The sequence below is a fragment of the Xenopus laevis genome, chromosome 2L (assembly GCF_017654675.1).
Source record: "Xenopus laevis strain J_2021 chromosome 2L, Xenopus_laevis_v10.1, whole genome shotgun sequence".
Lineage (NCBI taxonomy): Eukaryota > Metazoa > Chordata > Amphibia > Anura > Pipidae > Xenopus > Xenopus laevis.
Window position 1 is genome coordinate 17,154,818 of NC_054373.1, and position 144,179 is coordinate 17,298,996.

A 144,179-nucleotide genomic window follows, 5' to 3' on the forward strand; every position below is an offset into this window, starting at 1 on the left:
AACAAATGTAATTTGTGCTTATTTGTGCCCTGGGTACCCCTGGAACTATAGCAGAGTGACTGTTTCCCCAATGTTTCTATATATCTGTAACCTTGTTATGAGCTAAGGGGGCCCAGTCTGAAGGCCAGTTAGGGGGAGATTTGGGGTGAGTGCTTATTTGTGCCCTGGGTACCCCTGGAACTATAGCAGGGTGACTGTTTCCCCAATGTTTCTATATATCTGTAACCTTGTTATGAGCTAAGGGGGCCAGCCTGAAGGCCAGTTGGAGTGAGATTTGGTGTGAGTGCTTATTTGTACCCTGGGTACCACTGGAACTATAGCAGGGTGACACCCCAATGTTTCTATATATCTGTAACCTTGTTATGAGCTAAGGGGCCCAGCCTGAAGGCCAGTTAGGGGGAGATTTGGGCTGAGTGTTTATTTGTGCCCTGGGTACCCCTGGAACTATAGTAGAGTGACTGTTTCCCCAATGTTTCTATATATCTGTAACCTTGTTATGAGCTAAGGGGTCCATCTGAAGGCCAATTAGGGTGAGATTTGGGGTTAGTGCTTATTTGTGCCCTGGGTACCCCTGGAACTATAGCAGGGTGACTGTTTCCCCAATGTTTCTATATATCTGTAACCTTGTTATGAGCTAAGGGGGCCAGCCTGAAGGCCAGTTGGAGTGAGATTTGGTGTGAGTGCTTATTTGTACCCTGGGTACCACTGGAACTATAGCAGGGTGACACCCCAATGTTTCTATATATCTGTAACCTTGTTATGAGCTAAGGGGCCCAGCCTGAAGGCCAGTTAGGGGGAGATTTGGGCTGAGTGTTTATTTGTGCCCTGGGTACCCCTGGAACTATAGTAGAGTGACTGTTTCCCCAATGTTTCTATATATCTGTAACCTTGTTATGAGCTAAGGGGTCCATCTGAAGGCCAATTAGGGTGAGATTTGGGGTGAGTGCTTATTTGTGCCCTGGGAACCCCTGGAACTATAGCAGGGTGACTGTTTCCCCAATGTTTCTATATATATCTGTAACCTTGTTATGAGCTGAAGGACCCTGTCTGAAGGCCAATTAGGGTGAGATTTGGGTGAGAGCTTATTTGTGCCCTGGGTACCCCTGTAACTATGTAGATGAGAGAAAGCGGCTCTAACTTGTTAAAAGCAGTTGTGTGTGAAACCAAATAATGCACATAAAAAACAAAGTCCAAATTCTCCAAAGGTCAAAATCAAATGCTCCAAGAGTTAAATGCAAATTATATGCAAATTAAAACTCCAACAAATGTTCCACGTTCCTCTTTAATCTGCTGGTCCCTAGGAGGCAAAGTCTACAAATAAATATAAAAGAAGGGGCACGCTCCCATTGTGTAAAATTGTATCAGCACCTTTAATCAAAGAAAGTTATTTTGCACTTACAATTTAAGCAGAAAATGATTGTTCATAAAACTGTTTCCCAATGCTTGGGAAACAGATTGATCAGACTTTATTGATGAACAATCTGCTTAAATTATAAAATTTGATTAAAGGTGCTGATACAATTTTACACAATGGGAGCGTGCCCCTGCTTTTATATTTATTTACCCTTGTAACTTTAACAAGGTAACTGTTTCACCAATGTTTCTCTATATATAATATAACAATAGTGAGTTATTATTTGCTGGCCTAAAATTGTGGCAGGGTGATTGTTACACCATTGGCTGACTGTGTCATTGTGATTTGTTGGTATGTGTCCCAAATCTTGGCATATAATATACAATAATTTAGGATTAACAGACAATCTCCACAGGAATCTAAATGTAAAAGTGCATTTAATTAGTCTACTTCTCTGTAACATCCAAATATCACAATATCATGAAAAACCAGTAGCAAAGTTCCACTCTAGGGATAAACTACCCTCAGTATAATAGCATGTTTATCCTTAAATTAGTGGGCCATGTTGGAATACAGTTCTTAGAAGTATTACTGCTTTTATATACAGTATTTTCTGGGTGTCTTGTAGACATTCATTGGAAATAGATATTACAAGCTATGATGAATCTGTTTGTCTGATGTTGTCTATAGACTATCAATATACCAAATATATCTTAAAGAATTCCATAGTGAGGTCTGTTGACTAAATACAGTTGTAACTGACCACAAGGAGAGCAACTGTATGTTGTGTATTTTGAACCAGCAGAACCACAAGACTAAAATAGCTACATAAACATTAATAGTCACATGCCTTGCATAGCTCCCATGTGTCATTTTTCAGAACAATCATTAAACTGCTTTGATGGAGGCTAGGGGCTTTATAACAGGAAATAAAGTTAGGAAAACATGTAACATTGAAGTGGATTAGAATGTAATGGTTTCACAGCATTTAACACAAGTCTCCCACCACATTCCATAGATCGCTTTCCAAACAAATTCGAGTTGGTTATTCATACACTGCAATGAATTGAGAAGAATCTATTTTTTTAAAAAATAACAATTTTGTTCTAAAGTATATAGATGTTTCCCTTTTTTCGGCTCTACAGTACATAAGATTTCTAGCTACTACACTAGGACCTTCTCTCTCAGCTTGGTCCTCACAATGTTGGGCCCTCACAATGTGTTGGACTACACCTCTCATGCGGCAAACAATGTGGATAATGGACCCCAGAGCTTCTTTAACAAGTAACAGATGTTTATTTGACATTCAAGCAGTAGCACTCGTGTAATATAAAAATCTGTTGAGGTAGGTTTAAGTAGTGACTTTCATAAGTAAAGCACATATATACTGGCACACTCTAGAGTTGGTAGGTTTAAAGTCACCAATTAAGCTAGCCATAGAGGCAAAGATCCGATCATATGAATCCTCTATTCGTGTGATTTTTGGACCGTGTGTAGAGAGTCCGGACATTTTTCGTCCCACGGAGATCGGTCAGCCAGGTTACAATATTTCTGTTGGCTGACGATAATATCTCTGCATGTATTGGTGATCTGACGATATCATTGTGAGCTTCCCAGTAGAATTTGTTGGGCATACTTTTGCACAATTGCTTTGATGGGCAGGACAATGGCTGGTTTGTTCTCTTTGCTGCTTTATTTTATCTGAATGGTTAGTGGCAGGTCAGGAGATGGCACCGAACGATCATTCGTCCAATGTGTAGGTATGCGTCTATGTCTATGGCCGTCTATAGCCACTTTTAGAATACCTGCGAGTTGTCCAGATCCCCTCCAGCAAAAAAGGAAGAAGCTCCAGCCTTAGCAACTGTCTTCCCTACTTAGGCAGAGTATCAACTGGTCAAAAAGGAAGAGCCACTACTTTCCTGGGGCAATATAGGGAATGCTCTCCCACCCAATGGCATAAGATGCATGTACCAGGACTTATTTAGACATTACGGGATTTCCAGTAGCCAGAAGGGGATTTCCCAAACCAGTTAGGAATTTAACTCTATGGGTCCCACCTGTTTGAGGTGCAATATTTGCCCAGGTCCCCCTTTAGCTCATAATCAGGCTACATACTTTATAAAAGCCATTGTCCTAATAATATCTGGGAAATCAAATAAAACCCCAAATCTTACTCTAATTGATCTCTAAAATGGGCCTCGTGGAATACTTAAAACAAAAAAATTCTACCCCAAAATTTCCTTAACTGACCTTCAGGGTTGAACCTCCTAGCCAAGCAACCGAGGATGTTAGACCAACAGTTTGGCACCAATTGGCTTTGCAGGATTCGTTAGTCAAATAATTTTGGGAGTAAAAATAAATGTACATACAATTACTTAATAATGGGTTTGTGGATAATCTGGACCCCTTAATACGGTTGTTTTGGTTGGTTTAATTTTAATGAACACATTTGCTGCCCTGCAAGGAAGAAATATAATAAAATGTTAGGAAAATATTCATTGCCTAGCCCTAAAGGATATTCCTGATAATAAAAAAGTACCATTTGTCAAAAATTTGGTAAATAATTTATATGTTCAGTTACTGTGGAGATTTTTTTTTTTCAAATTGCATTACAATAATGAGTGAGCAGGAAACTTTGCTTCCAGGTGAATGGCAAGAAAAAGAAAGACATGCTAAGAGAAACTGGAATATAAGCACAATAGGGCAACTCTTGTATGGTTTCATTGTTGAAGAAGCGAGAAGGTGGATATCTGCCTACAATCCCGAGGCAAAGTATCGGAACAAAATCAAAGATTCCATTGTTCCTCTGTGATAATCAGACATTACTTCATGTAGAACTGGCTCCAGGACATGAGAGACAAGAGTTTCTAGACTCTTATTTGCAACCACATAATGCTTGTCTTTTATTCTGCACTGATCCAAGATACTGTCTTTACACAGTGCATGCTGTACAAATTCATATTATTTTACACTAACATATGAATTAAACAACAGCAAAAGCTGTAGTTATTTACATATATGGTGATATTAATATATCCATAATGTCGATGCCCTCCATGGTCCCTAATTGCAGATGGTTGTGTCATACTATGTGAGGAGTCTATCACACAATCATTCCACTCTGTCTAAATAGAATGGATGCAAAATTGAACTGGAGGCAATAAATAACTAAAAAAATAACCCACTTTAGTGTATCTACATATAAGTATGTATAAAGATGAAGAGGAATTCCAAAAAAACAGTAGGCTAGCTGCCATCTCAACTTCACAAGGAGACAAATACAGTACAGATTGTACTCCACATTTTTCTAGAAAAATCATCCAGATCATTTAAAGCAAAGCAACAAATTCATTAACACTTCTCTTGGTAGGGAAATCTAGAACTTCTAGAATTTCTTCACAAGTTTGATAGAGGAAGCAGACCCACTGTTCTGGGCTTCCTTGCAACCATGGGGTCTGCTTCCTCTACAGTTACGCCACTGTGACTGAAGAAGTAGGAAATGCAAGGTAATGCAAGCTATGTATTTTTTTTTGTACAGAAAAGAGTTTTAAATGTCTCAGAGGTTGGGGGAACTGATTATTAAATTACATTGACTTCTCCTCACCCCAGTAGCACAATTTTAAAAGCCTTTAAAGAATAAGAAAAAGCACAAATTAAGTAAGCTTTATCAGAAATGTCTATATAAACACATCAGTAAACCCTCAAAGTAATGCTGCTCTGAGTCCTCTGTCAAAAGAATCATCACATTTCTTTCCTTGTATTGTGTACACATGGGCTTCTGTATCAGACTTCCTGTTTTCAGCTTAAACCTCCAGGGCTAGGGCTTGAGCATGCTCAGTTTGCTCCTCTCTCCCTCTCCCCCTCCCCTCCCTGCAGTAATCTGAGCCCAGAACTATGAGTGAGCAGGGAGAGACTCAGGCAGGAAGTGATGTCACACCAAGCTAATATGACAGCTGCTATCCTAAACAGACAGAGAGAGCTTCTGTAGCTGTTTACTCAGGCATGGTAAAGCATTCTGCAGAATAAATATAGTGTTATAGCTTGCACTATTGTGGCTAATTTATTGGCAATAAACTACTTTGGTAGCTTTTCTTCTCCTTTAAAGAAACAGAACATATAAGAGCTAAGGGCATGCTGGTCGCAGATCCCCATCAGTAAAAGACTGATACAAAAGAAACATCCAGTGGTTATATCTCTACAGCCCTCCACCAGGACTATAGTATCAACTAGGCACTATTTGGTAACATTTATAATTTCATTTAGAACATGCAGTACAGAAAAAGCCATCGTATTGAGAAACAGACATCAAAGGGGAAACTGTAGAAAGAGGAAGGGAACAAAGAAGTTAGTGGTGTAGCTATTACTGAAAGCAATGAAAAACACAGTAAGCCTAAATGCCACAATGTACTGAAAGTTCTTTTTGATACGGTAATACAACTCCCCCATCCATAATTATCTGAGCCTACACCTGCAGACTTCATTGCCAGCACATTTCTACAAATAATTTTGATTGCAAGCATTGACTATGCATATGAACACACATATAAAGGGCTATTATGACAAACGCTCGATCAAGGGAGAAAATGGAACATTATGTTTACTATTTCCTGGAAATATGAAAAGGTTTGTTTTTCTACTTTATGCAAATTCTGGCAAACAGATTTCAGGTGCTTAATATGGGCTTCTTTTATTTTGTAGGAGGTAGTGCACGGTTGGTGTATTTTGTTGTAACTAGTTATGAGCAAACTATTTTTTTCTCCAATGTCAGGACTTGCTGGGTGTTGAACTCTGGGCTTCATTACCTGTACACTTCCCTGTTGTGCCACTGGAGGTCCTTAGTCTTGTTTCATTCTTTATTCTTGTTGTTCCTTGTATACTTCTGTCTTCTGCTTTATTTCTCCGCCCATCTCATTATCCCCATCTGTTTCTCATGATCCAATTCTGACCCTTTATAAGTCTGCCCTTGACCTCTGCCCAGTGCTTGGTCATTAAGCTGTTCCTATGACCATGCTGCTGTTTTCTGTATTGTCTGTTCCAAGTACCAAGTTCCTGTGTCCTGCTCTGTTCCTTATTCTATGTCCTGTTTCAGTTCCTGCCTTGATCTTGTACCCTGGTGCCCCCCCTTGCTCTGCTTTTGGATTCCCCGGTTCTGACTCCTGGCCTGTACCTCAACATTGTTTGTCTGCCGCCTGCCTTGACTTTTGGCCTGATTCTGGACTGTGTCTCTGCCTGCTGCTTTCTATAAATTCAAGTTTGTACATACATTGTAAGCACCCTGAGTTGTAATCACTAAATTTATTAAAATATTATTTCACCATTATCATGGATTCTGATCTCTGTAATGCTGTGTATGGTTACACCCCGGGTTAGCCAGTCTTCAGGCTCCCAACTTCTTGGTACTCCATGATGTCTCCCCAGGGAAGATGTTACAGCCACATATGGATTAGTGGTGAAATTCCATATTTCACCATTGGCAAAGATTTCCATGAAACTACAAAATACATTGGAGTCTATGGCTGCACCCATAGACTCCAATGTATTTTGTGTGAATAAAGTCACAGTAAAAAAAATCCGATAGACTCAATGTGTTCTGCACAAACAAAGGGCCTTCAGATGCCAATGTCTTTTGCATAGAAAAAAGCTGCATCACAACAAAAGTTGACGCCAATTCTGTACTTCGTAAATGTTTTGTCAAAGCAAAATGAGATTCGCTCATCAATATTTGTAATAAAACATTAAATGGCATGGCAATGGGTACCAAGAAAGTGCTTTTAAGCTGCAACAGGCAAAACTTAGGTATGAGTATATATTCAAAGTTTACTTCGAATCGAATGTTCTTTAATTAGTCATAAACTGTTTTTTAAAGCAATTTGCCTTTAATTTTATAATGGCAGTGACATTCTAAGAATATTTGTCTTTAAACCCTGGCAGTGAAGGTTGCAAGTTTTAGAACTGTGTTTGCAGTGTAGATTTATTTATTTATATGTTTGTGTTTTGCTACAATTTACAAAAATTACGGCCACAAAATCAAGGTCACAATTTTTTTTCTGCATGTTTATTCAAACAATAAAATCTTGCCACATGATAAATAGTTTAATTATTTTAAAGCTTTTTAAACATTTTGATGAGCATTATTTCAAAATTGATTGCCCGCATAATACAATAGTGGCAAATAATTGTGATCACCAAAAAATTGCAAAGTAAAGATGAATAATAGTGATGGGCGAATTTATTCGCCAGGCGCGAATTTGCGGCGAATTTGCGCGTTTCGATGCCAGCGAATAAATTCGCAAAACGCCCGCGGCAAAAATTCGCCGGCGTCAAAAAAATTTTCCCGAAAAAACGGACAACGGCGTCAAAAATGGGCGCCGGCGTCAAAAACGAGACGCTGCAGCAGTTTTGCAAATTTTTCGCCGTTTCGCGAATTTCGCGAATTTTTTGGCGAACCGAAACGGCGCAAATTCGCCCATCACTAAATTGAATAAGTCTGACCCAGTGGGTAAACCAAAAATATTTAAGAACATAAACCTACTAGTCAGGTACCCCAGATTAAATTTCATCTTCAACTGAAATGTAATTTCATATTTGTTTTACCCCATTACCTTTTCTAGAATGTACTTTCATGGGTAACCCATTTTCTCTCTTATTTTATAAATAAACATAGATAAACTTAAGAATATCGTTTTTTTGTCTTTGGCAAAACCTCTGATTTTAACACAGAAAAATCCTATTTAGGAAATTAGACTAAAAAGGGTCAAAAGAAAATAATTGCAGATTGTGAGAATCTCAGATATGAGCAAGATTCGTTTTTCTTTTGATAACAGTGCCTTCATAGGCTCACAATCTGTACAAATAAATACATGATTATTACAGGGAATCCTAAATGGGAGTCTTTTTTCTCTAGACCACACAAGTGATACAAGGCAACTCCTTGTGATTGAAGTAGAGAAGGTTTAGGTGTTTCCCAGGGATGAAGTTCTTTAACATCAGATATTAATTTGATTAATTTCATGGCTCTCAACATATTAGAGGCTGATTCAGTAAATAAATATACCCATATTTGACTGTTATGTTTGAATAAGGAAATATAACAGTTTCTTCTACCTGACTTGCACATGAACTTGTTAAGGCTCAGTTTTGTGACCTTAAAGGTATAAACTTTTCAGTCTTAATCCTCTTACCCTTTAACATTCCTTCTGTGTGCATTGACTCATTGAGGCGGAATTATTCCTTTTCAAATTCAAGCAGAGATTTTTCCATAATCACAATTTTTTTCTTGATCGCTAGTTACGAATTTCCGTGTTTCACCACTGGTGAATAATTTTGCAAAATTCCTGTGAAAATCCACTGGCATCCAAAGCTTCAAAATTGACGTGGGCGTCAATTTTCAAGTTTCGTTAATATTTTGCATTTCGTAAATTTTTCAGTGAATCGAAATGGGAGAAATTTGCCCATCACTACTAGTATATTAATGAAAAACTTGAATCAGAATAAATGTTAGTCATGAAAAACCTTGATGACAACAACAATCTTTGTCTTTGTCATTCATTAAAAAATGCTTTTTACTTTTTTGGTATTTGAAAAATTAGGTTGAAATCATTGATCATTTATATACCCTCTCCAGATTTTTGTGATTTTTGTGAATAATTGTGATTTTTTCCAGTTGATAAATCTTGACAATTCAGTAAGGAAAGTTTTGAATAAATGTGCCCCCTATAGACGGTTTCATCAGAGGTCAAGGTTTTTCCAGTGAAAATGTTTTGTGCTAAGTTACGATATCCTGTTGTCATTTAAGATAAGTTGACTTGCAGAATTCGGATTTATATTGACAATATATTTTATTCTTGACATTTTGAGCCTCCATTCTGGTGGATAACACACTGGGATATTAAGCCCACCAAATCTATTAATGAAGCACTACCATAGCTCTAGCACTTAGTGCTACAACAGAACCTTAACTTTAAAACCTTAGAAGTCCTCAGCTAGTGTTCTTCTTCACTCACATTGTCCACTTCATGTCTATTCACTCCAGGCTCTGTCCAACAGGAGACATATTTTACCAGGACCAATCACTTGGTATATGAATTTATTGTGATATTCTTTGTGAGTAAAACATACTGCTTGATTATGTTTGGCAGACATTGTACTATTCAGGCAGAATGGGAAAACTGGACAGGGATGGTGTTGTGGTCTATTTTTTAGTATAAACACACACATTTAACTAGAGGTCTGCAAATTAATTAAACATGCAAGAGAATAAGCTGGAAAAGATTCTAAAAATATAAAAAGGATAGAATTTCAGACACCACAAAAGCACAAGAAAAGGCAGACAGAAGCATGAAAGAAACTGCACAGAATGAAGGTGGGTGATAAGGGAATGCATTTAATTCATGTCAAGTGCTGCATTTTTGTGGTTGCTTACACAATACTATAGCTTTTTTTGGACAACAATTTTTCAAATGCTTCAAATATTTGCTTCATTGAAGTATGCTGCTCCACCAAATGGAAAAAGGGATGGTGCGTTACAAACAGCCTCTAATTAAATCAGGATTGCACGCAAATCATTCTATTTCGAGGGGAAAATACTTAAATAAAAGTTAACAAGTTAAAAGTATCATTTAACAGCATTCTTTTCACTCATTTGTGCTTGAATGATAAATACGGAGACCTTTTTGTTCTTTTATTTCATGTTGTTTTTCTGGGAGGGTTTTTTTGTCAGCTTTCTGTTTGTAAAATTAAACAATGTAAGTTAAAAACAGACAATTCTGAGGTCATTTATAATATTACATGTCATTTCTGTAAAGGTCATTCGTCAAGGTGGCAGAATGATCAAATTAAAGGAGAAGGAAACCCAGTCAGCACAAAAACCCTCCCCCCCCGTGTGTTGCCCACCCTCCCTCCTCCCCCCTGGCCTACCTGTCCCACTGGGCAAATGCCCCTAACTTGTTACTTACCCTTCTGCGCAGGTCCAGTCCACGGAGTTCACAGGCACCATCTTCTTCCACGCAATCTTCTTCCTGCTTTGACCGGCGTTTTGGCGCATGCGCAGTAGGAGCATTTTGCTGGTACGGATCTACTGCGCATGCGCCAAAAGTCAAAAAGTTTTCCGATTTCACTTCGTGACTTTTGGCGCATGTGCAGTAGATCGTACCGGCGAAATGCTCCTACTGCGCATGCGCCGGTCAAAGCAGGAAGATGATCGCGTGGAAGAAGATGGCGTTGGTGAACTCCGTGGACTGGACCTGCGCAGAAGGGTAAGTAACAAGTTAGGGGCATTTGCCCAGCGGGACGGGTAGGCCAGGGGGGAGGGGGGGAGGGTTTTTGCGTCGACTAGGTTTCCTTCTCCTTTAAGAAGTATGGATCTAAATGGTAAGGATCAATATGACTTAGGGCTTGTTTACAACTGCAGGCAAGTTGTGTCCATTTTTGGCAATCACAGTTCCTTGTACTCTTCTCTAGTTTCAGTAGGTGCCGATTTGTTTATCCTGCCTCCTCTTCAAAAATACATGCAAGTTAGCATATTGGTACAGGGGTACCTGGAGATACTGCCACCTTTAAGCTGCCAGTAATTCCAGGGTTACCTTTCACCATTTCAACATTTTGTTTCTCAGGAAAAACTGTGAAAAAAAACTACCATTGACTTCAATGCCCTTGTGTAAGAAAAAAATGCTGATTGACTCCAATGCATTTGGCACAAGAACAAAACTTGAGAAAAAAAACCTCCTATTGACTTCAACGCATTTGAAGAAGAAAGTTTAGAAAAATATCAATTGGCTTGAATGTATTTTGCATAAGAAAAAACTTGAGAAAAAAACACTGATCAACTCCAGTGTATTAGGCAGAATTTGAATTCAATTTTACAGTTTCGTACATTTTTTGGCTAGGTAAAATCGGGCAGTGATTTTTAACTACCTCGATATAGTGTAATGAGACTGGGCCAATCAACGCTGACTTTGGATACTAGGGGGCAATGTAATAATATTCACAAAAGAGAACAAAAAGGATACACATTTGCATGTCGCAACATAATATTCTTCTTCATTAGACTGTCACATTGCAAACCTTTATTATATAAATATATAAGAGTATCATATAATAATCTTTCTAATGATTTATTTACCAGTAGGTCTTTCCAGCTGACACAAGGTCACCCATTCCAATTAGAAGAAAAAAGGTTCCGCCTAAATATTCAGAAGGGTTTTTTTTTTACAGTGAGAGCTGTGAAGATGTGGAATTCTCTCCCTGAATCAGTGGTACAGGCTGATACATTAGATAGCTTTAAGAAGGGGTTGGATGGTGTTTAGCAAGTGAGGGAATACAGGGTTATGGGAGATAGCTCATAGTACAAGTTGATCCAGGGACTGGTCCCATTGCCATTTTGGAGTCAGGAAGGACTGAGGCAAATTGGAGAGGTTTCAGATGGGGTTTTTTGCCTTTCTCTGGATCAACTGGCAGTTAGGCAGGTCAAAAAAAAGTTAAAAGGGTTAACTTGAAGGACGTTTGTCTTTTTTCAACCTAACTTACTATGTTACTATGTGTGCACCTTTAAGACATGCTTTAAGGTTTTGGGCAGTAAGAACTTTTATTACATACACTGCAAACTATAACATATATCACAATCACTACCCTACTGTAGCAATAGGGAAAAAGGGTTCACAAAAAGTGTGTTTGCACAAAGGCAAAATTGTTCTCAATGTGAATATTTACTTGCATTGCTAACAATTTTTCCATTAGTGACCAATATTACATTCTCCTACACATGGAGTAAGTTTTGCCAGTGTTACTATACAGCCAAGTGTATATAAAGTGCTATAAAATGGATATAAGTGTTGCACTTGTTGAAGCTAATTATTAAAGGTACACGTGTCCAATCATGCTCCTTGCCGTTCCATATATCTGTGCTAGCCGATATTGCATCTGTCCTGTCTCTACTGATTAATTACCAGCACGTGTGCCTTTTAATGCTGTGGAACCCTGACCCAGGAACCAGCAGCAAATGTGATTTCTAATGCAATGGATTATAGTATAAGAGCACTTGTAAAGACACGTTGCACTTTAAGAGCTTTATTGGGTAGGTGTGTTCTCTTTTCACCCCGTGAAAGAAAAGAACAAGCATGGAACTTGTAAGGGAATGCAGCTTGGCTATGCCTTTGGTATGTTACCTGTCTCCAACATTCCTGAGATGTTTTTAATGGGATCATTGGAACTGGAGCACTTTGCTTTATATGTAACCTATTGATTGTGCTAATCCTGGTGACAAAAAGTAGTTAATGTCTAGGCTAATACATCTCAGCAATCTCTCATCACTTGCAAATTGAAGACCATTATCATTATTTACTTATCCGTTCTTTGAGATTAACGATGCATGCTTTCAATTAATGGATTCCCAATGAGCATGAAAGGGTTCTCATTTACTACCATAAGAGCAAATTTACCCCATATGCTGTAGTGTATGATGCCCAATGAGCAAAGAGCTTAATCGGCCTAGTGCAGTTAATGTAATAAAAGCAAATCTCCCATTCATAGTTAAAGTTCCCTGTAGTGATGGGAATTTTCAACAGTGAGTAAATGAGGGAACGTGAGTAATCTGGCACAAGAAGTGTTTATTGGATGGTAATGAGTTTAATAAGTCAAATTGCTGCAAGTAAGCAAAAAAGAAGTCACTCCTTAAATCCAATAAGCATATTGCTTTTACTGGCCTAGAATTATTAGGACATATTTCTGATTAGTTGATGTGTGTTACTTCTTTCATGAAATTAAGGCCAGTAGGGATATGTAATAAAGGCATTAAGTTTGCCCAGGAGCAATAACCCATAACCAATCTGCAGGTAGAATTTATTGATCACCTGTTTAGAAGGAGACATCTTATTGGTTCGTATTGGTTACTGCTACTGGGCAAACTTAGTGACTTAGGGGGCTGGTGTTTTACTGTATATGCTGTTCAAAATATATTATTTCCTTTTAGGGATGTCTGCGGACTGTTCGCCGCGAACTTGTTTGCGCGAACATCGACCGTTCGCGTCCGCCGAATGTTCGCGAACGTAACGCAACGTTCGCCAATTTGGGTTCGCCTTAGCTGGCGCTTTTTTTTGCCATTTCTCCCCCAGACCAGCAGATAACTGGCAGCCAATCAGGAAGCTCTCCCTCCTGGACCACCCCCACACCCCCTGGACCACTCCCCTTCCATATATAAACTGAAGCCCTGCAGCGTTTTTTCATTCTGCCTGTGTGTGCTTGGAAGAGCTAGTGTAGGGAGAGAGCTTTTAGTGATTTGAGGGACAGTTGATAGTAACTTTGCTGGCTAGTAATCTACTTGATACTGTTCTGTATTGTAGGGACAGAACTCTGCAGGGATTTGAGGGACATTTTAGGTTAGGTAGCTTTGCTGGCTAGTAATCTACCTTCTACTGCAGTGCTCTGTATGTAGCTGCTGTGGGCAGCTGTCCTGCTGCTGATCTCTCATCTGCATCTGTTCTTCAAACCACTGCCACCTAGCTGTGTGAGCTTTTTCACATTCTGTCTAAATATCAATAATAATACCGTCTCCAGAAACACCACCTGAGTGACGTAGTGTGATTTCTGCCCTTTACAGCACAAAACGCAGCGCTGTGTCAACAATGGATTTTTTAGAAACATATTTGCCCTTGATCCCCCTCTGGCATGCCACTGTCCAGGTCGTTGCACCCTTTAAACAACTTTAAAATCATTTTTCTGGCCAGAAATGTCTTTTCTAGCTTTTAAAATTCGCCTTCCCATTGAAGTCTATGGGGTTCGCAACGTTCGCGAACCGTTCGCATTTTTGTCCGGACGTTCGCGAACATGTCCGCGAACATTTTTTCCGACGTTCGCTACATCCCTATTTCCTTTTACGCTGTAATAATAAAACACAACTTTGTACTTGAACCTGGCTAACATAGTGTTAATCCTTATTGGAGGCAGAACTATCCTGTTGGGTTTAATTAATGTTTAAATGATTTTTAGTAGACTTAAAATATGGAGATCTAAATTATGGAAATACCCCTTATTTAGAAAACCCTAGGCCTAGAGCATTCTGGGTAAAAGGTCCCATATCTGTATATATTTTTAATTCTATATAGCACCCTGAGATATACAGTACCTGTAACAGCAGTGGACAAAATGACCTTCTATGTCTGTAATTGCTCCTAGTCCTACTGGATGTAAATCATTCTTGGAGTGATGACAGACAGACCTTGGAGCTAAAAACCATTGGGACAGCATTTGATAACAGAGAAACCATTTAGATACATTATTGCACTCCTCCTCTAGGGCACAGTGTACACATTACACATTAGAGATGGAATAGAGGCTCCTGCATCTCATAGAGCTTACATTCCTTCGTGAAAGTTGGGATGATGCCTCCTGCCCTCCCCAACTCTGCCTCCATTTGCCCCTTCCCACTAAATGTATTCCAGAAATAACCTCCCCCAAGGCCCCATTCACTACTCTTAATTTGCTCTTTATTTATTCTTCATTTATTGCTCACTGTAACCTGGAGGAAACATGGTGGGTGGTGCACACATTCTGGTTTTCTCGTGTGATTCATGTAGGCCTGTGCAACCAAATATACATGTGATAGTGTCAGGGTTATCTTCTGAATTATCCAATAGGAGCTTACATGCTGTGTAACCATTTGCAAAGATATAAAGGCTTTATAAGAACTGTGTTTAAACAAATTGTTTTTCAATTAAAAACTGAAAAAACAAGGTCCCCAACAAAAATGCATACAAGCAGCAAGCAGAAAAACAAGTCCAAAAAACAGACAATTGGTCCAGGCCAGCAGTAAGCAGAACAAGTGCAAAAACAGGCATTGGGTCAAAGTCCAGGTACCAATCAAAACCAAGGAATATGGGGGGTCAAGGGCATGGTAGAAATGGACTTTTCAGGAAACAGGAATATGAATCATCTCAGAAGATTTCAAGAACTAGGAAACAGGAACTAGAAACATGAGGCTTGGTCACATATCTTAATGATCTAGTCCAGGTTAGAGGAGGTGACAGGCTTAAATAAGTCTTTACTTACTGTATGCAATTGTCTGCAGCCAAATTCCAGGCAGGAGAAAAGTAACTACTGGTCGAAACCTTGCTTCCTATGACTCAACCCAAAGAAGCAGCTTCCAATACACACAGGGTCCCTAATTCTAGACCAGAGAGTTCCTAACAGCTGGTTTTTGTGCACCTTATGTCCAGCTGAATGGGTAGACATCTGAAAGGGGTTTTCCCTCCACAACATGAATCCTTTCTAAATCCTTCTAGTGTACTTTTCTAGTGATCTGTATTACAGTTTATAATTTGCCTTTTCTTGAATACATGCAACAGACAGCAATTGCCATTTGAATGCCACTGTTCTTGTTATTCTTGAGGAGTTTCTGTATTTCTGTATTTGTTAAATTTACAAAGATATATGGACAGGCAGTTTCTTTCTTTCATTTCATGACTTTATATTGAATGTACACACTGAAAATGAACTTGAGCTGAGGATTTGGCTCCATAATTCGATCAAATCAAATTGGCTTATCCAAAAAGTGGAGTTAATCTTCAGTGTTTTTATTTTAGATTCTCTTATATACAGTATGGTGGAATCCTCACCTGCTTTTCTTTATAGTTTGTAATGGGAAACATATGTTAAAGAGTCGTCTGGCGATATCGACAAGTGATATCCCATCAAAGAAAATGTATTGGATGCTAACAAAATTGTAAAAAGCCTTTAAAGCAAACTGAAGTCATTAATTTGTTAAGAAGTATGTTTAGAGTAATGCATTTGGCATTGATTAAAGCCATGAACTCCCTCCATCTTGGTAAATCTGCACCCAAACAATGAGTAAATAAATAAGACACCCAAGTGATCAAATGTTGTGATGGGCAAAATTTTTCACCAGGTTTCAACTCGAAAAAATGCCCATAGTAAAAAAAAAAGTTGGGCAGTTGTGGTTGACTTTTGAATTTTGTGAATTTTCACCATTTCCAAATGCAAACAGAACAAATACCCCCATCAATATTCCAAATGCAAACAGAACAAATACCCCCATCAATATTGGGAAACGATAGCCACGAGAAAGGCACATGAAATCAAAACAATGCTAAATAACATGCTGATTTCCAGTAGTAAAATGTAAAGTGATTAAAGCTTTTTAGAATCTTTCTAATGAAAATGTTTTATTCTACTGTGAAATGGACCCTGAAAAAAAAATTCCATACATTATCTTTTGCATATTTTTCCCTCTGAATTTGTTCATTGAAAAATTCAGGGGTAAATGGCTTTCTCCAATAGTTTCTTTTTAAATCCGATTTTTTTCCAAGATACCATTGTCTTTCAGGTAAGCCACAACATTTTTATAATGTTCCACTAGTGATGGGACAAATCTGACCCGTTTCACTTTGCCAAAAAATTGACAAAATGCATTGAAGTCTATGGACAACAAAACATTTTTGCAGTGAAAAATTTTGCTCATCACTGTGTCCCACTAATAATCCCCTAGCAAGTAGTGATGGGCGAAATTATTCGCCAGGTGCGAATTTGCGCGATTTGCCGCCAGCGAATAAATTCGCAAAACGCCCGAGAAAATTTGCGGCAAAAATTCGCCGGCGTCCAAAAAAATTTTCACGAAAAACCGGGCGCCGGCGTCAAAACCGGGCGCCAGCGTCAAAAACGGGTGCCGGCATCAAAGAAACAGGCCATTTCGCGAATTTTCCGGCGAAACGAAACAGCGCAAATTCACCCATCACTACTAGTAGGTGTAGTGTAGCAGGACAGGGGGCATGGTATCACGCAATTTCGGGGGGGGGGAGCCTCCAAATGGGACCATAAGTGGGACAGGTTATAGCAGAGACAACTTATCATAAATCTTCTAAACCAGGGTTTCTTGATCTTTTTAAAGTAGGGCTCAAATTTATTTGATAATTTCACCTAAGGACCCAAGAGTCAATTATCCATATGATTTTCATTTCTACTAATATCTAATGCAGAAGACATTTTACTCTATTATTTATTGATTTATTGAAGCATGATCAAACACATCCACTCTAAACAGCATGGGAAGTATATTTTTGGTCTCAACCCTAACCCCTAACCCTGATTTATTAATGTTCAAGATTGCTTTGTTTCTGTGATTTAATAAAATCATGGAGCAAAAAAATAATTCTAATTTCTTTTTCATTTTTGAGTGCCTAAAAAAAATCTCAAAAATTTGAATAAAAAACTTTTTGTCAGTTAAAACTTCTGTAGAAGTCGAAGGTAGGAGTAAATTCAACATTCAAACAGTTTTAGTTTTCAAATTGAATTTGTAAAAATGAAGGAATCATGTTAATTTTTCAATACATTTCATAAAAATGTTATGTAATAATAGCCTATCTCGAGACAAACAGTCCATAATACCAAGTTGTGAAACACTCAGGAGCACAACATTATAAAAAGAAAGTATGTAATCCTCCTTTCAACGGCACCGCCATAACCTTGCTAAAAGTAATTATGTTTTCTAGCAGTTTGTGCAATCAATGGATGAATTCATTTATAACCATTTAACTGTTTTAATATTGTTTGTTCTCATTACTAGGAATATTGGGAGTGGATAAAAAAGCTTAAGACCTAGAGCATGTTTACTGACCAGATGTGAAAGCTGAAGAAATTCACAGTATTTTAAATTCCACATAAATCTATTGCCAGTACCTGTTGTCCACCACAGGGCTTTTATAAGCATCTGCCAAATGTTATTCTGTATCGGAATGATGTACATGCACTTCAGCTATGTGAGTTGACCACCTTGTTGCTATGGAAAAAATACGATTCCACTTCAAAAATTCCTTGTGGTTCTTTTAGATTGAGAAGAACAACACATGCTGGGCTAGCACTCAAAACTAAGGCAACTTTCCACTGAGAATTTTAATAAATGCGTTAGCAACATGCGATTGAACTTTTCACATGAAATATTAAAGTGCTGGGCAGAATTGCTTTTGTTTGAGACTACTATGTCTTACTCTATTCTATTGTCACATATTATATGGCAACATTTTATATTCTTCAGGTTTTGGATTATTGTTCCTATTTTTAATACAGTTCATACATATAACTCTACAGACAACTTTCAATCATTTACATCAGCCCCTGTACGGGCATCATTTCTAATCTTATTTTCCAGCCACAGCCATGCACAGAGAGTGAAAAAAAAGGTTAAACTAAACATATCAAGCAAAAATATGAAAACTCACACAAACCATAGAAAATAACCCTATTTCTGTAGAAACTTTAAAGAAACCTTAGAAAACGACTGTTTCACAGTTGTTTTCCAAGAGATGTTTGAAATGCCTCCCTCAGCTGTATGTATGTATGTATTAGCATACACACAAAAATCAGAAGTGGAATTTCAAGTCAGATCAAAATTAGGCCTCTTCTATAGTGGCTGGCTGTAGTGGCTGGTGAAAAGATTTGCGAAACTCCTGCAAAAAATCGCTCGCATCAAAACCACCACGCATCAACACTATTCAATGCCCATTGACTTTAATGTAGAGCAAACAGTATTCTCGTCACTATCGGCGCTGATCCAGGACACGGCACACAGACAACGGCATCAATGCAAAAAGGTTGGCTTTATTTGAACACACACATGCGGTTGTGGATTACAGCGGTGGAAGGCTGTCTGACTTACGCGTTTCTTGCCGGATCACCCGGCACTTCCTCTGAGGAAGTGCCGGGTGATCCGGCAAGAAACGCGTAAGTCAGACAGCCTTCCACCGCTGTAATCCACAACCGCATGTGTGTGTTCAAATAAAGCCAACCTTTTTGCATTGATGCCGTTGTCTGTGTGCCGTGTCCTGGATCAGCGCCGATAGTGACGAGAATACTGTTTGCTCTACACTGAATACCGGCAGGAAGTGGCCGGCGTCTCGCACGGGCTGCGACCGGGAAAACACAGCGCTACTGGGTGAGCTCCGATGCGGATCGCATCATTCTTTGTATTATTACTTCCATTGACTTTAATGCCTGCATCAAAATTGACTCGAACATCAAAATTTTCAAATTTATTAAATTTTTTGCCATTTCACAAATTTCGTGGGAAATTCGCACATTTTTCAGCGAATCGAAACAGGAGAAATTCGTCCACCACCCTTCTATGTTAAACAAAGTTTCTAAAGCCAAACAGCATAAAGTGCCAGAGAAATTATTTTAGATTGTGTATAACGCTTCTGTGTTATCTATCAATACTACTAGTGATGAGTGAAAAATGTTGCCATGTACAGATTTGCCGTGAACTTCCTTGTTTCACCAACGCGGCTTATTTAGCTTTGCATGAATAAAACATGTGAGTGCAACATTTTATCCTTCCGCTCTCCTTCCACATCAACCAGAGGGATCTCAGCCATCCCAACGTCTATATAAGGACATACACATAAATATATAGTTTATTCATTTTAATGTGGGATACATAGTACCCAGATATTATCTGTTGGTGGTCAGATTTATTAGCAGTTGTGCCTGTGTTTGTAAGCTAGTAGTAACGTATAAACTATAGATGGTATTTTTTTACACAGTTCAGTATAAAAATAAAAACTGGGTAAATAGATTGGCTGTGCAAAATAAAAAATGTTTCTTATATAGTTAGTTAGCCAAAAATGTTATGTATAAAGGCTGGAGTGACTGGATGTGTAACATAATAGCCAGAACACTACTTCCTGCTTTTTAGCCATTTTTGGCTAACTAACTATATTAGAAACATTTGTTACTTTGCACAGTTTATCTATTTATTATTTTTATACCAAAATGTTCCTTAAAACAGCAACATAGTGTAGTAGTAGATACCATTACAGTCAAGGAAGGGAATGTCAAAAATCACAGACATGTTTTCATGAAATTAGCGACAGAGGAGCCTTTTTTTCTATTGGAAAAGCAGTTGTAACAGTGGATAGGAGGTTTTCTAACAATATTGGGCATGTGTGTAGCAGTTTCATGAGCGAAAAATGCTTGTGATTCCACTTTCCCAATTTTTATTGGTAGCCCCAAAACTTTGTTGTGTGACAGAATATTTGCTACAAAAAAGTTTCGGAAATTTTTTAACATGCGTATCCATGCACAAAGGAAAATTTCACTTATCACTATAACCTAATGGAAAAGAGGAAGGACTTTCTAATGAATCCTGTATTCTGGTGAGATTTTGTCAAAATATATCAGAGTTTTTCATAGCATAAAGAAAGAAACGTTATTCCTGCCTATGGTTCATGAGTTGCTTCACAAAATGTCACAGAATTTTAAGAGCTGACAAAATATATCTGAATCATCCCTAAAGCTTGCGGCTGTGCTTTGTGTTCACAGATTCATGGATATTTGCGAAATGTTAAGCAAATAAAGAAGGACCCATATCCATCTGGACCTGCACTGTAGCCATAACCTTGAAATGCCTTCCATTGTTTTCACGAATTATGTTAGTGTATTTTTGTGTAATGTGAGAAGGTTTGTCTCTCACTTTTCTTTTAATTTAAGCTAAATGTTTTCTTTTTACAGTGTTTACCGGCATCCTATATCATAACAGCATATAACACTGAAAACAAACAAGAGCATAACCCTACGTTGTTTGTTTAGTACTTAATGTTTCAGTGGCTGCAGTGTGTATAAGTTGATGATGCCATGTTACATGATGAAACCACAGTCAGGATCTATGATTTGTCAGTGGGGAGGGATTACTGTTGTATAAAACTGTCAGTTATAGAAAAAGGAGCTTTGTCCCTGCAGTAATGGTTGCCCTGCCTTATGGACTTATAATTATTTGTGTCTCATATTGTGTTTACAGTTTTATATTAACAATAGCATTAGAGTCAGTAGAGTTAAACCCTTTCAAACCCCTCTACAAGTTGAGAAATAGGAAGGTAAACACCCCCTCCTAAGCAAGAAATCCAGCAATTAAGGTAGATGTAAGTATATGTGCAATCCCCCTCCCCCCTCTGTTCTAAGGCAAGATTTCAATTTGTCAAACTTTGTTAGCCATTTTCTTAACTAATGTATGTCCTTCTCTGAACCTTTTCTGCTCTTCTGTTATATAACAGAATCAGCTTTACTGAATCCCCTGCTTCTACATTTGCTATTGACTTTTAAAAAATAATTTAATTAACAGACAGAGTTGTGTCTTTTGCTTCCACACTTCTTCCTGTTACAGTTAGAGCTGCAGTATTTCTGGTCAGGTAATCTCTGAGACAGCACAGAGACCATCACGAAATGGTGGCTCAAGGCAAAAGATGTAAAAGGGCAATATTTACTTAAATATATATTCCAGTTTGGTAAGATTCTTTAATATGCCACTTAATATGATATGAACTAGCTGTTGCTTAAGTGTTCATTTTGGGGGGTATAGTTTTCCTTTAATTTGGATAAAAAAAAATCTATCAAGTTCAATCCCTAAATGTGTAAATATATACGCATATCTATAGAGACCTTTCAGTGCATTTAGATATCTAAAAATACTGTACATATAAAAATAGTTGTATATCTTAAAGGGCTGGTTCATCGTTAAAGGGATTCTGTCATTTTTTTTTATGCATTAGCTAGTAGTTCTCCTCCAGCAGAATCCTGCTTTGAAATCTGTTTTTCAAAAGAGCAAAGAGATTTTTTTATATTTGATTTTAAAATCTAACATTTTAAAATCATGCTAGACATGTTGTCAGTTTCCCAGGTGCCCCCAGTCATGTGCCTTGTGCTCTGATAAACATCAGTCACTCTTTACTGCTGCATTGCAAGTTTAAGTGTAATCATCCCTCCCTGACATCTGTATTGCTAAAATACTCTTAAGTCCCACTTACTGGTAGATATGAGAACATTTGTGAATGTTAAATATACACCTCTAATAGCCTTCTAAAGAAGATTGGCAGGTTTTAGCTCTTGAACTGTTTCATTCTAATTTTTAAGATTTGTTCAACTGATTATTCTTGAAAGATCAAACTTCAACAAACTCAAACAAAAAAAATCTATGTTTTTTTTGCCATGATTTTCTTGAATCTTAGAAAAATGTGATACCAAATGTTAATACATTTGTCCCTTACTGTTTGATAAACATAGATCCATCCCTATCATAATTGCATTTCATTGTAAACTGTGCAGTACTTTCTCCTTACTATAACAGTAGACCTTCATCTATAGAAAACAATTAAATGTAAAATGGTCTTTCTTCTGGCTGTTTTCCAAATTCAATATATAAAGAAATTATATCTTTCTGGGACAAGCCCCTACAAAATATAATAAAAAATGGACCACCTACTATTCTGACACCTGTCTTTAATAAAAGAATTTGTTTTTTCAAATTTTCAGATATTTTACTAAAATATTTACAAATCATTTCAATGTAATATAAGATGTTCCATTTATAGGAAATTAACATTACCTTATGGTCTAATTATTTGTGAAACATACTGTTTCCTCGGTTTTGGTTAAGTAAAAAATAATCTCAGTTCAACCTGGAACAGCATATTAACAAAAAAAAAACCCCTGAATATTCAAAGTGAAATTAAATTTTTTTGTAGTTGCACAGTAATATGAAAGGCAACACAACTTGCAAAGAGCATCCTGTAAATTATCCACAGGGCCCACCAACCACAAAATGCTCCATCTACTTGTAAAATAAACAGAGGCAGTCGATTTTAGAGGAAATGTAATCCATATGCTCACAAAGCTAAATTACATTTCCCAAGTAGATAATGACCAATCACCCACATTACCGTCAATATTTTCTAGAGTTCTGTTAAGCAAATAAATGCCCTTGCAGTTATTTGTATCAATCTTCTTCGATTACATTCAAGAAACATTAATGGCATCCCATATTATCATCATCTGTATCTTTCCACACATACCAAAATGTAAGTATTTACTCTTGATCCCCTTTGGGATATGTTTTATTGAAGCTACAACCTGTGACATATTGAATACCCAGTTGAATTAAAAGTGAGTGCTATAGAAATACCTTGCAAAGGTGTTGAGTTTTTAGGGGAGGGTATTTGCACACCTCTTTACCAAGGATGATATAATATTTTCAGGAAGAGCATTGGAGAATGTTTAATTTTGGTTCATATACTGTTGGAGTGGAAAAGTGGTTTGCTTCAATATAACAAATAAATATCACTAGTCAATATTAAACCATATAACCCTTGTGCTATCTAACTATGTCTATTATAAATGTCTCGGTACTATCTGTTCTTATACCTGTTCCTTCATCACCCCTTCTTGTCTCCAGTGTACTTGATACCAGTCAGAGTCTGAAGGACTCACCCTCTGTAAAATGTCATACTATTCCTTACACGTGCACAGTATAAACCATTAAATATAAAACCTTCTACTGGGGGCCACTAAAAGCATACAAATCCACAAACAATGATGACTTGTAGACAAACTTCGGGCACCTTGATATTTAAACTGAAATTGTGAATGTGCACACCCAAAAAAAAACATGTCCACTACGTACCATGTACATAGGGTTGCATGGATAAGAAAGAACACGTAAAGGTAGACATATCAACCAAAGTCTTTAGAAATTGAGTTGTACTTGGGAATACTATAAAAACAGGGTACAACGGTTGATTTAGATAATACTAGTATTTGGGGGGTTAAGGGCACCACTTACTAACAATCACATTTCATTTTTCCATGGATCTCTAGAAATTTGTGGTTTTCCTATTTTTTTTAGAAAGCTCTAAAAATTAGATTTATTAAGTGTAAAAACCATGAAAATCTCTAATACAAATTTTCACCAGGTAAAAGTTATCCTATAGAAGTTAATGGGAGCTGCGCTGATCCGATTAGACTATTTTAAATCAATTCAGTCTTTTAGAAGTGTAGTGGCCCATAGGGGGTTAATCCTATGGCTTTAAGGCCCCACCCTTTGCTCAATGTTATTAGCCAAGATGTGTAATGACAACTTCCTGTCACACTGCAATATAGTGTGTGTAAGGAGTGGCTTCTTCCTCTTTGGCTGCTGGATGGTGATCCAGCTGGATGTGCCCTGGGTACAGCAAGGCCCAGCAAGTCATGTGTCCAAGTCGTGGACCAGGCAACCCGTGAATGAGGAATAGAAAGTGGCAGGTAAGCTCCCAGTACTAGTACGCTCTAGGAGTGTAGTCGGGGTTGAGCTAAATAAGAGCAGTTCTGAGCTCCAACATAGGAGTGATAGATTGGAGGTATCTCTCCCAGGCCATATTGCCTGTAGTATAGGGATCCCAGTGGAGAGGGAATCAGGAGAGAGTGATTGCCCTGAGGTTGATCCAGAGACCACTACCGGAATATGTTGCAGAGGTGAAGTGGGATACCTGCCAAGTCTGTCCTAAGGGAGTGTCAGCATGTGTAAAGCTGCATGTGATGTGCCTGTGCCTTTTTCCTCTAACCACTGGATGTGAGTAAACCTGGGGACATTGTCTATGACTAATAAACAGCTATTTGTTTGCATCATAAGAACCTCCTGGTGCCTAATCATTTTTGTATGCACAGTAGTCTGGGTGTTGTAGTTGCACTAGACCTTAAAGGGATAGCTTCCACTTAGCGAAGGCCTGGATCCTGCAGAGAGAGTCCAAATCTAACCCATGCTCCTACCTTAGCTGGACATTAACTATCTGTGGTGTGGATAGCTGGATTAGCGCTTTTTGGAGTTTATAAGAGATATTCATATTTTATTTTTTAGATCGTTCAGTGTAATTTTCTGTTCATCCTTTTTTGATTTGAATCTTTTAATAAATGTTGTGACATTCATAGTTTTAGAGCAAGTGAATTTCAAAAACTTCTAAAATAACTGAAATTCTACCAAATAAATAGACCTCAAAGAATTGTTTTGTTGGTGCATGCTCAAAAATTTATAAATCCCCAATAGGGCAGTCAAACTGGAGGTATGAAACAAACAGAACTCTAGTTTTGAGCTGTCAAAAACTGTCCTTCCCTTTTGGGTCACTAACATTATTTTAGCTGTACAGTGTAGTTTATTTTGTCTAAAATAAACCCCAACAACAGCAACAAATCAGACATTTCCATAGATCTCGTGCCAATGCACATTTTTGCTGCCTATACAGAACACTGTTCTACAGAAGGCACCAGAGACATCTGACCTTCTACTGTAGATGACACCTTGAAAAGTCCTACAGAAGTATCCAGAGCCATCCATCATTCTTTTATAAATACAGCCTTGAAAATCCCTTTCTTTTTTTTATAAATCATGTTGGTGTGTTTTTATCTAATGTGAATTCTTGTTCGCTGGTGCTGGTTCCTAACGTGGGTGAGCTTTTTTCTTTTAAATGTAATAGTGTTTAACTTTATCTTTAACTTTAGCACAGGAACAGCATTTTCCCAGCATTAGTCTAGCTTGGACATCTACATCTTAATATTTCAAAAACAAAGATACACTGAGCATACTAACTAAAATGCTCTTTGTGGATAATTTGATTTAACACCACTTAAGCCATTATCAGTGTGGCAGTAGATTTAATTTCACTTTTCACTAATGGCTATAATTTGAAAAATGCTACTTTCTGCTGATTTAGTTAAAAAATTGGAAGAGGTTTACAGTAAAACAGATTGGTATTTGGACAACCGGTTGTTGCATGTACAATAATTTACAACAAGAACAACATGACTTCTGCTGTTCTAACAGATCTAACAGGCAGGGGTCTTGTAGGCAGATTAATCATCTCCAGTTTAGAAGGCCAGATGCTCCACGGGGGCCCAAAACTAGCAAAAATTAATATTTATTAAGTGGAAGTGGATAAGCCAATTAGTAAAAACTTCATTAATGCTGATGCTCGGGAACCATAGATTTATCTTTTTGTTAAGGCTTATTGTGAAATAGATTTGTTTTAATTGGTTTTGCCCTTCCTCTGGTTTCCTTGTGATGTATATGTAGTTTTTGTTGAGCCAGTACAAAACCCAATGATGTGAATGGTGTGCCATTGTAGAGGCTGTTAACCTTTCTAGCTGTTTTGCCCAGATAAGTGGAATATCCTTATAACAGCCACTCAATGGCTAGATCAAATGACATATGAACTCAACTGATCCCATTTTTATATATACATTAGCATACTTTATATGTAAACCCAAAATAACAAATAGGACTTTTGGGCATATATAGACCCCAAAACAGAACATTTTTGTTGGTCCACACATGGAAAACCAGACAGCTTGTTAAGTTTATAGAAAGGGACCAGAACTCAGAAAACAGTTTGAGGATAGATAACAAAGGAAAAGTGCCTAATATAGTGTAGAAGATTTCACCTTAATGGTACACCTTTATGTGAACTCTATAGTGAAAGTGCTCCTTTTCTTTCACCTTTTAGGTTAACATGGCCATCAACATTAACTTTGGGGGTTTGAGATTCAATACTCACAAACATTTAATAAATTATGTAGACCTTCAAGTGTTATGCAGACCTTCAAATGTCTGTTCTCCAATATCCAGATCTCCAATAGCTCTAAAAGAATGCGCTTAAAATAGTAAAATCATGTTTAATACCCGAATATATATATATATATATATATATATATATATATATATATATGTATATATATATATATATATATATATATATATATATATATATATATGTATATATATATGTATATATAAACTTGCATTCACATTTTCACAGTTTAAAATTGTATATGTCAATGTCCCTGCATTGCCAAATTTCTGGACCCGCCAATGCAGTTGGTTGTACTTGCCAGCGTTCTGACCGCAGCGTGTAGTCCTGGGCGCACGCGGGTGATGCCACAGCCTGACGTGTTTTGTCTTACAACTTCCTCAAAGGCTTTGTGAAAACTATTGTGCCGGTATTCCTTTTACAAAGTAGCAGTGGCCATGGAGATGCAAGTACACTCCAATACCCCACCCGTCATCATGGTAACCTGCTTTTATTTCATAGTATAAATAGATCTAAACAATACTGAAAAACTACAAACCTTACACAAGGCAATGTTTAAAATTATAAACTGAAACGTTCATAATGCACCTTATACAATTCCACCAAATGGTGGCCTTTTTAGATTAGCCAAACATTGGACATTTTTATAAACTGTGTTGACTGTTACATCCAAGGGAGAACGGGCATTGGGTACTGGCTGAGGAAGTGGACTAGAGGAATCCTAGATACTTTTATATTTAGCTTGTTTAATAAGGAATTATGGGGTGGGAATACAAATGCGGGAATTACTATAACTAATGCTCTTATCTAGACACAAGCCATGAGTAACCTGTTGCTGGCATAAGGTATTCTGAGCAATGTATTGCAGGTAGAGACTCAAATAGTGAAGTCAACTACAATATAATTATTGGAAGCAATTGTGCTGGCAATAGAATTATGGATAATACAAGGAAATAAATTATCATACATTGGTATGTCTATGCATAATTTTTTTTAGGGACACAGTTCCCCACATATAGTTAACTGGTACAGAATTATGTGTGGATATTAGTCTTTAATTGAATTAAAAGCATAAGCAATGTATATGGGCATTTTCTAAGTAGTAAAAGTCTACAGCCACCAATTAACTACTTTTAGGGCCCTCATATAGGACCAGACCTTCGAGCACATGATGCCACCTAAAACTGCATAACCTGATACCTAGAGTATGGTGTATGATAACATATGTGCCTCTTACTGCTGCTGAAAGCTCTACTGAGTATATAAAGTTTTAAAACTTATAGCGATCTATCATGTGCTGATTGTATATAAGAATATTTGTACCATAGAAATGTTTTTATCTAAATAAATGTATTTTAATAAAAAGAGATCAGTGTTTGTTAGCCGGATCCTGGAGTTAGATTTCTGGTACCAATCTGACACTTCCATAAAACAGAAGAAACCAACGAGTCCCGGTTTTCATTGATGCCCTTTTGGGGCCCCAGAACTTTCTGCTGCAGTTCTAGCAACTTCAGAGGTCAAAAGTTCTGAAACAAGGTACAGACCAGGGTCAAGCAAAGAGAAGTCAAAAACAGGCAGAGGTCAGGAAGGGCAGCGAATTTCATAGTCAAAAGGGCAGGCCAAAGTCAGGATCAAAATGCACGGAAAGGCTTGAGCAGGATCTGACAGAACCAGAAGCAGGCTTGGGCAAGGAATGATTGAATGAGCAGGTTTAAATAGGGAGATTTGGTGCCAAAATAACAGGAAACAGGAAGTAAGCACAAAATAGAGCATAACCCAAAACAAATATGGCTTCAAAACGCAAAACCATGCATGTAGAGACATCATTGCGCATGTGATGATGCAAATTCGGTCTTCGCGCATTTGCACTAGCGCGGGAAGAACGTGCCTGCTGGCCAGAGTGCAGGGTGGTAAAAATGTGCAGCAGAACAGCAGGCGCCTTACAGTTATTATATACATTGCATAAAGTATGGGGGCTTCCACAACACTTAAAGGTACCTGGACAGTTCCAATGCCAGGCAGAACTAATTCATAGGAGCATCCTTTAGCACAATACTTGACGACCTAATAAGTGCTTAAGGTGAGCAAAATTTCAACTAAAACTTGTCATAAACAAGCTGCTGCTAACCCCCCCCCCCCCCACAGAGCAACATATGGGACCCTTGAGAGGCCATCCTCAATAGACTGCTGGCTGCGAATTTGAATTTGATATCAATCAGCAGGTTTAAAAATCCCATTGTGCAAGGTCAACTTTGCAGGTTAATGTGGTCTGTTCCTGAAAGGTCTCTTTTATCTCCCAATCTGATTATTGGCCTAGGGGTCAAACAATTGGATCATCTTGATTTGTCCCACAGTGTTGATGACTACTGGAGACAACATTTTTTGACTACCTCACCAAACAAGTCGATCTTACCATGTATGGTCAACTGTCCCCCCAACTGAAGGTGCAAACTAACAAAGCCTGTACTCTGGCTAGGGGTAACAATAGTATCTATTCAGGAAAACCCCCTTTGTGAGTGTTATTGCCCACCCCCCATTGGAAATGTACCAGACCGGCTCTAGGTCTACACATATGTGCAAAATGAAATGTTATTAAACATTGTTTCCCCCAACTGGATGTGATGGGTTCCCTTTCTCACATATGGCCAGTTACTCACTACTGAATGCTTCAATTAAAAGAATCAAAAGTCAATTAGATGAGCAATACTTTTACCAGTATAGCTGTTCTATTTATTCTGTGATATGTATTATTTGTTTTATTAGCACAGAGGGATGGAGGGATGTATATTTAACGAGGAGATGGAAAACACGAAACTTGAAGGAAAAATGATGTTTAGAGTTTTCTTGCAAAGAGAGTGAGAAATGTATTTCACAGCCCTGTTAGATGTTATTTCCCAACACATTAAATGACCACATGATATGCAATGCAACATAGCTAAGGCATAATATTCCGCTTACAGTATGTGAAATCTACCTAAATGAGGTTCCCACGATCCAGTTTTCTTCTTTCACCGTCTCCTGTGGTCCAGCAGGTTCAATTGCAGAGCAAAGGAAAGGTCAGCATAAATGTCTCATTAACGTCTGCAAATAAGCATTTTTAATGTCGAGTGTTATTACATTATAACATTCCAGATGCCATTTATTATAATCAGCTTGGTAACTAGGAGATTTGATATTTGCAGTATGCAAATAATACAGGGTGGTATTTCTACAGATGCATACAGTATGTGCAGAGATGGAATAAAGGGTAAGAACAGCAGTCTTGAAAAAAATTACAGATTTAAAGATTCTGTGCCCCTAGGCCCCCCCCCCCACCCACTAAAAACACCCTACTCCTCAATGCTCGCACCAACCCCCCCCTGCTTGCACCCATCCAGACGCTCGCATTTCTCTCCTGCTGGCTCTGCTGCTTCAGGTCAAGACCGATCCATTCCATTGGGGACTGGGTGGGAGTGAGATTCAAAATCCCTGCCCAGTCCTATGTAAAGATGCGGCCAACTGGTGGCATGCCACCCACCCAAACTTCCCCCCCCCAGGCCCAGGTCTTTGTGGTGTGCCCATAAATCCAGTCATGGTGCCGTTCTTATTTCTCACTATGGTGTTACATGGGGGCTATAGAGTGATCCAGAGTTAGCATTTTTGCAATTATGGATCCCAGAATCCGTCACTAGATTTACACAAATTCTCAATCACTTCAAAATCCTCTAGCCCTAGGGGCCAGATTCAATTCCACTCCAGAAACACATATCTCCTAATTTCATTTTAAATTTCCCCATAGACTTCTACTGAGTTCTCATGAGATAAAACATGCAATAAGTTTTCGTTTGATATTATCCTTTAAATATTACATAACAGAAATGATATTTGAAGAAATTCTACTCTACTTTGCCCAAGAGTCCTGCTCAGTGATAAAAATTGTAAGCACATGTCCAGATGTCATTTGGAATGATAAAAAATAAAGGGTTTTGTGCAGCATGCTTTCACCCTAGAGGGGTTTTAAAACCATCGGATCTAGGAGCAAATGAAGCATCGAAAAATGTGCAAGGCATCCCTTCCTAATGGCACTTCCAGTTCCAGAATTGAATCTGCCTTGAGTATATGCCTGAGAGCAATAAATACTCTTTCTGACTTGCATGTGATGCTAGTGATGCAGATTTGAGTTCCTGTCTTTTTTTAAACATTGAGAAAAAGAACTGATACACGGCATTATATGAACATACAGTAGTTGTTTCTGCACATTTAGGGATACAGTGATTGCACATATACGTTCTGTTCCTGTTTTTATTACATCTGCATCTGATTTTATGGATTTGTTGCCACTTAAATAAGTGCAGGTATGGGATCCATGGTTTGTAAACCCATTATCCAGAAGCTTAGAATTATGGGATGGTATTTTTTCCATAGACTCCATTTTATCCAAAAAAAGTATTTCCTTTTTCTGTGTAATAATAAAACAGTAGCTTGTACTTGATCCCAACTAAGATATAATTAATCCTTATTGGAGGCAAAATCAGCCTATTGGGTTTATTTCATGATTTTCTAGTAGACATAAGGTATGAAGATCCAAATTATGGGAAAATCCATTATACGGAAAACCCCAGGTCCCGAGCATTCTGGATTATAGGTTCCCTACCTGTACTGACAAAAAATGATGCTATATTAGGTTTTCAGTTTACCGCACCAACCCAGAGGTACAGTACATCAAAGTATCCACAAGTCTAGAGATAAACCCTCCTAGAGCTTCTATACTTTCATTTTGTTCTGGCCCAGCACATGCTCACTCTGCTTTGGGTTGCTGTTAGCTGAGTAATATATTGAGAAGAAAGTGAGTTCTTCCATGTAAAATGTAAATATTTACAGCTGACATGAAATCCATTCGAAATGAATACTTAACTGTCAAGCCCAACAGGAGCTCTTTCTTTGCTTCTTTACAGCCTTAGAACCTTTAGTACAGCCCAAAACACACTGAACATGTGGGGGTTTATTTATCAAAGTGCAAATTTATCTCAATATTTTCTGCTACAAACTCTGATCAAATTCACTCTCATTTTTATGCTTATTTATTATTATATTTTCCTGCTTTGCGTGAAAAAAATCACGATTTTTTCAGATTTTTCATATGATGTTTTTCGGAATTTTCACCCTGGGTATTGCACAAAACCCAGTGCACATCAAAATATCATGGGACTTCTCCCATTGACTTAAATGCAACCTTACCAGGTCTGAGATGCTGGATTTTCAGATTTGAACTTTTCCATCCTCTGGGTATAATAAATTCTTAAATTCGTGATTTTTTAAAAGTCCAATTTTATTAAAAAAATCACAAATTTTTCGTGATTTTTATATTCAGAGTAAATAACCCCCTAAAAATTAAGGGCAATATTTTTTAACAGTGACTTTTTTGTAGAAAAATATATTCAAGTCTATGGGAAACTTTATTTCTCACTCCAACTGCATTCAAGTCAATGGGCGCTTTTGTCAAGTTTTTTCCCAATCCAAATGCATTGAAGTGAATGGGCATTTTTCATGCATTTTTTTCTCATGCGAATTCCTGTCGCAGTTTCTCAAAATAATTTGCCGTAGGCGAAATTGGAATTTTGGAATCCATGCATAGCAAAAACAATTCACAAATGAGATCAGAAATATGGAGAAAAATCAGAGATCAGAACCTTTAGGAAGGCATGGATCACAACTGACTAGGGTTATTATAACCCTAGGCCTGTGCAATATGTTTAATTCAATATCAGGCTTTAATTCCCCTTATAAGTTGGACTTTCTATACTGTTCATACATTTAATGCTTAGTATTGACCTAAACAGTGCTGCAGTCTTGGAGTATTTTACAAAATTTGTATAATTGTATTCTAGAATAGCATCCTATAGCAATTACTTCTGATTGGCCTATTAGAGTTAGACTGGCAAGAGCCAACCAACTGAATGCCAACTGAGAGCCAGGAACATCAGATACAATTCTTTAGATGGTATTTCCTATTCCCACAAACCAACAAAAAAGAGGATGAGTTTCATGCCAAGGGTGATTTTATTATTCTTGTCTTTTTCTTTAAGGAAAACCTTATACACAAAATGTGTCCTATATATTTCAACATTTTCTATTTATTTCTTTCCATATTTGTACAGCCATTCATGCTTAATTTCATTCATATACTGCATATAAAGGTTACCAAATCATATGGAAAATCATGGACATTTGTAACCAAAGCAAGTTGCTCGGCGGCACTGATTGCAAAATGATTGCATTTCAATTAAATGCAATTAGCGCAGCCCTTCTTGTTAGATAACCTCCGCTGACTCTTTGTTAAGGCAATTTAATTTAAAATAATGTTAATAAATCAGTAGTAGAACAGATACATACTGGCTTTCTATGTAACTGCCATTGTATGGATCTTCTGAAATGTCCTGAAATGTTAATCAGTATGAATAGGAGAGGACCTGAATAGAAAGGTGAGTAATAAAAAAAGCAACAACAATAAATGTGTAGCCTTACAGAGCATTTGTATTTTAGATGGGGTCAGTGACCCCCATTTGAAAGCTGGAAAGAGTCAGAAGAAGAAGGCAAATAATTCAAAAACTATTTTAAAAAATGAAGACCAATTAAAAAATTGCTTAGAATTAGCCCTTCTATAACATACTAAAAATTAACTTAAAGGTGAACCACCAGTTTAATGGCTGCCTTCATTGCTATACAGCAGCTTATTTATATAATTGTAGCTCTATAGTAAACTGCTTTCTAATTTATCAGTTATAGCTACTTTCCTTTGTGGGCTCATACCACAGATGAGCTCTCTTTCTCAGGGGCAAGCCCTAGCAGCGAGGTGGAGGCAGGGTGTAGTGTAACTGTAACTAGGTGCGATAGCACAATGATGGGCGCCAGTAGTTCTTTAACGGTTGAACATAGAACTGTATTTATTAAAGAATAGCACATAGATCATTCAGCACATTGATCCACAATGGAGCATAGAATAACACAGCAGCATAAAGGAAGCATATACTCACAGCACATATAGGCTGAATCCCTACAGGCTAGGGAATATACAGCAGAGAGTAAGTTGGCAGCATGTGAGAGGTATTGCCCAGTTTTCCAGTGGCAGCTAGGGGAATTTCTATCATCCCTAATCTCAACACTTTAGACCTTACTCCAGGTCAGTAATACCCTGGGATCTTAATCCCTCTAATCTCCTCGGCGGAGCCTTGAGCTGCTCAACTATATAACTACTCTATCACTCCTAGAGTGATCTATAATTGAGTATAGCTGTCTAATTACTAGGGCCAAGGTGCCTAGGGTCGACACTACCCATTCCCCTTAAACAGTGAAGAGAACGGGGGAATGTGGGGAGAGCAGTGACATGTAGGAAGTGCTGAATGGAAAGTGAAAGTAATTGTCTGCCCCGCCTCTATGCCACTGGCATAGAGGAGTGGCAGACAATATTTGATTGACAGCTGAGAATTTTAAATGAGCTTACAACAGCTGTGAATGTTTTAATAAAAAATAGAAATTGGATTTCATGTTTAATTTGAAAAGGACTTTTATTATACAGATTTTTGTCTGGTCACCTGTTTAAATGCAGACTATGTACGTTTAGGAGAGGCCTATTTGTCAAAATTCGAAATTTGTGACGTTTTAGAGGTGTTTCCTACTTAGATAAACTCACATTTAAAATAAAAACTCGATTGTATAAAAATTGAATAAAATCATGGAAAGAAACTCGAATACCTCAAATTCACTAGTTTACAAGCTCAAAAACTATTTGAAAAAATCTAATTAAAAAAAACCCCACAGATTTTGCCTAGGACAAATCCTTTTGACTTCTACATAAACTTTTAAATTTGAGTTTTTCTAATGTTTTTCTGCTTAATAAATCCCTAATATTCCAATTTTTTTAAACTGTAATTCAAATTTGTGCATTTTAGCTTAAAAAAGGGGCGAATTGTGGCAAAACGTCAACTTCAAATATTGAGAAATCACCCCCTTAAACTTGGGACCAATTCTGAACCACATGCAATCTTACAAAATATCCCTTAATTAGATTTTTAGATCTGGCTTCCCCACACTTTTCACCTCTTCTCCATCCTCCACCCTAGGTTTTTTTTTCCTTTCTTCCCCCATTCTCTTGCTCCTTATTTCTTCACTGGTCGCTAAGCCCCTGTCATACATCTCCTCCAACAGATATTGTGTAAGATTCAAATGTTTGCACTATTGCATTATTAAACTCTGTATTTCTGTTTATTTATTACATATAAACAAATGATAAATCCAATAGTAATTCAAATCTTGCTCAGATCGCACTATACCCTAAAGCGTTATAGTTGAGTTGTTGATTTAACTTTTGTTTTACTTTTCTGTAGTGAGTCCAGGTTACTGCAAGTTCACTTTCAACTATAAATTGCTCCACTTTAGTATTAACTTGAGTGCAGCTGAACCATGACCAAGAAAGCTAAAAATCTATCTGTGAATGTTGTCATGAAAGGTTTATGAGGATTTCACTTTCAATGAGTTTTTTCTTTTTAAATGAATAATCTGAATGATTCAGCAGATCTGAATGCGGTATCCAATGTTAGCACTTGCCTGAACTGAGATGCATTACTGTGCTGGAGAAAACCATCAATATTGGCACGCCAAAACATTTAGACTATTGTAATGCAGTGTAATCACCCATACTGAAATGAAGAGTCTTAAATGGACAATGTCCCCCCTTTTTATCAGTAATGTGCGAGACATTGTGTTGTTAATGCTCCGAGTACTTCAAAATACTTTTTGAGAATCCAGAATGAAAACAAAGCAGCTGTCACCATCAGGGGTACCTTGAGGTACAGGTGAGAATCCTATTAGGCAACCCGTGGCAGTAAGAGGCCGATACAGATGGATAGGTCCATTTATGGGACCATGTTGTATAGGGAAATGGGTGGTGTTTAGCTTAGGCATGTTTGGGTGTAATAGGGAGTAGCCTGGGTGGATTGGAGACTTGATGAAGCATTCTCTAAAACTGGATCTCCATGGTACTTAGTTGGCAGAACCCAGAGGAAGAGGCAGATGAACGAGGAGGCTGATTTCCCTGGCCCTAGTCTATATAAACAGGGTTAGATGAACTGTTGATGAGCAAAGTGAAAACTACAGCTATTAGTGAGTTTTTGATGTAGCTGAACTGCTAATGATTGTCTACCCTATGAGTGAAGAATTTTCTACTCCTACAACAAACAAATGGGTTCAAGAAGCAATATAGGCGTAGTGCGTACAAAGCAGTTTCCAGACACATTTGTTTCCACAATAGTGTGGTTTTTTTATTTACATTATGTTAGTGTTTGATTGGCTCTGGGGGACCTATTTGTGCAAATCATTGTGTTAAACCCTGGAAGTGACTGTAGCTCCAAGGTTTTCCAGTTTCCCATCAAAAAGTGCTTAAATTCAGTAATCATAATTCCCACTTCCAAATCCAGCATCCAAGTTTGGGATTTTTTTCCTCTGGTTCCCTGAACAGACATTAGGTGACAATAAGTACAGATGGAGTGGGGATTCTGTTAGAAAAGAAGCACCATGATACCTCAAAAGTTCAATTTACTAGAATGTATAATGCTCACAATAAACAGAACAATAGCCATACAACAGGGTGTTTATACACTCTATTTACACAATTTTTTGTCTGATTTTCAGCAGTTCTCCAGAAATTAACATTTATGTTTTCACACTCACTCTTTTCCTTTGCTCGTAAATATTTTTCTTTATTCCAGATCTGATTATCTGTCCTGTCAAAACAAACAGGAGAAACCCAGTGCCAAGAGATGCATAAGGCTGGGACTAGTGACAAAATAAACTTTGTGTAATAGTTCCACTTCTAATGTTTGAAAACTAGATGCTTTTATATCAAAGATGACAAAATACTGCACATCTATGCAAAACCAGATCTTTATAAATTCTAGATTTGGGAACAAATTGACAGCTTGTTTATCTGATCCAAGTCTCAATGCCAAAAGTCTTTTTTTTTTCACTTTTAAACTCTGAACCCTTTTGGTTTCTCTCTTTAACAAGCACTTAATTCTACTTTAAGTCCACAAACAGAAAAAAAAAAACCAACCAGCGCTAAACCTATTCCACATAAAACAAGGGTTACCGATGCTTCACTAGAGAACGACAGTGCAAGGTCATGTAAGGTTACTTTGACCCAAATATTCCATCTCTGCTCTTTCCTGGAAAATATGGGAAAACTAGAAATGGGTTACACACATACACAGGGTTATAATAATCACATCCATTGCCATCTAACATGGTAGCTGAAGCCTGATACCTCTTGAAGCACCCCAGTGGCATAATATTAGGTTGGTGGATTATATCAGGATTAGGAATGCACCGAATCCAGGATTCGGTTCGGGATTCGGCCAGGATTCGGCCTTTTTCAGCAGGATTCGGATTCGGCCAAATCCTTGTGCCTGGCCGAACCGAATCCGAATCCTAATTTGCATATGCAAATTAGGGGTGGTGAGGGAAATTGCGTGACTTTTTGTCACAAAAAAGGGAAGTAAAAAAAAATTCCCCTTCCCACCCCTAATTTGCATATGCAAATTACGGTTCGGATTCGGTTCGGTATTCGGCCGAATCCTTTGCGAAGGATTCGGGGGTTCGGCCGAATCCAAAATAGTGGATTCGGTGCATCCCTAATCAGGATACTAACTATCTCCTCTGGTGGAACATAAGGCTGTTGGACCTGACTTGCCTGATTAACTTGTCAGCACCTCAGCCTAGAAAGAAGCCCTTACACTTTTACATCTTCCTCTTTCAGTGTGTCCCATTGACCATGCCTCACTTGGACTGGTTTCATATCCCATTCCTCTTTGGGAAGATCCAAAAAAATGAACTAAATCACTTCCAGTCATCTGAAACTTACATTACTTGTGGGGCTATGCCAATTATCCTGCTATCTCTACTTCAAGGACAACACCCAACTGTCTCTCGTACTATATATGGCAGTGACCCCCAACATGTTGCTCACCAAGAACTCTGATGTTGCTCCCAGTGGCCTCAAAGCAGGTGCTCATTTTTGGATTTCTGACTTAGAGGCTTAAGACCATGAGTACTGTCAAACAGACCCAACTGTAGTCTGCCAGTAAATAAAAGGACTACCAAATAACCAATTAGAGCCTTTATTGGGCACCCCCTAGGAACTTTTTTTTTTTCAGGATTGTGTTGCTCCCCAACTTTTTTAATATTAAAATGTGTCTCACAGGTAAAAAGATAGTGGACCTCTGATCTATGGTATACATAAGATGAGACATCTTATGCAGTTAAGGCAGTGCAAAGTAAAAACTTTAGTAAAGATGACTACTCATATAGATTGTTTTCGACTGAATTACCAGTGTATAATGCATTACAAATTCCATAGTCCTGGAATCAGATGTAAGTGTTCATATTTAAAATCTAGATAGCAGATAAACCCCATTGTGCTCGTTTTTTCCTGTAGTTGAAGTAGAAGCAGATGGACACATACTCCTCATGTGATGGGATGTTTTGCCTCTAGGGCAAGTGACTGTACTGGTGCAATTAGAGTGTGCGTATGTCTGTAATTATATCAAACATGAACTGATTATTAGCCCATGGAACAAATAATTGGATCAATCAATTCTTAGGGCCCTTGGGTAACTAGCTTAAGGTTTTCTGCACCAAACAACTGGATAACTGCAAACCTATATGTGTATATGAGACTTTTCTATATTGCTGTCATCAATTTACTTTCATACTTGTAGCTTAGTCATCAGTTCACTGTGAGGTTATAGAAAGTTGAAATGTATTCCCAGAGAAATAATACTAAATCATATGCTATATATATAGGAATGTATACACAATAACACCTTCCATTCCTACTCCATTACCAACAAAAGGTATGGTAAGTTGAAGAAGGTGCTTCCTTTCAAAGGATTACTACATCTAGATGTGAAGCAGCAGATATTTATATGTACAAATCTATTATTAGAAATGCTAATAATCCTAGAAGTCTGCAGGTATAATAGGAGAGACTCAGGTTGTGATCATGATGTCCAGCCAGGTCTTCTGAAATGCTTTTTTGTTTATCCTATTCCAATTTTTTAAAATTATAGATGTTTTGATATGTGGATATTATCCACCACATGGGCTTTTCACCTGTGCCAGTCAATATTTCTTGGCTATCAATAAAGGCTTTTCACTGAGACCCAGGGCATAACCTTATTCAATAGATCTTGCATATAATGTTAAGGTTGTCCCCTTGACTCATTTTGTTCTTTTTGTAATAGTGTTGTACAGGAGGTTGATGCCTTCCTGCTGTGAATACATTTAGGGGCCGATTCTCTAACTTCGAGTGAAGGATTCGAAGTTAAAAAACTTCGAATTTCAAAGTTTTTTTTGGGCTACTTCGACCATCGAATGGGCTACTTCGACCTTCGACTACGACTACGACTTCGAATCAAAGGATTCGAAGTAAAAATCGTTCGACTATTCGACCATTCGATAGTCGAAGTACTGTCTCTTGAAAAAATACTTCGACCCCCTAGTTCGCCATCTAAAAGCTACCGAAGTCAATGTTAGCCTATGGGGAAGGTCCCCATAGGCTTGGCTAACTTTTTTTGATCGAAGGATATTCCTTCGATCCTTGGATTTAAATCCTTCGAATCGTTCGATTCGAAGGATTTAATCGTTCGATCGAAGGAATAATCCTTCGATCGTTCGATCGAACTATCTGCGCTAAATCCTTCGACTTCGATATTCGAAGTCGAAGGATTTCAATTCCTAGTCAAATCTCGAGGGTTAATTAACCCTCGATATTCGACCCTTAGTGAATCGGCCCCTCAATATGCATTTCGTATGCTTTGAAAAGGTGGAGATGGAGATGCAAAGTTCCCTTTGATGACCACGACCATCCCATGAACCTGCAGTTAGACATGTCTGGGCACTACTCCTTACTCCACAAGATAGTGTTATTGTGCAGTCCCTGGATCAAATAATAGTTGTGTAATGTTCTTAGTATTGCCCAGATTGATTGGTTCATGGAATGAATTTGAACAGAGGGAGAAAGTGATTCATTATAGAAGGCTCTACATTGTATCTGCTGGTTAATCCATTGTTCCTGTAGCATTAAAAATATTAGTTATGATATATTAGTACGGTTGCTTCTTGAAACCCCAGCCTTTCTGAATGGACAACCAGGAGCTGAAATAGTCAACTCCTGACAATACCCAGGTGTGTAATACTGAAAGAATGTTGTTTAACTAGACCTCAGGGTAAAACAGAAAACCTCAACTGGCACAAAGTGTAGACAGCAGCCTCCACAAACCGTTGCACAGCCCATTGCTCTTGCCCCAGCCTCTGTGTCAGTGGGACATTAGCCCTTCCTTTATACGTTTTATATATTGACATGAACATTGTGTATTCAAGTGAAGTCATAACTTGCCTCATATGAATACTGATTTATATACAGAACAAGATTGAAGTTGTTAACTTCTGTGTTATCAGCCAAAAATGTTCTGTGTATCCAAAAATCCTTCACTAAGAAAAATTAGCCCACTGGATTATCATTTATAATGCTAAATGCTTGTTTACTAGTGTTGATGAAAACTTTCCGCAGGGAGCTCTAATGTATATTATGTTATTCCAAGCACCCGTGCCATATCCGTACTCAGGCTGGTGTTTTTAAAATATCTTCTATATTACTGAACTCTTACTGAATTCTAAAGAGAAATTTCTCAGAAAGCATCTCTGGAACCCTTTTGGGACAAAACTATTTATGCTAGATGTAGCTGCCTTTAATATGACCAAGATGTAGAGAATTGCATAAAAAATTGTTAAAATAGTTAAATATATAATATGCAACAAATATGTAGATGTCTTTAGTTGATTTCAGCCCTCTAAATAAGGCCTAGTCTTCTTTGATATAATATGCATTTTCCCGCATGGGACCTGTTATCCAGAATCCTCGGGACCTGAGGGTTCCAGGATAACAGATCTTTCCATAATTTTCAGACCCATAATCTTCAGACCCTAAGGGGCAAATTTATCAAAGGTCGAGGTGAATTTTTCAATGAATTTTTTTTTAATTTTGAGCTATTTTTTGTGTAGTTGAATTTGAAAAAAATTCTAATATCGAAATTTATCAAGTACTGTCTAAGGATGGGCGAATTTTTTCACCTTGTTTCGACAAAAAATGACTCCCATAGACTTGTATGGCATTGTGCGTCAAAATAAAAAGACGCGCGCCTATAGACTTTAATGGACGTCGGCGTCATTTTGTCGAATTTTTGACGAAACGGGCCAAATTCGCCCATCCCTAGTACTGTCTCTTTAAAAATTCAACTTTGACCATTCACCATCTAAAACCTGACGAATTGCTGTTTTAGCCTATGGGGGACCTCCTAGAACCTATTTGGAGTCAATTGGTGGACTTTGAAAAATCAAAGTTTTTTTAATCAAATGCACTATTCCTTCAATTCAATTCGATCTTAAACAAACCTTTTCGACCAAAAAAAAAACTTTGTCTTAATTTTGGTTGGTCTTTTTGAATTCGAATTTCGAAGTTATTTTAATTCGACACTTGATAAATATGCCCCTAAGTCTACTAGAAAATCATGTAAACATTAAATAAACCCAATAGGCTGGTTTTGCATCCAATAAGAATTTATTGGATCAAGTACATGGTATTGTTTTATTATAACAGAGAAAAAGGAAATCATTTTTAAAAATTTGGATTATTTGGATAAAATGAAGTCTATGGGAAATAGCCTTTCTTTAATTCAGAGCTTTTTTTGGATAAAGGGTTTCCGGATAACGGGTCCTATAACTGTACTATACATGCTATTTCTGTAAACTGTTTCTGTTATCTCTGTTATAAATGATTACATTACAAGGCAAAAATGTTTCTTGTTTTAACATTTTTTTTAATGTTTACACATTTTCAAATTTATAAGAAACCTTTCATATCATTAACCGATTGTGACTGAGCTGGGGAAAATCATAAAACACTGAGAGAAAAAAAAGAATTTATGGAAAAATGTAGTAGCATGGCCAGGAAACTAACAAATTGTTTTCAGACTTGCCTCCGGTTAGACTGTATCTTCTGTATATGGAATGAGACGAGTCAGATTCCTAAATCCTGAAATGTTTTACCTTTAAATCCTATCAAAGGAAACAGTGGAAACGGTGTAACTTACGCATTATTTTCCATTTATTATAAGGAGGCCTAGTTGTTCTTTTATTTTTATTTTGGCTTTGGCTGAATCCTTCCTTAAAAGTTTCAGAAAATACACAATGACCGTATGGAACGCTTGACTTGTAATCATTCTAGAGTAGTCTTTCAGTCTTGTTAGTGTTTTCTGTTTATTATAAATATTTAACAGGTAACTGTTAAACCCAGTATTATTGGGGTGAAATGCATTACACATAGATGTCCTACATGGATGGTTGAGAAGGAAGAAATCACCGGCACAACAGGTTATTTCCAGCAGGGAAACCCTTGCTCGTTTATTTTGCGGATGCAACGTTTCGGGGCGTAACCCCTTTGTCAAGCTTGACAAAGGGGTTACGCCCCGAAACGTTGCATCCGCAAAATAAACGAGCAAGGGTTTCCCTGCTGGAAATAACCTGTTGTGCCGGTGATTTCTTCCTTCTCGATTGCTGTGGAGGTTGCCAACACCACCTTCATCGAGCACCAGGTGTCACGGAACTTGGACGGCCAGGGTGTGCGAGGTGACTCCCTTCTTCTTCCTACATGGATGGTTTACACCTTGCAAATCTGTTTAACTGAGAGAGATCAATGGGATCACCCCACTTTTAGCATTCCTTGGGATCTGGAGTGGAGGTAGCAAGGCTAATGAATACGTTCATACAATATCTGGGATCCCAACTAAGGTATTATGCCGTTGACCATGTATTCCCTTCCACATTGCATTTACATGTATTACTAAGAGCAAATAACACTCATATCCCTTAAGGCAATTATAGGGAGAAGCCTCAAACTATCCGTGTGCTCCCTTTGTGAACTTCAGCGATGTTGTTTAAGAAACATGACTCCTCAACCAGATGTATCGTTCCTTCCAGATTTCCTTGGACTGATCACAAGGGCAGGGCCTGGGAAAACTTCCCTTATGGAGGGTATTCATTCAAACACAGCAAACTGTTCTAGAACATGGCGTTCCAGGAAAAGAAGAACTTCATAGTTAATTAAAGTTTGGATAATGGATGTTGTTGGATATATTGTATCTGGAGCAAGGGTACTGCCCTGAGCACTCTAGCCCTTACCACTTACTAAAGCTCTTGGGTCTAAAAAAGCAGAGGGACTTTGGTTATCAATCTCCTTGCCCCAATCTTTTTTAGGGTTTATAGTTCTTGACATTGCTCAGTCCTTCCTGCCTCCCATGCCAGATTGAGCATAGTTGCACCTATTGATGCAGAGGAACCCTGAAGCTAAACCAACAGGTCCAGACCAGATGATAAGGTGATAGGTTCTGGGTTCCCTAAGCACGCTTTGTCAATAGACTAGGGATGTGCCGAATCCAGGATTCGGTTCAGGATTCTGCCTTTTTCAGCAGGATTCAGATTTGGCCGAAACCTTCTGCCCGGCCGAATCGAATCCTAATTTGCATATGCAAATTAGAGGTGGGGAGGGAAATCATGTGGCTTTTTGTTACAAAACAAGGAAGTAAAAAATGTTTACCCCTTCTGACCCCTAATTTGCATAAGCAAATTAGGATTCGGATTCGGTTCGGTATTCGGCCAAATCTTTCACAAAGGATTCAGGGGTTCCAAATCCAAAATAGTGGATTCAGTGCATCCCTACAATAGACACAGTGAACTTGCACCTAAATATATGGAAATAACATCAGCATTAGCGTTTGTGATTTGCGATGAAGTGTAAGCACAATAGTGTTTATTTTGACAAATTGGTCGCATTTCTCAGGCACAAATTCCCCTGGCTTGCACAATGGTGCTGGAATTCTGGCAAAAATGAGCATTGTGGGGGGGGGGGAAACATTTTTGTCATGTTATAAATGAACATTTTTATGTACCTGTACTTGTGAATCAATCTTTCTTTGTTTGAGCGCTTTGGAAAAGTGTAAAGATTCCCAGCATGAAAGCCCCTTTCCTCCCTCCCAGGAGGATACCTTGGGGGAAATTTACTAAAAGGCGAAGTGACTAACGCTGGCGAAAATTCACCAGCGTGACATCATTCCGGAGCTTCATCGATTTACTATCGGGTGCTGGCGTAACTTCGCTAGCGAAGGAGATAGACTCTAGCCGTACCCTGGGCTTGTGTAGTGTAATGTATTTGCTGCAACATATGCGTCCATTTAACTTTAACTTCCCGCCGCATGCAAATTAGCCAACGCTAGCGCTACTTCATTTTGCTTACCGAATTAACACTAGCAAAACTTTGCCCTGGACGCAACTTCGCGTTTTAGGGAATTAAGCGTTGTCCTGGCGAATTTTCGCCTGGCGAAGTGTAGCGATGTGAGCGAAGCCGTCGCTGGCGAATTTCCGTAGGTTAGTGGATTTGCCCCTTATCTTTAAAATAAAAACATTGCCCCCTAAATCTAAATCTTACATCTGGACCCCTGTGGATGCCCATAGTGATCAGTATTTGTTGAAAAAGGGGCTTCACACGTCTCTATCTGATGAAATGAAACATTTCCCGTTATAATCTTAAGGAAATGATTAAAAGGCAGATATGGACATTATGTTCATTTCTGAGAAATCTTTGTCTGGGCACTACATGATGTGATTCTTACTAACAAGATAAAATATAGCAAATGCTTGTTATTGGCTTAGAGTGTGTTCTGACTGGAAAGCCATTAGCGCACCATGGGCTCAACTCTAATTTCCCCGTATTTTTCTCTCTGAGAAGGGTCTGTTTATGAAGCTGTACAGAAGGTAAGCAATTATTGTCAATGTGTACCTTAATGTGAATTCAAGTAGTCTGCATTGCAAAAGAAAAATACATATCTATACAACTGACTTGATATATTTTATGGAAAATAATGAGATGCGTTTGATAGAGGGAAGAGATTGCAGACTGCATGCCATATGGTATATCTCTCAACATCTGACCTATTAGCAACAATACTAATACTGTAACATGTCATCAGACTCTTCTATTTATACAATGTGTCTGCATTCCATCCCCGTTCCAGTTGCTGTGTGGCATTAATTAAGTGTGTTCTTTCTGAAATAGCTAGACATCTGAGATTACAAGCACTCTGTAGTATGAGAGGGATACTGGATAAGGATTTAGAACAAAAAGGAAAAGAAACTGAGCCAGATGCTCATTAGAAAAGATAAATATATTAAAGACAATGTCAAGATATTTTTTTAAAAAATGCTTCACTGTAACGTGAATGTTCCTTTGCCTGAGACCATTCAAGAAAAGTAAAAAGTACTAAATCCACATGCAAAGACTTTACAAAGGTTTATAAATAACAGACAGTATGAAAATGATAACACAAGTATGGGATCCCTTATCCAGAACCCCATTATGCAGAAAGCTCCAAATTATGGGAAGGCCATCTCCCACAGACTCACATTTTTAAAATGATTTTCTTTTTTTTAGGAGTTGATGCTGAACTGTTTAACTTTAAAACAAACAGAACCTTTGTCTATTTATAATTAATTCATAAGTTTAATGCTTTAGCCTTAGGAACAACAAGGATACAGTATATACAGGTATATCTATATATACAGAGAAAATAATAAAATGAAATATAAGCTCTAATTATTATGGCCAGATATTCAGCTAAATGTTAACAAACAACCTAGAAGAGTAGTATCATTATAAATTAGAATAAAATGAATGTTGCTCTAAATTTTCCTAAACTTCAGTAATAAAACACATACATGGGTAGTATTGGATAGTAATTGGCCTTAAGGTGACCATCTTCTGTTGTGTTTGACTCCCTTAGGAAAGCAGCCCTACACTTGGACCTTTTCTCAATATCAGAAAAGATATAGAATCACAAATTTATTAATTAAATACAGGTTTGGGATCTGTTATCTGGAAACCGGTTATCCAGAAAACTCAGAATTATGGAAAGGCCTTCTCCCATAGACTCCATTTTATCCAAATAATCCCATTTTTTTAAAATTATTTCCTTTTCTCTGTAATAATAAAACAGTAACTTGTACTTGATCCCAACTAAGATATAATTAATCCTTATAAGAAAGACAAGCCCAGTGGGTTTATATAGGGGGTCATTTACTGTATTAAAGATCAAATTTTAGAGTAATGTGAATTATTTGAAAGTATAATAAATTCGATTTGAATGGTATGTTCTTTATGAAAACATTTGAAAGTCTAAAATTCGAGCGAATGGTCCCAACCCAAAAACTCGAATCTAATTCAAATGAAATTCGAATCAAGTTTTTTTTTAAAAAAAAAAACCCCATTGACTTTTGCACGTCAATTTTTTTTTTCGACGCACATCAATTTTTTTTCTCCCATTGGAGTCTACGGGGAGTCATTTTCAAAACTAAATTTGGGAAAAATTTGGCTCGTTACTACTATTGACATCTTCAAATAGTTCAAGGGACCTCTACCATTGACTTGGCAGATTTTAGATGGCGAATAATCAAATTTTAATTTTTGAAGGGTCTGACTGTAATAAATCTCACATTTACCAAAACTCCCAACTTAAAAATTCGAATTTGAACCTTAGTAAATCTGCCCCTTAATGTTTAAATGATTTTTTTGTAGACTTAGGGGCCGATTCATCAATAGTCGAATATCGAGGGTTAATTAACCCTCGATATTCGACTGGGAACTAAAATCGTTCGACTTCAAATATCGAAGTCGAACGATTTTGCGCAAATCGAACGATTCGAAGGATTTGAATCCAACGATCGAAGGAAAATCCTTCGATCAAAAAATCACAGGCAAGCCTATGGGGACCTTCCCCATAGGCTAACATTGACTTCGGTAGGTTTTATCTACCGAAGTAGGTGGTCGAAGTATTTTTTAAAGAGACAGTACTTCAATTATCGAATGGTCGAATAGTCGAACGATTTTTACTTCGAATCGTTCGAATCGTTCGAATTCGAACGAATTTAACCAATTCGATGGTCGAAGTACCCAAAAAATACTTCGAAATTCGAAGTTTTTTACATCGAATTCTTCACTCGAATTTTGTAAATCTGCCCCTTAGGGTTTTTCTAACGAGGTTTTTCTCTTCCTGCTTTATGGGTTTTCAAATTTCCCGGGCAGACACATGCGCAGTAGAGCGGAATAGCCGGCTTTTTCGTTAAACTGCAAGAAGACCCGAAGAAGCAGGAAGAGGATCTCTTCATGTTGGTCGCTAGAAGAACCCCGGGCCACACTCCTATCAGCAGAAAACCTCACCGGCATGGGGTTCTTCTAGCGACCAACATGGAGAGATCCTCTTCCTGCTTCTTCGGGTCTTCTTGCGAATGCGCAGTTGAGCGGAGTGTCAAGTAAGTAAAGTAGTCACTTGGGGGTACCTAACTTTTGGCATTCCCAAGTGTAAAGTGCTATTCCTTCTCCTTTAAGGTATGAAGATAAGTTATCCCCAGGTCCTGAGCATTATGAATAACAGGTCCCATACCTGTATCACAAATCATTCATTATTTAAAAACAAGGGTAAGTTATGAACACAGAAAAGTGCAATTTCTAGAGGCAAATCACAAGTTTTAACCTATAATACAGTGTTTTTTCCCTAGAGTTCCCCTAGAGTTCCAGCTTAATTACAGTCATGCTTTGACTAGTGCTGTTTACAATTATGCCCAATGCATAAATAGACGGAATTGCGGTTGCATTTTTATGTGAAATGGGTGAAAGTTGCAGCTTATATCTTTGGGTGTTATTCTTTCTGGCACAAGTGGGCTGTGAATATTGACAACCTCCAAAAATTTGCCAGCGATGGCTTCGCTCACATCGCAACACTTTGCCAGGCGCATATTCACCAGGACAATGCTAATTTACTGAAATCCGAAGTTGCGTCCAGGGCACTGAATGCTGGCGAAGTTGCGCTAGCGTTACTGCACCAAGCAAAGCGAAGTTGCGCTAGCGTTGCCTAATTTGCATATGGCGGGAAGTTCAATGGACACATATGTTGCAGCAAATACATTACATTACACAAGCCCAGGGAAACCTTAATAAAATAAAGTTGTTATTTTGCCCTACACATGAGCCCAGTGTATAGTTTATGTGCCATATGTTAGGAAATGTAGGGAGAAGCCGTTTACCCTAAAATAGATTTTTACGCTCTTTTGCAGCCTATCACCCTGAAAAAAGGAAAAGACGCCAGCTTTTTTTTGGGACTTAGAAAATTTTCCAACTACATTTTGAGGAAGTCATATCTAGTGATGGGCAAATTTGGGGCGTTTCGCTTCACCAAAAACGCCAAAAAACCCGCCAAAACGCAGAAAAATTTGCGAAACTGTGCTTTTTTTGATGCCGGTTAATTTTCGCTGCGGTTTCGCAAATTTATTCACTGGAAGCGAATTGGGGGAATTCGCCCATCACTAGTCATATCTACTCTATTGCACTTTGCCTGGTCTGAGGTGGCGAAGGCAGGTCTCAAGAGGTAACGTTCAGTAAAATCCGCATCTTAGTGAATTTGAGTAGTCATGTCCATTCGCCAGAACGCAAATTCGCCTGGTGTTAGGGAGCGAAGTACCGCTAGAGTCTATCTCCTTTGCCAGCGTTAGTCACTTCGCCCTTTAGGAAATCTGCCCCTGATAGAGAATAAAATTCTTGCACTTGGATGGATTGTGCTCTCAAGCTAACCTTGGTCACTAGTATCCTGGCCTTGAAGGAGGAGCTGTAAGAGTATTTCTTTTTAGTTCTTTTGAGCTGTGGAGCTTTCTCGCTATGCTCTCCCATTGCTGACTATCTTCCATTCCCGTATAAATATGTTCTCATGTCATTCGTTCCCAAGTCCTTTGTTCAGGGTTCTGGATCTTTGTGAGTTCAGATTCTACAGAGCTTGTATCAAATACACTTTAACTTTTGCCTCAAGTGGTTTCCGGTAACTGAATTTCCACGAAAACCCCACCCACAGTGGAACCATGCTTTAAGAATTGCATTGGTGCCTGCTTCTTGCTGCATAGATGGCATTCCCTTAAACCCCCAAATCAGAGGTTGTAACTCTTACACAAGGGGAGGAGGCATGCAATTTACATCTGATTTTTGAATTTTGCACCCTGCCTTGCATAAAAGTGCATTTCTCATCCAGAAAGCTCTGAATTACAGGAAGACCATCTTCCATAGATGCCTCTTTAACTGATTTTGTTGAAAATAATTTCATTTTTCTCTGTAATAATAAAACATTTCCTTGTACTTGATCCAAACTAAGATATAATTAATCCGTCTATTCAGTTGATTTAATGTTTACATGATTTTCTAGTAGACTTAAGCTATAAAGATACAAATTACATAAAGATCCATTATCAGGAAAAACCCACGGTGAGGGTACCTGTCTTTGCCGTGCTCCTGGCATGGATGCCCACTGTGTCCTTTTTTCGTGTGCGCCGTGCTCACCGGTTCCCATTTTTTGACATTTGTCTGCATCTAATATCATAACGCTTGGTGTGAAATTCAAATATTTAAAGGTGCCATGTCCTTTTTCGCATTGCCCAATGTAGGTCTCTTTTTATAGTTCCTGGGTGCGATTTCTAGTTGTTTTGTTTGTTCCTGATCTTGCCTGTCCCTGATCATTATTAAATTGCTGCCTGTCCTGACCTTTGCCTGTTTATTGACTACTCTCTTGGATCCTGCTACTGTACTGCGATATTGGTGTTATTGACCCAGCCTATGACCCACACTACGCTCTTGTAGATTTGGTTCTGCTCATTCCTGATTGGCATTGACTCAGCCTGTCCCTTGTTGACATTCCTTGTTCCCCATTCCTCTAGTTCATGTTTGGTTCCCTTTCCTGCTCAGACCTTTCTCCTGGGTCCTCTCACTTTAAAACCGAGTATCAGAGGTCTCCTGCCGAAGCGAAAAGCATCGGTTATAGGCAGAAGGGTGAGCCAGACACCATTCGCAACATCCAGGTCCTGAGCATTCTGAATAACAGATCATACATATTTTTCTTCCTTTACTTTTTAAAACTACACACTGATTTATGACTGAACTCCCTTTCAGATACCAGGTACCTAAATATTTGCAAACTCACATTATGCAGAAAAAGTAAAGTTTGGTGATATCTTTTATTGGCTAACTGAATAAGTAACAATTGCAAGCTTTCGGAGCACACAGACCCCTCCGTCAAGCCAAATACAAATGAAAGCCGAAAAGGCACATTATATATACTGTTAGATCACTGAATAAAGGTTTATGAGCAATAAATTAGAAAGTTACAAATAGACAGAGATAAGCGTATTTGATAACTGTACTAGTGTTTGCTTCCTTGACTAAGGGCCAGGCCACACAGGGCGTTTTGGGGAGATTTAGTCGCCTGGCGACTAATCGCCTAATTTTTGCCGCGACCAATCTCCCCAAATGGCTTCCCTGAATATGCACCGGCTAAAATGAAAAAACGCTGGCGCTAATCACACGCGGCGATTCGTTTTCTGAAGAAAAGGGTTTATGGCCAATACATTAGAAAACAGATAGACAGAGATAACTTGTAGAGAAAATAAAAGTAATTAGGGTGGGTTGTAAATAGTCCAGGGGTCTGGATTCAGTCAAGTCACATAGTTTGAACTAGACCAAGACACAATAGGGTGAGGTTAACACAACAGTGCACAATTAGGAATTGGACAAGAAAAAAGTGAAGAAACAGGTAAGGGTTCCACTCGTTGGAGTAACATATGGAACCAAAATGTATCCACTTCACACGTCCATAACAAATAAACTACAAATTGGAATTGTAACCTGTAAAAATAAGACAATATTACAGCCCAGATATAGATAAGCTTTAGTCAAGGAAGCAAACACTAGTACAGTTATCTCTGTCTATCTGTAACTTTCTAATTTATTGCCCATAAACCCTTTTTCAGTGATCTAACAGGATAGATAATGTGCCTTTTCAGCTTTCATTTGTATTTGGCCTGACAAAGGGGCCTGAGTGCTCCGAAAGCTTGCAATTGTTACTTATTCAGTTAACCAATAAAAGGTATCACCAAACTTTACTTTGTCTGCATTTTTTCAATAGCTAACATGGTACAACATCTTCAGACTCACATTAGAAATTACATCACCCTTTCAGGCTACACAGCAAGTATGTTATAAACTCATTATGCAAATAGAGATCATTTATTGCAGGAGATACTAGGGAAATAGCTATGTAGTGGAGGACATTATGTAATGTTATCAGATTTTTCTCATTATTTAATTATGTGTTGTTTTACTTCAGTTGCCATTGTGTTACACACAAATATCCACAAATATATACAACCCCAACCTTTGGCCATAGTTAAGCAGAAAAGCTCATACAAACTGCACAGAATTCAGTTATTTGTCTCAAATTACTCTTCTGCTGGGTGGTCCAAAATAAAATGTTATACTATACATCTACCAAATTAATAGCAGTTTTTGTTCAATAATTTATTTTAAGTGGTCCGCCCTTTGTCCCTGCACGCAGAAGGTCTGCAATCGATAAAGAATCCTATTTTGGTTCTGACGTCCAAAAGAGCTGAGTGTTCAAGAGTTTGAGAGAAATCTCCACCTAGTTTTAAAAGATAAATTCTACCCTTAGAAGTCAAGAGGAAATATTTGGCCAATTGTGGAACATTCCTCAAATCAAAAGTATCTTAAACAATTTATGTTGTTGACTCAAGCCATTCGCACACCAGGCTGGGAAAAGATTTCAACTCTACTTAAAGGATGAACTAAATTATTCCAAATAGGAGAACAAATCAAGAGAGTTTATGTTGGTATTGAATCAAAATGTGTGGGAGGAACTGTAAAAAGCTCCAATGGCATCAGATGTGCTATAAACTACCGGTTCATTTATGGAACATTTTATATATTTAAATATTTAGACTCCTTATTTATTGTTACGTTGATTAGGGGAGAATATTTTTTTTGCCTGATACAGATTCGCTTTGAAGTTCCCATTTTTATGACTGAATCTGCGGCATAATTTTGCCATGCATTTTGTCTTGCCAGGAAAAAAAAAAGTGCTTTGTGCTGGGAAAAAAGCAGGGAAAAGGCAGAAAAAAACCCGTCAATGTTATTTTTCTATTGTTTTTGCGATTTTGTTTTGGTAAAGCAAAAAGACCCAGTTTCATCCATTCTATTCTTAATTTCTCAGTGGGAATAAATACCAATTACAGGTATGGGACCTAATATCCAGAATGCTCTGGACCTGGAGTTTTTCCAGTTAAGAGATCTTTCCATAATTTGGATCTTCATATCTTCAGTTTACTAGAAAATAACGTAAACATTCAGGCGGTTATTTACTAAACAGATTTATGTGGTCGGTCTTTTTGAGGCAAAAACTTAAATTTTTTGTGGAAAAAAACCCTAAGATTTTACAAGATTTATTATACCCTGATGCTGTAAAAACCCTGATTCCGAATCTGCCATCTTAGACCTGTCAAGGTCATGTATAAGTCAATGGGATATGTCCCTGTCCCAATTGGATGATATCATGGTCTGAGCTGGGTTTAGGGTTGCCACCCGGCCGGTATTTTACCGGCCTAGCCGGTAAAATACCTGCCAAGGCCGGGGCCAGTATTACAAATTTACCGGCAATGTAGCTGCTGGTAAATTTGTAATACGATCAAAAGGAGCCCTCGGCCTGCCCCCAATCCCCTGCAACTTACCTTTTTCTTTGCGTCTTTTTCTAGCGTCTGCGGGTCTCCGTCGCGTCTGCCGTCACGCCCGCCCCTTTTGATGTCACGCCCGCCCTTTTTGATGTCACGCCCCGCCCCTTTTGATGCCCGCCCCCCAGCAGCCGGTAAAAAAAATTATAAAAGGTGGCAACCCTAGCTGGGTTTAGCTAAATAATCTGATAAATTCTGGGCTTTCAGGCAAAACCCTGAAAAAATTTCACGATTTTTGAAAAAACCTAATAAAAAATCAACCAACTCGGGTTTTCACTCTATTTTATTGTTTTTTTTCCTGATCCGATTAAATCAAATTATATTATTAATAATTAAGGCAAAATTGGGAATGGGAGTTTGGTCGAGCTTTTTTTATTGAAACAATGAGATAAATTTGGATTTTAGTAAATAACCCCCTATATAAACCAAATAGGCTGGTTTTGCCTCCAATAGGGATTAATTATATTTTAGTTTGGATCAAGTACAAGCTACTGTCTTATTATTACAGAGAAAAAGGAATTGTTTTTTAAAAATGTGGATTATTTGGATTAAAATGGAGCCTATGGCAGATGGCCTTGAAATTCAAAGCTTTCTAGATAACGAGTTTCCAGATAACAGATCCCATGCCTGTACTGTGATTTTTGCATAGTTCCAGTTAAGTTTACTTTGTGTTCATAAGGGTTCCACAGCCCATAATTTAGAATGGTTCAGTGCTTGATACTGTACATAATCTCATTCATGCTCCAGGATATTTCCTGCCTAGGGTTTTGTCTAATATATGTCTTAAATAGCAGTATATTTATAGTCATGAAAACTCTAGTCTGCTGTAACAAATGTAAACTCCTGCACCAGAGGAGCAAAACAGGTAAAATAAAATTAGTAAAAATTTAGACAAAGGAGTGCAATTATATTAAAAAAAAAAAAGGTTGGATACCCTTATATTACTCAAGTTTTATTTTGGTCTCCCCTGTGCAAGTTTGCATTACTAGGGATGGACTTGAGAAAGCAAACACTTGATCCCAGGTAATAATAGTATAACTGAGACAAAGAGGTATTTAAGTTCAATTATGTCACAGTGCCTAAAGAGACCTTAAATATGGAGAAGAAGATTTACATGTGTAAAAGTGATGGGTGAATTTCTCCCGTTTCACTTTGCCGAAAAATACATGAATTTCTTGCAAAATTTACGAAAAATCCACAAAAAAATTGTGAAACTCAAAAATTGACGCCGCATCAATTTTGATGGTGGGGTTAAAGTCAATCCGAATAGTGTTGACAGCGTGGAGATTTTGACGCAAGCAACTTTTCGGACGCGCGTTCAAAATTTTGCCGCAAATTCGCACCAGCCAAATTTAGCTGCCCATCACTAATGTATAAGCTTTGGCATGACAAGGCAAGAAGAGACAAACAAAAAATGAATGAGTGTCAATGAAAAGTCACAGTGTCCCTGCTAGCAATCTAAGGTCCCTATGGCATTAACATAGCACATTCTGTTATGTACAGTTTAATTAGGAGCCATTTAGCAAAGGCTGTATGTTTTTGGAGTGAAGGAACTAGTAGGAACCAGAGTATCCAAAGTGAACCACCTAAATATGGAGATAATATACAACCCTGTAGCTCTTTCCATGGTTGGAATCAACCCTTCCAATGCAACAGTGCTCACCACTGAGTTCTATTCACATAAAAGCTGGTTTCGTTTTAGCAATATGAAAAATAATGGTGGGTAGAGCACTAATAACCTGATAACTGAGCTTCTGCTCCACATACTACCTTGAGTTGTCTTGGCGGCCCATAAGAGTTGTGGGAAAAAATGAATGGTATTGAGCAGACTTCAGTATCCTTGGGAACATAAGAGCATATCAATGAGTTGCCTATATTATGTAACATCCAACAGGATGAGATAAAATTCCTAGCCTTTGAGAATACATATTATCTGATACCCCTGACTGAACAAACAGCGACCCAACATGAAGTTAGTTAAGCATTTCTCTGGGCATCCGTTTTAATTAGTCCATATATAAGGCTTATAATTCTAGTACAGATGCTGGGAAACTGGGATTCTAGGGAAATCTACTTGAGCCTGCAAAGATCCCACATAGAACTAAACAAGCTGCTTCAGAGCTCAAGCCTTTAGGCAATGGGCTAAGACCTTAATCTTTGACTCAGAAATTCAGATTATATGTTGGATTCTTCAGACATTCCATGTTCAGCATTTTGTGTCCTGTGTTTAATTTATAAGATGTAAGCTTAGTGGTTAAAACCCACTTCATTAGTACGGCACTCTGTGTTTTATATGGATGACTGCCTTTTGGGAATGGAAGCTTTAAATGTAGTGATTTACATACATTTTCCATTGCAATCATAAAACAATCCATCATTATGCCAGGCCTTGACTCTAAAGTATTTCATCATCATTGTGATGTGTACGATTGCACAAAAAGATATTGTCACATAAATAAAGAGGTGGCATATGTTCCTTAAACTATAGGTTATGTATGTTTTGCTTCCAATAAGGAGTATTATATCTTAGTTTAGACCAAGTACAGGTATGGAACCTGTTATCCAGAAAGCTTAGGACCTGGCGGTTTCCCAGATAATGGATCTTTCCATAATTTGGATCTTCATAACTTTAAAACAAGAAAACTAGAAAATCATGTAAACATGAAATAAACCCAATAGGCTGGTGTTGCTTCCAATAAGGATTAATTATATCTTAGTTGGGATCAAGTACAAGCTACTGTTTTATTATTACAGAGAAAAAGGAAATCATTTTTAAAAATTTGGGTCTATGGGAGACTTCCTTTCTGTAATTCAGAGCTTTATGTACAGGGCCGGGCCATGCCAACAGGGCGCCCTAGGCACCGGGTCGGCTATACCAGCCCCATTTGCGCGCATACACACTCGTGATTACATGAATGCATGAGTGCTCAATCGCGAGTGCGCACGTTCCATAGGAAGATGGTGGAGGGAGGTAGGGGGGTGACGGAGGGAGTGAAGAGGAAGAGCCATTGCCGGGCGCCAAAGGCAACACGGGTGACTACATCACCCCCCTTCTGATATGCGTGCACAGGAGCGTGTCTACACGCGCAGACAAGCACACAATCTGATGCAGTGCATGCGTGCACAGAACAGTGCGCGTCCAAGAAGTATTTGATTGAGGCCACAGGGGAAACAAGGGTCTGAACTAGGGGCAAGGCTGCAGAAGAGGTACAGTGCCTGGCCCTCCTCCAGCTTTGCGCCCTGGGCACGTGCCTCTTCTGCCCACCCCTAGTTCCGGCCCTGTTTATGTATAAAAGGTTTCCAGATAATGGGTCCCATACCTGTACTGGTATCTGCATCATACTAGAATATCAATTTAAGATGAGCTACCCCTTATGAATCAGCTTAAAATGTTCTTGCATTGTGGTTCCATTATTGGCATTGCCACCTCCTCGGTTTCATTCTGACCAGGGCACTATCTGTGTTGATTTCTTTTTATGTGCTTACTTTGTCTTTATGAATTACCTTCTGATTCTGTGGTTACACTACAGGTATGGGATACGTTATACGGAAACCTGTTATCCAGAAAGCGCAGAATTATGGGAAGGCCATCGACGGAGTATCATCCAAATAATCCAATTTTTTACAAATAATTTCCATCTTCTTTGTAATAAAACAGCACCTTTTACTTGATCCCAGCTCAGATATAATTAATCCTTATTGGAAGCAAAACCAGCCTATTGGGTTTATTTCATGATTTTCTAGTAGACATGAAGATCCAAATTATGGAAAGATCCATTATCCGGAAAGCTCCAGGTCCCGAGCATTCGGTATCAGTAGTAGGTTAACTGACTATTTCAAAAACGGATCAAATAATTTGGATATTGGATTGGAAGCTCTGCTGGATGCAAATGATGGACTTCTCAGTAATAGGAATATGTTGGTTCTCTACTAATAAAGCATAATAATATTTGTTGGTTCTCTGCCATACATGCCTTAAAAATGCTTTCTTTGTATTAATGTCTTTAAGGAGTGGTATATATCCTTGACAGCACTGTAACTGCTTGACTCACAGAATAGAAGCGAGCCAAATCTGATGCTGAAGAGATGTTATGCATGCAGATGTTATTACACAATACAAGCCATAACACCAGAGGCTACAAAAATGACTTGATCCAAAGACTTAATTCACTTTACAACCAAACATAATGGGAATCTTTGGCTTGAATGAGAAAGGAGTGGCTCGAAAAATAGTGGTGCCTTGGAGCGGTTTTTATATATGTGTATACGAATGTGTCCTTTTGGTACAATAAAACCATTTTGATTGAATTTTCTAAGACTATTGGGCTTGATTCAAGGAGGTTGTGTAAATTATAAAACAATTCCATAAGGTTTAAAGCTAACTGGAAGAATGGTGTTTAGTATGATCTCTAGGGATGTCGCGGACTGTTCGGCGGCGAACTTGTTCGCGCGAACATCGGCTGTTCGCGTCCGCCGCAAGTTCGCGAACGTCGCGCGACGTTCGCCAATAGGCGTTCGCGTCAAAATCGTTCGACCATTCGATCGCTAAAATCGAACGATTTTCGTTCGATTCGAACGAAAATCGTTCGATCGAACGATTAAAATCGTTCGATCGTTCGAATCGAACGATTTTCGGATGTTCGAAGTTCGCGAACTGTTCGCGAACTGTTCGCATTTTTTGCCGGTGTTCGCGAACGGCGTTCGCGAACACATTATCGGTGCTTCGCTACATCCCTAATGATCTCCCATTACCTTGTAAATAATAAAAAAACCATTAAATAACATAATTAATTGTTTATTGTATTGCACCCCTGGATGTGAGGTCTTTGATTTGTGTTACTTTGGTAAAATACGCTTAGTGAATACCTTGGAATTAGAGATTCTTAAAAGGGGTTGTTCACCTTTAATCATCAGTAAAATGATGTAAACATTTAGGGGCCCATTTACTTAGTTCGAGTGAAGGAATAGAAAAAAAAAACTTCGAATTTCGAATGATTTTTTTGGCTACTTCGACCATGGAATTGGCTACTTCGACCTAATCGTTCGACTATTCGACCATTCGATAGTCGAAGTACTGTCTCTTTAAAAAAAAACTTTGGCCCCCTAGTTCGCCACCTAAAACCTAACGAAGTCAATGTTAGCCTGTGGGGAAGGTCCCCATAGGCTTTCTAAGTATTTTTTGGTCGAAGAAAAATCGTTCGATCGATGGATTAAAATCCTTTGAAACGAACAATTCGAAGGATTTAATCATTCAATCGAACGAATTGAGGTAAATCCTTCGACTTCGATATTCGAAGTCGAAGGATTTCCATTCGGCAGTCGAATATCGAGGGTTGATTAACCCTCGATATTCGACCATAAGTAAATTTGCCCCTTAAAAAACCCAATAGGCTGGTTTTGCTTCCAATAAGGATTAATTATATCTTAGTTGGGATCAAGTACAAGCTACTGTTTTATTATTACAGAGAAAAATGAATACTTTTAAAAAATGTGGATTATTTGATTAAAATGGAGTTTATGGGAGACGGCCTTTCTGTAAATGGTTTCCAAAAAATGCATCCCATACCTGTATACTGTATGTATTCTAATTTATCTATATTCTATAAGACTATAGTTTACAAACACAGCTGCAAGTTTGGGCATGCTGAGATGGAAGTGTTCATATTGACAGTCCTCATTAAAAGTACCTGCACCCAAACATGTACCTGCCACTTCCATATAGTTGCACTAAGCATTGATATGTCTGTCCAGTCTGCTCTGATGATTCGTGCGCATGTATATATAGTGATGCTCGGACACCAGAAAATGGAGTCTCCATAGCAGGTTGCAACAATAGCTGCAACAAACTTGTGCCAAAAAATATCACATGACTGTGAAAGGCCTGGAGTGGAGAGAATGCCCGAAGGAGGAGGAGGGAGGAACCTTATACTTACCCAGCCTCTCAACACACAGTCTGCGACCTTGACCCACCTTACTCTCAATAAAACAGACCACACCACATTTTGTTGGATAACGATGGATAAACCTTCTTTATTAATTTTTCATAACAAAATCTTCAAGCACCAATAATCTGTAGTAATTATTAACCGTTTTACAAAAACATTTTAACATCCATAACATTCCATGTCAATTATTTTTAACCTGTCCTGTATGTCCTGTATGGTCCCTCCATACCGCTGCACACATCATGTCTTTTATTTATTTATTTACCCATCAGCCACAATACACAGACTCAATGGTATTTCTCTTTTGCCACCAGGGGACCCCATACCCGAGTTGGCCGTTATAAAGTATATCTCCATTTTTACGGAACCCACCACAGTTCCACCTTTTTTCTCTTTGATTTCCCAGGACCACCGCTAAAAATTGCTGCGACTACCCCGATAAGTATCCCTTAATACATGCAAATCCCCCCCTGCACAACCAATAACCAGTCTTCTTACCTGTAGGAAACATTTTCTTACCTGGAAAACAGGGTGGGGGGTGGGTCTGCTACTGTCCTGTGACTCTCCCTCTGTCCAGGTAGGAAAAGGAAGTACTATTCTCTTTTACTTATGTGCCCCCAAACCCCTATCTGTTTTACTTATCACCACTTCCTGTAACCCCTTCCTTATTCTATCCCCCTTGCCTTCCAGCCATGCCCCTTTTTCTGCCCATACAGGCTCCAAGGTTACTTTCTTATGGTGTTTAAGTGCTGTGCATGTTAGCCACAACTTGCACCTTATTTGGATAAACACACATGCGCAGCTGCATTCAATAGAGAAAATTTACTAAAAGGCAATTTTTGCCTCAGAAGTCTCTGCCACACTTCGAGCAACTTTATTAACGTTAATTAGCAGCGAATATGCTTATTTATGCAAAATGCATAAACGAATGCTGGCGGACTCTCAGCAGCATAACTTTGTCAGCGCGGACATTTCTAAATGAATTTTCGCTAGTGTTACTTTCTTCCTATTGAATCAATCTAATATGGCAGGTACAAATAGGTCATATATATGCCTTTATTAGTGATGCTGGTGAAATTCTTGGAAGCGGCCACTTAAAAATGTTCAAGGAAGCAAAATAAATACAAAAGAGATCCTCTATTGTCCTAGACATGAGTCCACCCTAAAACAAATGTGGCATGCCCCTCAAAATGGTTAAAAAAATACATATACTATATTTATATATATATATATATATATATATATATATATATATATATATATATATATATATATATATATATATATATATATATATATATATATATATATATATTGTGGCAAGCTGGCGGCTTGAACACGTAACTTTGGGGGGAATTTAGCAAATGGTAGGGCAGGCAGCATTGGAAAAGCAGCAGACAGGGACACACAGGCTCTTCAAAGAAACATTGGTTTATTTTCCCAAACAGTAAAGCTGGCCATAGATGTTGAGATTTTTCAAAGATCCGATCCTCATTGCGAGACCACGATTTTCTCGGAACGATCGTACGATCGTATGAATTGACCATCAACTAAAAAGACCAATTTGCCAAGAAAACAAAGGGGAGCTGCCTGCTTGGCCCTGCAAACATAGATAGATTGCACTGGGGCCGACAAAGATTTTTTGACTTGGCCGATCAATTTCCTGACAGATGTCGGCTGAAAAATCATAAGACGTACGATCGTTCGAATCCCACTAACTGCACGATAATTTCGAAGGATTGGTCGGACTTCCCTAAAATTGGTCGTTCGGCAAGAAGAATCGACGCGTCTATGGGGAGCTTAAGTCATTCACAAACAGGGGTGACCATTTCAGTATTTATAACAAACCATAAAAATAAATCCTTGCCCATTGGGCACTACCTTCATATGAAGTGTTCCCTCACTATTCTGGGCCACTTGTGGACTACCAGTCAAAACATAGGTTGGGGTCACCCCTATACTCACAGTCTTTGAGGAGATTTCTCACCCTCCTGGATTTTCATCAATGTCCCACACAGACAACAAGATCTGTCTCTTAGTCACAGCCATAGGCCCCCTCTGCTTCTTGCAGTAGCAGGCGGCACCCCCAGCTCCACTGGGAGTTCCTAAAACAGCCAGGTCTCCTATCTGCTGAGAGACCCTCTCTAAACTTTCAATTACGTTTAAATACCCTTTCCACAGGATAGCATTCCTGTGGAAGATGAGCTACAAAATTCGCGAAACGGCGCCGGTGTCTCGCTTTTGACACTGGCTGCGATTTTGTGAATCGAGGGAATTCGCTGTGAATTCGCGCCCATCACTAGTAATTAAGTAGTCTTAAATAAAAGCACAACAACAGCACTTTACTGCTCCTTGAGTGATCTCCTCAATTGTATGATTTACCATATCCCATAGACGTTATTATAAGCAAATCTAAACTTTAAACATTATTTCCTCTGTAATAATAAATCACTACTCTGTACATGATCATTACTAAGCTGCATATATCCATAGTGGCGGCAAAACAATCCTAAATTATTTTTAGCAGACTAAAGCTGGCCATAGATGTTGAGATTTTTAAAAGATCAGATCCTGATCGTGAGACCACGATCTTCTCAGAACGATCGTACAATCGTACGAATTTACCATCAACTAAAAAGACCAATTTACCAGGAAAACAAAGGGGAGCTGCCTGCTTGGCCCTGCAAACATAGATAGATTGCACTGGGACCGACAAAGATTTTTTGACCTGGCCGATCAATTTCCCGACAGATGTCGGCCGAAAAATCGTAAGATGTACGATCGTTCGAATACCACTAACCGCACGATAATTTCGAAGGATTGATCGGGCTTCCCTAAAATCGGTCGTTCGGCAAGAAGAATCGTCGCGTCTATGGGGACCTTTAAGGTATGGAGAAACAAATTATAGAAAGATTACTATTCCAGATAATAGATCCTATGCCTGTATTCAAGTACGTTAGGAGACAAGTCTTATTTCTTAATTCTGGAATCGCTACACCAAGCAACTAAAAGATAGTATGAGTTGTCCTTTGTGTTGATGTTCACATTATAAATTACAGTTCCTGAAGTCCATTCAGTCGTTGCCTTACAGTTATATGTTTGTATATGACAGCAAATTCTTTCTGTATCATACTGCTGCAGAGTCAGGGCTATTAGAGGAAATAATAATATATACATGAGGACAAAATATATTTATGGCCCATCTGGAGGCTTGTCTTGTTTTCCGAATGCTTCAAATAAATCTTTGTTGATGGATTAAAACTGGAGTTGTTGTTACTGAAGTGCTTTGCTGGAGATTTATCCAAGTTCACAGAGGACATCAAACATCTTACACATAACTAATGGGTTTGTTTTTATTTCTGAAACAACTGGTTGGCTTTAGGTTCTGTACTGTTATACTAAGTCCTTCACAAATTTTCGGAGGTATCTCAGTAATACCATAACCATTAGTGTCAAAAGAGTCATTCAGTGGTTCTGGAGATGGACATAAAATGGGCTTGCATATGTTCCATTTCTTTTTTGCAGTATGGTAGAGAACGGCAGCAGGCAAGGTAACTGTGGGAATACCAGAAAAGTGGTCAGGTTTAGGCTAAAATGTTCCATGTTCACCAACCAGTTGGGCAATCCATGGGCACTCTGCCTGAGTATTTGGTTCAACTATGGGTCTATTCTTCCCTCCCACCCTTGCTGATCTAGCTAATTTGTTCCTTTTACTTGGTTGATCTGCCTCTTGAGTAACGTCACTTCTGCTCCATGATGGTGTCACTTCCTTGTGGGTGCAGGTTGGGTAGCAGTTCTGTGTAGGGATAGCGGGGTGGCAGTTGCAGGTCAGGTTGTAGGTCAGCGGGTTCAGGTTGGGCAAGGGACTGCCGAACCAGACTCGTACAGGACTCTACAGTATGAACTCTTTACATATAATACAGATCCCAAGCCAAAGTAATATAAAGGAATAATTGTGTATGTGTGTGTGTGTGAAAGCAAGAGAGACAGGTCAGTGTATGGAAGAGTGCAAGGAAGAGACAATCTGGTAGTGTTTGAGTGTGTGAGGGACAGTTTATGAGTGGAAGTATGAGGTCTTATAAAGAGAGGAGCAAAGCTAAGGGTTCTGGATGAGCAGAGGGGCACGATCGTTAAACAAAGTCTTTTTGGGCAGAAGGTCACAGTTCAAGGAACAGGCAAGAAGCGTAGTCAAATCAGGCCGGGTCAGTGCGGGCAGTATTCGTACTCAGACAGGCAACGGTCAAACTGGGAGATCAACCAGAATGATCAAGACAGGCATGGGTCAGAATACAGATATTAGAAGAGTCGGTTTACCAGGCGGATGTCAGGATCACAGCAATCAAGAATAGTCAGGCAAGCAGGGTCAAAACAGGATTCAGAACACAGAATTAATCAAGAACCCCGGAACTCTCAAAAGATGAACCTAACAATGGCCAATTGAGAAATACAAAAAGTCCCTTTAAATACTGTTTGAATTTTGAGCCATTGTGCGCTGACGTCATGAAGCCAGCGCCAATGCGCCTATAAATGAAGGAGATGTGAGCGCGCACTAAGAAGCCGGCGCTGAAGAGGATGGGAGGCAGCATGGCGGGCGTCCCCGCCGGCCCACTAGACCACCAGAGTGAGTGTTTCTTACACCCAGATAACACAGTAGTAATTGATCCTATAATTACTGATGGGGGACCCGATTTTATACCAGTCACATCAATCCCTGCCCTAGTGGAGTTTGCAACCTAAGATCCTTGTCATCTTGGAGATCCTTACATTAACTATTGCCTGCATTTGGAATGTGGGAGCAAACTCAAGAACAGATAACACATAGAATCAAATCTAAAATTCCAGGTATCTATGCCATCCATAGAGCCACTCTGCTGCTCGCAGTTTTACAATTTATGTACATATGGATAATAAAAAGAATATAAATATATAGAAGATATTCTTCCCGATTAGATACTGTACCTAAAATAATTTTTTTTTCGCTGTAAATCGAATTCACATTTAGTTTTATAAACTGACAGCAAGCAGTAACTACAGTACAGTATGTCATACCTCTTAAATATTTCTCATTAGCCACTGAATGGGTCATGCTACAAATCCACAGCAGCATTACTATGTCAATAACAAAGCATAAACAAAAGCATACATAAAGGGATACAATAATAACATTACATATAAAAATGTAATGGTAAGAATAATACCAATAATCGGTAGGATTAATAACAGTGGTCGTTGTTTAGGTCAAAACATTTTTAAAACAATTATTCATATTCCAGATGGACTTAGTTCGATTTCCCTGAGAACACGTTTTTCTAGACACTTCCCCTAAAAGATGTTTTATTAATATTTTGGCCATAGATATTGGCAATGAATAGCATGATTTATTTATACATATTGCATGCCCAAAAGACTACAAGAGCCACTCTACAACTGACTAATGATATTAATGATATCTATTTGTTTAAAAATTCATATGCTGATATTGTATTTTACCTGCGCAGTTATGTCTGGGGATATTTCTAAACATTTGTGTCTTAATAAGATTTTGCTGGAAGTCAAACCCAGGATCTTCTGGTTGTTAGGTGCTCTCCCTAACCACTGGGCCAGTAGAGCAGCCAGCGGGGGCTCCACCCCTATTAACTCTCTTTGGCTATGTTACATCACCCCAGCAGCCAATCAGAGCTGACTCTGCCCTATTTAAGCCCAGTCCTCATCACGTATGCCTGAACATTGGCCTATGTTTCTGAGCACATCTGTAGTTCTGTGTTCCTTGCTCTGACTCTTGGTCTTGCTCTTTATCCTGCTCCTACTCCAATCCTGTCTCCAGGCCCGCTATGTCCTGTCACTGCTTCTTCACCCATCATTTCCATTCCAGTTGTTAAGATTGGTATCCTAAACCAAGAACAATCCCAAAAGGTCCTGGTCACAGCTCAGTCCTCCACCTATAACAGCCACCTTTCCCTCCGGGAGGAGCCCTCCGCTAATGGGGTGCCACCAGGTCTTAGCGTGAGAGGTCCAGGAAGAGAGTTCTGGGCAGGCAAGAGAACCACTCATGGTACAGGAATGGAGAACAAGAAGTGTAGTGAGTGACAGGACGGGTCAATTACCAAACGGGAACAGATTCAATAGATGTAAGGGTAGTCAAGGTCACAGGCCGAGTCAAAAACACCACATATGAAGTACAGAGCAGGATCCATGAGAGAAGTCGATATACAAGAAAAAGGAAATGGAGTTTTCCGCACACCATTAGTAGTTAAAATCCAAAATCTTTATTAAACAGTAGTCATTGGCACACACAGCATCACACTTGATGCATTTCGGGCTGCACGCCCTTAATCATAAGCAGTTGCGTGCAGAAGGCATGATGGCATCTGAGTTATTTCAGATGCAAAAGTGGTATTTTGAGTGCCCATTTTGCCCAAATTGTTTTTGGACACAAAGTCCTTCTGATTATCAGTTATGTTGCCTGAGGTCTGTCATTTATCAGCCGTGGAATAGGTCATCAATACAGTTCAAAAAAGACTTTTGGGATTCACCGAACAGTTTTTACCTTCAGGCAGTCTTGACTCAGAGCCAACAGTGTAACAAACGAAGCAGTCAGAGAGAATTGATGCATTGGGATCTCTCACATCTCCCAATTCAATCAAAAGAAGCATTTCAAAGAAACAGAAAGATTATTGTTAGATCCAGCAACATCAGCAACTTACACCTCAGGGTAAAAATTACTGGGCTGATGCTTGTCTTGGATAGTATCCAATAGAAAGGCCAAGAGGTAGTCCTCCAGCCAGATCTCCATTTCCTCACAATGCTTCACATGATTCTTAACATGTTAATCAGCTATCATCTGCTATATTATTTCAAGAGTCAGAAGCATCAGTGTAAAAAATAGAAAGGGACAGACAAATTGGCATTGTGAAAAGTACAATTTTAGATGCAAAATAATGCAGATTTTTTTTAACTATAATTCCATTGTAATTGTAGCTGCCCTCATGGAGTTGTGTTAGGTGTGTCAAAAGTGAGTGGTGAAATTAAGGTCGTAATCATTAGTTGCAGGTCGGGAGATGGGAAAGTCGGATTGTACGATGATTTGTACGATCGGATCTTTGCGTCTATGGCCAACTTTAAACCTGCCGAGGTCAAAGGTTTAAAGGTCACTTTAACATTTGAAGATGTTTTTAGCCTTCATGATTTTAAGGTTTTTTTGGTGGTTTGCTGACGAAAACTCAATCAATTCGAGGTATTCAAGTTTTTTTTCTCCGACAATCCAATCAATAAAAGTATTTGAGTTTTCCCCTCGATTGCATTCCATCAGGTTTTTTACATTTGGGTTTTTTCATAAATAAGCAATCATTCGAGTTGTAAATTTATTCGAGGTAGAAAAAAAAAATCACACAAACCTCACAAACTTGACCTTTGATAAATAACCCCCTGAATCTACTAAAAAAAAAATGTAATCATGAAATAAACCCAATAGTATTGTTTTGCCTCCAATAGGGATTGCAGTAATTATATCTTAGTTGGTATCAAGTACAAGGGACTGTTTCATTAGTACAGAGAAAAAGGAATTCATTTTTTAGAATTTTAATCATTTGATTAAAATGGAGTATATGGGAGACGGCCTTCCCTTAATTCCGGGCTATAATGGGTTTCTGGATAATTGATCCCATGCCTGTACTTTTATTGGGGCTTTTTACCTCTTACTCACAAGCCCAAATGGACCACAACTAAGCAGCCCTTGTGGCTACTTCCATAATCGGTTTGCAAGCATCACACCCTCTTTTTAATAAAGAAAAACACCCACAATATCCATACCAGTATCCCTTAAATCCTATTGGAATCATCCCAGTATAGAACCCATTCTTTGCTCGGAATCCTGGCCTGAGTTGCATTTAATTGCCCATCTAGCTCCCTCTGTTTGCCATCTCCAATAAACAGTAAGTGTCTCACTGAAAAATACATGAGCTCCGAGGACTGAGTTTGAACTGAAGTGCTGAAACTGACTTCTGTTACTTTCCCTGATAAAGTATTTTTTATTCTGTATTTTTTTACAGCACATTTGCTGCAGGCCATTTCTGTAGTAAGGCAAGCTGTGTTATTTATTTCCTGAATTGTAATTATATGGCACTGCTTGTAAAATCACTACAGAAGTGCACTCGTGAGTGAAATATACAACAGCCAACAGAATGGAAGTTTGGAAGAAGTGCAATGGATGTCTTTCTCTCTCTCTCTTTTTTTTTAATTTAGCTAAAATGTTACTTTTTTATTGGTTCCAAGCACAATGCCTCGGAACAAATTCATATTTATAAAGGTTCAGATTCAGAGATTGTTTATTTAATTTAAGACATATTTCTCCAGTGTTGACGCAGGTGAATATATATTCGGGGACGTTTATTACACACAGATGCAGAAAGAAACCCTTTAGCGCCTGTGTCACATGAGCCCATGAGAAATGGTTTTGGGAGAGCCTTAAATTGTAATGAGATATTTTGGTTAAGTACCAGTTCATGAAATGCAATTAACAGCCTTGTTTTGCTGTTATTGCCTGAAAAGTTGTCGTTGCCTGAAAATATACTAGGTCGTTAGAGCTTTGCTAAATCTCTGTAATGGGGTAGAAGAACACAATGTCCACAATTATAACATGCTATATATACTCATAATTAAAATGAAGTATATAAAGTTTAGGCTTAAATAAAATATACAATTCATGGAACCTTTACAACTCGACAATTAATTATATTTTCCCTCTTTTCCAATTGCCTTGATTTTTTTTTTTTGTAGACTGTAGATAATATTTCAAGCCCATCAAACTATGAAACAGTCCAGATTGTAATTCTGTCGCTATAATAGGTGATAACCTTTCAGACAGAACCATAACAAATCCATCAGTTCATTAGTTTGAAACATGTGCTTTTTTTTAAGGTTTTCAGAGACAATCTCAACATGACCTTTCAAGCCCAAGAGACCTCACCTCTAACATTACATAGATAAATACTATCAAATTGGCGAGAACTGAGAGGCAAAACAAATTACGTTGGAATAAAAATAACGGGGGACTTTACATTAATTAAGACAGATACAGTAAATGCGTGACATTCAAAGAGGTGGCTTTATTTAGATTTAGAAAACAGTACAGGTATGGGACTTGTTATCCAAGTTTTCCAGGTAATGGATCTTTCCATAAATTGGGTCTTAATACTTTGTCTATTAGAAAATCATTTAAACATTAAATAAACCCAATAGGCTGGTTTTGCTTCCAATAAAGATTAATTGTATCTTAGTTTGGATCAAGTACAAGGTACTGTTTTATTATTACAGAGAAAAAGAAAATCATTTTTAAAAATGTGGATATTTGAATAAAATAGAGTCTATGCGATATGGCCTTTCTGTAATTTGATGCTTTATGGATAATAGATTTCTGAAAAATGGATCCCATGCCTGTTTATTACAGAGCACCAAAGTAGTGATGAGTGAAATTTTTCACCAAGTTTCACCGCAAAAATGATGCCCATATACTCCAATGGGTGAAAAAAATTGTCATGCATCAAAACAAATTGTCGCCCATAGACTTTAATGCATTTCGGCAAATTTTTGGCGAAACAGGTCAGATTCGCCCATCACTAGAGTGTGTTTTTGATTTAAAATCCTTATTTATCTTATTTAGCATGGCGATTTACAAACAATTTTCATATCTCTGAAGTTTTAAGTTTTTTTTTTTTGAAATGCAGCAATATGATTTGTGGTGCTCCATGATATCAGGCCTGGATTTACATATAGGGCGTCCCTAGGCCAGCACTGCTTATCACCCCCTGTTCCCCTTCCTCTGTGCCCACACACATGTACAATTCCAATAACATCGGATCCTCAGCACTGGGGATTGGAGAGCAGGAAACTTAAAGAACTAGAAAATCTACCACTGTCTCCAGTGCTTGGAACTCATTCAGATGTGGCTGGGCAGTATGCCACCCCTAAAATTCTTCTGCCCTAGGCATGGGCCATTGTGACCTTCCCACAAATCCATGTCTGCATGATAAACTCTTTCTATTGGACGTTAATGCCGCAGACAGAACATCACACTGTAGCATGTCTTTGGACTGAAGTGCTCTTGGATGCTAAACAAGTTTATCTAGATCTAGGTCTATCAGTGTTGGTGCTGTCATTTGGTTTCCTATTTTCCATTATGGATAAAATATACTGTATACTTCCATATTTCTTTTTTTGGAGATATTAGTGTTTTAACTAAATTTTAGCCAAGTTTTCATACATTTTTGCCAAAGTGAAAGGGTCAGATTTGCCCATCACTATTGAACATATTTAGAGAAGTGTTCATTGAGGGTTTGTAGTGGATTTCTGTGGATTCTATGGAGGATGAGTCCTTCTGGCGAGTTTTGGTTGTACTCACAGGAGACAAGAAAGGGCGAAGAAGGAACAGGATCAAGAACAGGGTGACGAGTGTAAAGAACCAAGGTCAAGTAGAAGAGGGACATAGAGGGCAAAATGAAATAGGATCTAGAACAGTGCAGCTGAAGATAGATTGGAACAGTACAGAGCAGATGAACAATGAGGAATAGGCTTAGCAGGAAAGAACGGTGTGAGTGAATCTGGAACAGGACTGGAATAGGACACAGAAGTAAGACTGGAGCAGGAGTAAACAAGGGCAAGGCTAAGAAGTAGATTAGGTGCAGGGAGCCAGAACAGAACTAGAGTAGGAGCAAGAAGAGATAGGGGCCAATGCTCAGGCACCAGCTGTGAGGTGGGCTGGGCTTTTATATGGTAGAGTCAGCTCTGCTGACCCAACTCAACCAATAAGGCTGTTGGGGTGATGTAATGAAAACAGGGAAACAGGTGGAAGGGAAGTGAGCATGGATGCTTTCCCAGTTCAGTGGTTAAGGTGAGCAGCCTAAGGTTAAAGGGGAACTATAGTGAAAATGAAAATTTATTATAAGTTTCAGCATACCGAAATGAGATGTTTTCTAAATATAATCATTTAAAAATGTCTGCAACTTTTCTGAAATAATCAAGTTTTTCTTCACTGTCCTTCTCTCACCATTTGTTTCTCTTCATTCTCCTTTTGCCTAGGCCCTTGAAGATGTATGAGAGTTCACATCATGTCTCTCTACATGCAGGATTTGTGCAAAAGGCAGTTATTTTGTTAGATTTTGTTTGTACTGGAATCAGTTATTTGAGTGAGCTCTAATTCATCTGCTAGGAAAGGAAGCCCACCTATAAGATATATCGGATCTAACTGTCAATGAATATCTGACACCCAACTGCTGCATGAAGACAGAATGAAGAGAAACAGATGCTGAGAGAGGAATAGTGAGGATTAGTGATGGGCGAATTTATTCGACAGGCGCGAATTCGCGGTGAATTTGCGCGTTTTGCCGCCAGCGAATAAATTCCCGAAACACCCGTGAAAATTTGCGGCAAAAATTCGCTGGCGTCAAAAAAATGTTTTCGAAAAAACGGACGCCGGCGTCAAAAACGGGCGCTGGCGCCATTTTGCAAATTTTTTGCCGTTTCGCGAATTTCGCACGAAATTCACGAATTTTCCGGCAAAACGAAACGACCCAAATTCGCCCATCACTAGTGAGGATAAACTTGATTATTTCAGAAATGATGCCGAATATTTAATTGATAGTATTTAGAAAGTTTCTTATTTCAGTATGAGGAAGCTTATATTAAGTTAAAATGTTTGTGCTAGGTCCCTTTTAAGGTTCAAGCCTTACAGGTTCTCACTGGGGTCGGTGAAGGATTATGTACAGCTTTGATGACATATCATAACTAATGAATCCATGTACATGTGTAAGACTAGGGGCTAGTTTAGACAGACCTTCCTTTTGTCCCATGACTTGAGCTGTCCAGACTGACATGAAAAGTGTCACAGATCCCTCTAATTCTGTTCCAATTAGTTTGTTTTGTTTTAAAATCCATCCGTCAAACAGATCAGTGCTATGTGTCTATCCATATAAAATGTCATAAATCATCTAAGCTAATATATTATTGATAATATATTGTATTTGACACTGGAAAATGATCATGCTACACCTCCTGGCTTGTCAAAAATCTTCAAATATGTCTTCTTACTGGGGTATACTATGCCTTAGCCTCTGAGGTTGCTATCTTTACATTTAATGATATTTTTTAAGAAAAATACGATTCTGTAAAAATGTATTAGTTACTGTTTGAATAGATAACTGACTGTTTATTTGCATTTTTGCATATAACTTGGACATATTTAAGAGGCAAACTCACTAGATGACAAGAGAATGTATTATATTATAGAGAGCATTACAGACACTGCTCATCATTTATATTAGTCCATCCGCAATGGAGTTTACAATCTAAGGTCCCAAGACCAAAAAATACAGTATGTCTCTGCTGTGCCACTGTAGAAATACAGGTATAAGATCCATTATCAGGAAACCCATTATCCAGAAAGCTTAGAGTTAAGGAAAGGCCATCTCCCATAGACTCCATTTTATCCAAATAATCCAATTTTTTGAAAATGATTTCCTATTTCTCTGTAATCCCAACTAAGATATAATTAATCCTTATTAGAAGCAAAACCAGCCTATTGGGTGTATTTCATGTTTACATTGTTTTATAGTTGACTTAAGATATGAAGATCCAAATTAAAGAAAGATCTGTTATCTGGAAAACCTAAGGTCCCAAACATTGTTGGTTACAGGTCCCATACAACCATTCTGAACCTCATGTTTAAATGCAAATATAAAATAAAATATATATAAGTAGTAGATCCTTTTTTCACCCAGGGATGCATCACATCATACTTTTTAGATCTATTTAAGGGAGACTAAATGGAAGATAACCCCCTACTTATACATAAAGAACATTTTTCATTGAAAACATTCACCTTGCGACCCATGTATTATTCCTGATCAATGATCAATGGTCAATGGTCAATGACACTATTTGCATGGAAAAATCAATTCCCTATATCTTTTAAAGTAGACCATGAAAAATACATGTAGCAACATAAGAATTTCTTTTGTAAGAGAGTATTTTCCAGTTGAACGTATCAACGGGAAGCATCTGTTTGTTCCAGATTTAAAATGAGCTCTTACTGTGGAGAGTGTCTGGATCATTGTGTATTCTTAATCAGACATATAAGGGGCAAATTTATTAAAGGGTGAAGTGGCAAACGCTAGCGACTTTTCACGAGAAATTACATCCGCAGGGACATTGCTAATTCACTAAAAGGCGCAGGCAACAATTTGCTGGTGAAAGAGACTGTCGCTAGTGTTCGTTCGTACTCTATCGCCAGGTGACTTTTCGCTCAGGTGAATGGTCCACAAATTCATTAAAGTGCGGATTTTACTGAACGTTTTCGCTTTCGCCAGAGTTGACTTCTCCACCTCAGACCAGACGAACTGCTAAAATGAAGCTAGATCTTCCTCAATCTTCTGTCACTTGCCAAAAATGTGTGCCGAAAATGCAATGCTGGCGACTTTTCCTTATTTTAAGCGGAATTGCCTGCAAAAGTCCTAACTTTTTTTGGGTTAACATTTTACCCCAGACATTTGAGGGCCATGGAACATTCCTTTTACAGTGGGTTAATGTCTAGGGCATTAGAGGATCTCTTTTGTCTTTATTAAGGTTCCTTGGTAGCGAATTTGTCCTGTTTTGCTTTGACATGAACTTCGCGAATTTCCCATGAAATTCTGAAACTGGCATAAAATTTGCAAAACATCTCTGGTGTCAAAACGGGCGCTGGCGTCTAAGTTAACGCTGGTGCCCATCAAAGTCAACGGGCGTCCATTTATCGTCACCGGTGCCTGTCGGGACTGTTGCCACCGGCGGAAAAACTTTGTCAGCGCCAAAACGGGCAAATTTGCCAAGAATTTGCACCTGCCGAATAAATTCACCCATCACTATTCCTTGGACATTTGTAATAAAAAGTGGCCACGTCAAGCATTTGCACCAACATCTCTAATAAAGACGTCCATACGACTTTAATGTACCCGCCCTATTCAAATTGACCTAAGCGTAAGATCACTATCGATTTTTGGCTAGGCATAAATGAACACTAGCGAATCTTCGGTATGAAATTCTCACACTGCAGAAGTATCAATAGTGAAAAGTCATCAGCGTTCATTGCCCAGGACTAACATTTTAGTATATTAGCATCATGGTAACGAATTTGCTATTGGTGAAGTGGTGCAAAGTGTACAAAGCGGTCGATGCCGAGAATTCACTCTTTAATAAATGTGCCCCATAGAATGCAGACGCCCACATACAGTATACATCATTCAGCATGCCTAGGTGCTGTCCTGAATATTTATTTCAGAATAGTGCCAGAAGAATGGCTCCAGACTCTCAGAATCTATATATAAAATTTGCAAAAAACTAACATGACCAGATCCCCAGAAAGGATCAAAATTAAATTGTGCAATAATGAACATTTTAATATTTAAGTCCTGCCAGAGTAGATATATTCTTCTATCAATTTATGTCAAAAATGTAGAAAATATATTTCTGGCTTCTGATTTACAGCTACCCGTGCCTAAATGATTAAACTCAACTGGGAAGGGAAAAAAAAGGTGTGCCGCCTAAATCATAGTGAAACAATAACAATTATCATGTGTTTCTACCTGAACATGATATCCAAAGAATAAGGACAGAGAAGAAATCCGCATTTGACGATAAATATATCTCAACAAGATTTTATAAATAAATTCCATCAAATTGCATGTTAGGAAGGTCAAATGTAACCATGGTAACCAGATAATGGCAGTATATTGTTAGAAGTCCCACAGGGCTGTTTTTAACACTGAATTTGAACCTTTAGCACTACAAATGTATTATTGAAATACACTCCATGTTGGAATGAAAGCCGTGCCTGATACAGGTTTTGGTTCTCAAACTATATGGGAGCTATAAGTACAGTGTTGGACTGGGACACCAGGGGCCGACCCAAAAACTGTAGACCAGGGGCCAACTCTCAGTACTATTATTCTTCCTCTCCTCACTCAACCTCTATTCTCCTAGTCTCTTTTCTTTACATACTATAATAATCTATTATAATAATAAATCATTCCATCTATTTAGACTCTTTGTTCTCATAGAAATAGGTAATGACCATGAAATAGGCCAAATGTTTAGCAGTACAAGGGACCACTGACACCTGGGCCCAGCGAGAGTTTTCCTGGTATCCTGGAGGGCCAGTCAAACACTGTATAGGTATTTTTTTCATAGAGGCAATGAACAGACTGGCAGGCATTCTAGTTCCAAGGGTTGGGTCTTTTTTTTTTTTGTAAGAGAATAATTTAGGATAATGAAGATTTGGGGCAGATTTAGTTAAGGAAGAATTGTCACCAGCGACCACTTCGCACACATCGCACCACTTTGCCAGGTGCAAATTCGCTACCACTACACTAATTCACTATTATGCGAAGTTGCGCCCTAAGCGCTGAACGTTGGCAAGTTGTGACTCTTCGCTTTACTTCGGCAATCCAAGCATTTCATAGCGAAGATGCGCTAGTGCTCATTTGTGCCTAGTGAAAATTCATAGTCATCTTGTGCTTAGGTCAATTTGCATACAGCGGGTGATTTAAAGTTGTATGGACGTCTTTATTATAAATGTTGGTGCAAATGCTTAAAGTTACCACTTTTTCAAATACATGTCCAGGGAACCTTAATAAAGACAAGAGAGTTAATATAATGCCCTACACATGAGCCCACTGTAAAATAAATGTTCCATATGTTATGAAATGTCTGGAGAAAACCGGTGTGAATGAATGCTAGTGATGGTCCCATTCACTAGCGAATTGGCGTCTGCGCCTGTTATTTAATTGGCCATGTCCCTGCGGGTGGCAACACTAGCGTTAGCCATAGCCGCTTCGCCCTTCAGTAAATCTGCCCCTAATAGAGAAATACCATGCAATGGTTATTTACAGTAAAGGTGGGGGTATAAAAGAAGACTTAGAGTCACCTTTTCAGATGTAGGGGAAAGACCTGCAACAGGACTTCATCTCCAAATATAATCATTAGAACAATATAATGCACACTTCAATTTACTAGTGTGCCTTTAATGATTGAAAGGATTTTTTTAACATTTCAAAATCAAAGGGAAGCACACTAATAAAAGTGCTATATGCTATGATCTAGCTTGCATTTGGCCCTTGAGGATCGAGCCTGAACCACCCTTATGTGTGCGGTTTCAGAGAATCCAGATTTTATTTTGCACATAGCATCAGTATTAAATCAGTAAAAATAACACAGTGTTCTAAAGAAAAACAAAATTACTTTTTTCCCGAAGTTAACTCCACATTAACTCATTTAAATAAATGCAGAGCCTTTATATAAAAGAATTAGAGTTTGGTATAGTTTTCAATGAAAATGCCATTGTACTGTATGTACATCATTCTGGTGTGAATAATGGGGAATATGCCATTCTAATAAGGCAAGAAAAAATCTGCAGTGGGTAATGTTTAGTGATGGCGAATTTATTCGCCGGGCGAGAATTTGCGGCGAATTTGGGCGATTCGCGAAACGCCCGCGAAAAATCGTGGGCATCAAAAAAAACAAGCCGCCGGTGCCGTTTCGCGAATTTTTCGCAGTTTCATGAATTTCGCTGGAAATTCGCAAATTTTTCTGTGAAGCAGCGCAAATTCGCCTATCACTAGTAATTTTATTACTTTTCTATATTTATACAGCAGTGATATATTGCACAGTGCTTATAGTGATTGTTCATCATACACATTAATCACTGACCCAGGGGACCACAGTCAGTTTCAGAAAGTGTCAGTTCACTTGCCCCTCCAACGCTACATGGCAAGTGCATTGATATCTTCTGAAAATGACTATGGGTCAGTTTCAGAAAGTATCAATTCACACAAACAACAAACAGCAAGAACATGCAAATTCTATGCAAGTGGTGCCATGGTTTGAATTGAAACTAGGACCCTGGTGCTGCTAGAAAGTATTGCTAAAAACTAGTGATGGGCGAATCTGTGCCGAAAAAATCGGCGAGTTTACAGCGAAAGTGCCGAAAAGGCGAAAAATTACCAAAACGTATTGAAGTCAATGGGTGTTAAAATAATTTAGACCTGAGTCAGTTTTGACAATTTTTGTACGAGTGATTATTTGGTTCAAATGCATTAAAGTCAACGGGTATACCAGGCAATTATTTTTTGATGCGGCGGGTTTGTCGCCGGTGAATTGTTGCAGCAGTTGCGGGAATCAATTTGCGTTCGTCGAAAAGCGGAAATTTGCAGCAAATTTGTGTCTGGCGAATATATTCTACTACTATCACTACTAAAAACATGTCTTCCAGGAATGACTTAACAGCACCATATACAATTTTATTATCCACTGCATGTTTTTCAGTATGGTTACCCTGCATTAAAAGATTAGAGCACATCCTTAACAAACCAAACATTTCGCAGCCTTTTACACAGTAACAGAGGATTCATCCACCTCCAGTACAGCAAATAGGAAAGAGATTTCAGGCACACAAGGCATGTAGTTGCAGGGAAAACCCCTTGCCTTTTTAATATAGTGCACTTCCGCATTAGGGCAGGACTCTGTGGACGATTCCGCCGTGATCTGACCCAATGAGCAAAAAACGGATTTACAGGCACACAAGGCATGTAGTTGCAGCGAAAATCCTTTTTAATAAGGGCAGGACTCCACAGGCGATTCCGCCGCTATCCGTTGCGCTGCGCAAAAACGCAGCCGTCATGTTGGATGCAAAGAAAATAAGGTAAGTAATGCTATTGTCAGATTGTGTCGCATTGTTGATGCGACGCAACACGACTGTCGGATGCAGATGCAGCATGCAGCGTCTGCATCTGACAGTCGTGTTGCATCAATGCTGCAACATGATCCGGCAATAGAATTACTTACCTTATTTCTGTTGCATCCGTCGTGACGCCTGCGTTTTTGTGCACCGCGACGGATCGCGGCGGAATCATCCGTGGAGTCCTGCCCTTATTAAAAAGGCATGGGTTTTCGCTGCAACTACATGCCTTGTGTGCATGTAATCTCTTTCCTAGTTACCCTGCATTAAATCCACACTTGCATTAGTATTAGTGTGAGGTCTTTTTCTAGCTCACTCAGGCTGAGAGTAGTGAGCAAAGAAGGTAGAACCTCCACCAAGGAGAACAGAAAGGTTGGTACCCCAGGCATCACCCGCCAATGTAGAGATTCGAGTGGATAGGCTCAAGCATAGAAAGAACCCAAGGAAGCACCATTGTGAAGCCATAGTATTCTGGGTGCTGGACACTTGCTAGTAAGTACTACCTCTGGCTGGTAATGATGCCCTGCCTGTGCTTAATACCATTAAGGGAAGTAACTATTGAAATAATGTAAAGTGACTGTAATGTATCATACTGAATATTGTTGTAAGTTCCAACAAATAAACAGTTAACTGTTGCTTAGAAGAAGTACTGGCTCCTGGACAATTGAAAGATTGGGTGTGTGAAGTCAGTCTATATAGCTTTAACACAACATAGGAGTCCTGTCCTGCATTTGTCCACCACTATAAAAGCCCTATAATGATTCTGCCCTGTCTTTAGAAAATCTTTAGGATTTGAGACTATTAATCACAATCTTCCAGCAGAAATTTACAGTAAGCAATGGTAGATGTAGAAATCCCTTAGAGCTGTATCCATTCAAAGGCACTGAGGCTAAATACAGCCCTGAGGATAACGTACAGTGGAGAGGAGCCGTTTCAAATGATCTGGTGCTCTGCCAGCTTGGAACAAAATGCTACACGCTCGAAAAATCCTTCACAAGATAATGCAATAACAGTCGTAATTAAACTAGAATTCCATGCTTCATGCTTTGGAATGTTGCCACAGGTTTTGATGCAAAATTCTCATATTTCTCATACCGATGCCTGTTTTTTAAACGTGTAATATCTCAGGCCAAAGAATGTGATATTTGAAATATAAAAACAGCATTAATTTTGAGCTTTAAATGAGAATGGGGCTCCCAATAGAGTCCGATTTCCGGAAAATACTTTACTGAGGATAGTTCATTGTGTGATAAGTAGCAGAACATGTTTTAAAGGGAAAATACAAGTGACCTAAAGAAGGGTTTATTTTCCATTTATTTTCCTTTAAATAAACCGTAAACTATGAGGCCGTGGCTAAATGGGCACAGAACATTCCCTGTCTGCATGAAACGCATGAAAGACACAACATGTAAACACAGCATGTTTTCCATTCAAGAATTTCTTCTCAGGAGCACCAGAAAAACTAGTGCTCCTTGTTTTCATGCAATACGATCCTCAGGCTTCAGGTGATTCCCGAAGAAAAGAAAAAAAAATCACATAAGTTGACCCAAACTACAAGAGTGCCAAATTGAGCTCTATTATATACAATTTTTGTGTGCTCCCATTTCAGGCACATCTTTCCTCACTGAGCTATTTCACTGCCCAGACTTGAGTTGATTTCAGAATGGTGATATAACAAACATTATTTTAGCTTACTCTGTAAGAAAGAAGTGAGAAAGAAGCTCACGTTTGCTTTTGTTGCCTAGATAGTTGAAGAGGAAGAGTAGTCAAATCCAGGCAAAGGTCAGTTCAGGCAGCAAGGTTCTTAGTCAATATAACAGGCCAAAGTCAATAACAGGAATCAAGGTCAGAAGAAGTATATCACACCCAGGAACACAATAAGTTGAACCTATAATTGGGCAAGGTCTGCAAGGCTCTAGCGTCTTATAGACAAATTTTCAAAAACCAGCGTGATGAAGTCATGCGTGACGTGCTGACATTGCGCGTTGATGCTGCATGTTTTAACGTGCGGGTGTCATGATGCTGTGCATGTTTTGATGCATTGGCATCAGAGCATGCCACATGGATATCCTGGGCACCACCATCTTGCCCATGTCGCCAGAGCGGACCGGAGCGCTGACTGACTTCCCTTACAGTCACTTGGGGTGGAAAGTATTGCCAATAAGTTAGGAGGCATTATGTGGAGGAGAACATCCTTTCCAGAGGGACCAGCATCTCACCACCCACTAGTGATGGCCTTTTCTCCCATTTACCGCAAAAATCGAAAAACGGCAAAAGATTTGCAAAAATGCATTGAAGTCAATGGGCATCAAAATTATTTTGATGCATGTCAATTTTTATATACGCGCCTATTTTGTCCAAATGCATTAAAGTGATACAGACACTAAAAAATTATTATTCAAAATATTTAATGTACATTAAAAGTTACCTATAGTTCATGTTGATCGTTTTCCACTCATAGGTCTTCTTTTGTAAGTAATTGTCACTTGAAGTTCCTAAACCTGACTGTTTTGCAAACATGACTGTCCCTTCTCAGCCTATCAGTAAGAGTTTCTAATACTAACAGACTACTGAAGAGGAACATGGGGGATCAGATGGGAAATGTAAAAGCATCTGTAAATACTTTCATGGCAAAATTATAGATAGCATGTAAAAAAGGTTTAATATTTGGGGGCAGATTCACTAAAGGGCGAAGTGGCTAATGCTAGCAACTTCTTGCCAGCGATACTATACGCAGCAACATCGCCAATTCACTAACATGCGCAGGCGCCAATTCGCTAGCGAAAGAGACCGTCGGTTGCGTTCGTTCGCAAATTTATCGCCAGACGACTTTTCGCTCTGGCAAAAGGTTAATTAAGTAAAGTGCGTATTTTACTAAACGTTACCTCTTTCGCCATAGTTGACTTTGCCACCTCAGACCTCAATCTTCTGTCACTTACATCATATCATGTGTGCTGAAAATGCATTAAAGTTCCAAAAACGCTGGCGACTTTTCCTTTTTTTAAGCGGAATTGCCTGCAAAAGTCCTGACTTAAACTTCTTTTGGGTAACCAGTTTTCTCCAGACATTTCATAACATATGGAACATTCATTTTACAGTGGGCTCATGTGTAGGGTATTATATCAATTCCCTTGTTTTTATTAAGGTTCCCTGGACATTTGTGAGAAAAAATGGTAACTTCCAGCATTTGCACCAACATTTATATAAAGACCTCCATACAACTTTAAATTACCCGTCCTATGCAAATTGACCTTAGAGCAAGATCACTAGCGAATTTTCACTAGGCACAAGCGAAAGCTAGCGCATCTTCACTATGAAATGCTTGCACTGCCAAAGTAACGCTAGTGAAAAGTCACCAGCGTTTGCCCCCCAGGACGCAACTTTGCATATTATTGAATTAGCGTAGTGGTAGAATATTGGTGCGAGGTGTGCGAAATGGTCGGTGGTGACAATTCGCCCTTTAGTGAATCTGCCCCTTGCTGTCAGTATCTCTTTATAGTCAATGGTCGTCCGAATAATGTTTTATGCACGTGACTATTCTGATGCAGAATTTTTTTTTTGACGTGGCGAATTGACGCTGGTGGATTTTCGCTGCAGTTTCATGAATTTATTCGCTGGCGGCAAAACGTGGAAATTTGACGCAAATTTGCGCCTGGTGAATTTATGTGCCCATCACTACCACCCACCCTTATAAATAAGTATTATGTAACAGGTTCATTGCATGTGACATCTAGTGGGATAGGTAACAGAATGCTTGACAAGGCCCGGGTAAAAATTGCAATCAGACTGGTGTGGTTCTATTTGAGTATTTATTGGTCTGGATGCTGGGAGAGATAGGTTTTAGTTGCAAGTTCTACATGCTCTTCCATGCAGTGGTGTAGGATGGCTGGCATGGCAGGTAGACAATATAGTATGTAAGTTTGTTCAGATCTTATTAGAAAGGTACTAGGACTCGGAAAGGCAAAGGGGCAGATTTACTAAAGGGCAAAGTTACTAACACTGGCGAACCGGTTTTAGACACTTCGCCGTTTTACTAACGGGCGCAGCTAGCAAAAGAGACAGACGCTAACACTCATTCACACTATATTGCCAGGCGAATTTTTCACTCCGGCGAATGGACGTTACTCCGCAAATTCACTAAGATGCGGATTTTACTGAACGTTACCTCTTTCGCCAGACTTGCCTTCGCCAGCTCAGACCAGGCAAAGTGCATTGGAGTGCATCGATCTTCCTCAATGTTTAACGCCGACATTTTCCATTTTTTCCTTTTTTCTTGCGTGATAGCCTACAAAAGTCCTTGAAAAATTTTTTTGGGGGTAACTGAGTTCCATTTTCTAACATTTTCTAACATTTTATAACAACTGTAATGTCTTTATTAAGTTTTCCCTGGACTTGTGTAATGTAATGTATTTGCTGCAACATATACGTTCATTCAACTTTACAATTTCCCGACATATGCAAATTAGCCTGAACGAAGACCTCTAACGAAGTTCTGCTAGGCATAATTGAATGGTAGTGCATCTTCGCTTTGACTGCTGAAGTAACGGTAGAGAAAATTCGCCAGCGTTCGGCACCCTAGAAGCAACTTCGGATTTTAGTAAATTAGCATTGTCTGAGCGAATTTTCGCCTTGCGAAGTGTAGCGATGGGTGTGCAGCCGTCGCTGACGAATTTTCGCCGGTTAGTGAATCTGTCCAAAAGTTTGCAGACAAGAAGTCACGAACCATTCAGAAACCAGGAGATCAAACACAAGAATACCTAAAAATATCACTTCCAAGTTATTTTGCACCACTTTGTGCTTGTTGTTCTGTTCATAAATAGCAGGAAGAACCGGAAACATGATATATGCAGAAAAAGAAACCGATAAACTCCAAAAACAAGTTAAAAAACATTTATGGTCATTTTCCTTTTAGAAGAACAATAATGTTCCTTTTTTGGGGATTCTGCCAGAATGATTGAATTCATCAAGAATAATGCTTCAGATAACAGCAAGAGAGGCTTTTCAAAGGCATTTATAACACTTTGATAAGAACTCGGCCACAGTTCCAGGCTTGTTGTGATACTGCAGATATATTTGCTAACATATCATATTATATTAATCAGCTCTACAGTTCAAAGATAAGTACAAAAGACCAACCCAAATCCAAACAGAAATATGTTGTCAAATTAGAAATATCTATGTGTTTTCAAGATAAGTGTTTTTTTATGAGAATAATGAGAATTCCGCTATCAATTATTTTCTGGTTCTTTCAGTAGGAAAAACAAACAAACAAATCAAAACACTTGTACAATTACACTCAACAGAGGGCATGGCACATTAAGACATCCAGTATATAGTTCATTTCAGTTGAAAAAAGACAACTGTCCATTGATTTCGACCTCTGAAATGAACCCCCGTTGCATATACTGTACACACACACACATACACACATACACATTATATACGCAAAACTAACTGTAGTTCTTGAGATAACTGTAGCCAATTGAATATTATGCCTCTCCCATAAGTCATCCAAGTCAGCACAAACCATATTTATTTCACTCATATTGAAAAGTGTATACTGCCCCTCTAATGGGGGATCTGCCATCATCAACATCACAAGAGAAAACGTGATTGCATCGTTTTTTTCCAATCATGATCTTATTTTTTACCGCAATTAATCAAGGAAAAAGACCCTATTTGGCATATTTATCAAAATGTACACATTTGGGTTGCGTGTGTTTTATGAATAATCTAAAATGGTTAATGACTAAGGGGCAAATTCACTAAGCAGTGAAAATGCGCTAGCGACGCCTTCGCCAGACGAAGTTTCGCCAGGGCGCCGCTAATTCACTAAAATCCGAAGTTGCGCTCAGGGAGGGGAACGGTAGCGAATTTGCACTAGCGCTAATTCGTCAAGCAAAGCGAAGTTACGCTAGCGATGCCTAATTTGCATACAGCGCCAAGTTAAAGTACAATGGACGTATATGTAGCAGCAAATACATTACACTACACAAGCCTGGGAAAGCTTCATAAAAAAAAATAGAGTTGTTATATTGCCCTATACATGTGCCCACTGTATAGTTTAGGTGCCATATGTTAGGAAATGTAGGGGGCAAGGAGGGTACCCCCAAAAAAATTTACAATCTTTTTCAGCCTATCACCCTTAAAAAAGGAAAAAAAGCCAGCGTTTTTTGGGACTATTTTTTCAACTATTTTTGAAGCAAGCCCTATCTACTCTATTGCACTTCGCCTGGTCTGAGGTGGCGAAGGCAAGTCTGGCGCAAGAGGTAGCGTTCAGTAAAATGCGCAAATTAGTGAATTAGCGTAGTAACATTGACCTTTTGCCAAAGCGCAGCTTCGCCTGGCGTAAGGGTACGAAGTAGCTCTAGAGTAGGTCCATTTTGCTAGCGAATTTACGCCAGCGCCCGTTAGTAAATCGGCGAAGTAATGAAATGACGTCACGCTGGTGAATTTGCGCTAGCGTTAGCCACTTCGCGCTTTAGTGAATTTGCCCCTAAGAACCTTCAAAAAATTGAATCATATTGTTATATTCATTTTCAATGAATTGAGAATAAGAAAATGCAACTAGCCTATTATCTTTTAAATGAAATTTGCTCGCTGTCAACTTGCTTGAATGCTGAAGGTAGGTTTTACGTGGCGTCATTTTGATTTTTTTTTTTTTTATACCAGTTTTGCACAAATTATGGCAAATTTGTGATCATGATTGTCATAAATCTAGTAAATATAATAAAGCATCTAAACGGAAAAGCACATGGAGAATACTTTAGTACGGTGGTCCTTGGTCCTCAGCCTCGTCTAGAGCCTCGAGGTAGAGCCACTTATTCACCTTGTTATAATAACTACTGTATGTTTCCTTGTAGGAAATGATGGCACATTATTTAGGGGGACGTAATGGAGAGCCAATTTAGATGACAAAGGAATGACTAGTTCAATGGGGTTGCCAACATGTTAGGCACTAACCAATGAATTCAATTTCAAACTTTCTTCCAGAGGCCAGTGCTCTTTTTTGCAAAAAAAACTTTCAACAGAGCATCTCACCTGTTATTCAGGGGTCCCATGCAAAGAATTATAAAAAAAACTGTGAATTAACTCTATTGCATAAGTGCAAGTCTATGGGGCATATTCACTTAAGGGTGAAGTGGCTAACGCTAGTTACTTTTCACCAGCGTTACCATCCGCAGCGACATAGCTAATTTGCTAACGAAAGAGACCGTCGCTAGTGTTCGCTCACACTCAATCGCCAGGTGACTTTTCGCTCTGGCAAAAGTCGTTAATCCGCAAATTCAGTAAAGTGCGAATTTTACTGAACGTTACCTCTTTTGCCAGAGTTGACTTTGCCGCCTCAGAACAGGCAAAGTGCTAAAAAGAAGCTTCATCTTCCTCAATCTTCTGTCACTTACATCATATCTTGAGTGACGAAAATGAATTAAACTTCCAAATACGCTGGCGGAATTGGCTGCAAAAGTCCTGACTTTTACTTGGGTAACTGGTTTTCTCCAGACTTTTTATAACATATGGAACATTCATTTTACAGTGGGCTCATGTGTAGGGCACTATATTAACTCTCTTGTCTTTATTAAGGTTCCCTGGACATTTGTAAGAAAAAGTGGTAACTTCAAGCATTTGCACCAACATTTACGATAAAGACGTCCATACAACTTTAAATTAGCTGCCATATGCAAATTGACTTAAGCACAAATCACTAGCGACTTTTCGCTAGGCACAAACGAATGCTAGTGCATCTTCGCTATGATATGCTCGCACTGCCGAATAACACTACTGAAAAGTCGCCAGCATTCAGCGCCTAGGGTGCAACCTTGCATATTAGTGAATTAGCAAAGAGGTAGCAAATACGTGTCTGGCAAAGTGGTGCGATGTGTGCAAAGCGGTCGCTAGTGACAGTTCGCCTTTAGTGAATCTGCCCCTATGTCGGAAAATAATGCGTAGCATGTCTGGGCATTATTGCTACGTTGTTTTTTTCTAAAGAGGTGCTCCTGTTCCTTAGGTTTTCCTTGTCCTTTATTAGACACATGGAGACCCATGCTTTAGTATTAGTATTCTGAATATGACACCACCACGGAAAAGAGAAAAACAATGTCAAACTGGGGTACCTGGGGCCAACTGGAGAACCTGACCTCAGAGGTCCACCACCCTGATCAGCTGCTGCCACCACACACCCACCCCCAGCACTTAAGGTTGCCAACCACCACTGTTATGATGTCTTCTGCTGTCCTGGGGGGCCAGAGTAACCCACGAGAATAGCTTTAACATAAAAGTTTGAGGAGTATCTAATAATAGGAGTGGGATTTGCTAAATTTCATTTTTTAGAGAAGCATATGTAAATTACCTGGTCACAGTATGTACTATCACTATAAGTTCATTGGGACAACTCCCTGCGGCAAAGCAAACTACAGGTTTTCTCACTAATGTAACTATATCTATGTTGCTTTATGTTCTCTGCGTCTATTTGAAGGTCATTTTTATGGAAATTAGAACCATAAATCAATAACTGCGGTTATTACCTGGTTTCCTTTTTCTGTAGTCCCTTGTGAGCTAAAAATCATTGCTGGCAGAAGTTGAGAAATACATGAAATGTATAATGTATTTTTTTTATTTGGAGTCTGTTTCATTTAGATTTTTATTATGGTGATTATTATTTTTTTTTGTATTTTAGTTTTTGCTAGTTAATTCATCAAAAAATTAGATAAAAAATAAGAACATTTCTCCTTTCACAGCTCATTCTATACTTTAAGCATCACACACATCCGCCGCCGGCGACAATTTAACGCACGTCCACTGACTTTAATGCAATTGGATAAAACGGGCACGCGTCAAATTATTGCCGGCGTTGGAATTGATGCCAGCATCAAAATTCGTGTTTTGTACATTTTTCGCCGTTTCGAAAATTTTGCGGAAAACTCAAATTTTTTGCCAAAGCGAAACTGACAAATTCGTCCATCACTACCCAGCATTCCCCATCCAGAATCACTGTAATTAATATCTGCCCTTGGTAGGTGTTACCTTAAGGGCTTAATCTGTACTGCACAGAGTGCGCTTGCTGTGGGTAGGGGCTCAGAGATTTGGTTAGCATTTAGGCATGACTTGGGTGTCCCTTGGAATTTCCCTTCCTTAAACCCTGTAGTTAATATAAGATTTGGGCAGGTGTTACTGTAAAGACTTTCTGGTGACTACTGAACTTGAATGCACTTGCTATGGGTAGGGCTTAAGTACTTTATGCATGGACGCAAGACATGGCACATGGGCATGACTTGGGTCTCCCCTGGCATTCCCCTTCCATGAACACTGTACTGAATATCTGCTTGGTGTTACTATTAGGGCTTTCTGGTGCTTTGAGTGCATTGGTTGTTGGTATAGGCATGATGGCTCTAATGAGTAAAATATTGCATCCTTAAGCACTCCAACACTTGCAGAACATAGCAAATGACCCTAATGTATGGAGAGTGCAATGTTCCGTTCTATAAATAAACATTAGATGTAAATTTAGGGAACAAAGAGAATAACAAGCTCATTAAAAAACAGTACTGATCCAACCAGAAGCTGAACACTTGTATAACATGATAGAATATCCAATGTGCTTATGGAATAACCATCCGTCAATCCTTCTCTAAGTGTGAGCAGTAGTGATGGGCGAATTTATTCGCCAGGCGCGAATTCGCCCATCACTAGTGAGCAGACCCACTGATGACTAGATACATAAAATACATGTACAATAAAAAAACAAAAAAAAGGCAACATCAGACACAACAAGCATCCCATACTTATTAATTCATGCCTGTTGGTTCTAAACAAATGAAGCCACCATGCATTGCTTTCTAATAGGAATTTCTATTATTTTCCTCTCCTCTGCATGGCATTGCATGGTTTGTAAAGCCAATGGTCCTAGCTGAAAAACATTATGATATTAGTGTAAAAATTACGTTTTTAATAAGCAAAGCATAGCCACACACAAATAAGAAAATATTTTATCCTTTAAGGGTCAGGCCATACTGGGCGTTTTGGGGAGATTTGGTCGCCTGGCGACTAATCGCCTCGTTTTTGCGGGGACCAATCTCCTCAAACGCCTTCGTTCACTCTGCGCCGGCTAAAATGAAAATAAACGCTGGTGCTAATCACACGAGGTGATTCGTTTTCCGAAGTCGCCCAAATTGCACCCTAAAGCTCACAAAATTTAAAAGATCTAAAGGGGGTTATGGATTTTCAATTGAATCTTCAAATATAAAAGTCATATACAGTCAATGACAGAATGAAATATGGCCAGATCTTTCAATGGGCATGGACTCATCACTGGTCTATGCGAGCTTCTCTGTGGCCTTTATCTTTGCTTGTGCCCTGAAGGAGCAAGGACAATGACTTCTCACTGGATATTTTTCATTGGGGGAGAAATGAGGATCACAAACTTTTTAATGTTTCTATTGTGAACCCACCTTAGAATATTGACAATTAAACCACCCACCATAATGCCAACAGAAACAACAGGCAACTCCATCAGAAGCAGCAACAAGATGAGAAGATCTCTATGGACAGGTCTAACTCTCTATATTGGATTATTTTGGTTGCAACATTTCTGAAGCTACGCAGAGAACGCTCTTGAACATCACTCCCCATGCCTAATAATATTATTCAGTTTGGATCCTATCTTTTCACTTTTATCTGCTGCAGAAAGAGAGAGAAACAGAGAGAGTCCATAAAGAATAAATTGTGCTGATACGTTAAAGTGAGAAAGAAGAAGTCTTAGGAAATCCATCATTCGATGCATACTGGAACACGCTTTGTTCTTTTGTTAAAGTTGCTTTGAACATAGACTTCTCTGAAGGAAAACAGTCTTATTAACAGAAAGTAACGAAAGGATAAAGTGAATGTATTTTCCTTTGCAGAATAGCAAATAGTGAGCAGATCTTTGTTCAGGTAGATACCGCTATAAAATGCACACTGCCAGGGCAATAATGCTACCAATCTGTTTACTGAAATCTTTGCAAGGTTATGTACGTTCTCTGTCCTAATTTAGCTTTATTTTAATTATACTACAGTGTATGGCTGCGTAAGCTGACCAGTGTCGGACTGGCGTGGCGGGACACCGGGAAAAAACCCGGTGGGCCCCGACCCTCGTGGGCCCCCACCGGGCCAGAACCCTTCTCTAGATATTTAGAGATATTTAGAGATGGGTCTTAGTAGTGGGGCGGGGTGGGCCAGAGGGGGCCCCTGGACAGCAGTCCAGGTGGGCCCAGGCCCACCAGTCCGACCCTGAAGCTGACCAGGGGCCCAGAGATGCAGAGGACTCTGTAGGGCCTTAATTAAAGGGATGATTAATTAAAGTCATGATTTTTATAGTGTACTTTTTATTTCTAAATTACATTGTTTACACTGCAAAACATTCACTCTACCATATAAAATTGTATTCCTGAACCAACAAGTATATATTTTTTTAGTTATTATATCGGTGTGTAGGCAGTCATCTCAAGTCATTTTGCCTGATCCGGTGCTTTCAGAAAGAGCCAGCACTTCTTGATGGAACGGTTTTCAGACAGGCTGTTGTTTCTCCAACTCAATGTAACTGAAGAAGTCACAATGGGACTTGGATTTTTACTATTGGGTGCTATTTTCATATGTACAAAGGAGCGGTTATCTTGTGTCAGGGAGCTGACATCTTGTTACATTACAATTGTTCTGCTGATGGGCTGCCGGGTGGGGAAGGGAGGAGGTGATAGCACTAATTTGAAGTACAGCAGTAAAGAGTGACTGAAGTTTATCAGAGCACAAGTCACAGGACTGAAGGCACATGGGAAACTAACAACATGTCTAGCCCCATTTTGGATTTCAAAGTTAAATATAAAAAAATCTGTTTGCTTTTTGGAAAAACAGATTCCGCTAGAGCAGTACCAACTGATGTGTTTTGAAAAAAAAACAACATATTTTCCCATAACAGAATCCCTTTACTGAGCAATTTCAATACATATGTATAAGTAGGTCAACTTCTAGAAGTTCTTTGATGGAAATAATCTAATTTGCTGTAAGGTTCAGTTGACCACTATTACTTACAACACTCATCTAAGGTTCATGGCAAACGGCACAATTTCAGATATGTTGACGCAAGTTAATAGCACCAGCCAAAACATCCAGAGACCTTAGTGCTACGGAATACAACACATCTGGCCATCATGGCAGGGATAACTGCAGTGGATAAAATGCTCTTTCTTTCCTGCAGCTGCTTTCCATAATTACGAACTGAACATGCGTTACTTATGGTGACACTTGTGCTGTCAGGAGAGAATAGTTTTTTCCCCATTAGGGCGGAGACACGTGGATATTCGGGGAGATTTAGTTGCCTGGCGACAAATCGCCTCTTCTTCAGGCAACTAATCTCCCTGAACTGCCTTCCCGCCAGCTAGAATCTAAATCGTTGGCGGGATGGCACTTGCAGTGCTTCTATTTCCGAAGTCCCCCAAAGTTTCCTCATGAGGCAACTTCAGGCAACTTTGGAAAATGAAACTCTCTGAGTGCCATCCTGCCAGCGATTTAGATTCTAGCTGGCGGGAATGCAGTTTGGGGAGATTAGTTGCCCGGTTGACTAATCTCCCTGAATCTTCACATGTGTCTCTGCCCTTACTGAGTGATCCAGCCTGATAAAGTAAGCTTCTCTGTGTGTATGGGTGTGTGATTATCTCTGTGTCTGTCTGAAAGTAAATAATCAATGCCAAACTCACACTTAAAATGATGCTGTTGTTACAGTAAAGTTTACAAATTCCTCATGTATTAATGTGTATTATGTGGGTGGATGTGGATAGGTTTGTGCGCTTATATTTGTCTGTGTTTTTCCTTTACTCATCTTCTTGTTGAAAATACATGTTAAAGTTACTTAAACGATTCTCTATGCACACAGCACAGTATTATAAGAACTCAAAGGACTGAAATGAATAAGAAGAATAAATGAATGCTAGCACAGTTATTATCAATAGCTTGCTTTGTTTACCCAAACCTTTTATCCTTGAAATGAGTGAAGGACAACCACCTGCCTGTGGTCCTGCCAAGTCCCAACTTCTGTAGGTTGGACAAACTTGAATAAAGATATCAGGTCTGGGCATGTGGCCAGCACAATGAAAGTATTGATAAGCCTCACAAGTCAAGTTTAATTAGGACACGCTTATTTGCAGCCAGCTGAATTTTTTTGATTCCGATTTTGTGTTGTTCAGAAAGATGGATAGACTGTGGAAAGACCAACAGGTAGATATATTGACAGACAGACAACAGAGAAAGATAGATAAATGGACAGATAGACAGACACTTGTTAGATAAACACTGTGGTTAGATAGTTATGCAGAACCTGGAGTTTTCAGGATAATGGATCTTTCTGTTATTTGGATCTTCATACCTTATGTCGACTAGAAAATCATGTAAACATTAAATAGACCCATACATAGACCCTCTCCCTGCTCCCCCCCCCCCAGCCTAGGTGTTACCCTGGGTAAATGCCCCTACTTCTTTACTTACCCCTCGGTGCAGATTCAGGGCATCAGAGTTCACAGGTGCCATCTTCTTCTCTTCAGTAATCTTCGGGAAGAGAGTGGCGTGTCATCGCATGTGCAGTTGGAGCAATCTGCCGGTCCAGAACAACTGCGCATGTGCAGAAAGTCACGGAAATTGCCGAAGCATCGGAAGAAGACCCAAAGATTACCGAAGAGCAGAAGATGGCACCCGTGAACTCGGATGCCCTAAATCTGCAATGAAGGGTAAGTAAAGAGCTAGGGGCATTCACCCACGGTAACACCTAGGCTGGGGGAGAGCCTATGTAGGGTAGGGAGTAGGGGATTTTAATAAAAAGGGTTTGGTTCTCCTTTAAAGGGGTCTATCTTGCTAAAACATAGAATTATATAGTTACATAGTTAAGTTGAGTTGAAAAAAGACCAAGTCCATCCAGTTCAAGGCTTGGGCTTTGACCTGTTTTAGTTTTGCCAAGTTCAGGCTTGGGCGAATTTGACCTGTTTCGTTTAGCCAAAACATGACGCACATCACCATACAAGTCTATGGGCATCATTTCCACGGTGAAACAAGTCAAAAAAAATTTGCCCATCCCTAAGTTCAACCCCTCCAAATGAATCTCAGTGCACATACTACACACACCCACTGAAACTATATATACCAATATCTATATTAATTGTACATTTTAGTATCACTTTCCATCCAAACATACACACGACAACAGTCTGATTCTATAATATGACCTTCAAGTGGCAGCACGAGAGATTTGGTTCATTGCGAGAGCTTTCTCTCATTCCCAATTGTCTTGATTTTCCCAGAGAATGCACACGACTTGAAGCACAGTGATTCATTCCGAGCTGAATACAGGGTACCCTGCTACTTTACATTTATGTAGCTTATATGCATTCACTGAGTAACTGCCACAGAAAGTTAATGGATATCATTTTAAATGCCACGCTGAATAGAGAAGTCATAGTTTCCCACAAGATAAAGGCAGATTTACCTTGTTACTGCTACCTGTATTTGTCTGGCTTTGTAATACTATCTTTCAAGGGCAACTAAAGCTCAAGCAAAATAAAGGCTCCTGTGGTTTTCAACTACAGCAACACATTACATTATGCATCACCCCAACACATGTCATCTGATTCCAATTTTTTAGTATTTATAAAGAACCAACATATCAGTGCAGTGATGCACAACAGGTTGGTATATACATCAGGCATAGAGATTACATAAAATATTGACTGATGCAAGAATAAAGAAGTGATAAAGTAATAAAGAATCTGAAGCAACATCCAAGGTGATGCAAAGAGAGCCCTGTCTCATTGAATGCTCTCCATTGAGAAATACACTGGCCCTAGTAAGTTGCTAGTCACCATATTCTTGCCTGCCTGTTCCAGAGATCTATTGCAGCTTTCCTGGGATGTGCATATGTGCAGTAGAGTAAATTCAGGGGAAAAAACAAACATTTGCTCTACTGGACATGTGCACAGCCTGGAGCTACAGAGATCTCATGGACTGGAAACAAGATGGCGGCATGGTGCTCACTGGTATTGCAACCCCAGACTTGAGTATTTTTCAGTCAAGAGGAACCCTTGTTATGACCGATGGATGCGCTTTACAAATAAAGGGTGCGTTTTAAAATACAAATGAAATAACAATTACAAATAGGGTGTATTTCTTGTCTTTATATAGTCACCTTATTTTTAAGCAGAAGAACGAAGAAGCCGGAAGAGGATCACTTTGTGGTGCTCGCTGAAAGAACTCCGGGCCGGTGCAGTTTTCTGTTGATAGGAGCACCGGCCTGGGTTTCAGGTAAGTAACTACAATCACTTCAGGTGACCTACATTTGGCAACCCCAAGTGGAAGAAGGCTTTGTAAGGAAGACTTACCTGGTGTCCCAAGATGGCGGTGTCCAAGATGGAGGCGTCTCATTCGGTTCCTCCTGGGCACAGCTCTGTGACATCACGCCAATGTCAGATGCGTTGCCGGTGTCGGATTGGTCGCCAGCGCCGAAGTGTCAGCTTCGGATTAGACGCCAGTGTTGAGACGCCTGCGTGAGGACACCAGCATCAGGTCGTCACTGCGTCCGTTTTGGTGCCAAAAGAAGACCTATAAAAGACACTGGAGCACTGCTGACTTTTCCCTACAATAAGTTCTTCCTTGTGAGTTCCTGGGTGTGCTTCTATTAATTCTAATTCTTGATTCTGTGTATTGACCCTTGCCAGTTTCCGTGTACTGAACCTTTGCTGCCTGAATCGACCACATTGCCTGAACTAGACCACTCTTCTTCTAAATGCTTATCTGTACCTCGAACTATTGGACTGGTGCTTCCTTCTAGGTCCCCTACTCCTGGCTGAGCCTTCGGGCCCCTTACAGGCTTTCCTTTTCCTATAAGTGTCACATAGGATTTCTATCCAAGTTTCTATAAAACTATCTATATTTCTATTGACAACAAAACGTTATGTCACCTGGTGCTACCTTAAAGTGATACCCACACATTCCTATAAAAATCATAGGAAACATGACCATATCTAGGAGCTGCTGCACGCCGAATAGTTTCCACTAAAAGCACTCCCAAAGCCACCCCCAGCCCAGAGAACCTTTGGGAAGCCAACCCTCTGACACAGTTAATAGATCTTCCGTGTTGCTTCAGCGAAGCTGGGCTGGGGGTCGAAGCGATCCTTCCATAGACTGCAGTTCTGTTTTCATTTGTAATTAGTCTATGGAAGGATCAGGCCAACCCCCCGGCCCAGCATTACTTTGGGGGGCTTTTAGTGGAAACTATTCAGCTTGCAGCAGCTCCTGGATATGGACAAGTTTCTATGATTTTTACAGTGTCGGTATCGCTTTAAAGGAAAACTATATCCCCCAAAATGAATACTTAAGCAATAGATAGTTTATATCAAATTAGGGGGAAAAAACAAACATTTGCTCTACTGGACATGTGCACAGCCTGGAGCTACAGAGATCTCATGGACTGGAAACAAGATGGCGGCATGGTGCTCACTGGTATTGCAACCCCAGACTTGAGTATTTTTCAGTCAAGAGGAACCCTTGTTATGACCGATGGATGCGCTTTACAAATAAAGGGTGCGTTTTAAAATACAAATGAAATAACAATTACAAATAGGGTGTATTTCTTGTCTTTATATAGTCACCTTATTTTTAAGCAGAAGAACGAAGAAGCCGGAAGAGGATCACTTTGTGGTGCTCGCTGAAAGAACTCCGGGCCGGTGCAGTTTTCTGTTGATAGGAGCACCGGCCTGGGTTTCAGGTAAGTAACTACAATCACTTCAGGTGACCTACATTTGGCAACCCCAAGTGGAAGAAGGCTTTGTAAGGAAGACTTACCTGGTGTCCCAAGATGGCGGTGTCCAAGATGGAGGCGTCTCATTCGGTTCCTCCTGGGCACAGCTCTGTGACATCACGCCAATGTCAGATGCGTTGCCGGTGTCGGATTGGTCGCCAGCGCCGAAGTGTCAGCTTCGGATTAGACGCCACTGTTGAGACGCCTGCGTGAGGACACCAGCATCAGGTCGTCACTGCGTCCGTTTTGGTGCCAAAAGAAGACCTATAAAAGACACTGGAGCACTGCTGACTTTTCCCTACAATAAGTTCTTCCTTGTGAGTTCCTGGGTGTGCTTCTATTAATTCTAATTCTTGATTCTGTGTATTGACCCTTGCCAGTTTCCGTGTACTGAACCTTTGCTGCCTGAATCGACCACATTGCCTGAACTAGACCACTCTTCTTCTAAATGCTTATCTGTACCTCGAACTATTGGACTGGTGCTTCCTTCTAGGTCCCCTACTCCTGGCTGAGCCTTCGGGCCCCTTACAGGCTTTCCTTTTCCTATAAGTGTCACATAGGATTTCTATCCAAGTTTCTATAAAACTATCTATATTTCTATTGACAACAAAACGTTATGTCACCTGGTGCTACCTTAAAGTGATACCCACACATTCCTATAAAAATCATAGGAAACATGACCATATCTAGGAGCTGCTGTACGCCGAATAGTTTCCACTAAAAGCACTCCCAAAGCCACCCCTAGCCCAGAGAACCTTTGTGAAGCCAACCCTCTGACACAGTTAATAGATCTTCCGTGTTGCTTCAGCGAAGCTGGGCTGGGGGTCGAAGCGATCCTTCCATAGACTGCAGTTCTGTTTTCATTTGTAATTAGTCTATGGAAGGATCAGGCCAACCCCCCGGCCCAGCATTACTTTGGGGGGCTTTTAGTGGAAACTATTCAGCTTGCAGCAGCTCCTGGATATGGACAAGTTTCTATGATTTTTACAGTGTCGGTATCGCTTTAAAGGAAAACTATATCCCCCAAAATGAATACTTAAGCAATAGATAGTTTATATCAAATTAAGTGTTGTATTAAAGAATCTTACCGAGCGGGAATATATATTTAATTAAATATTGGCCATTTACATCTTTTGCCTTGAACCACCATTTTGTGATGGTCTGTGTGCTGCCTCAGAGATCACCTGACCAGAAATACTGCAACACTAACTGTAACAGGAAGAAGTGTGGAAGCAAAAGACACAACTCTGTCTGTTAATTGGCTCATGTGACCTAACGTATGGTTTATTTGGCTTGTTTGTGTGCACTGTGAATCCTAGGATCCCAGGGGGCTGTCCTTGTTTTTTAAAATGGCAGTTTTCTATTCATGATTACCCAATGGTGCATACTACTAAAAAAGTATATAATTATGAAGATGGTTTATTTAAATGAAGCAGGGTTTTACATATAAGCTGTTTTGTTCAAAATATTTTTATAGAGACCTAAATTGTTCATGGGGTCTAGTTTTCCTTTAATCATAACCAAGACTCTCCCAATATTTTTGTATGGCTTGTTGCCATAAAACATGTGTTTTTCCAGCCTCCACTGAACACAAAAATAATGTCTTTCAGTAATATTCAGTGAGAGTGTTGGTTGCCTTGTGGTGCTTGATTCTCCACGGCACTATATGTAGTAATTAGCCACTTCCACCTTTTTTCTGCTGTTTTAATGCGGCTTAACTATAATGACCTATATTTCTGCATTCAGCGTTTGCATCCTGATTTAGAGCCTTAGGCATTGGGCCAATTACTACACATAGTGGGACTCTAAGGAACATTCCATAAAGGGCAACCACAAAACTAAAAACATTGTAGGTATAATACTTTAGAAGTAGAATGGACTCTTGAACCAAGTATTTATTAATTGCTTAGCTGGGATTTCCAAGAACAAATCGAAACCAGAGTCTCATTCGATTTTTATGTTAATATTTGTGTATTGTTTCATGATACTTTGCTATGAGTAACAATGCATCTATCACTATGGTCTGTAAATAAATTGGTAACGACTCTATCCAGGCTAAATACAAATGCAACACAGCAACTGTTCTCAATTTGTGCTTTACGGGTTTTTTTTCCAGATCAGCAAAATGTATATATCTGTAAGTGCTAAAGGTCCCCTAGATCCTTCTGATTAGGTTTATTTATAGACGCTGACAAAATATCCCAAATAACCTTTGTATGAGAATGTTCAACTTGATAAATAACCTCATGGAGACAAGCTTTTAGAGTAATAGAAAAACGCAGCCAACGTGATTAGTATTTTGAAGCACTAAACGAGATGTGATGACTTTTGGCCACAGTGCACGTGTCTTTTAAAATGTAAAAAAAAAAAAAAAAAAGAAAGAAATAGAACAATTTTTATATTTTCCATTCCCAGGATAGCTGGGTTAGAACCTAGTACAGTGCTCTTATTGTACAGTGCTGCCAATTACATTGGCCCCTTCTAAATGCTTGATGCTAATAATAATGCTGCTGTTCTGCGAGAATAATAAATATATTTCAAATGTTTAATATATTTATTCTTTCCAAAGGGGATGCCAGTTTGTTTCAGTTGGCACTGTTGCCTTATGAAGTATAAACAATATGGATGTTTTATGCTAGACTGGATATTAGAGCCATTTGCTATGCAATTCTGCATATGTTTAAAATGTTTGGTTTTTCAATTGCATTCTATGGTTTATCATTTCTGTGTCTGTAAGTGTCTGTTAGGTTATAGATCTGCCCTACCTCCATCTGCTCAGATGATGCTCAGCGATGCCCAGTCCCACCAGCAGTCCTCTTCAAACGGGGGCAACTGGGAGATATTTGCATCTAATCCAGTGGTTCATAAAATGTTGGCCTGTTCCCTGGGCTTGAACCAGTGGGCTCAGCTTGAAGACCAGTTAGGGTGAGAATTTGGAAGAATGGGCATTTGCTTTCCTAAATACATCTGAAAGCCCAGCCTGAAGGCTCGTTACAGTGAGAATTTGGGTGACCATTAGCTCTCCTAAATACATCTGAAAGCCCAACCTGAAGGCCAGTTAGGGAAAGAATTAGGGAGAATGGCTGTTATGTCTCCTTAAATACACCTGAAAGCCCAATCATAAGGTCAGTTACAGAAAGAATTAGGGAGAATGGATGTTAGGTCTTCAAGATACATCTTCAAGCCCAACCAGAAGGCCAGTTAGGGTGAAAATTTGGGAGAATGCCAATTGGCTTTCCTAAATACACCTGGCAGCCCAACCTGAAGACCAGTTAGATAGAATAGCTGTTAGGTCTCCTAGATACACACGAAAGCCCAGCTTGGAGAACAATTAGGGTGAGATTTGGAACAAATATGTATTTGCTGTGAATGTATTCTTGAAACAATGACTGAATGACTGATACACCAACATTGTCCTATATCTATACTTTGGTCTGGCCAAAGTTTGACTTCAAATGGGGCTAAAACTGAAAAAGTTTGACAACCACTGCTCTAATCCTAGTGAAACAGCAACATTCGTCTAAACAAAGCGCTACCATTTTTGTAGCAGCTAATATGAAAATACTTGAAGGTCAGATTACCTATATAGACCTCAAACGCTATGTTTGTGAATCATATGTGGAAATAAAGATTGTCTACTTTTACCTATGATCTGGAATGGTGCAGTCCTTCAAAGGGGTTCCGGAGTGCGCTGCTGAAACGGTTGATGTACAGATTATATATCCTTGAATATGTAATCAAACAGTAGGAATAATCATGAAAGTAACATGATAATAGTAATAAATAAATAATAGATAATAATATGTCATGTAATAAAACAGTAGGAATGATCATGAAAGTAACATGATAATAGTAATAAATAAATAATAGATAATAATATGTCATGTAATAAAACAGTAGGAATGATCATGAAAGTAACATGATAAAAGTAATAAATAAATAATAGATAATAAAATGTCATGCTCTACTCAGATGTGAAGCAGAGCAATCAATTAACTTGGGTCTGTGTTTACAACCTCACAATGTCCCCAAAAAACTGCTATTGACTTGCCTTAGCAACTATCCCTTTTCATTTTACCAGCTCGGAAAAGCAAGTTTTTGTTTCAGTTTATGAAAAGGAACCCGTTTCCTTGTAAGCACAGGTAGCCAATATTTGTACTGAGCTTGTACCCAGCTGAGTATGACCTACTGAAACCTCCTGACGGATACTTTGCATCCTCCATGGTAGCTGTTGGAGCATTTTAAGAGGTGTATTTGTTGAAGAGTGAGACTCTTTGTTAACATTTTCCTTTAATTAACAGTTTAAGAAATATTCACCAATTGTTCTTTGTTATCTACCTGTTGGATGGGTCACATGGCCTCCATCCCACTGAACTGCTCGTCTTTCCAAGATGCATCTTTAAGAACATTTACATAATAGGAAATTCAATTAAACAGAACAGGCCACTCTGTACCTTACCAGTTTTCTCATTTTCATAGTGTTAATCTGTCATCTTCAAGGCAATATGCTTCTCATCAAATTAAGTTATGTTGCAGTAAGGAATGTGCTGGAGAATGTGCTTATAATAATGTATTCAAGCATTCATTTCAGCTTTTGTGTGTCATGAATTGTGTGCACTGTATTATAGATGTGCTGTGTTTCTAGATGTGTTATGTTTGGACTGATTTCTACCTGCTGGTTTCATATTGATTGCATATTTTCTGTCTACTCGTGTTTTGACTCCTCAGACAAGTGTCAACGAAACATCTGCTTCTTGAGTTCAGAATGCTTTTTCTTAAAATTGTGCAGTATATACTGTATGTAATATAAATGCATACCTATTGCTGCATACTCCATAATACCAGATGCTCTTTCAGTAGGTTGCCCCCAAAATCTATATGGGTTGGAACTGATACACACAGTTTTGTCTAGTACAGCTGAGGCTGAAAGCATCTGTAAATATGTTACACTTTATATATCAAAGCATGTGCAACTTTCAATTTGGTGCAGTCAGTGGAGACTTATTGGCCCGACCACCCAGGTGGCCTGAATTATTTACCTGAAATAGCCCTTCAATGCTTATTCTATATGGATACAACACTCAGCAATAGAATAGAATAAATACTAAGGAGTTGAAACAGGACATCCACCCACACTCTGCCCCTTGTCAATGTTTTAGTTCTTTCACCCTGAAACTGTGAAAGTTCTTTCATTCATAAAAAAGTTTCAGCATGCCAACTCTGGCACTGTCCCAATGTAAGACCCTCGGGATAAAAAGAGCAGGGCAGTATCCTTAGATCCTATTAAATCAGCTTTACACATGAAAAATGTACCCCACTTAACATGTTAAAAATAGCACATGCATTTGAAAAATACCACCTTGTGCCAAGGGACGGAAAATTCATAAGCAAATCTGTATGTGCAAATTACAAAACATTACAACGTGAGCTTTAGCTGAAGTGTTTGCTTAATCCTCCAAATCTTGTAGGCATCTCTCTCAAGTTCTAGCAAAGCCAGCTCTTGCTTGAAAATACCTCGTTTTACTCGCCTGTTTCATTATGAAATTTCAGAATTTTCTGTTTAATTAGTGTTGCCATGGCAACACCTAGACTACTTGTTTTTTTGTTTTTTTCATGCAACATAACATGAGAAATTTGAAACCAATGTAATGGTTTACTATAGGAAATCATGTCAAGAGCAGTTTTGTTTTTAATTGAAAGTTGGTATTGTTCAGTACTAGGAACATTGAATTAGATAATCACATTAAGTCAATTGAGCCTGGGGTGAGAATTTAATTTTGGAAAGCAGTTTCCATTGATTAAAAGTAGGAATATCCACCATCTTAATGATATTGAATTAGGGTAGAAATTATACATGTATTATATCCCTTTAGCAGAAAAGGTTTATTACTCTTTCGTCTTCTTTTACGCGGATTCGCAGCTTATGCTCTTGGTTAGCTGAGCTTAGGGACCAACTCACATTATAAAATATGTGATAAAAAAATAAACCATATACAAGGCCAAATAGTAATTAATTCAGATTCATATTACATGTCAGCTTCTCTGACAGATAGAACCTCATTTTTAATGTTTTTTGATCACCCCAGTACTTAGCTTCTCACTAGAAGCCCAGAGCACACTGAGCATGTGCAGTGCCACTGGCGCTCAGAAGATTGCCTTAAATGCGGGCTTTGAAGTTTTGAAAACAAGGATCATAACAAAATAACAAAAGGCTGCTTAACCTCTGGAGTTGAGTCAGTGTATAAAAAATGGTACTTTTGCCATATTCCTTTCTAGGGTTTAGTCCTCCTAAAAACATCTCTGTTATGCATGTATATTTAAATGGATCTTTTTTGTCAGGGGTACAAATTTCTAGAGAAGTTGATCTACCATCTTTAGAATCTGGTATTGAGACATAGGTCAAGACTGATCTCCAAGTCCATAGATAATTCCCTATCTCATTTGTCCCTTGTGGACACAAAGCAGTTACTGAGGGACCCAACCTGGAGAGCAGTTTGGGGGGATTGGGAAAAAATATAGTTTTATTGTAAAACCAACCTGAATTCCAGTTAAGGTGAGATTTGGGGCAACTTATTATTCAATGTTCTAATATTCTCAAAACTTTAGTAGAGTGTCTGATATAACAATAGATTTATTGATCAGTAACCTTAATATGAAGTGAGGAGACCCCAAGTGCTTACTGGACTACAAATGAGTGGCTTGCCAGAACCCTAGAGGTACCTACTCCTAAAATGTATTTTAGTCAAGATTTGAGCTAGACGTAAAATGGGACACATCTAGTGAACCAAATTGGTGGTGGAGATTTGGTATCTATCGCCTATTTTACCAAGCCTATACGTGTAGGATTCCATAACCATAAAGTTCAACAGAGTTTTACTTTTATTTATTTTTTATGACTATACTGAAATTTTAGGTTTGCCTCTAAAAGTTATCACAATTAAATAAATTCTATCCTTTTTGAGCTGTACACAAATGTGATGGTGATGAAGTGGTCCAAAATCTCGATCAGCTCTATGGTGAATGGAGGAATATTCTAATCCTTTTATTGTTTCCAGGGGGCTGCAGGAACTGTAATAACTGTAATTATTGTGCCAAAATCACAATGTCATTTGGAGTGACATATTTTGAATATTCTTAAAACTATTATAGCTTATGTGTTAGTCAAGTTAAATAGCTCTACAATTAGCCCAAATATTTGAAATCTTTTGGTCCATTTTAGAAATAATTACCCCAACTGAGAAAGCTGTCAAGTATTAACATGTGAGAGTCAGGATTAACTACAAGTTAATTCAGTGCATTCAGTGTGGATAAAAAAAAACCTAGGGCTCATTTACAAATGCAAAGTATATTTCTTTTAACAAATCACTGTGCTAATTCATGACCTTGCAGAATATTTTCTGCAATTGCATCTGATGCATAAAAAAAGTAGACACAATAGCATGTGCATTTTGACACAAACTGGGTGCAAGTTGTGTCTAGCATTTTCAAGTTGAAGGTGGCATCAATTAAAGATGTATTCTGGAACAGGAGTAGAATAGTGGGAACCCTGGAACCCAGTCCAAGGTGGCAGCAGCTCCTAGATTATCCAATGGTTACCCAATGTCAATTGTGTCAATATTTGCTCTTTATTACATCCATTTTAGAGCACCTTCACTTGCAAGTACATTTTGTAAATGAGCTATTGGATGCTAATTTATCCACCCTGCCTCTTCTGATGAATGGTGTACAATTGCACCTTATAATAGGAAACCCTGGAGCTACCGCAACCCTGAACCTGGCAGTGGTGCCATGGTTCCCACAGCATGTTGCATCAATAGGTGCACCAGTCTTGTGGCCAGTGAATCAAATGCAAACCCCATAATGAACCCATGCTCAAGAAGTGACCCTCTCTGAAAATGCTAGATGCAATTCGAACCTGATTTGCTTCAAAATGCAAGTTATTTTTTGAAGTTTTGATGCATTTGGTGTAATTGCAATGTATGCAACCTGAAGCACAACTGCAATTCTGCTGTAATTGTGAGAAAAAAGTTAAAAATGTGGCAAATTGTATCTGAAATTGTACTTTGCACTCTGCACTCAGGTAGTAAATGAGCTCTCATGTCCACATCATGGATAGTGAATACTCTCTGAAGACTGAATAGTCTAGTAGGTTGGAGCTTGGACTAAGGAGGAAGCTGGAGTGCAGACAGACAGGAAATAGTCCAATACAATGTACACCAAGGGTTAAGTAGAAAAGGTTAGTATCCAGGCAAACATCAAGGGCAGGTAGCAATCAGCATAGTCAGGAATCAAAGCAGAAGGGTCAGGAACCAGAAATCAGTCTACTAGTAATTATAGAGCAGAAACTCTCAAGAGAGGAACCTATATTTGGGCATTGAACCCAGATCATTGGCTTCCTTTTATTTCGAATTTGGCTCCAAACCACGTCACAATGATGGTTCACAATGGTTCCACCATCTTGCCTGCAGCATCCAAGAGGATAATTGTCAGCTGTCTCTTACTCCCAGGTTTCTTCTCTTGAAAATGTCTCTGGATTTTCAAACAACCATCTAGGGATGGGCAAATGTTTTCTCCTTGTTTTGACATGGAAATGACGCACATAAAAACAATTCGCTGTGCGTCAAAAGATTTTTGACACCCATAGATTTTAATGGGCGCAAATGGGTGGCAAATTTTTGGCAAAATGAAATGGATCAAATTTGCCCAAGCCTACAACCAACTGCACAAAAACGATTATATAATCTTATGAACTGAAATCAGGACCCTCGTTGCACACTTTCTTTGCACATCTAAGGCAGCTTTAGTATTATAACTGTTATTTTTTAATTGAGGGTTAAGTGAAGACAAAAAGTTTCCAGATAATATTTCTAGTTGTTCATTCTGAAACTGCTTTTTCATAGTACAGATGTTTCATATACATAAAACATATGTTCCAGCTAATAAAAGTAAAACACAGACACATTACACCTTATTCTGCACCTTGCATTTAAAAAAAACATCATCTCAAGGTGGATATAACCTTGCTAACTAAATTGGTATGATAACTTCATATTCAGGATAAAATAATATTTATATTAGACCAAAATCCTACTATTTCCCTAGAGCGTAGGGATATTCACTACTGAATCTGACATTGGTATTTTAATTTGTTCTATTGCTCAAAATGTTGTGCAGAAAAACCAAGCACCTTATTTTTAGTGTTGTTTTGGAAAATTGCCATGAAATTAGTTACATTTTAGAAACACAAGTAAAGGAAAAAGACTAATTAGCTGAGAACCAACCTCAGAACAATGGGGCCAGTGAAATGGAACAACTGTTAGTGGTTGACTTACATATAATAGCAAGTTTGCTCATAATGACAACATTTATTACAGCTCATTAAATTGATACTTCTAGACTCAGCCTTGTCAAATGTACAGGTTATACAGAATGTTACTATGGGGATTTTGCTGAGAATATGCTCTTTTTCTACCATTCGTTATTCGTTTTTTTATGCAGTGCCCATATATTTCCTGCCCTTGTGGAGCTTACAATCTAAGGTCCCTATTATATTCACACACAGTAGGGTCAATTTAATCAGGAACCACTTTTTTGAAGGCAACTGGAGAAAAAACCATCACAAACATGGAGAATGTACAATCTCCTAGTAGGTAGTACCCCAAACAAGAGCAAACTTTCAACTCTTCTGCTGTCTGTTACTTTTGAAAAGGATCCTTGCCAATGGGTAGCGACTTTGGTTGGTGATCTGATATAGGTATGATAGTCTCCTTGAGATATACTACCAGTCTTCCTTGTGGTCAGACTTTTCAAGTTATGAAGTAATGTGATGGGAAACTGGTAAGCTGCCCCATTCCTCCAGAGCCCAACATAGAACCAGGATACAGAAGGGAAGGAGGGAAGACACTTGGATAGAGATATTCTTGGGCTGGGTACCTGTTCAAGCTGGTAGATAATTGCATCTGTAGATGTGTATGCTCACTAGTCATTTGGCCTGAATGGGATTCCAATGTGACATGGTTGTTTGGGATTATGATGACCGCGGAGATGTATCATGGTCATTTAGTGATTCAGACAAAAATGTAATATGGCTTTGTAAAGCCAATTTAAGGAATTGAGTTTAAAATACCAAACTCTGAAGTAGCAATTCCCTTGCGACTCATCTTCACTCTCAAGGTGCTCTTTCCTTGGATGCATTCCATGGGATTTTCAATTATTTGGATCCATCTAAAGGCATATTTTATAGTGCACTTTTAATAATGAAAACAAACAAGTGACTTATTATTATTGGTTTCTGTAAATTTACAGCTATGGCAGTATATAAGGACCTCTAATGTTATACAATGTAAACTAACTTATAGAATAGGATTCCAGGATAATAGCATGGCTAATAATAGGCATCTTTTACACATCTAATGCCAATTGTATAAAGTTAAGCTTTATTATTAGTTAGTAAAAAAAACAATAGACAATTGGGGAAAAATTAAAATGTCGTGGACAGGAAGATTACAAGCCATAAAGATGGTTGTAATACCAAAAGTATTATATCTACTCCAAGTCTTACCAATAGATCTACCGCAAATATTCTTTAAAAAATTGAAATCTCTGATTACTAGGTTTATTTGGAATGGGAAAAGAGCAAGAATCAGTTATAAAATTTTAACGGACCCCAAAGAGAAGGGTGGGATGGCGGCTCCAGACCCATATCTATATTATATTGCGGTACATTTAGTTAGAATATTAAATTGGACGACGAAAAAGGGGAAAAAAGATTGGAGATAAGATTATACCTTTACAGGAAATACAAGAAAGGTGGGGGAAACACCCTAGGGATATTTGGGGATATAACCAACTATATTATTTTATCAATATGAAAAGAGAGAGAAACTGGGATAGAACGTTAACACAATGGGAAGAGATAATAGAAACTGACCCAGATTTGATTAAACCCCTTTCAAAGGTTTATGATATCCTCCTCAACTCGAGGGAATTTAAACTACCATCATTCTGCCACTCTTGGGAGAAAGAATTGGGAGTGAATATTCCAGAACAAATGTGGGTGAACATTTTTAAGCAAGGTAATAAAAAGGCTAGAGCCTCAAAAATGAAAGAAGCAATATATAAAATAGTTACAAGGTGGCATTTAACCCCGGCAAGGCTTAATAAAATATACCCACAAAAGCAAAACGGGTGTTGGAGATGCAATGATAAAGTGGGAAATCATCTTCATATGTGGATAACATGTCCAAAACTGAAGGAATACTGGGAACAAATTTTAGAAAGTGTAAAAACAATCACATCAGTTAATATACAGATAGAAGATCAAGTAACATTGTTACTAAACGTAAACTTGGAGAACCATAAGTTACTGGATGATACACTTACCTTTTACCTTATTCAAGTAGCCAAATCATTAATCCCAAAACACTGGAAATCCGAGGAACCCCCTACATTCAATGAATGGATGAGCTCAGTAGAAGAAATAAGACAGTTAGAGGAGTTAACATATATATACCACAGTAATAGCATAACTTATTGGAAGATCTGGACCCCATGGTACAGATTTAGAGAATCATTAGCCCAAAAAGGAAAAACAAGAGGGGAATAAAAATCAGTAAGCAAAAGAAAACGGGCAAGGAGAATAAATATTGAACAAATGTGGAAGGGGTTATGAAGGGGGGGGGTATATGATTAATACACCATCCTCTTAATGTTCCCTATATTTTTTTTTCTGTATCCCATCCCCTTTTATTTTGTGTATTGTCTAATTTGTTTTCCTTTATGTGAAAAAAAAATAAAGAAAGAAATTTTAAAAAAAAAGTAGTTACCGTCTAACATCATAACAAGAAAGTTCCGGAAATTATATCTTTCATAAAATACAAAAAAATAAATTGTAGGGTTTGGATCTCCTCCTCTTTAAAATTTGCGTTAGTTAACCATTAGTTAGTTGCATTAGTTAATGTGCTTTCTAGAGAAAATGACTATTGCAACTTATCTGAATTTGTAAAATAATATCCCTACATTCTTTTATCTTCAAACCTGCCTGACCATTTTACTTTCTCAAGTTTGGAAAAGGCAAAGTCAAAACAATTTGTCTAGGGAGAAAAGAAAACGGGAGTAGTACTGCATGTTTGAATAATATATCATTCCCACAGAGTAACCATGACACACTTGAAGAAACTAGAAGAAAATATTAAATGAGATAGATAGACAGACAACAAGAAAGAAAGAAAGAAAGAAAGAAAGAAAGAAAGAAAGAAAGAAAGAAAGAAAGAAAGAAAGAAAGAAAGAAAGAAAGAAAGAAAGAAAGAAAGAAAGAAAGAAAGAAAGAAAGAAAGAAAGAAAGCGTGAGAATGGGCCAGTGGAGAAAAAAACCCAGTGGGCCCTGCCAGCCCAGATCCACACTCCACGATGGGCTGAGATACTATTGCCTGACCTCCCCCTGCCCCAATCACTGCTGCATGAAGTGATAGGATATGGTAGATGATAGATAGATGATAGATGATGATAGATAGATAGATAGATAGATAGATAGATAGATAGATAGATAGATAGATAGATAGATAGATAGATAGATAGATAGATAGATAGATAGATAGATAGATAGATAGATAGATAGATGATAGATGATGATAGATAGATAGATAGATAGATAGATAGATAGATAGATAGATAGATAGATAGATAGATAGATATAGAAAGAAAGGAATATACATTTTCTAATTTGCTTCCATTATTTTTTTTACACCATTGAAAAGGACAGAATCCTCAGAAACAATGGAGGAGGAGTATCCAAAGCTGGGAGGCAGAGCCTGGGCAGAATTCGGCAGGGTTGGGGCAGAACAAGAACGTGGTTGGTGTTCTGGCGTAAAAATGTACCTGGATCATTTTGGATCTGGGTTGACATCTCATGAACACTGTGCTAAGGTTAAACAGTAATTACTCAAGATGTGTCACTTGCCAGGTCAAGTAAGAATAATATGAGAATGTTCCTTATATTTTAATAATAATGTATTTATGCCTATACATGCATGATGGATTCTCACAGCATATAAAGAATAAATCATACTAACAGTGCTGTTCCCATAGAATGTTCTACAAATAGAGAAATAAATCCCCCACTCTTTATCAAAACAGACTTTTTACTGAAGATTCAGCAATATTCTCAGTGGTGGAAAAACAAGAGATGGTGCACCTGTGAGTGTGGGATTGAGTTCTGGAAGGGCTTTCCCATAAACTCCCACCGCACAATGTTGACTGGGAAGTAGAAGTTAGAGAGAGAAGTGCCGTCATGAGCAGCTTCTTACACCACCCATGAAGGGAAAGCTTCTGGCAAGCCTGTTGCTTCTGGCAGGAGGTTCTACTCCACGTTCCAGCTGATTGCATTACAGCGAGTTATGTCACAGGTTAGGAAGTCATAAAAACTGGATTTGATTAAACCTGTCATGTTTGGAGCAAATTGCGATGAGCTCAAAAGAAGTGCATACTGCTTGCGAGAGAAGCTACGGTCAGACTTTTCCTTTCCATTAATTGTATATAAAGCAACGCACTGTGCAAGGCCTTGGGAATGACAGTTATAGAACACCTTTGTCATATTTTGCTATTGAAAGCAATATCTGTCTTTTGCCGTATCCTGCACTGCTGGCCCTAACTACAAGAACCATTGAAACACCGCAGTAGACGTCAGCCCTCTTATCCACTTCTGTCATTGACAATGTATAAATGGAGTGAGAACAGAAAAGGGAATGGCATTAAATGCACTGAATCATTTGTAACTAATGTGCATTGAAATGCCGATTAGAATTGCGCTTGCTTTCGTTATACAAAATTCTATGTTTGGGTTTGCAACTACTTTATGATCTTTCTATATGTTCAACCAAATTGATAGATATGGGATAAACATATTGTAAAACACTTTGGAGGGGACATTTACTATGTGCTATATATATATATACTCTGTATATATAGGAAAATTTGTCTCTCCGCTCCAAAATAGAGCAATCGCTAGTGATGGGCGAATAAATTCGCCTGCCACCAATTTGCAAGTGAATTTCCTGTGAAAATTCTCTGGTGAAAATTTACCGGCGTCAATTTCCAATTTTCACGATTTTTTTGTGAAAACATTCGAATCACTTGATTTTTCCGTGAAAATGTTCAAATTGCTAGTTTTTTTGTGAAAACGTTCGAATGCCATGATTTTTTAGTGAAAACATTCGAATTGCATGACTATTTCGTGAAAACGTTAAAATTTCATGATTTTTCGTGTTTTTTTCGTGAGCTTTCCGATTTTCATGATTTTTCATGATTTTTCTGCTGTTTCGCGAATTTTGTGGGAAATTCACTAATTTTCTGGTGAAGCGAAACGGGAGAAATTGCCCCATCAGTACATTGTTTTCTGCATTCTGGAGGCATAGCTGAGCCCTTCCTAACTGTCACTTTGCATGACACACCTATGTGCATTCCCCTGCTGTGCTGTATTTCTGTATTGAGTGTCAGGTCTCTGAACCCCAAAAAGGCCTGTGACAATTTGCACAATACAGAACACAGTGTGCAAAGTCACACATGCACTGGGGCAAATTGGGGTGATCTTATCAGTGACCCAGGGATTGTGGTCCTCATCCAATAGTAATGTTATACCTGCCCAATACCCCCATATGGAGGCTGTCCATCTGTTGCTACAGAATATGCAGCTTTTATAGTGCCTGTTCTGGGAATATTTAAAGGAACAGTTCAGTGTAAAAATAAAAACTGGGTAAATAGGTAGGCTGTGCAAAATAAAAAAATGGTTCTAATATAGTTAGTTAGGCAAAAATGTAATGTATAAAGGCTGGAGTGACTGGATGTGTAACATAATAGCCAGAACACTACTTCCTACTTTTCAGCTCTCTAACTCTGAGTTAGTCAGTGACTTTAAGGGAGGCCACATGGGACATAATTCTTTATATTAGCTATATTAGCTGGCCTTATAATGTTGAATAGATGAAACACTAAGGGACCGATTCACTAACTTCGAGTGAAGGATTCGAAGTAAAAAAACTTCGAATTTCAAAGTTTTTTTTTGGGCTACTTCGACCATCGAATGGGCTACTTCGACCTTCGACTATGACTTCGAATCAAAGGATTCGAAGTAAAAATCGTTCGACTATTCGACCATTTGATAGTCGAAGTCTCTTTAAAAAAAACTTCGACCCCATAGGTCACCATCTAAAAGCTACCGAAGTCAATGTTAGCCTATGGGGAAGGTCCCCATAGGCTTGGCTAACTTTTTTGATCGAAGGATATTTCTTCGATCGTTGGATTAAAATCCTTCGAATCGTTCGATTCGAAGGATTTTATCGTTCGATCGAAGGAATTATCATTCGATCGTTCGATCGTACTATTTGCGCTAAATCCTTCGACTTCGATATTCGAAGTCGAAAGATTTTAATTCCTAGTCGAATATCGAGGGTTAATTAACCCTCGATATTCGACCCTTAGTGAATCAGCCCCTAAATGTGTCATTAGTGACCAAAGTACAATTTTGATTCAAATTGCCATGTTTGTCCTCCCCATTATTCAAATTGCCAATTACATCAAACTTTTTCAGGGTTGTGTTGCTTTTGGAGCAACCGTTTGTGAGAGTTTGTGGTGCTACTACCGGGTCCAGGATGGCAGTAGTTCCATGTTTCCCCTGCGTCAGTAGGTGCAATCGTTCACCATTCATGAGTAGAGACCAAACAGACACACTGGCAGCCAGCTGGAAGTGCAGGAGAACATACTGATGCAAGTACCTTAATAAATTGTGTCAATAAATGCCAAACATTGTTCACTTTAACTCTTAATGCTTGAGAAACTCCAACAAAGGGGTTTCCTGATCGCAAATTGCACTTTATCTCATATCTCACCAACAGAACATTTTCCCTATAATAGCACTCAGTCAACACCTGACAGGACAGAGACACACACGAAGATTTAGTAGCCCAGCGACAAATAGCCTATTCGGCAACTAATCTTCCCGAACTGCCTTCCCGTTGGCTAGAATCTAAATCGCTGGAGCGCTTCATTTTCCGAACTTCGGGCGTCTTCGGAAAACAAATTTAGATTCTAGCTGGTGGGAAGGCAGTTCAGGGAGATTAGTCGCTGAAGAAAAGGCGATTTGTCGCTGGGCGACAAAATCTCCCCGAATCTTCGTGTGTGTCTCTGCCCTAAGGGTTTGCATATTCCATGTTGGGGTTTAACCCTTTCACTCAACTCCTTGGGGTAAATTTATCAAAGAGTGAAGTTCCGCCACTAGAGTGAAATTCCGTAGCTCTCAATTCATTTCTATGGGATTTTGAAAGGCGTATTGATCAATGGGTGAAAGTGAAAGTTCACCCTTTGATAAATACGCCTATAAAAATCCCATAGAAATGAATGGAGAGTGGCGGAATTTCACTCTACTGGCGGAACTTCACTATTAACTTCACTCTTTGATAAATATACCCCCTTGATGGAACACTAAAGGGCAGATTTATCAAAATATGAGATTGGAGCTCACCACAGAAAAATTCACCCACTTTCTATTAATTCTTATGGGATTTTTAGAAATGTATCCATGGATGAAAGTTGGAGTTCATATCAGAAAGACATGCTCTCCTTTTACATTCTATCACCATATAAAAAAATAAAGAAATATTCCTGTATTTATCATTATTTTGTAGCATTTTATCCTTAATGAAAAGATGAGTTGTGGGATTTTTAGGATACGTTAGGATACAAATATCTAAATTCCTCCCAACTTGGGAAATTTTTTTTAGACTATCAGGGAAAGCTTCCATAAATGTGGAAAACGTGTAATAAATGTTACCAGGAAAACAATTCAACCTTTGTCAAATCTGCCCCATAGAGTCAGTTACCCTCACATAAAAAACAAGCAATGACCTTTAGACCGGGTTAGCTTTAGCTGTAAAACTTATTCCAAACGACCAAATATGCTGTGCCAAAGGAACAATCTAGCACTAAGTTTAACAGGTTCTAATGGTCAGCATGGAAGCAAAGTTTGTTTTATTAGAGGCCTTTACAAGTGGAAGATAGAAGCCCAAGTGCACATGGTCTTAGGGAAACAATTATCATAAAAAGCCAAGATTTAATTGTTTGTTATATTAAAGTTCATTTTAAGGTGAATATCCCCTTTGTACGCTGAATGATGATTACCCTCCGTGCTGTTTTCTCATACACAAGACCCTTTGTTCTGATTTTAAGTTCATTCTAAATGTAGAACTGAGATCAAGTAATGAATATCAAGAAGGGAATAATTTAAGTCTCAGGAGACTGGATTAGCATATTGTAGAATCTAGATGTTTTAACGGCCTACTTTAATCAATATTATGCGCCAGTATTAATGGCTTTAAAAACTGTTTTGTTTCTGTAGAGCAAGTTCTGGATCAATAACGACATATGCATTAATGAAGGGAAAAACCCTGACGTTGCCCCACTGCAATAATAAATTGGAGTATTCCAGTTCATCTGTGAACATAGATAAACATCGCCGTGAATGACTCTCTCTCCAATGAGAGGCATGGACAATAGTAATATTTTAGAAATTCCTTTCACTGGAAGTCTTTCCCATTTTAGATATCGTTTCCATGGAGCGTTAAATGTATTTGCGGTTGTTACAAAGTAAACAACGGAATATGGTAATTGTAGTCAAATGGACAGCAGTTGATAAGCGCTATCAGTGGCGGCGTGCGGAACAAGTTGATTAATGATATTTAATTCTGTAAATCATTTTAACAAGCCTAAAATGACAAATCTTTCATCTCCTTTCGAGCGGCTTTACACGCATTATCCATTTAGGATGAGAAAATGCTAACATATATAAATGGAAATATATTAAAAGGGAAAGGGCTGACTATCTTGATGTGGCGTCTCTTATCAACGATTGGCCACGGCAAAAGAGACCTTTGCTGATTTATTAAGAACTCAGCTCTATATTTTCACAGCAGAGGAAATTATATAAACAGTTAGCCTACCCTATAACTAGTTATGATGACAATCCCTCTGGAGAAGGATAGGGCAGAATACTAATGATTACACCTGAGTATTTCATTATAATACAAGTGCTGTTCATATCACTAGAAGCTACTGGGAGTAGAAGCATGGGTAGTAACCCATGGACTCTGGTGCAAAAGGTTTGTGTAGGAACCTCTTAATACACACACGTATGTCCACAAGAATTCCCAGATTTAAATTGAATTTCTTTCCACCCATATAACCTCTGAAACTGGTGTTATGTAGTAGCCCCTGGTGGTTTGTATTGGCCCTTGTTCCTATTGCAATCCCTGTAACTTTCTGTAAAAGAGCTGGGACAAGTAGATTTGTTATCTAAGGTAATATACTTGGCCTAGCATCTTGCCTGTCAACCACTCACACAACATTCCCCCTCACACACTGCCTCTGTTCTCTGCTCCATCTGCTCACATGCTCCTCCATCCCAAAGATGTGCCTCACCTGCCTACCCCTAATTCAGGATCTGCTCTGCAAACCAAAACACACAATTCTTTTCCTTATCTGTCTGGGGTAAAATATCCCACATGTTACTGGACATGTCTGGCAAATATCTGCTTGTTTAAAATGATTTGGCCAAAAAAAGACCTAGCCAAGTAGCACTTGAATTGAGAAGTGAACAGAAGCTTGAATGGCAGAGATGTTCAGCCAGCAGTTATTTAGAGGTTGCTTTTGTCACTTGCCCCTGTGGGTGACTATACTTAGGCAGCAGTTACACTGATTTACGGTTACAGTGAAAGGACAAATAGTATCGGGGGGAGCAGAGACAAGTAAAGTTTTCTTTATTTAAAGAAGAAATATACCCTTCCTGTAAATTAGAAAGAATATTAGAAATCACTTAGGATCAGTGACACAACCTATATAGTCATGAAAAATTCTTAGTTACCTTAGATATCCAGTGGTATTTAAGGTGCTACTACTGCTCTAATGGTGCCACCGCCTACCCATCCCATGCTTACCTACTTGACATCGGAGTAGCTCAAGGAGGGGGTGATGCATTGCTAGTGCAGAAAGTGCTATTGTGCTCTCTATACAAGATGAGTCAAATTTCCATACAAAAAATGGAAATGACCAGAGGAGGCTTTTTGCAGCCCTATTGCTCACTGCAGCCTAAAGCAAGGGTCTTCCTTTGCCTCATGGCAAGAGTGATCCTTTGGAAACCAGATACACCAGATTAATACCAGATTAAGTAAAAATCAAACCTTGTTTTTTGCACTTTGCTCTCTGTCCTACAGGTAGACCATACAGTGAGACCTGTGTGCTCCCCATGAATACAAGGCTGTATGTGATCATCAGTTTGTATTTTTGAGGGGTGAGACAAGGAAGGCTCATAGGTAGTGATGAGCAAATAAATGTCCCCTCACTTGCAGGTCAACACAAGTTAAGGAATGGTGGTGGACGCATGTTGCAACTGGGTCTATAAATAGTGCCTCTCCTTTTTTGTAACAGGGATGCAACGAATCCAGGATTTGGTTCGTCCAAATCCAGTGCTTAGATGAACCAAATCTGAATGAAAAAAAAAAATGACAAGGAAGTCATACATTTTCTAGCCGTGCGCACAATGTATGGTTCTCATTCCCCCCTCATTATCCTAATTTACATATGCAAATTATGGTTCGGATTCAGTTCAATATTCAGCTGAATCTTTCACAAAGTATTCGGGATTCAGCAAATCCTTATATAGTGATTTGGGTGCATCCCTATTATGTAACAGAGTTTCCTTGCATATTTCCTTTGCAGAATGGGTGCAAAAGTACAGCAAAGACAACACAAGACGCCGTACACATCCACAAACCCATAGTCAAGGTAACTCAAGTAGTATCCAAGGCAACTTCAGCTTTGAAGACTTTATCCAATTCTGGTATTATTTAAGGCAGTCCGTTTCCTCAGTCATTCCAGCACATTATCTCTTTATGGATCTTGTACAATTTGAATATAATGACTGCTGAAATGGCTTTAATTCTATAATTTCGTGTCTAAGTTGGAGAATAATATAGTGAAAAAAATGTCAGGGCACAGCACGCAGGACATTTATAAAAACAGAGAGCTAATGGCATGCCAAGAGAATTATTTACTACACAGCTATTCACTTTAAAAGCACAATACCATGCAAAGAGGCCCCATGGAGAGAGAAGTGATTCTTGTATCTGGTGAGAGGTAGGTCATTACACAGTACATTTGTTCTATGCCAGTGTTAGTCTTCCTGAACTGCGTTTCCTTTTATAACCAATACAAAAAAGGCATCACTTGCAAAACAGGAGCTTCACCACCAATATGATTGTATGAAAAATGTGTTCTTTTAATGGTTTTTAGGGCCACGGTAAACAACGCAAGCAGACAAAGAAATGCAACTATTCCATAAATATAAATCTCACAATGGATTATGAGACCAGCCAATTACCAAAAATAACCAATACCTAGGAGCCATTTGAAGCAACACACGCAAATAAAAAACATCAATCATATTCCTGAGCAGTTGATCTCTAGGAATAATGAACATATTATGAGTATATAATTTTAGCAAGAAAATGAGTCAGATACTTCTATACACTTTAAATAAAATAATACTTATATATTAGGTGGTTGTTCCTCTCTTGCATTGATGGGTCTTTGGGTTCAGATCCAACCAGAGCATTCAGCAGGGAGTTTGTATTCTCCCGTTGTCTGAATCGGTTTCTCCCGGAAACATACACACAGTTAATTGGACCCTGATGAAGTTGATGTTAATGTGGGTATGTTGCGTCAGTGCTGTAGGGACTAATGTAAATAATGAACTATCATTGTAAATCGATGTACAATATATCATGAAGCTTAATGATAATTATTCATATGTACTAGGAAAAGAGTAAGAAATCGCTAGCACTCAGTCAAGCTCATATTACAGTTGACTGGCTGCTAGACACGATAAACAGCAATTAAAAACACCCTGGAAAGAGAAGGACATATACCTATGGCATTAGTAAGTACTTCCCAGATGTGGCTTCATTAGGTCAAGTATTTGCATTGTGCTACATTTTTCTATATTATTGAAAACTTTTCACCTGTATCTTGACTCATGAGGTAAAATGGTTCTCAACAAGATTTTTGCTGGAGGACATTTTTAGCTGGGAAAAAAAGATATTTTAAGCATACATAGAATGAGAGTAAAGTAAAGTAAGAAGCCCAGTTGATCACTCCTGAAATTTCCATGGAATAACAGCCTAGAACAGAGATGTCCAACTGGAGGTCTGTAGGCTCGATTTGACGCTCCAAAGGATTTTTATGGCCCCAAGTCTAATCTCCATACACTTCATTATAGGACATCATCAATTTAATTCAATCCTGCCTCCAGCATGCAGTTTGAGATATAATTGGTAATAAATTGGACAGCACTGCCTTAGAGGTTGACGTTTAACGTATGTGTTTTAAAGCACAGCCAGGGCAGTGTGCTGATCAGATTTCCAACTACTCACATTCATAGATCTACAGGTTGTTTAGAAAGCCCTGCAGTGCACCAATGAGTACCACTAAGGGCAAAATATATCTGTAGTTGGAAATAATCAGCATACTGCCAGCACTACAGTCTCTAGGGTATTCCATGGGAATTTCAAGAGATAACACCTGGAGGGTTTCCATTAATCCCTTCTCCTTTGTAAATAACTGCGGAGGATAGCTACTCAACCAAAATGGAAATCCTTGCCTAGAGCCTGTAGGAGGTAGCATATATATATATATATATCAAGGAATCAGCAGGTAGAGCTTAACGGTGTAAAATCAATTATTAATTAAACTTGTTGGTATAGGTTAGTAGACTTGGGCCAAGTTTGCCCATTTTATTACATAAGACCACAAATCTTATTAGCTGTGCGGGTGTTTATACAGATATGCAGGGTGTTAGTTTAGGATCTTACATGGTTTCTGTTTTATTAATTCTTTACAAATCCCTTAATTAACATACTCATACTTTCCCATTTTGCTTGTCTCTGCTCTCTGATCATTCTTCATACATTTTGATTGGTTGCCTTGAGTTACTCCCAGGTGCGAATTGTCCTAGTATATATAAATCCAGTTTCCTTTAGGAATCAGTCTTTTAAAAACCAATACAGTTCACTGATCTATTTGATGTTGCTCCCAGGGACCTGAAATCAGGTGCTCATTTTTGAATTCCTGCCTTGTAGGTGAGCTTTTGAGACATAAAGACTGTGTAGTGATGGGCGAATTTATTCGCCAGGCGCGAATTCACGGCGAATTTACACGATTCGCTGCCAGCGAATAAATTCGCGAAACGCCCGCGAAAATTCACCCGAAAAAAAAACGGACGCCGGCCTCAAAACCAGGCGTCGGCGTCAAAAAGGAGACGCTGGCGCCGTTTCACGAATTCGCCCATCACTAACCATCTGCACTACCAACACAGAGCCTCCTGACAGCCCACATGGTGCTTTCAAATTGCTTATCAAAGGCCTTATTTGGCACTCCCTGTGAGCTTATTTCATGCCTATGTTGCTCCACAACTTTTTGTAGATTTGAATGTGGCTCACCAATTATAAAAGGTCACCCCACCATTTAGCTATATACCGCCATGACAGTATGACAGTATCCCTGTGCTTTTTATTAAGTATTTGTAGGGGTAGTGAAGGAAGACATAGCACCCTTCTTATAAATATAATGATGGCTGAAAGGAGATGATAGGTTAGAGTGGATAAAATACAGGAAGGAATACTGTGTGGAATGGAAGAACATTCAAAAAATAATTAAGTACAGCAACTCCCCTTTCTGAAATTCTATGACAAAAAAATCTAGGACATTTCAAGGGACCTCTATAATGTTACATTAATAGAATGGGGGGGGGGTAAAAGGTGCACAGACCCGGGCAAAGACCAGAACAAACGTTGCCTTTTAATTATTTCATTACCCTGCATTTATATAGAGGTGTGTGGACATGTGCACTTCTACTTTTTTTTTTATAATTCCAGGAAAATATTGATTATTAAAATGTACTTTATTGATTAATACTGCTTGACTAACCTTTTTTCTTTTTTTCAAATTACTATATATCGGGAATATTAATATGTTGCTTTGGCAACAGTAGCTGAGAGTCAAGTCTTTGTAACTATGTAACTTGCTTGGCGTAAGTCATCCGCTAAAGTGATGAATTTTCTAAAGTAAATGGCCATATTTTTAACCACAAAAAAATATGAAGTGTAACTGTCACCCTGACAACTTGCATGTGGTGCAACTATATGGGCAAACAAATAAGAGCATTATGTATAGGATGTGATTTCCAAAGGTTGTGTAATAGAATGGATTGCATAGTGTTAGTAATCTCGTTGGTGTAAATTTGGCCATACATGGGGAGATCCGCTTGTTTGGCAATGTCACCAAACAAGCAAATCTCTCCCCAATATTGAGATGGTCGATATTGGGCTGATCTGATCATGCGCCCTAGGGCCCAACCATTGGATCACAATGAGAAGAATATGGGAGGCCGCTTCAATGAACTGATGTGGTCCTTGATCCAACGTGATCTTTAAACCCACCAGATCGACATCTGCCCGACTTTCAGCCAGATGTCACTTGGGTGAAGCCCGTCAGAGGCATCAGTTTTGCTCCCATTCTAGGTTTTTTTCACTTGCAAACACTAATGAGGCAAATTATATTTTAACAATGAGCCAATGTTGGACTGGGCCTTCTACAACCCACCAGAAAACCAAACATCCATGGACCACTCTTAATTAGATGTCGATAGTGCTAAAAATTATGGTAGGTAGGTATGTTGGTCTTACTATACTGGGCATGTATACAGCCCAGGCTGCTACAAGGAATCAGGGTCGGGCTGGGCCAGTGGGTCACCAGGAAAAACTCAATGAGCCCTGCTGACTCAGACCTGCTCACCATCCTGGGGGCTGTACACTTACATCCACCCCAGCCCTGATAACAGCTCCAACAAAATAAAATAAGATACACAATGGGTGGCAGTGGGGCAGAGGCCCGAAGGTGGAGGGGGGTTGTGGCTGGGACGGGGGTCTGGGAGGATGCAGTCTCCTAAAGCAGCAGCCTCAGTGGGTTCTGTACCCCCCATTTTGATGCTGCAAAGAATTTCCGGGATTGCTGCACTCTGAAAATACCCCTGTCCATTTCTTACTGACGAGTCACACCTGCCCGAGGTTAGTGACTTTGACCACCTCACTAGAGTCAGGTGGATGCATAATAATTAAATATCTAGTATAGGTAAATCTAAAAACAACTGGACTTGCTGAGTATTCAATGAAGATGTCACCACTTTGAAGAGTTACAATGTGCCATTGTGATTGGATTAGTGGAAGAGTTTATATGCCGACAACTTCCCACACCAGTCAGTTGAACTGAAGAAGCTGCTCGGATGAGTAGTGAAACGTCTTCATTGATTACTCAGCAAGTCTAGTTGTTTTTAGATTTACCTATACTAGATATACCATGACCTGGATGAATGAAAATCTTCATAGTCATAATAATTGAAGGGGTTTTTTTTAACCATGCTCAGATTCTCAGTGTACTATCAAATATTTTTTTTCATTATTCCTTTCTACTAGTCCTGTAGAAGACCTTCACTTGGTTACTGGCTTGGGTCAGACATTGTCACTGTTACTACATAACTCCAACAGTGTCTTTGAAGGCCCAGTAGAATATAAGATAGAGGTTACAAGTAAACATGTGCAGAATCTCATTTTTATTTATCGTTTTACATCTTGCACATGAACCTCTTCCCTTAGGAACAGACAGAAAAAAAACATGAAATGTATTTGTTTGTTTTTTTCTATGTCTGATTAAGCTGTTCTTCTCGCCCCCTTCGCTGACACACACAAAAAAAAATGAGCAAAAAGAGAAGAAGGGTGAACAACAAGAAGAACATCATCATTTTGATTCTCTTTTCACTCCCAGTTCCTCCATAATAACTCATTCATCAAACTGTCCGCAGCTGAAAACAAAAATAAACATGTGCTGCAGTGCTCAATCAAAATCACACTTATTAGCGGCATTGTGAGATACACAAGGGAGGAGGGTTCATGCCTAGCTTGGTACTTCATCAAATGCTTCACTAATAAAAAAAAACATCACAGAATTAGGATTCAGATAAGGAGCAAGGAACACCATATATATATATATATATATATATATATATATATATATATATATATATATATATATATATATATATATATATATATATATATATATATATACACACACAAACATATATATCATATAATACCATATATTATGTATATTCAGTCTGTTTATGGACATATATAGATAAATTAAGGCAGTTGTCCCTTGTATTGGCCTAAAAAAATTGCCTATCCTACTGATATCTGATCAGGACCATCATATATTGATCAAGAAGGCCAGAAAGTCCCACTGGGTGAGTATCATCATGATTCAGATCTTTTCTGATGGGTCTGCATGGGCACCTAATGTGATAGAACCATTGTAGTACCTCTTTTTTTTGGCAGTCATACCAGCCATTGCATTAGGAGACATTAAGGGTCATTCATGAATGGATACTCATGAGAAAAAGTGTCTGGGGAACAGACTCATTGACTTCAATGCAATGCTAATTTTTATGAGAAGCGAAATGGTTGAGATTCGCAGATTACTAATGGTGACTGAGAACATACCATACATGATTGGGACCTCTTATCCAGAATACTTGGGTCCTGGGGTTTTCCAAATAAGGGATCTTTCCATCATTTGGATCTTCACAACTTAAGTCTACTAGATTCATTTAAACATAAAAGGCTGGTTTTGCTTCCAATAAGGATTTATTATATCTTAATTGGGATCACGTACAAGAAACTGCTTTATGAGTACAGAGAAAAAGGAAATCATTTTCAAAAAATCTGGATTATTTGGATAAAATGGAGTCTATGGGAGAAATACGTAATTCACAGCTTTCTGGATCATGGGTTGTTCGGATAATGGATTCCATACTTGTATATACAGTACAACAATCCTTCTCTTAAAATTCACAGTTCAGTGGTTAAAACCCATCATATCCCCAGCAGTCAAGGAGCCAACAAATAACTTAAATTAATTCTTTACTCCCCTGTGGCTTTGACAATATGGCTTTGTCTCTATGCTCTATTGCCACTTTTAGTAGAAATCAAAAACTGAAAGTTATACAGAAAGCAAATTTCTATATTATGCTATTACTTTGATGATAAACTCTTTCAGCTGAGTTCAGTCATTAGCTTACATTTGCAGTGACCCATTGCATCCAATCAGCTCTTTTCTAATTACTCTGCATTAGACTCAAAGCCAACTGCTGATTGGTTGTTTAGACTAGGGCCAGCTGCGACTGAATGTTGCGCTCTCTAAAGTACAGGCAGGCCAGAGGTCAGTGCTCTACAACAAGACACTAGGGATTGACCATCATTAGTGATGAGAGAACATTTTCAACAGATATGGATTTGCAGCAAAATGTAAAATTTTGTAATTTTGAATTTTTTTTGTTTGCTCCAAAAAACATACCACCCATTGACTTCAATGCATTTTGGGCCAGATTACAGTGAGAAAAAGGTTTATCACGTGAAAACATTTGGCAATGGCAGATAGTTTTAACTAAGTTAGAAGATGATGATTTGATTGAATGTTCTGGGCAAAAAAAAGATGCAATTTAGTATCCATGTTACTAGATCAGCAGTAACTGCTCCTGCGCCCACTCTTTCTACTATTTTTTTATGGCTGAAAACTTGAAAATTGAATGCTGAGTATGTGTTGGCTGCACTAAAACATATTCCTAAAACCCTGGGTGCCCAGTCGGTTGCAGCTGATGTTTTATAATAATAGGAAATATGGAGGAGCTTTCATCTCTGCAGAACACAAGGTGATATCACAGAGAAAATCAGAGAAAATATCACAGAGAAAATCAAAGAGTGAATATCACTTAAAACATCTTGTTGCAAAATATTCTGCCATTTGGTGCATCATGTATCTCATGCTTTGTTTCTCTTTTAGCTGAGAACTAAGGCATTTTCACCTTCAATAGGATATGCGGTTTGCAGAAGAAGATCAGTGAAATATATATATATATATATATATATATATATATATATATATATATATATATATATATATACAGTATGCCCTATGAGGCTTCATTGGCAGATTTCATAAATCCATCAAGAAAATAAATCAATATCTTTTTGGATAAGCAATATATTCAGGGTCAGAGCCATTCCAAAGTTCTTTGCAGACCCATAGAAAATGGTAGTGCTTGAGGTGGGTTATATTACCTTCTTGCCTTTAGATCAACAGTGTCAGTTTGCAAAAGTTTTAACTTAAGAGGAACCGTCAGCACCCTCCTGTCTCAATGTATTAAAAAAACTGCTGGAATGCAAGCTGTCAGGTGGAGGAATGGGCAGGGAGGTAGGATGGAATTCAATCAATTTAGGAGGGTCTTCAGAAAGGCATGGCGAAAGGTATGGAGAATCCATCAGATGGAAGCCAGACCCGTCTTCTATTTGTTAATGTCACAGTTTTTTTGGGTGGAATGCTTAACAGTGGATTTGGGGTTATCTCTCCTAAGGTGAAAAGCTCATGGGTGCTCATGGTTTTCAGTGGTCTGCTTTGGGTGAGGTCCTAGGAGGCAAGGCTCATTTATGGTTACCTGCTTTCCTGATGCATTTATCAATACTCTTTAAGGTTATTTTAATTAAGATGTGATCCCATAATATGTCAGACTGCTGTCCATTTCTCTGATAAGGTACAAGGTTGTTAGATAAGGGTGCTGGGTGTTAGGAGCTGAATGGCAGTCCAGCTTATTAATGGGGGTCAGTGTCTCAAAGATCCTGCATATTGGCAGGAACATATATTTATTTCTAAAGAGGCTTTTCTTTATTGGGCTAGCCATTAACTCAATGCAGTGAAAAGACCCATTTCCTGAACTAAAGGAGTTAAATCTGAACCAAGTTTGTACACCATCGTTTCTCATGTCTGGCTTGTATACTTGGACTGTGAAGTGGCGCTGATAATGCTTGTAATGCTTGTAATGCTTCTCACGCTTGGGTAGTCTTTGTTTATTTTAATCTTGGATCTATCAAGGTCTTAGTGTGGGCTTTGTCCAATTAATGTAATGTCTGTTTTGAGAACACTGAAAGCACTTTGTGATTGGTTGGTAGGAAAGCACCCCACTGATCTGAGAATATAACCAATGTTGTAATAGTTTTTGTTCTCTTTGTCTGGAATGTAAAGTGTTTTTGTGATTGACCTCATAGTCCTATGGATTAAGTACTGGTTCCCTCAGATTATGGGTGTTTCCTGAACTAATAGGATTGCACAATTGTACAAATTATTATCATCATTTGAATAATGATATGTATAGAATTTATTACAAAGTACAAGTTGTAGATGTGACTGTTTTGTGTGGTTCATATGTTGTAGGAAATATTTAGATGTAGTATCATTTAACTCAAACATGGTCCCTGCGCCTTAGCTAGAGCCCTTAACAAACATATTTTCCTCTAAAACCTTGGAGATCTGTATTAGAGAAATGTTCCTTATTAGTCAGAACTATTTGTTTTTGTCATTTTTTATTGAAAAAAAACTCATAAAAACAAAACCCAAAAATGTAGGAGAAAGTCTCTCCCAAAGGATATAAAGGGCACTACCTCTCTAAGAAAGGTCTAAAGGGGGTCAATGTCTTGAAGAGAACCAGCATGAAGTCAAGATATAGACAGGTATGGGGCGAATCCAGCATTTTGTCACCCAAGCATTTTTCCAAGCAACTATCACATGTGCACCGATAGGTCCAGGACATTGCTGATAAAAGGGGATTCTGAGCAATTATTTGGGCACCCAGGTGCTAAGGGTCACTAGCAATCATATAAAGGTTTAAATTCCAAACAAAAGCTGTAATAAGCTGCATAATTTCAAAATAACAAGTGGGTTATTGACTAAACTCAGAATTTATCTCATTATTTTATTTAAAAAACACATCAAAACTCCCACGCCTGATTTTACCTTATTTATTAATAAAAAAAACCCTCAAATTAATAGGATTGGGAAAAAACCCGACAAAATCGAGGGAATTCTCTGTTTTTTTCAGACTTTTTCCCAAATCTCTAAATTTTTTATTTTTTTGCCTGAAAACCAAAATTTTTTTTTTTGGATTTTTGTAAGTCAGTGCAAACCACTATAACTTCAAATTGAGATTGTGCCTCTGCCATTGACTTATACAGGACCTCAACAGGTCTGAGATGGCGGATTTTGCAATATAATATAATACATCTCAAAAAATATGAGGGTTTTTTTTTCACAATAAAATCTAGTTTTTTCCCCAAAAAGCCCGACCAGATAAATTTGAGGTTTAGTAAAAAAAAAACCTTTAAGTAATAACAGGTGGTTGCTCCCAGTCCTGAAACCTAATGCGGGTAGCATTTACAGGTTATCTCTGTTTAAAACCAAAAATATGTTTAGTTGCTATTAGTTACAAGACCAGGGTAGACTTTGTGCCTATAATTACATTACCCTGAAAAAATAAAAAAATATAATTAGATAAGGGGAGCTTGGGAAAAAACAACTTTAAGGTGAACAACCTAGGCATTTCAGTGTGAGTAGATCATAAAATATTGAAGGATATATTTATCTTGTACCTTCTGATGTAGAATAAATGTTCCATATTCATCACAAGTTCATCTTTCTTTGATCGCTGTGAATATTTTTGCTGTGATTAATGTTAACCCAGAATTGCTCCAGTTACAAATTATTTAAATATCACCCACTGGGACCACCAAAGTGTCACTGGTTCCCAATACACAAGCTGAACTGCAATAATTATATTAATACTACATAATCGGTAAAGTTTGCCTGTCTGGTCCTATACTAGCTTTACTGATACTTCATAAACAAAATATAGTAACCCTCTCACTCCTCTGGTTTATATAGATAGTCTCTGAGTATATGAAAAAACATGACTCACTAGAGCAATACTAATTGTATTATAATTTTTAATAAAAATTCTAAATTTGTACTTTAGTAAAATTTCCCCCTGGCCATGGCGTACTGAAAGAATATCAATACTTCTCCATAAATGATTTTGTGCTGTGTTTTATCAGATCTGCAACATGATTTCCTCACAAGATCTAGATGACTGGCACATCCGGCTGTTTCTCTGTTGGGGGAGAACATGTACCGCATGACATTGACCTGAATGGCAACTGTCTCTCTCCACTTCTAAGGGTGGGTTTTTGTCTGAAAACACTGAAGTCTGCAATTAAGTGCTGAAATTCATCCTTATATATATAAATACCATTTAAGTCAATGGCAGGTGTTTCTCCTGTTGTGACTTAAGCCTTATCCAGGGCCAGAACTAGGGGTAGGCAGATGAGGCACATGACTTGGTTGCAACAAACAAGGGCACAATAGGTGGGGGAGTGATAAATATGGGCCATGTGAACTGTGTGAGAGTGAGAGCTGTAAGAAGGTGAATAGGGTTGGACTATGTCACTGGGGCACCAGAAAAAAACCTTGTGGGCCCTGGTCCAAATGTAGTCCCTTGATTCAGAACTGCTGCCTTCCTCCCTTCCTTGTGGCTGGGATCTACAAGCTCCTAACAGGGTCAAAACTAGGGGTATGCAGAAGAGGCACCTACCTAAGGCTCAATGATTGGGGGGGGGGCACTGGGCAGGTACCTTTTGAAAAGTCTTCTGCCTACCCTTTCTTGCTTACTGCAGTTGCCCGTGCTTGTCACCATGCAAGGTGGTTGGCCTGGTTGACCCACCTCTGACTCCAAAACCTAGTCAGGATCTGCAGGCCTTCAAGCCTTCAAGCCTCATGTTGGCCAGCATCTGCAGGACTAGAAGGAAAGAGGATTTATGCCGTAAGGTGGGAATTTGTGGTCCAGGACTTCTGCCTTCCTTCTTCAATGCTAGCAGGGGCCACATACCCACTGCTGGCTAAACACTATGGGCTCAGGTGGAGAGAGAAAGTATGCTGTGGGACAGGGAATTACAACTGGGCATTTACGGGGTAGGTTCATGTGGTCAGGCCAATGTTTATGGAGAGGCCAGATTTTAGGGGATGGCATGCTGCTCAACAACATCCACATTGGTTCAGAAACACTAGGGATGTGCAGGAGATACTATGGTGCTCTTGTCCCAATGGTGAAAATTTGAGTAAATAAAAGGGAGGGGACGGGGGAGACGAATGACAGCAGTCCTAGGGGCGCCCGCTTTGTAAATGTGGTGGTGTGGAGGGTGCTCAAAGTGTGTGAGGGTGGTGAGCCCTTAAGGTGGCGGCCCCAGTGGGCCCTGGTCATCCAGTTTGAAACTGAAGGTGAAGGAGTTGCGCTACACTGTGAGTCTAAGAAGGGTGGGAGAAGTGTTTCTGCTAGTACAGAGAGAGAATATCATGGTTTCCTTTCAGGAATGTGAGGAATCAAGTATGTTTGTGTAAAAAAAAAAATCATTTTTATTTTTTTCAGTGAACAGTAGGGATGTAGCGAACGTCGGAAAAAAAGTTCGCGAACATATTCGCGAACTTGCGCAAAAATGCGAGCGGTTCGCGAACGGTTCGCGAACCCCATAGACTTCAATGGGAAGGCGAACTTTAACATCTAGAAAAGACATTTCTGGCCAGAAAAATGATTTTAAAGTTGTTTAAAGGGTGCAACGACCTGGACAGTGGCATGCCAGAGGGGGATCAAGGGCAAAAATGTATCTGAAAAATCTGCCTGTGTGTGCTTGGAAGAGATAGTGTAGGGGGAGAGCTGTTAGTGATTTCAGGGACAGATGATAGTAAGCTTGCTGGCTAGTAATCTGCTTGATACTGCTCTGTATTGGAGGGACAGAAGTCTGCAGGGATTTGAGGGACATTTTAGCTTAGGTAGCTTTGCTGGCTAGTAATCTACTGTTCTCTTTAAACAACTGCCATACGTTGACCTTGTAGGCATTGTTTGCCCAGTTTTTTTGGACGCAGCCACTGAAGCACAGTTGCCAGAAAAAATATGCCATATAAATGCTGAAAATAGTCATTTTTCGCCATACGTTGACCTTGTAGACATTGTTTGCCCAGTTTTTTTGGACGCAGCCACTGAAGCACAGTTGCCAGAAAAAATATGCCATATAAATGCTGAAAATAGTAATTTTTCGCCATACGTTGACCTTGTAGACATTGTTTGCCCAGTTTTTTTGGTTGCAGCCACTGAAGCACAGTTGCCAGAAAAAATATGCCACATAAATGCTGAAAATAGTCATTTTTTGCCATATACGTTGAGTCAACGTATGGCAAAAAATGACTATTTTCAGCATTTATATGGCATATTTTTTCTGGCCTCTGTGCTTCAGTGGCTGTGGCCAAAAAAACTGGGCAAACAATGCCTACAAGGTCAACGTCGTTGACCTTGTAGGCATTGTTTGCCCAGTTTTTTTGGCCACAGCCACTGAAGCACAGAGGCCAGAAAAAATATGCCATATAAATGCTGAAAATAGTCATTTTTTTGGTCGCAGCCACTGAAGCACAGTTGCCAGAAAAATTATGCCATATAAATGCTGAAAATATAAATTTTTTTGGTTGCAGCCACTGAAGCACAGAGGCCAGAAAAATTATGCCATATAAATGCAGAAAATATGCATTTTTTTGGTCGCAGCCACTGAAGCACAGTTGACAGAAAAATTATGCCATATAAATGCTGAAAATATAAATTTTTTTGGTTGCAGCCACTGAAGCACAGAGGCCAGAAAAATTATGCCATATAAATGCAGAAAATATGCATTTTTTTGGTCGCAGCCACTGAAGCACAGTTGCCAGAAAAAATATGCCATATAAATGCTGAAAATAGTAATTTTTTTGGTTGCAGCCACTGAAGCACAGAGGCCAGAAAAATTATGCCATATAAATGCAGAAAATATGCATTTGTTTGGTCGCAGCCACTGAAGCACAGTTGACAGAAAAATTATGCCATATAAATGCTGAAAATATAAATTTTTTTGGTTGCAGCCACTGAAGCACAGAGGCCAGAAAAATTATGTCATATAAATGCAGAAAATAGGCATTTTTTTGGTCGCAGCCACTGAAGCACAGAGGCCAGAAAAAATTAAACCAGTAGGGTTTGCACCCTAGTTTGTAACGGTGGCGGAGGGAGGAGGAGGACGCTAAAGGACAGCTGTGTGTGGAGTCATGAGGCTTGAAGAGAAGGACAGCTGCATAGAAGTCAGAACAAGTCTTCCGGCGTGCAGTAACCCTCCGAGATCCACCCCTCATTCATTTTAATAAAGGTCAGGTAATCGACACTTTTGTGACCTAGGCGAGTTCTCTTCTCAGTTACAATCCCTCCTGCTGCACTGAAGGTCCTTTCTGAGAGCACACTTGAGGCTGGGCAAGACAAGAGGTTCATGGCAAATTGTGACAGCTCTGGCCACAGATCAAGCCTGCGCACCCAGTAGTCCAGGGGTTCATCGCTCCTCAGAGTGTCGATATCTGCAGTTAATGCCAGGTAGTCCGCTACCTGCCGGTCGAGGCGTTCTTTGAGGGTGGATCCAGAAGGGTTGTGGCGCTGCCTTGGACAGAAAAACATTTGCATGTCTGACGTTACAGACTGGCCAAAGGGCTTTGTCCTTGCAGGTGTGCTCGTGGCAGGATTACTGGCACCTCTGCCCCTGGAATGTTGATGAGTTCCTGAAGTGACATCACCCTTAAAAGCATTGTACAACATGTTTTGCAGGCTGGTTTGTAAATGCCGCATCTTTTCGGACTTGTGGTATGTTGGTAACATTTCTGACACTTTATGCTTGTACCGAGGGTCTAGTAGCGTTGCGACCCAGTACAGGTCCTTCTCCTTAAGCCTCTTGATACGGGGGTCCTTCAACAGGCATGACAGCATGAAAGACCCCATTCTCACAAGGTTGGATGCAGAGCTATCCATCTCCGCTTCCTCATTATCAAGGACTGCATCATCCACGGTCTCCTCCCCCCAGCCACGTACAAGACCAGGGGTCCCCAAAAGGTCACCACTAGCCCCCTGGGAAGCCTGCTCCTGTTGGTCCTCCTCCTCCTCCTCCACAAAGCCACCTTCCTCCTCTGACTCCACTTCTGGCACCTCTCCCTGCGTTGCAGCAGGTGCCTGGGTTCGTTCTGGTGATTCCGACCAGAAATCGCGCGCTTCCAGCTCCTCGTCACGCTGGTCTACAGCCTCATCTGTCACTCGTCGCACGGCACGCTCCAGGAAGAAAGCGAAGGGTATTAGGTCGCTGATGGTGCCTTCGGTGCGACTGACCATATTTGTCACCTCTTCAAAAGGTCGCATGAGCCTGCAGGCATCGCGCATAAGCACCCAGTAACGGGGGAAAAAATCCCCAGCTGTGCAGATCCAGTCCTACCACCCAGTTCAAAAAGGTACTCGTTGACGGCCCTTTGTTGTTGCAGCAGACGTTCCAACATAAGGAGCGTTGAATTCCAGCGAGTCTGGCTGTCAGAAATCAAACGCCTGACTGGCATGTTGTAGCGCTGCTGAATGTCAGCAAGGCGTGCCATGGCTGTGTAGGAACGTCTGAAATGGGCCGACACCTTTCTGGACTGGGTGAGAACGTCCTGGAATCCTGGGTACTTGGAGACAAAACGTTGGACTATTAAATTTAACACATGTGCCATGCAGGGCACATGTGTTAAATTGCCTAGTCTCAACGCTGCCAACAGATTGCTTCCATTGTCACACACCACTTTTCCGATCTGCAGTTGGTGTGGGGTCAGCCACCGATCGGCCTGTGACTGCAGAGATGACAGGAGTACAGATCCGGTATGGTTTTTGCTTTCCAGGCACGTCATCCCCAAGACAGCGTGACAACGGCGTACCTGGCACGTCGAATAGCCTAGGGGGAGCTGGGGGTGCACAGGTGTGGAGGAGGAGAAGGAGGACCCAGCAGCAGAGTAAGAAGAAGAAGAAGACGAGGTAGAGAGCGATGGAGGAGTAGAGGTGGTGGCAGAACCGCGTGCAATCCGTGGTGGTGACACCAACTCCACTGTTGTTGTTGAGCTACCCATTCCCTGCTTCCCAGCCATTACCAAGTTCACCCAGTGGGCAGTGTAGGTGACATACCTGCCCTGACCATGCTTGGAGGACCATGCGTCAGTAGTCATATGGACCTTTGGCCCAACACTAAGTGACAGAGATGCGGTAACTTGGCTCTGCACATGTTGGTACAGGTGTGGTATTCCCTTTTTAGAAAAAAAATTGCGGCTGGGTACCTTCCACTGCGGTGTCCCAATTGCTACAAATTTGCGGAAGGCCTCAGAGTCCACCAGCTGGTATGGTAAAAGCTGGCGGGCTAAGAGTGCAGACAAGCCAGCTGTCAGACGCCGGGCAAGGGGGTGACAGTCAGACATTGGCTTCTTACGCTCAAACATGGCCTTCACAGAAACTTGGCTGGTGGCAGATGACTGGGAATGGGAACAGGTGGTCAAGGTGGAAGGCGGAGTGGAGGGTGGTTCAGACGGGTCAAGGAGAGCAGAGGTAGAGCAGTAAGATGCTGGACCAGAAGGAGTGTGGCTTTTAGTTTGCCTGTTGCCTTTGAGGTGTTGCTCCCAAAGTGCTTTGTGCTTGCCGCTCATGTGCCTTCGCATAGAAGTTGTACCTATGTGGCTGTTGGGCTTACCAAGGCTCAGTTTCTGACTGCACTCATTGCAAATTACAATGCTTTTGTCAGAGGCACACACATTAAAAAAATCCCACACTGCTGACTTTTTGGAAGTGTGCGATCTGGCGGTAACAGTAGAAGTTGGCGGAGTTTGCGGTATTGGCGGCAATGGCGGGTGCGTTGGCCGGCTGAACACAGGTGCCGATACATGTTGTTGCCCTACTGATCCCTGCGGGCTGTCCTCCCTGCTTCTTCTAAGTCTTATTCTCCTACTGCCTCTCTGACTCTCCGTCTCTCCATCTGAACTACCCTCCTCTTGCTCTCTTCTACTAGGCACCCACAAAACATCAATCTCCTCATCATCATTCTCCTCAGATGCATCAATTTCTTCTGACACATCACAGAAGGAAGCAGCAGCGGGGACCTCCTCCTCATCACTCATTATGTCCATCTCTATCGTGTTCTCTGCCAGAATTAAATCTGGTGTAAGGTCCTCATCTCCTTCATCTTCTTCTGGCAATAATGGTTGCGCATTACTCAGTTCAAGAAACTCATTGGAAAATAACTCCTCTGACCCCAGTGAAGAAGGGGCACCGGTGGTGGAGGAAGTGTTACGTGGGGTGGCCATAGCAGTGGAGGATGAGGAGGATGTTGTGGTAAAGTTAGAAACGGTAGAGGATGGGGTGTGCTGTGTAAGCCAGTCAACTACCTCTTCAGCATTTTGGGAGTTCAGGGTCATTGGCTTTTTAAAACTGGGCAATTTGCTAGGGCCACAGGATTGCATAGCAGCACGGCCCCTAGCACGGCCTCTGCGTGGCGGCCTGCCTTTGCCTGGCATTATTTTTAAAAAAACAACAACAACAACAACAAAAACTCAGTTGGTTTTTCTGGAAACGATAATACACACAGCTAGATGGCGGGTTGAAGAAAACACTGTGCAAATAATGCCTACAAAGTCAACGTATACACTACTACAGCGGTGGATACGGATTACGTAAAATATATGAATGCTGCTTGAAAAAAAGTAACTCAAGTGGTTTTTCTAGAGACGATAATATTATCAATATTTAGACAAAATGTGAACAAGGTCACACAGCTCGATGGCGGGTTGAAGAAAACAGTGTGCAAATAATGCCTACAAGGTCAACGTATACACTACTACAGCGGTGGATACGGATTACGTAAAATATATGAATGCTGCTTGAAAAAAAGTAACTCAAGTGGTTTTTCTAGAGACGATAATATTATCAATATTTAGACAAAATGTGAACAAGCTCACACAGCTCGATGGCGGGTTGAAGAAAACAGTGTGCAAATAATGCCTACAAGGTCAACGTATACACTACTACAGCGGTGGATACGGATTACGTAAAATATATGAATGCTGCTTGAAAAAAAGTAACTCAAGTGGTTTTTCTAGAGACGATAATATTATCAATATTTAGACAAAATGTGAACAAGGTCACACAGCTCGATGGCGGGTTGAAGAAAACAGTGTGCAAATAATGCCTACAAGGCCAACGTATACACTACTACAGCGGTGGATACGGATTACGTAAAATATATTATGGCTGCTTGAAAAAAGTGACTCCGGTGTTTTTTCTGGAGACGGTAATATTATGGATATTTAGACAGAATGGGAACAAGGTCACACAGCTCGATGGCGGGTTGAAGAAAACAGTGTGCAAATAATGCCTACAAGGCCAACGTATACACTACTACAGCGGTGGATACGGATTACGTAAAATATATTATGGCTGCTTGAAAAAAGTGACTCCGGTGTTTTTTCTGGAGACGGTAATATTATGGATATTTAGACAGAATGGGAACAAGGTCACACAGCTCGATGGCGGGTTGAAGAAAACAGTGTGCAAATAATGCCTACAAGGCCAACGTATACACTACTACAGCGGTGGATACGGATTACGTAAAATATATTATGGCTGCTTGAAAAAAGTGACTCCGGTGTTTTTTCTGGAGACGGTAATATTATGGATATTTAGACAGAATGGGAACAAGGTCACACAGCTCGATGGCGGGTTGAAGAAAACAGTGTGCAAATAATGCCTACAAGGCCAACGTATACACTACTACAGCGGTGGATACGGATTACGTAAAATATATTATGGCTGCTTGAAAAAAGTGACTCCGGTGTTTTTTCTGGAGACGGTAATATTATGGATATTTAGACAGAATGGGAACAAGGTCACACAGCTCGATGGCGGGTTGAAGAAAACAGTGTGCAAATAATGCCTACAGGGCAAATAATGCCTAAAAGGTCAACTTATACACTACTACAGCGGTAGTAAAATAAAAAAAAGTAAAATAAAAAAAATGAATATTAAAAAAAAAAATTAAAGTTGGTGCTGCTGAACTACTAGGAGCAGCAGATTAGCACACCAGTCCCACTCCCCAACACTGCTAGACTAATAGCACTGGGCTCTTATAGTAGTAGTAGTAGTAGTAGTAGTAAAACAACAAAAAAATAAATAAAAGCAGTCCTTACAAGGACTACTGTTATTGCAGCAGTCAGCAGATGAGATCAGAAGCAGGACAGCTGCCCACTGCAGCTACATACAGAGCACTGCAGTAGAAGGTAGATTACTAGCCAGCAAAGCTACCTAAGCTAAAATGTCCCTCAAACCCCTGCAGACTTCTGTCCCTCCAATAACAGAGCAGTATCAAAACGATTACTAGCCAGCAAACTTTCAACTGTCCCTGAAATCACTAACAGGCAGCAGCTCTCTCCCTACACTATCTCTTCAGCACACACAGGCAGAGTGAAAAAACGCTGCAGGGCTTCGGTTTTTATAGGGAAGGGGAGTGGTCCAGGGGAGAGCTTCCTGATTGGCTGCCATGTACCTGCTGGTCTGGGGTGAGAGGGCAAAAAAAAGCGCCAACAATGGCGAACCCAAAATGGCGAACGTCGCGCGACGTTCGCGAACTTCCGGCGAGCGCGAACACCCGATGTTCGCGCGAACAAGTTCGCCGGCGAACAGTTCGCGACATCTCTAGTGAACAGTGTACATGCACCTTTTCTACATAAGCCCAACTGAATGAGCTCATGTCAAATAGGGGGTTATATTTTCCCTTTAATTACAGCTCTTGACAGCAGCAAAAATATGAATGACTGAAAAATAAATGCATTGGAAAAAAACCTATATTAAGCAATGAAGAACTATCCGAAATGAATGACTCCAGGAAAACATACGTAAAGGGGAAAGACTTAATTAGCAATGTCATGACTAGATATCAAGATGGCAGCCCCAACGCTCAGGTTGAATGCTAGCTGACAACGATGTGAATACAAGTCAAACTTTGATTTGAACTTCACACTAATTTGCTGTCGTTAGGATACTGAGTGCTGTTCTAACCGACCGACATGAGCAGTTACTTTCAGAGCTGCTTTTTTAAACGTGAATTAAAAACAGATCCAATTCTTGTCCGCTTGTAGAGCCAAAGGTAATTGAGTAGCTGACACCTTCTGACCTAATCCTGTAAGTAAGTGTGACAGCTGCACCAGCTGCAGGGATCTCAAGCCTCCCAAACAAAATGTGCAGGATTTCGTGTTGAGAAACTGACTTCCACATAAGTCAAGGACAACTGACTTCAATGTAAACTGATATCAAGTTAATAAAGAGAGAGTTCTTAGGGTCACTGGCCCATAAAAAGAGTAAATGGATTTATGTCATAGATAATCAAGTTCATTATTTCTGGTTAAAGTTTGACCACAAGCATACAAACTATAGCATTTTAAGAAGAATACTAATCTGCCATGTTTGAGGAATTTTAAAGAGAAAATACTATTCTCCTTACTTACCAAAATATATTTCACACTCTTTGCCACAATCTTCTAAAAGTTTCAAAAGAGCCTTAAACTTATGAGGTTTTGGAAACATCTTCTGTTTTGTTGCAAGACTCAAGTCACTTGAAAGTTGTCCCCTTAATGTGTTTTCTTGATATCTTTAAGGCAACCAAAAATTCTGGGCTTTAACCATTGTAAACTTTGTGTCCTATTGAGTCCCATGGGTCGAAATTGCACATCATCTCCCGATGGCATGACATCACTTCTGATGGTACCACCGTTTCCAGCGTTCTGAAATTCTACATCACGGGTCCCTAACCTTTTTTTTTTTACCTGTGAGACACAGTCAATAATAAAAGGAAATGGTGACCAACACAAGCATGAATAAAGTTCCTGGGGTGCCAAACAAGTGCTGCAATTGGCTATTTGGTAGCCCCTATGTGGACTGGCCAGCATACAGGAGGCTCTGTTTGGCAGTACATCTGGTTTTTATGCAACCAAAATGTGCCCCTAGCCAGGAATTTAAAAATCAGCACCTGCTTTGAGGCCATTGGAAGCAACAGCCAAGGGGTTGGTGAGTAACATGTTGCTCATGAGCCACTAGTTGGGGATCACTGTTCTACATCATGTCCAGTAGGCATGACCTCCATTTTGATTCTAGACCCTGATCAGAATGTGGAGCCAACCATTTTATTTCTATGGTTGAGGACTTTATTACCCTGTTGTAGTAATCAAAATTATCCAACTGAACTACTGCTGGCCAGAAAGGCCTATAAAGACATGTTTATGGCCCCTAGATTGTCCAAGCTTTCCATTGACCTCTTTGCATGACAGCATAATCTTGCTCCTAAACATACAATATAGCAAATACCTCTACTACTATATGGAAACAGTTGGACACCAGTTTTATAGGTTCTACCTACTTATTGACTTATTGACCTCTATGTGTAATATAGACAAAAATCATTCTTATTACATGTATATTTTTATACCAATTTTACTCTATAAAACAAGATTGCTCCTTTGTCAACCCTGCACTACTAAAAATAACATAAGTTTTTAATAATATGTTGATTTTGAGATGACATAATGAGGTGTCAAATGAGGAAAGGAAATGGCAATACACTATAAACCTGTTATAGTATAGTTATACCAGTTGGATATTGTTGATTAATACAACAGGATACTGACGTCCTCAACCATAGAAATAAAATGATTGGTTAGGTCTCAAATCCTACAGGTTTTTGGCAACACATTCTGATCAGAGTCTAGGATCAAAACTGAGGTCATGCCTTCTGGACACAATGTAACAGTGATCCCCAACCAGTGGTTTATGAGCAACATGTTATCACCAACCCCTTGGCTGTTACTCCCAATGACCTCAAAGCAGGTGCTTATTTTTGAATTCCTGATCTGGGCCAAGTTTTGGTTGAATAAAACCAGATCTTTGGTTCCACATTCTGATTAGGGTCTCAGATTTAAGCTGAGGTCATACCTTCTGGACACAATGGATGACTTTGTTTTTCTTCTCTTCTTCTATCTGTTGACAGAGTTATTGATCTTGCAGACACCCAAGTGTTTAAATATTGGTGGCTATGTTGTGCTTATGGGTAGGAGAGTTTTTGGAGTTTGCACGTTTACAGGGAGAAAGACTGCAACTCTCTGAAGAGTTCCATGGCTGCAAATGGGTCTGATATTCATCCCATTACCTTCATTAATTGTTACTGACAATCTCTATCTCTTGAGAGGAGAAAGCATATGGCATCCATCAGTTACAGAACTTAAGAGGTAAGTACATGACTAAGGGTTCAGTAATTTGCTGATAGAATTTAAATTAATGCTGCTATGTACCATGTGACTCATGCAACTGAATAAAGTGCTGGAATGAAAGGGATGAAAAGAAGACATTGGAGATTTGCTAGAGAATATGTCCCAAGTCCTATCATATGGTTTTGGGTATGGTATTATGGGACTATCAATTAGGCTGTTGCACTTTTAGCAAGGTTTAACTATTAGAGAATGATTATTGTTAACTATTATGATTATATATGTATTAATGTACATTTTCCTCTCCAACCTTTGTATCTTCTCCCATAAAATGCCCTATAGTATCTTTAATAGGAATTGTATCCTAAGTGTCATTGTGATCAACAAGCTAATGATTCATACGCTTAGATGCCAAGAAAAAGATGTCTAATGAACTGCAGATTTAGGCACTAATCCTCTGTATTCTGGAAGCCCTGCATCTAATTAGTGTTTTGCAAAGACCATTCCAAGAGCAGCTCAGAGCACCAGGGACTTCTATAAAGCACGGAGACGGCGAAGGTAAGAGAATAAAATGATATCTTGGCTGCTTAGGAGCTAGCCGACAGATGGCTGTTATTTGAGCAAGGTCTTAGAAAGTGGTTTAGGACTTATTTCAGCATCTGCCAGAATGACTTTATTTGAGCTAGCCAATAACATGACATCAACAGAACTTAGAAAAGTACTTCAACCAAACATGTTCTTTAGGCAGAGAGATCCTGTTTGCAGAACTAAGTTTATTTTTTGGTTCTCACAGTCAGGGCCACCATCGAGGAGGCACAGGGGTGAAAGTTGTCCCAGGTCTGGGGTCTTAAGGGGGTTCTAACCATGCTGTAATTGAATTAGCCAGGCCCCCTTTACCAGGAGCAGGATATCGCTGTCAAAGCTGCTGACGTATGGGAGCCACTGGAGTAGAACGAAGCAAGACTTGCTGGAGAAGAATGAAGCAAGCAATGGCATAGAAGAATGAAGCAGTTATGGCAGAGAAGAAGAAGCAGTCATGCCAGAGAAAAACAAAGCTGTAAGAACATACCGTGGTGGTCTAGTGGGAGGGGGTCGGCAGGGACGCCTGCCGCCCCCTCGGCGGGGACACCCATCGCGAGGTGCATCCTCTTCTTCCTGAAACTGTGTACTAAGGGCGCGTGCAGTGCCCCTCTGCTCTTTGTCTTTGTGACGTCAGCATGCAAGGACGCGAAGTTTGAAAGTTAAAAGGCGCACTTGGGCTGTAGTTCTTTGCCCGTTATAGGTTTCCACATTGTGAGTTCCTGGTGCCTCTGTGCTATCTAAGCTTCTGTATTTCTGCAATCTGATACTCTGTTGTGACCCCTGTCTGCTACTGATGATCCTGACTTCTGGCCCCTGCCTGATAACCGACTCTGCTATATCTGTATCCCTTTCTGATTGATCTCCTGGTTTGACCCTTGCCTGCCTGACTCCATTTGTAGTCTGCCTGCCCCGACCTACGGCCTGATCTGACTACACTTTCTGTCTACGCCTTGTACTGTGACCGTCTGCCCAAAAGACTTTGCTTTACCATTGTGCTCCTTTGCACGTTCAGAACCCCTCGCTTGGCACCTCTCTTAATAAGACCTGGCGGCATCCGATTAGCCGAGGGCTCCTCCCAAGGTGAAAGGCGGCTGTTACAGGTGGATGCAAGAGCCGAGAACAGGGTGCTTAGCATTGGTTCTGAATTTTGGGTGCCGACCGTGACAAAAGCAGTTGTGGTGGAGAAGAACGAAGAAGCCATTGCCAGAATAAAAAGAAGAAGCCGTTGATAGAAAAGAACAAAGAAGCTTGCCGAGGAAAAAGAAGAAGACTGCCCACTGAACTTTAAAGTAAAGTTCCACTGAACACCAATGTTCTTTTTTCTTAAACCTGGCCACCAATATTTTTTTCAACGTGTAGTGGCAACTGACCACTATTGTGTAGGGGGCCTAGCCACCAGGGTTTTTTTAAAACTTTTAGGGGGCCCTGACCACCAATTAATTCTTTTAGTGCATAGGGGGCCCTGGCACCAATGGCACTTTTTAGGACAAATTTGCAGTAGTCCATCCAGAGTCTTCTCTAGAAATGAGCAATGACAATGTACCAATTGTTGAATATACATGCAGTTATATTAGGCATAGACTATATAGTCCCATGTCTATCCCAGAAGTGGCTGTAAGTTTTAGCCAAGTCTCTTGAGTGACACTAACCTTAATGTTTTATTTTCGAGACTATTGGGTAGTCTGTATTCCCTTATGTTTATAGAGACTTTGTTGAAATGTATTGCTCTACAGTTTTCATCTATGTAATGTCATCCTTCCTGGTTGTATGGTGTACTCCAAAAAGTGCATTTCTTGCTGTCATCCAAGCAGATCTTTAAAGGAACAAGGGGTGGCCTGTAAAAACAAAGCACCAAAGAATTCCATGTAAGTTATATCAAGAGAAATTAATTCAGATTAATTTAATTAAGTAAAACCAGTAATGGTGGCAGTAGTAAGATAATAGGGGACATTTACAATGACCTTGAACACAAGTACTAGAGTGCTAAGGGCACTCCTTGGTGCTAACTCCTTATATCACATCATAACTTTCATCTCTATGTAGAAACCCTGAGGGTTAAGAGTTTACTATGTTTCCCCTATATAGTTGGGCACCTAAGTGGCCCTTTGATCTATGTCTCCTTTTTCTGGGTCCACTATAATTTGATCTAGGTTCTTGTTGCCCAGTAGGTGTCAGCGTTTAAAAGAATAAAGGGGTATAGCCCCATGTGCTCAAGGTCTTTCCCGGGACCTCACCTCTCTGGAAAGGTTGTTCCAGGCCCAGGGATACAGTTTGGAAAAAGTTTAGATAGGATTAGCTAGTGACAGTTAGTTTTGTTATAGTTGCTCTAGGAGCAAGAGTAAGGCTCATGAAAGATATTGACAGCTTCTGCTCCAACGAGGAGGAATAGTGGGGTTAGGACCCTGTTGTGTGTGAACCACTGGTGTAGGAATTGCAGTGGGGGAATTGAGGACAAGGTAGGGTGCCAAGATACAAGACCCAAGGCTGAGGATCCCAAAGAACAGTGTTGCCAGAGTTGCCTCCGGAGTGTGGTAACTTACACTTTGCCTAATTTACCTCTGGGAGGGATCTGTCACTATTGCATTTGAATCTACCCCAAAGAATTGATTACTGTCTGCACTTATGTTGTTGTTCACTGTTAATAAACAAGTTATTGCTGCAAAGAAATCCCTGTGACTCGAATCCATTCTGCCCAGAGGAGCACACAAGATACCGGGAGTTGCTGGGATTTGCCCTGGTACAAATGGGTCTAAGGCACATTACAAGCATCATGGACTGTCCACACACTTTAATATACATGGCTTGAGCATACTCAAGGGTGGGCTACATCTAAATGAAGAGCAAGATACAGTACAGGTAGATGAAGGAACTAGGTTTGCCAAATTTTCTGGAAAAAAATACCGGCCTTCCTATATTTGTTATGGTTTTTCCCTATAAATAACATTGGCATCAAGCGCCATTTTTACCGGCCAGGCCAGCTGTATCTATTTTCCTAAAAAGTCCTACGGTTGTCAAAGAATTGCTGGCGTCAATTTTAGTTTTACTTTTTTTGCGAGATACACTGGGTGCTCTATTATCTTCTATTAGTGAACATGAAGAGACCGGTGTAGTCCTTGGGTATTTGCTATCTGGAGGCAAAACAGCTTATTTTTCTTTCATTTAATACAGCTTAGAGGAATGAAATGGGTTTATTGCTAGGGAATGATTGTTTTTTGTCTTTGCTAGGCTTCTAGAATGCGATGAGTAAGCACCGGTCTTCAGTATAAATGATAAACTTTAAGGCAAATAGGACTGGGCTTTGGTCACAGTTTGTGCTTGCCTTAGTTAAATATACCTTGTGTGAACTGCCCGAGGAAACATTAATTAAATCAATTGCGCTAATACTGCTTGGGTTAAATCAAAGCAGTATGTGAAAAATGTAAACTTTTCTGAGGAATTCGGCTTTTGCTAAAAATACTTTACTGACAAGAACATTCTTCTTTGTGATGTGCAATAAGCAGCAATAGCTTGTTTTTACACCCTCAGCTTGAGTTTTTGAGAGTCTACAGAGATTATGACTAAACTTAATGTTAAAATAGACTACAAAAAAATCATTGTTCAATGTTGTCCTTCAGCTATTGTTGCACTACAGCTACCAGAGACTATTATCCTCCACTGTTACTATAGACACCATCTCTCCCTACTATACCTGCTATCCCACAGTCACACTCCCTTCCCAGAGACTATTATCCCACTGTTACTATAGACACCATCTCTCCCTACTATACCTGCTATCCCACAGTCACACTCCCTTCCCAGAGACTATTATCCACTGTTACTATAGGCACCATCTCTCCCTACTATACCTGCTATCCCACAGTCACACTCCCTTCCCAGAGACTATTATCCACTGTTACTATAGACACCCTCTCTCCCTACTATACCTGCTATCCCACAGTCACACTCCCTTCCCAGAGACTATTATCCACTGTTACTATAGACACCATCTCTCCCTACTATACCTGCTATCCCACAGTCACACTCCCTTCCCAGAGATTATTATCCACTGTTACTATAGGCACCATCTCTCCCTACTATACCTGCTATCCCACAGTCACACTCCCTTCCCAAAGACTATTATCCCACTGTTACTATAGGCACCATCTCTCCTTACTACACCTGCTATCCCACAGTCACACTCCCTTCCCAGAGACTATTATCCACTGTTACTATAGGCACCATCTCTCCCTACTATACCTGCTATCCCACAGTCACACTCCCTTCCCAGAGACTATTATCCCACTGTTACTATAGACACCATCTCTCCCTACTATACCTGCTATCCCACAGTCACACTCCCTTCCCAGAGACTATTATCCCACTGTTACTATAGACACCATCTCTCCCTACTATACCTGCTATCCCACAGTCACACTCCCTTCCCAGAGACTATTATCCCCACTGTTACTATAGGCACCATCTCTCCCTACTATACCTGCTATCCCACAGTCACACTCCCTTCCCAGAGACTATTATCCCACTGTTACTATAGGCACCATCTCTCCCTACTATACCTGCTATCCCACAGTCATACTCCCTTCCCAGAGACTATTATCCCACTGTTACTATAGGCACCATCTCTCCCTACTATACCTGCTATCCCACAGCCACACTCCCTTCCAAGAGACTATTATCCCACTGTTACTATAGGCACCATCTCTACCTACTATACCTGCTATCCCACAGTCACACTCCCTTCCCAGAGACTATTATCCCACTGTTACTATAGGCACCATCTCTCCCTACTATACCTGCTATCCCACAGTCACACTCCCTTCCAAGAGACTATTATCCCACTGTTACTATAGGCACCATCTCTCCCTACTATACCTGCTATCCCACAGTCACACTCCCTTCCCAGAGACTATTATCCCACTGTTACTATAGGCACCATCTCTCCCTACTATACCTGCTATCCCACAGTCACACTCCCTTCCCAGAGACTATTATCCCACTGTTACTATAGGCACCATCTCTCCCTACTATACCTGCTATCCCACAGCCACACTCCCTTCCCAGAGACTATTATCCACTCTTACTATAGGCACATCATCTTTATGCTTGGAACCCTCTAAACATAACTGTAAGTCTAATTGTTAATACAAAAGTAGGAGGATAGGTCTGGCAGTTGGTTTGAATCGTGTTTTACAAAAAATATAACAATTTTTGTTTGTATTTGCAAACTAGAGCATTGTTCTACTGCATAAAAAGCTTTTGGTAAGCACTTTCCGAACAGACACCTTATTAAAGTAATTGGTTTTAACCTGAAGAAAGACACACTCAATAAAAACAATACTCTAGAAAATGACATCAAACACCATTATAGAGATTAGAAAATGTATATCAATATAGGCAAGGCCACTGTTGAAAAAATAGATGTTGTGTTTAATTGCCCAAGTGCTTTGTAGCTCCGTGGTAGAGCAGACAAAATGATCACATTCTAGCCACATTCAAGTGAATGAGAATTTGTAGGGGATTGCAATTTCATCTGAATGGGGATGTCTTGAGTGTTTTGGTCCCCAACCACAGAGTCTGCCTGTCTGCCAATATTTGCCATGGGTCAGTTAAAATGCCTTAGACTTTGCCACTAGAGCATTGAGGAAACATGTTTTTTAGTACAAAAAAAAGGGAAACATTTTAAACTATGGGAGACCAATGAATTTGTTTAATCACAAAACAACTAAATATAGACACAATCACAGAATTATTTTTTTTTGGAATGGGATATCGTTGGCATTATTCGGTTTTAGTGTAATTTCTATATGGCTATTCCATTCCAACAGTCTGGTCAGTTCTTTACGAGCAAATCTATTATGCTTCAATATAAGACAATCAGATTTTAATAAAAAAAAAAAAAAAGTTGAATTTTCCTTTCAGCGTTTACCAACGGGTCCCTGAATATTCTCAAAACCGTAACATATGGGCCTGTGTGTTTAGCATCAGCTGCAACTCTGAACGTAGTTAATTAAAATGTTCTGCAAATATCAGTGAGATAGAGCCACATGATGTAGATCCAAGTGATACTGGCTGGTCACAATTGAGATTGTGGGGGTCAGTTACTATGAATCTGCCCTGCAACTCCAATTTCAGTTATATATTCTTGTTTATTATCAAGTTCTCATTAACAAAGGGATTGAAATTACTTTTTTCTGTGCCACTGTGCCTTTAATAAGTCAGTGAATATTTCACCAAAGCAGATTTTTTTGTTCTCATGGGCTCAGGAAGTACAGATGGAGGAAAGCCAACTCTCGGCATGTCCTTTGGTCTCCCACCCTACACATGCTGTCATTATCATCCCATTCTTCACAGAAGTGTGATGTTACACACGCACACCCCTCCCTTCATTTTGTATAGAGATTTCAGCAAGCCAATGTCAATAAGTAGTGCCCTGAGCCCGCTCCCTACAGTTGCATTCTTGAGAAGGTCCTTTAAGAGCTTTCTCACTGAAAAATAAAAAGATTGTGATAGCTGGCATTTACTGTACCGTTATGGAAACTGTTATCCAGAATGCTTTCCATAATTTGGATCGCCATACTTTGTCTACTAAAAAATTATTTAAATATGAATTAAACCCACTAGGATTGGTTTCCTCTAGTAAGGATTGATTATATCTTAGTTGGGAGGTTCTGTTTTATTATTACAGTGAAGCATGAAATTATTTTTAAAAATTTGAATTGTTTGATTATATGGAAGATGGTCTTCCCATAATTCTGAACTTTCTAATGGGTTTCCAAATAATGGATTCTATACCTGTACTGTTGCCAACTTGGAGATGAGTGTGGTGCAAAGGAGTGTTGAGAAATAATGAGACACATCAATGATAGGCAAACGTCAGCACATTATCTGTAGTTGAACTATAATGTCCAGGAACTGTCACCTTTTTGATGCTTGAAGTTCTTGCCTTGTTTGCTCCTTCTGGACAAAATTCAAAGACACAGAAAGACTTTGTTGCCCTAGAAGCATGGTCATCACAACCTAACTTCACAAAAAAAACAATGTAGCAATTTCATAACAGGGTGGCATGTGTATCACAGAGATAAAATGTCATGTCTGGGTATGCAATAATGTCCCTTGTAGCCTATAGAACAGGGGTCCCCAACCTTTTTACCCATTCAGATGTAAGAAAAAAAGATTGAAGAGCAACATAAGCATGCAAAAAGTTCTTGCGGATGCCAAATAATGTGATTGGCTATTGGTAGCCCCTATGTGTATTGACAGTCTACAGGAGACTCTGTTCGGCAGCACGCCTGGTTTTATGCAACCAAAGTTAGCCTACAAGCCTGGAATTTAAAAATAAGCACCTGCTTTGAGGCCACTGGGAGCAACATCCAATGGGTTGGTGAAAAATGTTGGTTGGGGACCACTGCTATAGAAGACATGTTGTTTTTATTCAGATCATATATTTGTAGCAACCCCTTGTAAATAAGGCTTACCATAATGCTCAGCACAGACTACTTAGCACAAGTAACCAGATTTCCAAATGATCTTGAACTGGGTTGGTAAAGGAAATTCAGGCAAGCCAAAGTTCTTCTCTAAGGTGATGGACCCAGAAGTACACCCAAACCCAGCTCAGTGTGATAAATAAGCAATCTGATAAAGCATGCTTATCATTTAGACTCTATAAAGTTGTGGTTTCCAAGCTCTAGTGGTTTAAAGCAGTGAATGTGGAGGCGTGGCAAAGTCTAAAGACCAGTTAGAGTGAGATTTTGAAGAAAGCTTGTTTGCTCTCCTAAAGACACTTGAACCCACAGCTTGAGGGATAGTTATTATGAGATTTGTGATGTAGAAGCTGTCCCAGACATAGTTAACTACGGCTCAAAATTCCAATGTTTTTCTACATCTTGAGCCTCCAAGGAGGGCATTTCTTGAAAATGTCTAACAATCACTGCCATAAAGAGTTACTGCAGCAGAAAGAGCCCTAGCAAACCACATGATTCTGAACAATAACAATGGTTAGGACCCATCCTTTCCGACAGCTGTAACCTAGGGCACTTTATAGCCCAAAGTCCATTTTTTTTTTCCATTATCCCATGTTCTTCAGCAGATACTGGGAATTCAATATTCAGAAAGCCATGCACGTAATTGATTAAAGAGAGGGAAAATAAGTCTGGTTAAAATCAGCACAGCACTGTACAGCTGGAGAATGCAGAGGAAAAAAATGATGCTCAGATGTGTGACTGTTATCCATCTCTTTTTTCCATATGGGATTCAGGGCTGTGTGTACACATACTCTGTGTAGCAGGAGCTCTTTGGGATTTGGGGACAGAAAGGAAAATGTATAGCTTCTAATATTTAGGTATACAATTTTCAGGGAAAACCTGCTAAAATGGTCTGCATTTATAACCAGGATTCTTGTGTTAGAATAGTATTTATCCTTTATTCATGGTTTGTACCTTTGCAAGTAGAACTTTGCTTTTTCAGTGTTGGTACATTTAGTTGAAAAATTTACTTTTAGTATGCTGTAAAAAGGACACTCAATTTGAAATTGCTCTTTAATATTTATTATTTTAATATGGCCCTCTAGGTCAACTGCTTCCTACTTCTATGATGCCTTAGTGTGCCCTTCCTTCTAGTTTTAGGAACTCGAGTGGCCTGAATATCCTCTAATACAATGATCCCCAACCATTGGCTCGAACAACATCTTGTTCACCACTCCCTTTGATGTTGCTCCCAGTGGCCCGTATTTAAATGTGGCAGGAAGTGGTCATCAGCCTCTGGGCCAATGATACACATTACATACAGTATTATACTAATAACCCAAACTGGATACATTTCCTTCCTTCAGAATTAGAGAGTTTACAGAGAAGGGCAATTAAGCTGGTAAAAGGTATGGAAAATCTTAGCTATGAGGAAAGACTGGCCAAGTTGGGGATGTTCACGCTGGAGAAGAGGCGCTTAAGGGGTGATATGATAACTAGGTATAAATATATAAGCAGATCCTATAATAATCTCTCTAATTCTTTATTTACCAGTAGGTCTTTCCAGCTGACACAAAGTCACCCAATCTGATTAGAAGAAAGGAGGTTCCACCTGAATATTCGAAGGGGTTATTTTACAGTGAGAGCTGTGAAGATGTGGAATTGTCTCCCTTAAGTCAAACTGATACATAAGATAACTTTAAGAAGGGGTTGGATGGTGTTTAGCAAGTGAGGGAATACAGGGTTATGGAAGATAGCTCATAGTACAAGTTGATCCAGAGACTGGTCCAATTGCCATCTTGGAGTCAGGAAGGATTTTGTCCCCCTCTGAGGCAAATTGGAGAGGCTTCAAATAGGTGTTTTGCCTTCCTCTGGATCAACTAGTAGTTAGGCAGGTTATATATAGACGTGTGTCTTTTTTCAACCTAACCTACTATGTTACTTTGTCCAGCAACTAGGACATAAGG